Below are 107383 nucleotides of genomic sequence, written 5' to 3'. Positions count from 1 at the left end.
TGGAATTCAAATTTTTTTATATCCAACGGCAGAGATTAATTAATTGAATAAAAATTTAAAAAAAATTGTAAAAAATTCAAAAAAATATCTGAAAAATCTGAAAAAAATTGTAAAAAAAATTGTTTTTACTTTTCTATAAATACCTTCTCATTATCATCTACCTTCACAACAATTTCATATTTTCTCAACTACTTTCAATCACATTCCTTTCTTTGTCTCAAAGTTTGAATCCATTTTTTTTCAACAAAATGACCACTGGTGCAGGTACGAATTGGTCGCTTATTGAAGATGTTGCGTTGTGTACTAGCTGGGTTGAAGTTACTCATAGTTCGCTTACGGGTAATGAGATGCAGTTGCGAGAAATGTGGAGTCTTATTCATACAAATTTTCTTGAGAAAATTGGTGGGCAAAGAACCAAAGAATCGATGTCCAGTCGTTGGAAATTACTTAGCCAATCGTTTAGTACGTGGAGAGATGCTTTGGCACAAGCTAGTAATAATATTCGAAGTGGGGAAAATTACTCGGATATGGTAACAAGATATTATTATTTATTGTTTGTATTCTTTATTTGTTACGTACAAAATTTATTATTTATTGTTACTTATTTGTTACATTATAATTATGTTGTTTGTTACATTATAATTATGTTGTTTGTATTATTAATTTGTTTGTTACATTATAATTATGTTATTGTTACTTATTTGTTACATTTATTTGTTACATTATAATTATGTTGTTTGTATTATTTATTTGTTACTTATTTTCATTAAAATTAATGTATAATATCACTTACATTAAGAAAAAAAATGTGTATATTTAAGGTTAAAATTATTTACTAAACTTGAAGCCTTCTTACTTATTTTCATTATCTTTGTTACTTATATATATATATATATATATATATGTATATATTTGCTAGTTACTTATTTTCATTATAATTATTTATTTGTTACTTATTTTTATTGTGTAGGAACTTCAAGCACAAGCTTGGTACGCTGCCAAAACCAAAAGCAAAAATAAATCATTCAACCGGTGGGAATGTTGGAATATTGTCAAAGATTGTCCTAAATTTAGAGTTGTGCCAGTTGGTCCAGAAGTGCACATGAACAGCACCCCTCTACACTCTACACCCGATGATGAGAGAGGAGATGATGCAGAAGAAGTGCCCGAAACGCCCCTCCCTGAACAAGCGTCGGGTTCGACCCGTTTTCCAATTAGGCCTCAAGGTAAGAAGGCTTCAAAGAGAAAATGGAGTGCTTCCAAAAACGATTATGCAAAGTTCATGGAAGAACTTACTCGCCAAGGTGAATTGACTTTGGCGAGGGAACTGGCGAAAGATGAGGCTGATAAGGCTGATAAGGCATCAAAAGCAGCAGCTGTTGAGAGAGAATTTTATGCTAATGAGAGAGAAAGAGAGCTACTTAGGCAAGAAAGGGAACATGTTAGAGAAGAAAGACGAGCTCAACAAGATCGTGAGATTATGAACATGTCTTTAGAAGGGAAGTCTCCAAATTCTAAATTTTTTTGGAAGTCAGAGAAAGCGGACGTGGTGCGAAGGAGGCGTGCAAGAGAAACAATAGCAAGCCAAGGTGGTTCTAGCACCGCAAGAGAAGATCATCCTAGCAGCACAAATTGGTTAAGTGATGATGAATAGAGTACTTTTTGTAATCGGAGCCCATAATTTTCCAATCACTTTGGGTTGTAATTTATTATTTATTGTTTGTATTATTTATGTTGTTTCCATGTTCATGAATATTTATTCAAATTAATTTGGTAAGTTATTTATATTAAGAATTAATTTGGTAAGTTATTTAATTTGGTAAGTAAAGTCCATTAAACATAAACATAAACATAAACATAAACATACTAAGAATTACATAAACATAAACATAACAAAATTACATAACACATAAACATAAACATACTAAGAATTACATAAACATAAACATAAAAAAATTACATAAACATAAACATAAAAAAATTACATAAACATAAACATAAACATACTAAGAATTACATAAACATAAACATAAAAAAATTACATAAACATAAACATAAAAAAATTAAATAAACATAAACATAAACATATACTAAGAATTACATAAACATAAACATAAAAAAATTACATAAACATAGCAAATAATAAAACACACCAAATAAAATAACATAAACATACCAAATTCAAAATAACACACTAAAATGAACTTAATTATCCTCAGCTTGTTTCAATGCCCACTGGTGCTCTATCAAGTCAATTTGTCGGGCATTGTGCATGTCTGGCATTTGAAATGCAGTATATCGTTGAATGAGCCTTTCATTGTAACGTCCATCCCTTTGTAATGGCTCATGTTGCACGGGGTCATCGGTGGCGTCATGAGCACAATATATACGTGTTCTTGAATTGTTCATCGGGTCTGGCTCATATTCATCAACAGCTTCATAATCGTACTCATCTTCCACAATCATGTTGTGAAGAATGATGCACGTCATCATGATGGATCGAAGCGACTCTACATCAAACAATCTGGCAGCACCCCTGACGATCGCCCAGCGAGCTTGGAGGATACCAAAACAACGCTCCACATCCTTCCTGCACCCCTCTTGACAACTTGCAAAGTGTTTTTCCTTCGCACTCCGCGGACGTGGCACTGTTTTGACAAATGTTGACCAGCGCGGGTAGATGCCGTCAGCTAGGTAGTATGGCCCGTCGTACATACGTCCGTTGACCTCATATGTAACTTTTGGTGCCTTTCCTTGCAGGACATCGTTGAACACTGGGGATTGGGCAAGGACGTTGATGTCATTTTGAGCTCCCGGGACCCCGAAAAAGGCGTGCCAAATCCATGTATCAAAAGATGCCACCGCCTCCAGAATGATACTTTTTGCCCCTTTTCTGTCCCCGTAAGCGCCTTGCCATGCACTTGGACAGTTTTTCCACGTCCAGTGCATACAATCAATGCTTCCAATCATCCCAGGAAAGCCACGCATCTCCGCCTTCTTCAACAGCCGCTCCAAGTCCATGTGTGTGGGTTTGCGGAGGTACTCAGCGGTGTAGATAGATTCGATTGCTCCGCAAAACCTCATCAGGGACTCAAGAATGGTTGATTGCCCCATCCTCGTTATCTCATCCACTTGGTCTGCAGATGCTCCATATGCAAGCATCCGCAAGGCAGCAGTAATTTTTTGCTCCGGTAGTAGACCCATAGCACCAAAAGCATCTTTTTTTTGCACAAAATAAGAATCATGGTTGCAAACAGCAATCATGATTTTGTTGAACAAATGTCGTTCCATTCTAAAACGACGTCTAAAGTACGTATCAGGGAATGCACTATTAGGAACAAAATAATCATCCAAGAGTTCCATACCTCGTCGTTGCCTGCTTCTATCAAGGTTTCCGGAACGCCTTGGCCTGCAGATCTGAGCCGCAGCTTGGATGACTCGACGGGAATGTGAGGCTCTGCCCCTTCTTATGTCGTCATCTCTCATTTGACGCTCCTCATCTTCTTCCCTCTCATTTCTTACCCCCTGCTGATTGAACATTGATTCTGATTGGTTAAACAAGTCTTCCTCTTCCTGATTCAATTCCCACATCATCCTTGAGGAAGAAGAAGAAGACATTGAAAGAAAGAAACAGAAACTATGAATATTGAAACTGATTTTTGTGAATAAGGAAGCAGAAATTATGAATAATGATAGAGATCTTGAGAATTTTGGTGTGAGATTTGTGAAGATGGATGGTGGATTATATAGAGGATTCAGAAAGGATTAGGTTCTGCATAATGCCACGTGGCATGCCGTCATTCGTTAAAAATCTGATGGAAATCTATCATCCAAGATTGTTAACAGATTATGACACGTGGCATGCCGTCATTCGTTTAAAATCTGATGGAAATCTATCCTCAAAGATTGTGAACCGATTATGACACGTGGCGCGACGTGATTGGTTAATAATCTTATCAGAAATCCATATTATAATTATTTATTTTGTATTATTTAATAATACTTAGGATAATGACACGTGGCGCACCGAGAACGATTAAAAATCTTATCCGATATTACATTTAAAATTATTTTGTATTAATTTTATAAATAAAAAAAATACTAATATTTTATTGCCTATTGCCAGGGCTATAGAAGTGTAACGGTGGAGATGCAAAATCTATTGCCAGGGCTACTTACTGTTCATTAAGGGCAATTACTGTTCATTAGGTGGATTGAATAGTGTATTGCCAGGGGGGAGGGCTCCAACGCTGGAGTTGCTCTTAGTCGGACTACGAACGGTCAAGTCAAAAACCCAAATGTAAAGTATGTTTTTTTTCAAACATAAATTTTGTTTTTTCAAAAGTTTGTTTTGATTTTTGATTTACAGTCAAATATTTATTGTTTTGCCCCTTAGTATTATGATCTGATGATCTTTATTTTTACTTATAAAAAAATATTTTAAATTTGAATCTCATGGATAACAAATTCGATACCAAATTAGATTGTTCGTTGTGTGACTTAACCGAAGTCTCTCTCCCTATAATATAAAATATATCGTTGTACTTCATAAAAAAATGTTCTTTGTTTTTTATTTTTTATAAGAGGACCAGGTGGTGATTTCACCACAGCAGTCCACCATTTTGGAGGCCAAAGAGACTCTTAGAGACATTTTAGCCTTTTTCACCCACCATCGTGCGATTCACTAGCATCAAAAATTGAACTTGGGATATGCAGTGTGAAATACGGGTCTGAAACTCATCGTTAATCATTGAGTCACCCAATGATGATTAAAATGTTCCTTATTTTTTAATTTAATTGTTTGTTTGAACTGACGGTAATGGTAATTAAATATATGAAAATAATTTGATTTTCTATTTTGAAAAAACAGAACCAAACCACTTTGCCAAAGTTCAGTTTATCATTGTACCAAAATCGAAGAAAATACCGTAGCAGTTGGTTCGGTCCGGTTTCGGTTTCGATTTCGATTTCGATTTCGGTTTTCGGCTTGACCTGCCCTCTCCCGTGTTGCTAAAGCAGATAATCTTGGTCAAATGAGTAATTAAATTCAGATAGCTAATTCCTCTAATTACTTTCCCTAATTATTCCGTTGGTTATAAACGGACCTCCCTATGTATTATCCGTTACCGATTCTAGAAATCGGATCTGGGTCGTTATCATGGGCCTTTGGTCTTCAGGCTTCACATTAGTTTCGGCCATGATATGTTTTCAGACCAGGCCCACACTATGTTTGCAAAATTCTTTTAATTTTTGTGGGTCAATTACATATTAAGAATCATGTTTCTTTAGACTCAACGATTTAAGAAAATTATGGTTATCTATTATTCAATCTTAATCCGACAATAAAGTTGAAAGTATAATAAATAAGTAAATGACATGACCACCTACCATTGGACCAAGATCGAACTCATCATTTTGGACCTATGCAACAGTTAGGTTGGTCTGTGTTTATTTGATAATTAGCAAAAACAGCACTTTAAAGTTAAAGCATGGTGAAAGTGAATGATCTTTACCTTAACCAAAAATTAGGAAGCATTGAACTATTGACTTTTTTTGTTGAGAATAAATCTTATATTGACGAGAGAATGAACTTTGCGTATACTTATAAGTAATTTGGGCTGCTCCCCTATATTGGCAATATTGGTTTTATGGTAGAACCTCAACTTTCTTCACTTCCGTCAATATAACTGTCAATTAACCGCTTTTTATTTGACGTAACACTTAAAATCGCTCATTTTTTGCTTACATGGGTGATACTTTCATGATACGCGGGTTATTCATTAACATACGTGCATTATGTGTGAAAAAGAAGGGAAGGAAAATGGTATGCGTACCCTTAATCCCTCAGTATCCCTCCCTAGTATGAACTATGAAGATAGTATGAAATATATGAATTATGAAGATAGTATGAAATAATGGTGAAATTCAATTATGTACACAGCCGGACCAGTTTCTTCTAAGATTGTCTCTACATACGTACCAGCGTGCACTAGGTTGTTCTTGTTCATGGAGAATCGTCGAAGCTTTATGATCACGACGTGAGTTGTGAGTTTAGGGGGGCGTTTGTTGCGCCGGATTATCTCGGACTGGATTAGCTTAAAGGACTAAGCTGGATTGCCTTAGACTAGACTAAACTGGATTAATTTAGTAAAGCGTTTGATGCAGTATTGGACTAAGAAGCTGGATAATAACAAATTCTAATATTATATTATTTAATATATAAATTATTAATATTTTATTATGATCTTATCTTTTTCTTCATTTTTTCCTACCATTTCCGTCCTACTCTTTTCCTCTTCTCTCATCGTCCCACCCTCTCCCTCTTTTTTTCCTTTTAGACCTCTCAATTCATGTCTCTTTCTCAATCCTGGTCAAACTCCTTATTGATTCCAGTGTCTATTTCTCTGTCCTCCCTCCCTCTATAGCTATGTGTTGTTCGAATGGAACCTTACGGCTCCAATTTTCCCGACGAGTTGCAGGTTTCCCGATGTGTTTTCCGGCCAACCCTCGTTAAATTGGATGAAGTTAGCACCGTCAAAAAATTCATCACCATCCCTTGACCGAGATCTTAGCTTTGAATGCTTGAATCTGTCATGGAGTTGAAGAAGCCCAAACAGGCCGAGACTTCCAAGCCATTTTCCGGCCACGTTCGACTACATTTTGGCCTCTATTCAGGTAAAATCGTAATCTTGTCACTTCCAGCTTCAATTTGGTATATTTTATATGAAAGTTGGTTGTGAAATGGATCTGAAAGGGAGTCGGAAAGTTAATGATTGATCTCGGTGACCGGAGATGACGAGGAGTCTGTCGGGAGTGGTCGTTGAGCATGACGAGGACGAGAAAGAGAGGATAGTCTTAGCTAGTCCCATGGTTATTGGGGGGTCTCGCTAAGACCTCTTAGTGAAGGGTTTTGTCCATACTAGTCCCCTTCAGTTTCATTAAAGTTAGTCCTAGCATGGAACAAACACAGTATTGGACTAATAACTAGTCCAGTCCAGTCCAGTCTAACTTAGTGAGGGCAAATAAACGCCTCCTAGCAGTTTAAAAACGGAATTTAGCAGCTAGTTAGCTCATTTATCCTCATGTGATTAGGTAATGAACAATGATGGAAAAGCTTTCTTTCACTCATGCACGTAGACCACTTTAAACCCTAGCATGTGGGAATGTGGCATGAAATATAATAATTTAAATCGTAGGCCAAGTTCTTCTGCAATTTTGATTGAAAAGGATTGAAAAGGGCGAATGAAAGGCCATGTTTGGGAGCATGATTTTGTCTGGTGATATCTTCAAGAAAAGCATGTGTTCTTTCCCAGCTCACCCTCCACGCCTACTGCATCAAAAGCAAAGTTTATCAACTCTTTCCAGCTTTCCTTTTCAATTTTAATTTCAAAGGTACTTTTGGCCACTGCTAGCTGTAGCTGTTTGATATAAACAAAATTATATGAGGGTCCCTTCATTACGATTAATTAATAATATATACTTGTGGATTAAGTAAAGAGATAGGGTTAATGAGAGAGATTGTATCTTGCTTGCAGTAAAAGAGAAAAGACTTTTTCTGTGTAACATCATGCATTATTAACAAATGGCAATCAGATAGTTGCAAGTTAGAATGCTTGATTGGTGAATTAGAGGGGCCTCAAGTGAGAAATAAGTCAAAGGAACCTTGATTTTACTTTCCTTTCCCCACACGCATAACCTTTAGACAAAAAATATCATGGAGTTAGATTTGTTGGGTTTTATGATGTTTTGGAAAAATGTTAATCTTTTAGATTTGCTATGTTATATGTCTAAAGTGTGTGAAATTGTTAATATGAACAATGTTAGAGAGATTATATATATTATATTGATATTGATGTGATAAATGATACGCATAACTAACATCTAATTAGCTATTTAAATTCATTATTTGTTACATCAAATGATACACCAAATTAATATAAAAATGTAATCTTCATATCATTTTTATTAATTAATATTGACCATTGTTCTAATGAAAAACACAAATTTAGAACATGATTTTAATATGCATATTATTGGCTTCTTAGTTAAAATTGTTTTTGAGATTCGCATAATCTCTCATTTTAGTCTCTGAGATTTAAAATCGATAAAACTGGTCCCTAACAGTTTGTCTACCGTCAATTATTTTGGTCATTCTGTAAAATATTTCCCTTAAATAAGAATAAAATGACAAAAATACCTATACTTTTTGTCAAATCAGTTTAGCCCATTGTTTATTAAATTAAGAGTATTTTTGTTATTTTGTTCTTTTTTTTAACAAATATTTTTAGGGAATGACTAAACTAATTGATGGTGGGCAAACTTATAAACCACTTTTATCAACTTCAAATCTTAGGGATCAAAGTGAAAAGTTATGCTAATCTCAAGTATCATTTTGGCCAAAATATCTACATTATTGTTTACTTAATGAGATAGCAATATAATGTAACATATATTTTGATTAGATTAGCATGTAGGAATGTTTCGATTAGATTAACTAGCAAGTTCAGTAGCAATACATTCATACCAACTTTTACATGATATTATGATATTATCCATGCATGATGCTGAATGGACCTTTTGAGTGGTGGAGAGTTAATTTACTGTATACAACCCACGATATAAGACAGATTTTTTCTACAACTGAAAAGACACGTATAATCATGGGCAAAGCTACAGAGGAGCTAGGAGGGGCAGACGCCCCTCTTCTCGCTGGAAATCCAGCCCAGAAGCGATGGTGTAACCCCTCTGGTCCGGTTGGAAGTGGAGTTCCAGTTGTAGCTCTGGTTTCTTTGCTACTTCACGCAACATCATCAAAGGGTTATAAGTATTTTTCTGAAAATTCTTAGACAAAACGACGCCGTTTCGGTCAATTGAGTTAAAAAAATGATCGCAGTGAGGACCACTGGTCCCCCATTTCCTCTTCACACTCACACCCCAACCCTTTTAAGAGAGCAGCAAAGTATGCCCCCAAAAACTCACGATTCACAAATATACCATCTAGTTTTGACTTGTTAAATTATATATTGACAATGTATTTAATTTTGTATTTATGAATATAAATTTTAGTCTTGTCTCTTACTTATATATAAATATTAGATAATTGGTGGCGTTCATTTTGATCATTTTCAAAGTAGTGTTCATTTTGATCTTTTCAAATGAGTAAAAAAATGAAAAACGTATGGATTTGGAGTTTACCTTAAAAAAATAGGTCAACTACAATTTACACTCTTCACGTTTGGAATGATTTTTAAAATGGACCACGAAGTTTTAAAATTCTCATAACGCATCATTAGATATATTATAAGTGTATTAATTTTTATCTTCGGCCTAATTGTATGATAATTTATTAAATTGATAACATTGTGAGCTTGATACCTTTATATGAGCTAACTTGTAAACTATATTTGCGCCAATTGACCAAAAACCCTCTTTAATTAAGGATTATTAACCTTTTTAAAATTCGATTTTGACGAAGATTTAACTGAAACCGAAGGGTGATTGGCATTGAAAATGTATTTTTTTTTTTGGACGACTAGACAAAAGAAAAAAAAAGGCATTTTGAATGGAAGAATTTGCAACGACCAATGACAAATTTTTTCTCTCGAAAAGTTTTTCCGATGACTTAATACCTTTTCCTACAACATGTTACCCTTGCTAATAACGTTTCATTATGCAATGAAAGAGCACATCATGGAATGTTTTTATGACACAAAACCTCGTTGGCAACAATTTTTACCTATTCAAATTTCGCCCCTCCTTCTAATAATTCTTGGCTTCGCCACTACGTATAATCTTCATTAATTCGTGCATGCATGAGAAAGCACATATGTGAAAGAACACGTCGTGGAAAATACTTAGCCTATAAATTTGTGCATGTCATATATAAAATGGACCACATATTAAAGATATCACGAAGGAAACTTAGCTAGGGTGTGTTAACAAGTGGAAGCCTTGACAGCAAAACCTGAAAGCACAAGTCGACTTCAACACACCATCTATCTTTGCAGCTATATGCATGTAATTCAAGGCTAAAAGCTGATAGTTCGACCCAACGATCTCCTCCCCAACTAATTATTTGGTTACATATTGAACCATATTTATAGCTACTTAGAGCATCTCTAACACAAGTAAGAAAAAAAGCATCTGTAACAGATAATACAAATTTAGCTCTCTAAATATAAATAGGCTTTTTAGTCAAAATGACCTCTGTAATTATCAAAACTCGCTTTGGTTCTCAAAATTTAAAATAGATAGAAGTGTAGTCCTTGAGATTGTTCACTGTCAATCATTTTGGTTATTCTGTGAAAAACCTCCGTTAAATGAAAGAAACTACTAGTTAAAAGAGAGGGATCAATTTGACAAAAATACTCTCGATTTAACGGAGATCTCTTACAGAATTACCAAAATGATTGACGGTAAACAATTTCAATGACCACTTTTAACGATTTAAATCTCAGGAAGTAAAGTGAGAAACTATACAATCTCAATGACCATTTTAAATAAAAAGCCATATAAATTTGTTGACGGCATTTTGAATACTAAAATTTACTTTTCAGAAATTTACATTTTAACGAATTCTTCAAATTTCAATACTTTATTTCACAAAAACAAAGTTCCGATATTTCAGCAGTATGAAAAAGAATATCAAGAAGTAAAAGTTGAAAAGCACTTTTATTTACTTGGGTTTTTACTTGAACAAAAGTGATCGTGATTGTGAATTTGTGATTGCCTTTCTGCTTGGACTCCTTTCCCCCGCCAATTACTTTTAGGTAAAGGAAGAACTTACTTGGGAAGAAGGAAAAAAACAAATCATATTACAAGCTTTCCTTTTAGAAAAGATGATACGCGTGCCATCATCTTGTTGACTTCGGTGGTGGAATCTTAAGTTTTCGGTTTTTGTGGGCTTTCAAAGACTTCTTCATGTCGACCAAGTCACCACCTTATCACATTCACACGTTCCTCTCTTGATTTTCATATATATTTCTTCCCCAAGTCCATAGCCATAGTTTGGGTTTTGCTTCCTCTCCGGACTGTGACCTATTCGGACCTCACAGTCCGGAGTATAAGGACTATAAAATTTGGACTGTTCAAGGGTCATTGGTTTGTATGAGATGAGTCAACGGAATGAGTTAAAAATGAATTGTCAAATTCAATTTGAGATGTTCGGATTACCTGTTCCTTGAACTCTGAACAATGAGATCCGGAGAATATTTTTTTTTTCTGTATTTTTATTTCAATTCATCTCACAACATGATGTAATTTTGTTTAGTATGTAAATTTTTCTCCAATTACATTGAAAGAAATCGAACTCTTGGTTTATTATAGTTCGAACCCTAATCTCATTTGAACTCCCTTAACACAGTACTTACTTATATTCTGTTTCTATAAATAACGAATTCGATACTAATTTACCATAATGGATCAAAAACCCTCTATACGCTCAAAGACTTTGTATTAATCAAATTTTCGGTGTAAACGTTCACTCATAATTGTCATTCCGTGTGTGAATGAGGATCACAAGAAGTCAATTGGCAATTTGGAAGAGTGGTTCGTAGTTCATACCAGCAGGTTGAATGTATTCAACCTCACCATGACCAATGAATTTTTTCAGATAGAGTTTACTAGTTGTACAACCAACCCCACCTCTTGACTAATTAAGCAAAAATTTCAATCCAATAACACAAAAAATAAAGCATATTTGCTACGCAAACTTCTGATGACATTTGTGGCTTAAGTCGCACCGTTCTCAACTGTCAAAGAAATGTGCTCAGAAAGAAGATATCTCTCGTCCACGTGACAAATCCGAAGTACGCATTCACCAAGAACAAATTTCAAATATTACGACAAGTGGTGCAGTAAAAAATGGGAACAACAACTCTCTAAAGAAGAAAAAAAACGAAAGATTCTAAGTTTGATACTTTGTAAGCTGTGAATCTGCTTGATCGTGATCACATATAGGATGCACCTCTCATCTAGGCTCTTCCAAACTCGAAACGAATGAATAATCGTAATTTGTCACCAATTATTTTACATATGTTAAAGAAACAATCATGTAGATTATATCCATAGAGGAAGAGAGCCGGCATTACTTTAGTCCAATTTTTTTATAGCTTCAACGATGGGAACAGTTTACTTTTTATATTTATTTTTTTGGAAGTAAAAAAATATTTAGCGCGCCAAATGTAACGGACAGAAGGGCTAATCGTAATTAATTGTCTAATTAATTTAATTTAATTTATTTTGATTGGGTTGAATACAAATACAATGAGCTGCCGACCAATTAAAATATTCACAGTCATTGCATGAACTCTAACTTGTCAACCGTTCAACAACTAGTGTCCATAGGATTCGATCCCTCCACGTCATCTAAAACCCACACATCAACGGATGAGATCATTTTGAGCATTACCATTATTATTAATCCAAATTACCTTCCTTATCTTTAAGCAATTGTTAATCCTTTTTTAAACAAAAACAATTGTGAATCTAATTAAGTAGTTGGTGTTTTATTTAAGAGATAATCATGTGAAGTAGTTGGTTGCTGAGAGATCTAGCTTAAATATGACATTCTGATTAACTCAGTTTAATTCGTTAATTAGAAGGTGAAGTTTGATGTGTTTTCTAATCTCGTTATAAAAGAGCTAATCGTTTGTTTCGATCATACTTTTGATTATAAATTTATAAATTCACAATATATCTTCTTTGAAAAAAATTCAAAAACTCGCTCCAAGTTTGATGTGTTTTCTAGTTTCACTAAAGGAGAGCTTGGCAGCATGCGAATTGTCCTAAGTGTGGTTTTCAATATAAACATGTGATGTTATGTCGATATATATATCGGTGTTATTTAGGTAGTTGAATAAAAGATTTTGTATTTTGTTAGTTGCCAACATTCACTGTAAGTTACTAGTGGATTAGAGCTCGTTTTCAGTAATTAACTGTAATGAGTATGTCTCAATTGTTATTATTATTATTATTATTATTATTATTATTATTATTATTTTGACCGAAGGTATGGTTACTTTCCAATGGGACCGAGACGATGATAAAAATGGGCTGTATTTTAACATCATGCCAAATGCTTAGAGATTGGCATCTTAACTTCCCACAATTTGAAATTTCTTTCTTTTTAATAATGCTAAACGCATCACATCTCATCGAAAAATTCTTAAATCCGACATCAAGGTATATCAACTTTGGTAACAATCAACACACGTCTCCCCAATGTTTTTAACCACGAAATAACCCGTATTTTTTCCGGTTTCGTACCTCGAAACTCAAAACCAAGGAACATACATGATTTAGAATTTTACCTGCATTTCAACTGTAAAATTACCCTAATCACAAATGTCCAAATCACTTCGCGGCACACCGCACTCTATGTTCCCTCCAACACTAGATTCCTCCATCTCCGAAATGACAGAAAATTCCACTGACTGACGACGACGACAACGACAACGTTTCTGGGAAAATTAATCCCAAACCCTCCCCACTCGAATTCAACACAAACGCAGAGGATTAATCAATTTAAATTAAATCTAAAAAAAACCCTTTGAAATTTTATATTTTGAAAAAGCCCCAGTTTTTTCAGTTTCTTTTCTTTCTAACCTGATGATCCCGCGTTCTCTCTCTCCTCTCTCTCCCACCTGTCACGCACGCCCGGCGGCACCACCCCGACCCACCACCACCTCCCCTCCTAAACGCACCGTTTTGGTATAAAGCCAAAAGGAGAAACCTTGTTCTTTCTTCTTTCTCCCCTTCTGTTTCTGCTCTGACAAGCTCGCGCCTTCCTGCTGGAAGAAGAGGGAGACTAAATTTTGAGCTACCCGAAACGCAGCGTTTTGGTGCACGGCCATGGGGAACTGCAACGTCTGCGTGAGAGCTGACGTCATAACTAGCGACGACAAGAATTCCAGCGATAAACAAAAGAAGAAGGCACGGGAGCGGCGGCCCAACCCGTTCTCCGACGACCCGATCCGGTCCCCGGCTCCGATCCGAGTTCTCAAGGATGTGATCCCGCTCGGCCACCGGACCCGGATCGGCGACAAGTACGTGCTGGGTCGGGAACTGGGTCGGGGCGAGTTCGGCATCACGTACCTGTGCACGGACCGCGAGACAAAGCAGGCACTCGCCTGCAAGTCCATATCGAAACGCAAGCTTCGAACGGCGGTACGCACGACGGCGCAGAGATCTGAAATCGGAGAAATCGGACATGCCGATTGGTTTTGGTGGGTTTTTTTATGATTTGGGTTTTTTGTTTGGTTCAGGTGGATATAGAGGATGTGCGGCGGGAGGTGGCGATAATGTCCACGCTGCCGGAGCACCCGAACATTGTGAAGCTGAGGGCGACGTACGAGGACAACGAGAACGTCCATTTGGTCATGGAGCTCTGCGAGGGCGGCGAGCTTTTCGATAGGATTGTGGCCAGAGGGCATTACAGTGAGCGGGCGGCGGCGAACGTCGCCAGGACGGTGGCAGAGGTGGTGAGGATGTGCCATGCTAATGGGGTTATGCACAGGGACTTGAAGCCCGAGAACTTTCTCTTCTCGAACAAGAAGGAGCACTCGCCCCTTAAAGCCATCGACTTTGGGCTCTCTGTGTTCTTCAAGCCTGGTACTTTTCTGGGATTTTGTTGAATTCTAGATGGATTTTCGGGTTTGTACGGATTTATTTGGTTTTATTTGTGTTTGAATTTCATGGATTTTGATTTAGATTTTGTTTGTGTGGGGGTTTAGGGGAGAGGTTTATGGAGATTGTGGGCAGTCCGTACTACATGGCACCGGAGGTTTTGAAACGAAATTATGGGCCGGAGGTTGATATATGGAGCGCCGGAGTGATACTTTACATTTTGTTATGTGGAGTTCCTCCATTTTGGGCAGGTATTCTATTGAATTTAGCTCCCAAAATATGTTTAAACCCAATTGATTTTTCGTTATCTGGGCGGTTTGATTTTGGTTTGGGGTTGTAACGCTGGTTCTTTGTTTGAATTTTCAATGCGACAGAGTCTGAACAGGGTGTGGCTCTTGCAATCTTGAGGGGGGTGATTGATTTCAAGAGAGAACCCTGGCCTCAGATTTCGGAGAGTGCTAAAAGCCTTGTTCGACAGATGCTGGAGCCAGATCCCAGAAAGCGCTTGACCGCCCAACAGGTGCTTGGTAAGTCTTCAGCAGTGTGTCTCTGAATCTTTATCTGATGGCATTTCAAGGGAGTTGCATAGTTGGTCATGCTTCAACATTTAGATGGCAATAGCATTGCGTTAGTTGGTGCGATGGATGATTATACACTTCTTCTCACTAAATGCATAATGAATTATAAGGCATCTTGTTTTAGGAATTGGAAAATTATGGAGTCTATATTCCATGGCATTATGTGAATCTAAGCGAAATATCTTGACGTTAAGAGAACACGCATTATAGTCGTTTTCACAAGAACATGCCTTAGTAAACATCAAACTGTATTAACAAGATCCAGTATAGTAGCAATTCGGGCTCCAAATGACATAATGCATTAGATAAGAGGCGCATTCTTTTTTCCATTATATCATTTTAACTGCGAGTAGGGGTAAAATTTAGAATAAGTCATAGATCGGCTGATTTATTTAATAGAGCAAGCTAATTGGAACTAGAGATGCTGATTGGAAGCTTCCCTCCAATTATTAGTCATTATTTCCAATCACTAGGATTTCTCTATTTTTTTTTTTTACCTTATTTTTCAGTTGACGTTTCTGTTTTGTTGTTTCATTTCTCCCTCAGTAGTTTGGTTGTACAGCTCTGTAGAGTGATGATATTTTGATTAAATGAACTCTTATTGATCTAAAAAAAGGGAAGAAATGATCAATACCATAAAGTTTATGGCTTTATGAAAATCAATTTAATTTTAAATGATTTAGATAAGAAATTGTGTATCCTTGACTTAGAGTCCCAGCCAAGGTAAACATTTGAGAATGTTTTCGGTCTTTAACCAAATTGGAGTAACCCCTTTTTTGTGTGCATCAGTTTAGCATTAAACAAGAAAGAAATGAAACTTATGAGTGTGTTTTGGCATGTCTATGCTGAATTGCTGATACTAGATTGACTAGCTCTGCAACTTAACTTGCATTTTGTAAAATAGGTGAACTGAGTTGTGCTTTGTGTTTTGTGATTACAGAACATCCATGGCTACATAATGCGAAGAAAGCTCCAAACGTTCCATTAGGTGATATAGTGAGGCCAAGACTCAAGCAGTTCTCAGTAATGAATAGATTCAAAAAGAAGGCCCTAAGGGTAAGCATCAGTAACCGGTACTTTATGAGTGTCAGTTGAAGTACCGGCTACTATTTCAACGATGTGTTTTCTACGAAGCATTTGACATTCGGTGATTCATTTTTCTTCCAATCAAATACTGTAGGTAATTGCTGAACACTTATCTGTTAAAGAAGTGGAAGTAATCAGAGACATGTTTACATTGATGGACACTGACAAAGATGGCAGAGTAACATATGAGGAATTGAAGTTGGGGCTTCACAAAGTCGGTTCACAATTGGCTGAACCGGAGATTAAGATGTTGATGGAAGTGGTAGGTACTGCAGTTTTGATTCATTCACTGAGTTTTTAATACTTCTTTTCATTTTTCATTTAACAAACAAAACGATGCCTTCTGTGGTATTTTTCTTTCTATAGGCTGATGTTGACGGGAATGGCGTTCTGGACTATGGAGAGTTTGCAGCAGTAACAATTCACTTGCAGAAGATGGAGAACGATGAGCATCTCCGCAGAGCGTTTGTGTTCTTTGACAAAGACGGAAGTGGATATATTGAATTAGGTGAGCTAAGGGAAAGTTTACAAGATGAATCTGGTGAAACCGATATTGAGGTGCTGAATGACATCATGCGTGAGGTCGACACTGACAAGGTTTGACTTTCAAGCCTTTTCATCTCTTCTATTGTTTATACTTGCTCCTTACATCCTGCGTTTTCCAGTATTTATGTGCAAATGCTCCATTTGTTATTATTTATTGTTCATTTTCGCAAACCATCAGGATGGACGCATCAGTTATGAGGAGTTTGTTGCGATGATGAAAACTGGAACCGATTGGAGAAAGGCATCTCGACAGTATTCAAGGGAGAGATTCAAGAGTTTAAGCCTCAACCTAATGAAAGATGGTTCGTTGCAGCTTCACGATGGGCTAACTGGTCAAGCCATTGCCGTATAACTCCTATTCTTCTTTAGATTGTGCATGCTTGCCGGGGGCTACTTCTCCTTTACTGTCGATACACCTGAAATTCACGGCGGATGGGGTTTGGTAAACTGAGATTTGGGGGCAGATACTGGATCAATCCTCTCGCACTCCATCGGCTTGACTTATTGGTAGGTTGTTAGCTTGTGGCTTCAAGGACTGCATGGTTGTCGGGATCATCGAGGCTCGTGTATACATACGTAGTACGTAGTTCTCCGATCGTGTTGTACCTGTCAATTACACTTGTATATTTGTCATATCTACATCATTGTGTTTGATGGTTTGCATTCTAAATTGGACGGCAAGCGATTTGTTTCTTCATTGACCTTATGAGCTTTGAAGGTGTTCTCATTTTGTATTTATTAAAAGTGATCCTGATTTGTTGTATCATCTTCGCGAAAATGATTTGTGCACGCCTCTTTTCTTTTTCCGCATGGCTTTGTTTATTTTTGTGCGCTGATTCTCATTTGGATTATTTAATTTAATAGTTAGAAATGTACACTGGAGAAAATGGAACCATGAAAATCACATTCAACTAATTTGCTAATTTATTTTTTTTCTTTGAAAAGTGGACTATGATTTAGTCACGTCAGTTCATCTTTCTGGAGACTAAGAAGGCTTATAGAGACATTTCAGCCAGTCGTGTGATCTGATTCACTAGTGCCAGAAAATCACCTGGAATTTGGCTTTTGTGATGACCGTTCAACTTGTCATATTCATATGTTTTTAGTGCAAATGATGACTATTATGCAAAGAAATTGCAACAATATTGTATATAAAAAAGATAATTATATCCTTAAAATATTAATATTTGTGTAATCAGCGTACTTAATTCACGTCTAAATTATACTCCCTACCCAAATCACGAAGATCCTTTACAAGAAACAGCTTCAGAATATTCTAGAAAATCTATTTGGGTCCCACTATCGTAAGGGCTCCACTCAGCTCAACTCAAAACCATTTTTATGGATTTATTAATTATGTATAAAAACCATTCTCTTATTTTTTTATATTTCATACTTATTATGTTCAAAATATACGGTTTATTTTGCACGTTAACGTAATAGCTACGTCTAGTTTGTAGGTGCCGCGATTTTTATTTCCGAAAGGATTTCCTCTGGATCTCTTTCACCAAATTCATTAATTTTGGTTTTGAAATTTGATTCAACGGTTAAAATTATTATAACTTTTAAAGTAAGTTCCTGTTTTTAACTATTGGATTAAATTTTAAGGTCCTGAATTGGTGAATTTGGTGGAATAAATCCAGAGATGATCCATTTCCTTTTTTTACAACTGCTTCTGTTATGTTGTAACAATAAAGCTATGAAAAAAGCAGGTAAATATTTAGTACTATAGTGCTAAAAATACTTTTAGCAAAAAATCAAGAAATGCAGTATTGTTGAAATCAAAGTTTCATTAAAAGCTATTGCTCATCTGCTTCCTATGAAAACTAACATTTTTTTAGAAGCATAGCTAGAGCTGCTTTCTACTGTTTGTTGTTTTAGACCCATAATTTTGTAGAGAAAAAAAAAACACTCCTACCAAACACAAATTCTCGCTCCAACTTTTTTAAGAATTTGAAATGTTTTTGGAGTCCAAAATTATTTTTTCTAAAAGTAGTTTCAATAATTTTTAAAACGCTTTCAAACGAGTTCAAATACATGTTACAGTAACATCCCTAATCATTTCAAATTCATCTGAAAATTCAGTGAATCAATTGACATAATTTCGGGAGTAGGTACAAAATAATTATAAAAAATTATTATTCCAATTAATTAATCGCTATTTGAAATAATAATAATAATAATCGCCATTAAAACATTTTCCCTTTAATTAATTGGGACCCACCTTAAACTCTCCATGAAATCGTCCCCGGCGGTTACACTTCCCAAATCATAACCGGGAAAAAAAAAAAAAAAACCGAAATCCAGAAAACGCAACCGAGAAAATTCGAAAATCCGAAAACAAAGAAGAAGGCGATTGCAGCGGCGGCAATGGGGGTGGACTACTACAACATACTGAAAGTCAATCGGAACGCGAGCGAGGATGACCTGAAGAAGGCGTATAAGAGGTTGGCCATGATTTGGCACCCGGATAAGAACCCCGCCGGAAAGAGGCCGGAGGCGGAGGCCAAGTTCAAGCAAATCTCCGAGGCCTTCGACGTCCTCAGTGACCCCGCCAAGCGCCAGATCTACGACCTTTACGGCGAGGAGGCCTTGAAATCGGGGCAATTTCCGCCTCCCTCTTCTTCATCCTCTGCCCGCTCCTCCTCCGCCGCGGGCCACCACTACTACGCCAACCACAACAACCACCACCAGCGCCACGCGCACCCGAATACGACGTCGTTCAGGTTCAATCCCAGGGATGCCGAGGACATTTACGCCGAGATTTTTGGATCCGACGGCGGAGGTGGTGGGGGCGGTGGCGGAGGGAGGTATAGAGACGGGTTCTTTAGGACGCCCAACGGGGGTGGGCCAGAGTTTGTGGGTACCAGTAGCGGTGGCGGGGCTGCCCCTCATAGGAAGGCCAATGCGGTCGAGAATTTGTTGCCGTGCAGCTTGGAGGAGCTCTATAAGGGTGTCAAGAAGAAGATGAAGATTTCCAGAAACATCTACGACGCCGTTGGTGCTGGGTAATTTTACTCCACTGCACTATCTATCTTTCATTCCCAATTCCTTAGTTTCTTTAATTTCAAGCAAAAGCCCGAATTTTTATCTTTTTCTTGTTGTTTACTTGTATTTGCAATGCCAATCGGTATTTGGTTAGTCTTTCTTTCTTTAGAAATGTTTGTGTCGTTGGTCAAGCCGTGATCTTTCCCTTTCATAGGTTACCCGATTGCGAAATGTTTTGAATAATGTATGACATTTGTATTAGTCTTTTATAAGTTGAGTAACAGACTAGCAGTAATGAAATGTAAACAAGCGTATTGTGTGGTTTTTGTCACGTAAAGGCACCCGTTAAATCAAATTTAGCACGAACAAGATTGAAACTTGTTGCTCAAGTATGTTGAGTTTGTTGTGGGAATTTTGTAAATGAAACACCTTCCAGATATGTTTGTGATTGATGGGTGATAGGGAGAAAAGTCTACCACGCTAACCTAACTCATGCCTTGGTGATAGAATGTGATTAACTTGAGTCCATGCAGTTTATTGTTAAAGTTTGGTTCTGTCAATAAGGTAGCTTTCTCATCTTTCTTTGGTTTGCGAGGCGGGTTTGAATTGGATCATGAGGTTTTTGTGTGTTTTCTAAATAGAGTTGGTCCTGCTAGTCTAGACTCTAGAATATGTGTTGTGGCACCCTAGAATACAAGGGTTAGAAGAAATGCTCTTTACACTTGGTCATTGAAAGATGAATAGAAAAATAAATAATAATTTAAGCAGCCATAGTGCTAGTGAAGGCAAGAAGTTGTTTAACCTCATAAAATATGGTGTACGCTTTAGGCTAGGCTAGTAAAATACGGTGTACGCTTTATGCTTGGCAGTAGGCTAATAATCATGGGCTTTATGCTAGGTAGTAGGCTAATAATCACAGGCAGCCTCAGTCCTCCTTGAATCTCACTTCCCATGAGTTTACCCCAAGACTTTCCTAAGGGCTGAGAGTTGTCATTCATTATCATGACCGGTGCATTTGCATTATCTGGATTGGCTAGTTTGTGGGTGGTTGTATGAAATAAGCCTTGTGTTTCAATGTTTACATTGATAGCCGCATTCTTTGTTGAATCTTGTCTTTCATACTTTTCTGTCTTACTGATTATTTGATCTGCAAGATCAAGAGCTATTTGGTTTGCTTATGTAATTAGATGTTTGTAGCATCTTGCAGTTGCTCCTACAAATAACTCTATCAGTTATAAATCTGTAATTATCGAAATAAGCCTTGATGTTGCCATCCGAGGAAACGTTGAAGTGTTAATGTTTTTATTAAACGTCGTCTTGCACTAAAAGAGAAAACTACTTAGCCCCTGTAATGTGATTAGAGAAATAAAGTTTTTTATGCAGAACCTTTTCGTTTTGAAGTTTGTGGGTGATTGGTCATTTTTGGTTGCGTTTTCGGATGTTGATTAAGAAGCCACATGCCACTTGTTGCTTAGGGATCTTACTTTCTACAACTGGAAGAAAAATCACTACATTTCATTTGACCTTTACTGGTTTGACACCCCTTGAGCCAATATCTGTTGAAGTATATAATGTTTAATTCCTATTTTCTTTTCCCTGTTAGAAAATAATAACCTGAGCGCACGCCATATTCTGCCTAGCCATTTTATCTTGTTCTGTAAAACAGATACAGGTCCGCAAGAGCATGTAGTTCTCAATAAATATTTGGCTTTTGTTTACTTGGCCTGATGCATGATTAATTCTCTTGCAGTAAGGTTCGGACTGTGGAGGAGATTTTGACTATTGAGATCAGACCAGGTTGGAAGAAGGGCACAAAGATCACCTTCCCTGAGAAGGGTAACCAAGAGCTAGGAGTGATTCCGGCAGATCTAATTTTTGTGGTAGACGAGAAACCACATGCACTTTACAAGAGGGACGGTAATGATCTGGTGGTCAACCAGGAGATAACACTGCTGGAGGCACTCACCGGCAAGACTCTTGACCTACCCACGCTGGACGGAAGGAATCTCGTGATCCCGTTAACTGATATCATCAAACCTGGAGCTGAGATGGTGGTACCGAATGAGGGAATGCCGATCTCAAAAGAACCTGGAAAAAAGGGAAATTTGAGAATCAAGTTTGATGTCAAGTATCCTTCAAGGCTTACCACGGAACAGAAATCCGATCTGAAAAGAGTTCTGGGAGGAGTTTCATTATGACTGCTAACTATGGATCTCACGGTTGACGATAATGTAAATACAATACGTTACGTGTACGCTACGAAGATTGTGAATACTAGAAGCTTTTCTGGTGGTGAGAAGGGAAGAGCTACGGACACGGTTTTGGCAAGGGCTGCTGCAATCTGCATTTGGACGCTTCGTGTGGCACAAGGGAGTTGATGAATGTCATTTTTTGGTTCATTTCTTTTTTTTCCTTTTTTTCTTTTGCATTCTATATACCTAGAAAATGTCTTTGGATTTTGAATAGATAGTAAAGTGTGTTGATCACTTCTCCAAATTGAATGGCTAAAACTTAAATTTGATGTATTGGGCGATTCAATTCGAGGGGTTTTTAGCATTTTCAGCCATTAATTTGAGTTGTACTCAATTTCGAAACTCATGAATTGCGAGTTCAAAATCAATTTATTCCCTATCCTTAACGTAAATGGAGAGAAATAAAGAAATTGTAATAAAAGAAGGGGTTTGCTATCCACACATCTTGTTTTACTTCTCACACACCTTTTGTTGATCAATCCATCTTATTTAACGGCCGAAATTTCGAAGGGTGTGTGGATATCATACTCTTAAAAGAACTCAATATTCTTTGTTCAATTGTCATGAAACCCGCTTTTAAAAACTGGACCGGCTTGTCTATTCCAATTCTTGCCTGGGCTTTTTTGAGTATTTAGAAATACAGTACAAGGTGGATGTCAAAGCCTATAGCAACAATGGGCCTGTTCTCTAATTTGTGAAAATTACAAACAACATAAAAGATCCAAATAGAGAGAAGTAAGAGCATCTCCGAGAGACTCTTTGAAACGACATTAGCTAACTATTTTAGCCAAAAAAAAAAAAAAAAAAAAAGAGACTTGGTAAATGGCTCGCTAAACTAACACCGTGAATAGTCACTGTAAACTAGGAGATAGAATTTAACATTTGTGAATTGTTAAAGAATTATTAAAACCCTCCAACGATTCAACTCTTTCGCTTTGGCCTAAAAGCGCTCTCTCTCTTGAAGAAGTAATCAAATATTAAGATTTGTTAAAATACAGAGTGATGTTGGAGATGTTAAGTTGAATGACTAGCTAAATAGTTTTTCGACATTGAATGCAACTAAATTAGTTAGAGTAATGTAGCAAAATCAAGTGACTTAGAGCAATTTGCTAATTCTTCTGCAATCATATTTGATTCTCCCTTTTTATAACTTAATTGAATCAGAATATCGCTTGAATCATAAGTTCAACGATGGGACTTTTCAGAGTTTTTTTTTTTCTTTTTCCATTCGGTGATTCATGCTCCGTAGTCAACATGAAAATGTTTAATATAAAGAATGAAAAAGTTAAAGGAATCGTGCAAGCTAAAAGAACGATTCCGTAAGATAAGGCAATCTTTGACAAAAACACAAGGGAAAAAAAATAAGTATAGTGTCTGTGAGAGAGATATATCAAACAAATATGAAAAAAAAAAATATTAGAGAGATCAAATTTTTAGATTATTTTTTGTAGATCAAATAATGTAACGATTGATGATTGAGCTTTTTTTTTAATAATTAAAAAAAAAATCACCTATCAATCAACACATCATATGATTTACGAACCTAACAATTAACGTGCACTGTTGCTTGATATATTAAAGGTAGAGATGCAGAAAGAAGGAAATTAAAAAACGATGTACAAGGTCCAACTATTTTTTTTTTTTTTTTGGAGAATTACGAGGTCCAACTTACGAATATATAAAGAAGCACGAAAGTGAACGCTACAAATATATATTAGAACGATTTCTTCTGTAAAAGATATTTGGATTGCAACTGCATTATTTAAATGGACCCGTGTCACACTCTCTTAAGTCACATATATGTCCAATCTCCACTTTTGTATCTTCAGAGGCTGCAGCTCACATCTCCTGTTTATTTTATTTCTATAATGAAAACCCTGGATGTGATTATTGGACAATAATTGTCTATCTTCCTATTTTTGGTGTCCTCCTGTTTATATGGTCACGGTTAAACCACGTCAACATTTTATATTACTATTTATTTTTATCTTATTATCTTTATAAAAAATATATATAAAATGTTGACGTGGCTTAACCGTGACCACACAAGACAGAAGAGCACGAGAGGGCATCGAAAGTAGGAGGGCATACAATCCTTGTCAGTGATTATTAGGTTGACAGCCTTGCACAAAAATGCTTCAATAAACTAGACGAATGAGAATAGGATGCAACTACAAGTACGAATACTCTCAACTTTAATACATTCATACAAACATGTTTGAGGTTAAAATTGTACATAACCACCATGTGAGGACCTTTCCCTAGTATGAGACGATCAGGAAGGACGCACCTCTAGTATATTAGGTATCGTGCTCATGGTAAATATTGGTTAGCCAAGTCAGTGCAGATAACTGCCGAAAACATTTAAGTAGTAAGCCTACCCCAAGATGAATGCTCTCCTATTCCGACTTCCCCAGAGCTTCTGGTAGCATAGCTAAGATAATGATGGGTTTTCTACCACGAATCGGGGGTGGACTGACAGAAGTTTTGAGAATCCAAAAGAAAGTCACGGCGAGGCAAGTCGTTTATCATATGTATAAGTGTGTGTGTGTGTGTGTGTATTTGTTTTTGTTATTTTATATTAATAATAAACTGTATTAACAGTAGAACACTACTTGACTCCTTACGTTTAAAGCGTCACTCATTTTTATTTTCAAATCATAATTAAGCTAACACATATATTGAAGTGGCTTTTTAAAATGACAAAAAGAAAGGTTTTTACGTATGATTTATCTTGCTCGTAAGCAGTCTAAGTATTTTTCTTCGTAGAGAACAAACAATCTAACACAGGACTTTGGGTAAACTTTTAGTTAACGGTCATGTTAACACATTGGCTATCTACTAGTCTCTCCCTAACACTGACAGAGACGTAACGGTGGCAATCTCGTTACTTTTCTCCTTTTGTTCGATTCTGTGTTGGTTTGTTTTGGCATGGGATTGTTTGGTTTTATAACCCCTTCGAATATAACATGACCCTATAAAAACAAAAAATCAGTAGGTTTCTGGGGATCCTGTAAAAGTACTTAGGCAACATAATGTTAAGCTTGGTCCCGTTTAAGTTAAACTGAAAAGGCCAATCACAAGCGTTGAAGGTTAGGTCAATCTCGACTATTTAATATACATTTACTAATGGCTTAAATGTTAAAATGGTCTCTATGTTTGGAAGAGGATCCTCTCCTGACCTCAAGATGAGGATCCTCCTGACCATGAAATCAGGACCGTTCAAATTTAATCCAACGGTTGCAATTATTATAAATTTTTAAAGGACCTCTTGTTTGGAGCCGTTGGATTAAATTTGAACGATCCGGATTTCTTGGTTAGTATCCTCATCCTGAGCTCAGGAAAGGATCCTCTTCCCCTATGTTTTAGTCATTGGGTCAATTTAGTCCATATGTTTTCAATTTGGCCAATTTAATCATTGTGTTTATCTCTGTTAGCCAATTAAGGACATTTCCTTCTAATTTCTTTTAAATTTTTTTTATATAAATTATTGTAAGCTTATTTATAAAATTATAATTGATTTGATTTAAAATATTTAAAATTAATAAAATTAAAAATTAAAAGAAAAATTATTCTCCTCCCAACTCTCTGACCTCCTCTCTAATTATCTCCTCTCTTCTCTATGTCACAACCTTAATCATTTTTCAAATTAGAAGTTTTATTTCTTGTAAGTGTTATTTCTCATTGATTTACATTTTTCTGTAAAGGGAAAGGGTAATTTTTCTCATATGATTTTTCTTATGAGTTTTTTTTTTTAAAGAGATTGAATGAAATGTCATTAATTGGCTAACAGAAACAAACACGAAGACCAAATTAGCCAAATTGAAAACACGGGGACTAAATTGGCAATATGACTATAACACAGGGACCATTTTGACATTTTAGCCTTTACTAATTCAATTACATGCATACAAATACAAATATATATAGGCCTTTTAAGGAAATGGACCCACATTTTTTTTTAAATGAGGATTAGTTGTGGGACCTAATCCACATCTAACTTTAATGATCTAAACCGTCAATTTAATAAGTTTCGATTTATAGATCATCCTTGTAAAAATTCAATTTAATCCAAATTATTTGCTCAATTAATTATCACGATTAAATTTCAATATTACTTAGACCATATTGTTCATCAATTTCTTGAATTCAAATATTTCTGATTTGGCTAATATTTTGCAAGGATGATCTACGATGTGCAACCTAAAATATAGACGGTTTGAATTGTTGAAATTCGATGTGGTGTAGGCCCCCAACTAATCTCCATTTAAAAAAAAATGGGCATTTCCTGACTTGAAGGGTCAATATATGCACACACATATAGATGATAGTGTCATAGTGGGGTGCCCTAAACGGCAGGGTAGTTTGTGACTTGTAGTGCAGAATGAAGTTAACAACTTAATTAATTGTGGGAACAGACCTAACAAGAACCTAATTAACCATGAACGTGATATATGCAGATGCCTTCCTACCCACTGTATGCATGCCATTAACACGTACCCAATATTCCGAAAGCAACTTTCCCTTTTGTCTTTGAGCTTTCATTTCTCTATCTAGCTAGCCATTCAACAATATTCCCCAACCAAGTGCATAGCAACAAATTCAAAAACCACCTCTACAAAAAGCCAATGCGAATATATTATGTATTTGTTAACTTTGGCATTCAAGCCTCATCGATCCTAACCGTGAAGTGATAGACAAATGCATACAAAACAAGTTTTGACCCACCCTGTAGGGAAAAAAAACCGAAAATATGCAGGATTGGAAGTTTTGATTCTAAAACTTGTTAAAACAAAGCTTTTGAAACCATCCATGTTCGGTAATTTGTATGCCCTAAAACCTTAAACTGATAAAAAATCTGTTGAACAACGTATATAAAATCACTTTTTAACCAAAATGGTCGTTAAGATTGACATAACTCTTCAATTTGGTCCTAGAGATTTGAAATTAACAGAAGTGATCCATGAGTTTGTCCATCATCAATCATTTTGATACTTCTGTGATTCTATCAAATAAGGACTAAAATAATAAAAATACCCTCAATTCCATAAACAATGGGCCAAAATGATTGACAAAAATTGAGAGTAACTTTTTCATTTTATAACAGAGATTTTTCATGGAGGGGAACAAAATAAATGATGATAGACAAACTCAGGACCAATCTTATCGATTTCAAATCTCAGGAATCATTTTAGCTAAAAAGCCATATCAAAATAACACTTATCAGATGATTGTTAATTGGCAAAACTAATCAATCATCACCAATCTTTTAAGTATATTTGTACAGTTGGTTTAATTTGATGGCACAAATGGAGTTTGGATACATGTGAGAACAAGTTTTTCAACAATCCTTAAGACGTTTAAAGGGCGTGGGAAGCACATGCAACATGTACATGTGTTCGTGCCTGCACGCATTAAGTGCTGAAAGTCTCATATTGAGGGGACCGTTGTTTCTTTTATAAAGTTCTTTGTTCTCTTCGTTTTTGGCGTCCTGGAATGTAAAAGAACAAACGCAAACAACAAAACATTTCCCGCTTGCTTGAGAAGTTCAACTTGACTTAAGCTACATATTATAAAATATAATTCAAGAATAGTCCAAGTCGTGAAACACTTAGATTAGTCCAACACAATCAATAAATTTGATAATAATTTAAGACCATCTACGAAAGAGATGTCAAAAATGTCATATAGACATATAACATTAATAAATGATATACCATTTACTCTAACCGATATGTTAAAAATGACATGAATAAAAAAAACTAAGCTGACATAGACAAAGAGATATCAAATTTGAAGCTACCTTCAAATTTGATTTTTGCTATTTTCAAAGACGTTACATTTGCCTTCCCTTAAATGCTAGCATTTTTTAGTATTATTTTATTATTTTTAAACCAATAACATCCCAACTATTATTAATTTTGTTTTAAAAAAACATACATGAAACAATAAATTTTGGCATATTGACAATATGTCAAATTGTCAAGTCAGCCATCAAATTGAAATTTGATGTTTTGAATCTGAGGTCTCTTTTAGAGATGCTCTACGATGAAATGCCTAGTCTAACTAAACTTTTAGGACTTGCCTTGGAAGTGCTTTTACATAACTGAAAACGGTTTCAGAAAAAATGATTTTGGGTTTTAAAAGCATTGAAGTGCTTCTTGCAAGAGGCATGAAGCACTCCAAGTACTTTTTCACAATTCACTTGCATTTTTAATAAAGATTAGTTTAAAAAACATTTTCACTAAAAACATTTTCAGCAATTTAAAAATATTTCCCAAACAAGCCATAATTTTCCATCTTCTATCCATTTTTGTATGTTTTTGTATTTCACTATAGAGACATGAAAACTGTTTTTTTTTTTTTTTCTCCCTCTATATACGCCTCTTAATTTTGTTTGTTATTTTCATAATTTTATTTAATTCGATTGTTAAATATAAAAATATATGAATATGAGAAGAAAAGTTTATCGTTTCTTTTCACCATATTTCTTCTTTTGTCCTGAGCTTTGGAGATGTCATTCTCAACTGGATAAAATGCACTCTCATCCACATGTCAAATATCTATATTTTCCTACGCATGCCATGAATTTGTTGGCAGTGAATGAAGGAATATAAATGATTGCAATATCTTATGTAATTCTTATCGGAGGGTAAAAATGAACATTACGTAGTTCGTTTGTTATACGTTCTCTGATTTTAAAGTATCAAAACAAGCTTAATCCTTCAAGGGTTAGTCTGCTCAGCTAGTCTGTCTTCCATCTTCTTTTCCGCTTCTCCGTTGTTTGTTTAGTTATAGTTTATATTATTAATTTTTTAATCAAGAAAAATATATTAAAGGAAAAATTCTCGAGAACAACCGTTCCCTATAAAATTAAATTGAAGAGCATGAAAAGCAAATGAAGGAATACAATGATCCCAAATATGACAATTAGTAATAAGAAGGTCTTGGCGAGCGAAGGCATCTGCCACAAAGTTAGTCTCTCTATAAATATGTTTCCAGTCAATGCAATCAAAATTGGTCGCCGTCCGCTTGATATCTTCAATAATAGAAACCAGATTTCATGGCGTCGCACCCCAGTCCAACACTGACTGAACGACCAACTTGAGTCACCTTCAACCCTAATCTTTGTATAGCCCTTCCTTTGAGCAAAAAAAGGCCCTCTCTGAGAGCCTTAGCCTCCACTTCTGAAATAGTGGCACCATCTAGATTTAAAGCTCCGCCTCCAATAAGCTACCCATGATGATTCCTTAAGACAAATCCCGCTGCCGGCTTGTCCCCAGCCATCGAACCGTCAAAATTTAACTTAACAAAACTCTTATTCGGCGGATGCCATTTAACAATTGTATGGCCCTTCTAGTTTTTATTAACGAAATTGTCGTTTTTTTATTGGGATTTGAACTTGTCCTTTATAGTTGGGAAAACGAAGGTGCATAAGCTACATTGAAAGTTATTAAGAGAATAATCAAACAATTAAGTTAAGCAATTAATAAGTTAAAACGACGTAAGCTTTCTCGTTTAGACTCATTTCGGAATTTCAAATACATGCAGCCAATTCCATAGAAGAAAATGACATATATCTAACTTTCCATCTTAGCTTTCTATGAGGAAAGTAGGTTTACATTATCAAAAATAGAAATTGATAAATATGAATTTAACACAAGATCCACAAGAACCAGAAAGAGAGGGAAAAAAAAATCTCTTCCAAGTGATACATAAGAGATTTTTCAATATACCGAAAAACGGCTCGCTATACAAAGTATCATAATATTATTGATTAACAAAAAATTTCGTCACAGTTCTAACCAATCATACTACGATATGTTGGTCTACCGAGCCATAAATTAAAGTTGATTTGGATTATTATGACGCTGGATCTCCCACTTGGGGAGACCATGGAAGAGCATCCCTCATACTAAGTGCAATGGAGGTCACAAACCTAGGCCATGGGCCTTCTTGATCGTCCATTGATCCCGTCCAAGTAAGTAATTCGATTTGGATTATTGACAGAAAATAAAGGTTGAAGTCCCATCAGAAGCTGATGTGGTGCAACGCACATAATATGTCCTTTTTGCCTTTATAGTATCATGGAAATATAATTGGAAGGTGCTATGCTACGGCAATAGTACGGACCGTACCCCTTCTTTTGAGAAGGAGACAACCGTCATGTGGGGGCCATTTATTGCGCTTTGCTGTTTAGATTTTAGAATCCGAATCCTCTCTCCTGATATTTTTGTGATGATTCGTAAATTATGAATGTTTATTGTATATTATGTGGTTATAAATTATTTTAAAATTTTTATTTAAAATTAAATATAAATAGTATCTGATAAAAACTGACAGTACCATATATAATAAACGAAAACAATTCATAAATTTCCTAAATTCTTGTAAAAATGATTCAAAGAGGATTTTGTTGGTAGATTTTTATGCCTTTCGGCCAAACGGGCACGTGATCCCTTATCTGTCAGCCACCCGCTGCAACCATTCGGGTCCCTTTGGGGTGGGGGACCATGCTCCAAATCCTAATAATAATTGTATAGGTTCTGTTTTTTGTTTTATTTGAATCAAGAAACAAATTTACAGTAGAAAAATGTTTAACGTGATTCTCTCAAAAATAGGACTTTGATGAATTATATGTCACTGCATAGTTTTTGTGTAAACGTTCAAAAATTTATGCAAAAAATATAAAGTGACAAAAAATTTATAGAGAATCCCACTTTTAATATGTTCTATTAGACAATCGCCCACAGTGCACTCAAATAATGTTACTTTTTTTTTTTAATTTTTTTTATGGGATGATAATGATACAAATAAGGAAGTTTCAAAGAAAAGTCCACGGTACTGTTCACTTTAACGAAAAATCACATTTTTACATTAAAAAGTCAATCATGGTACTATTCACTTTACCCTTTATTTTGTCCTTATTATTAAAACTCAAAATTTTCAAACCCTTTTCATTAGTTTTCCTTACAAATAATGCAATATTAAGTAATAAAAAATAGGAAGAATTATTTGAGAAGTAACTTGGAAGGAAAAGAGAGAGTTATTTGGGATGACTAGGCACTGTCACAATTAGGATTCTTATTTCTAAGGAAGACTTAAGCATGCTTTTCAAACGTCACAATATTGTTTTGAGCTGATAACGCAACGTCATGTATTTTAATGGCGTTTTTATGTCAACAATGTATGATTGGTTCATGAAGCTACGACTATGTCTTCAAAATTACATGTATTTTTCTCTTCTAGTTTGCGATTTATTATTTGCTTAAGCTCTTTGTGCTTAAGAACTTAGTAAAAGTGGGTTGCTTGTTAAAAAAGAAAATTGAAGTTAATTACTCAAGGTGACAACATATATATGAGCAAATAGATCAATAGATACATAAGATGAATGAGAATTTGTTAACTTTGTTTTGATAATGGTAGCGTTTCTTTAATATGTAACTGAAAGTTAATCTTAGAAATGAATCATTGACGTAAGTAAAATGAACAAGATTAGAGAAGAATAATCATAATTATTTTAACTTTTCCTTAAACCTGTCCAAATGCAAATGGAATCGTACATAAACATGTCAACAAATTCAATCAGAAGTTGAAAACCCTAACAATCCATGAGCTTTAACCCTTCTCTTGCCCCCCGTCTTTTTTACTGTAGTGTCACGTCTAATATTCATCACTGGGCCAACAAGCCTTCTCCAATCACGTGGACGTGCCTGATTCTCATGCACATGCATACAACTCCCATTGGCGGAGGTCTTATTATATACAAATTTTGTGACAAATATGCTTACTTTCTCTAAACAATTGTGTTTAATTAATTATCAGAATCTTTAAGTAAATCTTGAGGTCTTCCTTTCTTAACGATGCTTTGTCGGTGCTTACCACTTCTTCCTCATATTACTCATGCGAAATTTGAAACAAAAGGGCATAAAATTCTAGCATATTATAATTAATTTTCTTTGGTTCCATGACAAAACCAAATATCAATCTCCACTCATATCTCCTTGTGACATAGAGATTTTTCGGTCTACCCGAGAACACGGTTTGACATACTAAGTGCAATAATATAATTAGTTGGACACTTAATTTTTCCACCGTTAGAAAAATAAAAAATAAAAGTAACAGGAAGAAAAAAAGTATTAGTGAGAAAAATAGTGAATTAAAAGAGAATGTTAATTAAGTATTCTTGTTACATTTTTTCCTTCTCGAGTATAAGAGAAAACGCTAAACTCAATGTCAGTTTAAGCTCATGCATCATGAGTCATACGAATAATTGAATAAACTCAAATTATATGTTGCTTTCTACTAGTTCTAAGTCACGATACAAATGAATGCATTAAGACTTAAGAGGTGGGTCGTCGTCGCACATCTTCATCAAGTATTGATCATGCTTAAAGAATTAAACACCACTATTGATTACATCATTTACATGTCAATTTCTCGCATATGATAATAGCTCAATACATACTAGCTAGCTAATTAGTATCTAAATATATAGGGGTGTGCTATCCACACATCCCATTTTATTTCTCACACACCCCTTGATAATTTATGTCCGTTGATCTTCTTTAATTTATCTGATCTGATGGTAGAAAATTAAAAAGATGGGTGAGAAGTATAATGGGGTGTGTGGATATCACACCCCAATATATAATGTTTATTTATCTTTCTTACTTCTTTTTGTCTTTTTTATATATTGCGTTTTGTTTTTGCGAATCATTTTATTGATTAAGTAAACCTAAATGGGAGATTATTTGACACTCTAAAATTATCATTTCCAATCACTCGGTGCTAATTTTTTGTTTTTGCTTATAAGGGAGGAGTGCTTAATGAACTTCTTTGAGTGCTAATAGTTCCTCACTAATTAAATTAAGGACAAATTAGTATCTAGTCTTTAGTTACTAATGTACTCCTTATTAGTTTTCAGATTTTGATCAAGGTCCCTAGCATTAATGCAATAATGAATTTACATGTCAGTTACATAATTTTTGAAATAAAAATTAATAATTGATTTAGGGTTTTAATACTCACACCTTCATTAAACTCCTAAATAATTTTCAATTCAAAACATTTCCAAAAAAAAGAAAAAATTAGATTAAGTTTGTACCCCTTAATTTTTTATAAAAAGTTTTCCAATTTTTTAATCTTATATGTACCCATTCATGTAATTTTTCAAAATTTTAATCTTAAAATGTACCCCATTCTTAAATATATCAATTTGTTGTAGTAAAATGTACCCTTTTTATATATATATATATATATATATAATCTATTCAATTTTTTTTTCTAATCCATTTTTAAACTTATATGGGTACATTCTTTTTGTTGATTTGAGAATGTATCCATGTCAAGTTTAATCAAATAAATTTACTAATGTTATTAAGCCTAATATCAATTATTTTTTGTGTGGTTTTGAAGAATGTACCCGTATTTTGGTACAATATTTTTTTTGTTAATTTTGCTGAATGTACTCATGTTTATATACATACATATATATATATATACACACACACGCAATATATATATTCGAGAGTATAATTTATATTTTAATAATTTTAATCCACAAATTATGGGTTTTTTATTTATTTAAAATCTCAATATTACAAACAACTATAAATTTCAATTTTTAATTTAAAAAATACAGTGACCTACATAGAAATACATCATTACATTAATTTTAGGGACTTCAATCGAAAATTGAAAACCAATAAGGTTTCAGTCAAAGAATATTGATAATTAGGGACCGCATACCAAGTCCAAGTGTCCCTTAAATCAATTACTAAAGATTTGATAAATCAGCCAAGTCAATTTTAATATGTTAGCAACCTAAACTCAAATATGTATATGTTAGCAACCTAAACCTTTGTAACGGGGTCGGTCATGTCCTACCTAAAATCGGTGCCGGTGTTACTTAGTAGCTGCAGCTGCTCTACTAAATTTTGTATCTAATTTATTTGCAGAAGATGACAGTTTGTTGTTAACCTACTTGTTTGCTCAAAATATCCACCATTGTAAATGCATTGAGAGTAATTGTCAACAGATATTGACCCATGAGATTTGTACACTTTGGCTGGGTGGTGAGCATAAATAGGTAGAAACTAAAATGAAAGTGAGTAAGCCACTTAGCACTACGGTCTAGTGGTGTTCTTTTTCACTTGTAAGTGAAAGCCTTATTAAGTTACTCGCCACGTTATTGCTAGCCCATTATGAGGCTTATCCCAATTCTCACCCCCTTAATGTAGATAATATCGTTTGTTAAAAAAAAAAAAATGAAAGTGAGTAATATGTTTTGATACAAGTTACAGTTTATATTGAATTCGTCTAAACTAATGAGAAATGAGATCCAAATTAGGGTGTAGTCTATAAACTGCAAAAAAAAAGAACATATTACTCTAATCAACTTGACTCATAACTGTACTTTGTTGTGAAAATAAGTAATATGTTGGCAAAAAAGAATGTGGATAAAGGTAGGGTGTGCATATTTTTTAAATTTTATAAATTACAAGATAGAAGTTTGATTGGAGCATCTCCCAACAGTTTTTCTAAACTCTTAATTTTATTGTTATAAACTAAACACGTATCAATCAATAATAGAAACTATAGAAAAGCCACACAAAAAATAAGTATAAAAAAAATAATCTCTTCTTAAAATGCTCTTAGGAAAAAGTTGAGGAGCAACAAAGAATTAAGTAGATATTAAATAAATAATAGTTTTTGGGGTCTTTGGTTATCTCTTATTTATAAAGCCAGAGCCCCAATTTGGGGGCACAGCTTCGACAAAAACAATTGGACCAAACTGCCCCTCAGCCAAAAAACTTCAAAACCTGTCCAAAATAATATATCAAATCATACAAGGGTAAGTTGGTAATTTGGTCATTATAAAATATAATATAAATATAAATAGGGAGAGAGAAAAGAATAAAAAAAATGAAAGAGGAGAGAAAAGAATAAACAAATGATAAGGTTGATGTGCTCATGTGATGGGGAAGAAAAATATAATAAAAAATAAGAAAAATCATGAATATTATGTTTAAAACATCTTAAGAGGCGCGTAGTGCATGTGATAAAAAAAAGAAAATAACGAAATAAAAAAAAAATATTGAAGCAATTCATGCATGTAAATACATTTAAAATGTCTAAGTTGCGCGTAGCGCGCTGTGATTCAAAAAATGTCTTTTGCACATGGTTGTTAATTAAATATTATTTCTCAATTTTTAAACACTTAAGAGGTGTGTAGTGCCAATTATAAAAAAGTCTCTTGTACGCATATAATAATGTGATTCAATTAGTTATCAAATGATCATTTTTTTAACAAAGGATGTTATCTACACTAAGGATATGGAGTGGCTTAGCGTTACAATGGGATAACATTCAATTGTTTATTAAATATTGTTTTTTCTAATCTTAAAGTAAATCCAATAAAATATAGATGAAAATTGAAAGACCACTTTTATTAATATGGATTCAACTACTTTGATTAGTTAAAAGACCATTTTTATTAAATGTATTTATTATTTATTTTCTTCTACGTTAAAAAACTTATAAGAGACAAGAAAAAAATGACTTTCACGTTCGTGCATGAATGCTAGTAACTTATAAGAAACAAGAAAAAGGTGACTTCTCTTTTTTAGTCTCGATATTTATTCAAAGTTGGGCATCCAAAAGGTCATGAGAGTGTGTGATGACTTTGCTTTCCATCTTGTCCTCCTTTTGCGTCACCATTCCGTCTTCTTATCGACTTTTCTCTGTTTGTGATCTCTTTGTTTTCTCTTTTTCATTTGTTTTTCTTATCGACTAAAGTAGTACATCTACAGACGACTCTATGAGATATACATGTCAAAGAGATTTTTTATTTATACTTTATAGGATTTTTTTTAGGGCTCGTTTAGAACTGTTTGTAAAACGATTAAAAATATTTTTTATAAAAATATTTTTGAAATCAATTTTTAGTAAAAATTTAAGTGGATTTGGAAAAACAATTTAAGTGCTTATTGCAAGAAATATATATCTGGTATTTCTTCTAAAAAACTTTAAAGTACTTTGGGGACTCAAAATTAATTTCACAAAAAAATGCTTTCAATCATTCTAAAAGCATTGCTGTTAATAAAGATGAAGGAGTTACTTATAAGGCTCGTTTGTTATGTGTTTTCAATTACTTAAAGCATTTTCAGATAAAGTGATTTTGGATTTCAAACACACTTGAAATGCCTCTCCATGATCAACTTGCAATTTTTTTGAGGATTGGTTCCTAAATAATTTTCTGTAAAAGTGTTTGGTTAAAATCACACACGCCTTATGTGTGTGTGTAACGTAACAAATACTTTTTATTTTTATTTTTTTGACTTAACAAACAAAAATTTTCTTTTGTTCAAAAAAAAAAAAAAATCTTGTTTGTTTCGTTACACACACATAAGGTGTGATCCTTTAGTAACTACAACTAAAAGATCCTTTAGTAACTACAACTAAAATTGTCCACTTATAATTATGACCATGAGTAAAGAAAATGAGAGAATAACGGGTTTTTTTAATCACAATTTTACATTTAATAAAAAAATCGCAATTTTGAAAAATTCTTGCTCCCGTGTGATTTGAGTTTAGGTATGGATTAGTAGTTAGAAATGAATAATAGACATCCAATATTAACAGGAGGCTTAAGTATTTAGATATGAATAATAGCAAAAATCCCTTCCATTTTAAATTCTAATCACCAGTGAGTGAATAGAGTATTTTTGCTCATCACTATTTAATGTGTGATGTATGCTTACCATCTTATTTATCATCATTAGATGAGTTTGAATTTCGAGATTCGTGTAGTTAATAAACACAAATCTCAAAATTCAAACTCATCTAACGGTGATAAATAGAATGATGAGCATACACTACACTAAATAGTAAAGATAAAAAATTCACTCGCGAGTGAAAAGGTCAAAGTTAGTGTTTCAACGCTTTTCCACTGCTTGACACAAAAGTTAATTTTGGTATTAACTGTAGATTAATACCATCTTTTCATAGTAAAAAATTGAAAACAATAAAAAAATAAAACATGGTTGGCCTTCATCTTTTGTGCAACAAACGTGCAATTCATGATTCAATGGCTTTCGAGTTTGGTTGGTAACCTCATCTATAAATTGTCATCTTATAATATAAAAAAAGATAGAGATAAAATTACCATTATTTAAAGTTACAATGTCTGTTCTTTCAAAAATAAAGTTTTACAAATTTTTATCCTCATTTAGAAGTATTTTTAAAATAGATGAAAGCGTTTTAATAAAAATATTTTTAAAACCAATTATTTATAAACATGCAAGTAGATTATGTAAAAGTACGTGAAGTACTTCATGCAAGAAGTCCACATAATTGACTTTTTTTTTTTTTTAAACAGAAAACACTTTAAGTATTTTTGTGATCCCAAAACATTTTGTTTAAAAACACTTTCAATAATTTAAAAACATATCCAGACCGGGCTTTTAGCATTTAAAGTAGTAATTTTACAAGTGCTTCGAAGTATGATGTGGTTTGAAATTCTCAGCGGTTTTGTTTAAAAGTTCGGAGATTTTAGGTGAATGAAATGCATTTTTCAGGTTTTTTTTAAAGAAAATTAATGAAAAATGTTTGAAAATATTAACTTTTAACAATAAGGATAAAATAAAGGATAAAATGAATAGTATCATAATTGATTTTTTAATATAAAAATATGATTTTTCGTTAAAATAAATAATGACGGGAGGTTTTCGTTAATTTTTTTTTTTTTTTTTTTAAGTATTTAACATAATAAAGAGAGAATAGAAAAGGTGACTGTTACTGACTGCCACTCTTTGCTCTCTTTAGCGGTTCATCTTCTCTGTCCCTGCCTGTGTGTTTGGTGGCCAGAAGGAGGGTCCTTCTCATTTGCGGTTCCTATCGTATTTCTTATCCAATTCAAGTTCTTGCAACTGGGTATTGCTTTATTTCTCTGAAAATTCTCACTTTTTGTTCCATCTTTCAAGGTTCATTTCTCTCTTTTGGGGCCAACAAAGTTCTTTTTTTTTAAGGCAAGAGAAAAAGGTTGGTTTCTTCTTGTGGGTTTTCAATGGCGCCTGATCTCTGACTGTTTTTTGCAGAGATATAAGGTAAAGAGTAGGCAGTTTTGGAGAGGAAGGGAAAGATGGGGGAGAAGCCTGAAGTATTGGATGCTGTGTTGAAGGAAACTGTTGATTTGGTATATAGATCTGAGAAATTTGAAGCCTTTTTGAGTTTGTTTATCTGGGTTTTTGGTTTTGTTTACTGGTTTTTACCTTTCGTACGAACTCTGTGAGTGCAGGAAAATATACCCATTGAAGAGGTGTTTGAGAATCTGAGATGTAGCAAAGAGGGTCTCAGCAGTGAGGCTGCTGAGGAAAGACTCACCATTTTTGGGCACAACAAGCTTGAAGAAAAGCAGGTTAGTTTTTCATGCTTACAGCCCTTTTTTCTTATTATTTTGTGTTTTTGAAGCTTACCCTACTATGCTTACACAATTCCATGTTCTGGGTCTCTTTCAAACTTTCAGGAGAGCAAATTTTTGAAGTTTTTGGGTTTTATGTGGAATCCTCTCTCATGGGTTATGGAAGCTGCTGCTATAATGGCCATTGCTCTTGCAAATGGAGGGGTAACCGCTTGGCTCTTTCGGTCGCTGTTGTTATTTCTTTGCCGCTGCTTGTGCTTTTGTGTTCTTATCTTTTAGTTGATCTGTACCATGATTTTCTGTGTGCAGGGTAAGCCACCGGATTGGCAAGATTTTGTGGGAATTATGACCCTGCTCGTCATCAATTCCACTATCAGTTTCATTGAGGAAAACAATGCCGGTAATGCTGCAGCAGCACTCATGGCTCGTTTGGCTCCAAAAGCAAAGGTATCAGATTGGAAACTTGTTGTCTTTTGTTTTTATTAAGGTTGTAGGAGTACGTGTTATATTATGGAATTGAGTAATCCATAAATTTCACCTTAGTATAGTATCTATTCTGGATGCGGTGCAATCTGATGTGATTGTGTGCGCACAACTGTTAGTTTTCTGTTGTGATATATGTTTCAATTTCTTTGCCGGTTTCATTTCTGACAAAAAGAAATGTTTGAAAGGTCCTTCGAGATGGAAGGTGGAACGAACAAGATGCTTCGGTTCTAGTTCCTGGTGATATAATTAGTATTAAGCTTGGTGACATTATTCCAGCCGATGCTCGTCTACTTGAAGGGGATCCTTTGAAAATTGACCAGGTTTGATCTGCAATTATAGCTGTCTTGTTTATCATGTTGAAGTTGGCAATAATATGTAATGGCGAGTCTTGGAAAAATTTGGCTGTTTCTGAAGTTTCCATTTTGGGCTTGCAGTCTGCACTTACAGGTGAATCCCTTGCCGTGACGAAAAGCCCTGGGGATGGTGTGTACTCTGGTTCTACTTGCAAACAAGGAGAGATTGAAGCAGTGGTCATTGCCACCGGTGTCCATACCTTCTTTGGAAAAGCTGCTCACCTTGTTGATAGCACGAATCAAGTGGGCCATTTCCAAAAGGCAGGGAGACTAGTATTTTTTTGGCTTTCTTTTATTTTGGGCTTTGTGGGCTGTGACTTTATTGATTCTGATTTCATTTCATTTTTTTAGGTCTTGACTGCAATTGGGAATTTCTGCATATGTTCCATTGCTGTGGGGATGGTAATAGAGATAATTGTCATGTACCCGATTCAAGACCGAAAATATCGTCCTGGAATTGATAACCTTCTTGTGCTTCTCATTGGTGGAATTCCAATTGCCATGCCGACAGTTCTGTCTGTGACAATGGCTATTGGGTCTCATAGATTATCACAGCAGGTTGGTTTGATTCCTTGTAATGCTACAGCACTACGTGGTATAAGGTGTTTTGGAACGTGATTAGTTTTGTTAATAATGATTGCAGGGAGCTATTACAAAGAGAATGACAGCAATTGAAGAGATGGCAGGCATGGATGTTCTTTGCAGTGACAAGACTGGAACTCTGACATTGAATAAGCTTACTGTTGACAAAAATCTTATCGAGGTTGCTTATTTATAATAAAATATTTTTTTTCCTCTATGAAAAATCCTTGTTTAAATGCGTGATTGACCTTTAAACCTGTAGGTTTTTGCAAAAGGAGTGGATCCAGATGCTGTTGTGTTGATGGCAGCTCGAGCCTCCAGACTGGAGAATCAAGATGCAATAGATACTGCTATAGTTGGGATGCTTGCTGATCCTAAGGAGGTGATTATATCTTTATATTGGATTGTGCCCGTTTCCAAACATAGCTCTGAAGTTCTTTAGGCGTGTTTTACTGCATATTTTGAAGTTTGAGTAGTTTCTGAAATATATTTGTTATACATGCATTATTATCTTTTAAAAATCCCATTTCTTTTGATTTTTGTGAAAAGGCACGTGCTGGAATTCAAGAAATACACTTCCTTCCTTTCAATCCTACTGATAAACGAACTGCATTGACTTATCTAGATCGTGATGGTAAAATGCATAGAGTTAGCAAAGGTGCACCAGAGCAGGTAAATTGCCTTCCACTTTATGTCGTTGTCCTCCCTTTGTTTTCAAGATTAAATACTAATTCCCAGATGCTTTTTTTTATTAGATTTTGAATCTTGCACGCAATAAGTCAGACATTGAGCGCAGAGTTCATGCTGTTATTGATAAGTTTGCTGAGCGAGGTTTACGATCTCTTGCTGTAGCATGCCAGGTAACTGAATCTCTAATCTTTATCTTGGGCTTGTGTTGTAGTTTAAAATTTTATTCTTATTTAAAGTCATTTCATTTGTTTTATGCAGGAAGTTCCAGAAGGAAGGAAAGAGAGTGCTGGAGCCCCGTGGCAATTTGTTGGTGTAATGCCACTCTTTGACCCACCTAGACATGACAGTGCAGAGACAATAAGGAGGGCGTTAAATCTTGGAGTGAATGTGAAGATGATTACTGGTATGTTTCTTTATAGTAGCCTTAGTTGGATAAATTAGTGTTGTTTCTTCTTGTTGGATATCTGAAGAAGCATTAATAAATCTTTGCTGAATCTTTGACAAATCATGAGCAATCCAAGTCGTTGTTTTCACTTTTCAGTTAACATACTTTGGTCCTGATTTAGTTATGCCTTGATATTCTGCATAATGTTGGCCCATCCTTGGGTTGATATGTCATGGATACTGCAGCGTGTGCACACTTTACTTGATATGTGGTTATGGTGAAGCTGTTGTATTAACAGGTTGATGTGTTTTTGTTGTTTTAAGAGACATAGGTGTTGAAAGAAATGGGTAGAAGTTTGTTCTGTTAATTTTCATTAATAATGTTATTAACCGGAGTCTCTAATACTGCAAGCATGTAATTAGTTGTGTTTCCTGCCACCCTGCCTCCGAGTTCAATAGAAAAAAGTGATTGTATTTAGTTCTTTGTTTATGTTGCCGTCTTGCTCAAAGTTGTATTTTGTCAGGGGATCAACTGGCGATTGGAAAGGAAACTGGACGTCGCTTGGGGATGGGAACCAATATGTACCCTTCATCTGCTTTGCTAGGACAGGACAAGGATGAGTCAATTATTGCTTTACCGATTGACGAGCTGATAGAAAAAGCTGATGGCTTTGCTGGTGTTTTCCCAGGTATGCTCTTCTCTCACCATTGTTGGGGAAAGCTCACGCACATACCATATTATATGCTTGAGAAAATGTTTTCAGATTTTTCTATTGGCTGCTAGAACATATCCAACTTAGAGTGACTGGGTTAATTTTGTTTTGGTACAGAGCACAAATACGAGATCGTGAAACGTTTGCAAGCTAGGAAACATATCTGCGGAATGACTGGTGATGGAGTCAATGATGCTCCTGCCCTCAAAAAAGCTGATATTGGTATAGCTGTTGCTGATGCAACAGATGCTGCTCGCAGTGCTTCTGATATTGTGCTTACTGAACCTGGCCTTAGTGTCATCATTAGTGCTGTTTTGACCAGTCGGGCAATCTTCCAGAGGATGAAAAATTACACAGTAAGCTTCTAAGCTTCTAAAGTGGCATATTATTCTTGTGATTAAGAGTCATTGTCCACCTCAGCAGTGAACTATATAAGTAACAAATTCTTGTTTATGGTTGGCAGATATATGCTGTTTCCATCACAATTCGTATTGTGGTAAGTTAATGGTTCTTTGGTTTGAATCGTTTGATTCATGTAGATGGCATCTTGCATAAAATTTTGAATTAAATTTCTTTTAGAGCATTCAATAGTATGGCCTCACTTTTCTGATTCTTTTTCATGACAGCTTGGTTTCATGTTGCTGGCTCTCCTATGGAAGTTTGACTTTCCACCTTTCATGGTGCTTATTATTGCGATCCTCAATGATGGTTTGTTCTTTCTTTTCCCTGTTCAAAATCTCTCTCTGTGTACGCATTTGTATAATTTTTGTTTTAGTTGAGTCCTGTTTTGTCTCTCGTGAGCACCATCTTTTATTGATATTTGGTCAATGTTGTTGCTGAAAACACATGCACTCTTCTATAGCCATTAAGTGTTTTCTTCTGCAGAATTTACTAACAGAATGACCTTTTAGGTACGATCATGACAATATCAAAGGACAGAGTCAAACCGTCTCCTCTGCCAGATAGCTGGAAGCTGGCCGAGATTTTTGCAACTGGAATTGTGCTCGGAGGCTACTTGGCAATAATGACTGTGATATTCTTTTGGGCAGCATACAAAACAGACTTCTTCCCAGTAAGATTCTGTCTTGTTCGAGCATAAAATGCTCTGATTGTTGCTGATGTATCACTTGTAGTCATAAAATGTGCATTCGTGGGGCTAATGTGCTTATGCTGCTGCTACTTGTCATCTCTTGTTAACGGTTAATTAATATCCAGCCGCTAATTGTTTCAGAGAACATTTGGGGTATCAACCCTTGAGAAAACAGCTAATGATGACTTTCGGAAGCTTGCCTCTGCTATATATCTACAAGTGAGCATTATTAGCCAGGCCCTCATATTTGTTACACGGTCTCGAAGTTGGTCGTTTATTGAGCGACCTGGATTGTTGCTTATGGTGGCCTTTATAATAGCTCAGCTGGTGAGCCACTTTTCCCAGTCATCGCGTTTTATATTCATTTTGATTGATTTTGACGGGAAACTGAATTTCTTACCTTCTATTTTGAGCAGATAGCCACCTTGATTGCAGTCTATGCAAATTGGAGTTTTGCGGCCATTAAGGGGATCGGATGGGGTTGGGCCGGGGTGATATGGCTTTATAATATTGTCACATATATCCCTCTGGATATCATAAAATTCATGATACGCTATGCTCTGAGCGGGAAGGCGTGGGATCTACTGATTGAACAGAGGGTACGTTATTGACTCCGGATTGCTTACCCAGTTTTACTTGATCAGGGAGTTTCTTGTTAACTGTTTATTGAGGGGTTCTTTGTTTTTTTTTGTTTCTAGGTTGCTTTCACAAGGCAAAAGGACTTTGGAAAGGAACAACGTGAGCTTCAATGGGCACACGCACAAAGGACATTGCACGGGTTGCAACCACCGGACACCAAGATGTTTACAGAACGAACACATTTCACAGAACTCAATCAGATCGCCGAAGAGGCCAAAAGAAGAGCTGAGATTGCAAGGTGAGCTGCAAACTTTCTTTTCAGCTTGAGATTTTAGTCTCTTCGTGTTGCGTTGGTTCTCTAACCGAGACTCCTGCCTTCTTGTAGGTTGAGGGAACTCACTACACTGAAAGGTCACGTAGAATCCGTGGTGAGATTGAAGGGGCTCGACATCGACACAATTCAGCAATCATACACAGTTTAAGACAGATATAATGTATTTACCTATTTATATACTGTATAAGATGATTGTGTGCTGGGAGTAAATACGTGCTTGGCATGTTGTGAGTAACCTCCTAGTAGACGGTCGTTTTAAATTTGCTACTCTGCTTTTCGGTTTTTGGCATGTAAAATGAGTGCTGCGGTCAGCTGTTTTCTTCCTTTTTCTTCACTCTAACCCTCTTCCTTGTGATTAAGAGAGGACGGAAATAAACTTTTCTCATTAATCAGAACCGTTCATTCGATGTTTCGGTAGCCCCACAAGTTACCTAGCTTTGTGGTTTGTTCTACCCAGGTTTTATGATTAGGTTACACAAATCGGTCTCTTGAAATGCGTCAAGAGCTTGTTTACTTACCTGGAATAAGGAAAAAAATCGATTATAGTAAAAATTATTGAGTAACATTTCAACTATAGTATAATCAATCCTAGTTATGCACATGTTAGATAGGATTGTAATGTGGACGGCACATGTTTTTTGACTACATGTGATAGAAGACACCAAGAAGTCGTGGATTAGAATAATTTTGATTCTTTGGATACTCATTCCAAGTAAATATGCTATTATAAAATTGACGATGGTTTTATTTTTCACTTGTGTAATTTAGAAATCTGTTTGAAATATACATTCTCATCTAGGTTTGCATCAAATCTCATGTTCATTTGATTTCTGCACTAAAACTTGAAGGGCATTGTTGTCCCCATCACCTTTGTACTTGTATCACTTTGCACACACTAAAAAGTATCCCAAACTAATGGCTCCAAGAGCAGCAATCAAGTAATAGTAGTAATCCAGCCTCCCCTTGTTGAGATCTTCCGGCAGCCAATTCCCTGTCCCGGCCCCCTCAGTAGTCCGGTTAACTATGACAAATAACGCACTACTCAAGTAACTAGAACCAGCCAGTCCACAAAAGTAGATAGACCCTCCAATGCTTCTCATGTTTTCCGGGAATTGCTTGTAGTAGAACTCGACTTGGCCAACTGAGGTGAACGCTTCAGCAAGCCCCGTTAGTGTGAGCTGAGGGACCAGCCAAAAGCCGGACATGGATGAAATGTCACCCCTTGTCTGGATTCCTGGAATTGGTTTTGTTAGCGCTATAGTCCTTCGGTGTCCTTCTACAGATCAGATACTAGCATGGCGATCACAGAGAGAAAAATGCCGATTCCAATTCTTTGCAGCAATGTGATGCCACCTTCTTTTCCCGTGAGCCTTTGGAGGAATGGGACAAGAAGGCGGTCGTAGATTGGTATCCATATGCTCATGGCCAGCATCAGGAAGACCGTGTAGGATGCAGCCGGGATTTGGAAGCTGGTTTTTCCGAGGCTTCGACTGGATTGAAGGGCTTGGAAGACAACAAAGGTTTGCTGCTGGACTATGGGAATATGGAATACGGGGGCTGCTGCCCATATTGGTAACACTCTCAGCAGGCATTTCACTTCTTCCACTTGCTGCATGATGCAAAGTCTCCACGGATCAGCTGCCGATCCATCCGGGTTCATTTTGTCTTCCGGCGTAAGAATTGCTGCCTTGTCAAGGCATCTGAGATGTGACAATAAGATTCTTAAGAACTTACCTACACCTGGGATACTACCTCGTGGATTTCACATTTGAAATCCTTCGAGTCAAACTCAAAGACTTCAAAGAGTTTATGGACCGCCAACTAAACCGCCTCTTCGAATTGATTCAAAGAGTTTCCAATTTGAAATCGAAGAGCGTGCTCAAAACCGAAATCCCTAGAAGGCAATCAAAGAACATGATAAAAATGTATGTATATGCAGAAATTCTTTGTGCATGCACATGACGTCCGTTCTTTAATCTGTTCCAGATATGTGCATTATCTTTAACTTTATAATTTAATCCAATCACCCGTTGCCAAGAAAAGTTAACAGTGCACGATTGACTTAGAATAACACCACAATTAATGTCATTCCAGGCGTACTTAAGTTTCTTTCTTTCAAAAAGAAGGCATATAAAGTGCATGAAGTTATAACTAATTTACCTGAATTGATTTGTGTAAGGAAGCTTGGAGTTGATTGAATTGGGAGGCATGTACACATACATGGAGAGCCATGGCTGCTCTGGCCTTTTAGCCTTCAAGTGCCTTTTCGCAAAGGAAACCGCCACGACCTGTGCTACACTCTTCATTGGACTACCAGAGGCTTTCACTTTCACGTACATTTTTGATCCCATGAAGAAGAGAACACATGATATCAACATTAAAATGGCTGGAATACCAAACCCTAGACCCCAACTTACATTTGACTGGACATATACAATGAGGGTCAATACTATCATCTGTGCGAAAGTGAAGGTGAACATGTACCAGTTGAAGAAGCAGTTGATTCCTCGTTTTCCGGACTCCGTTTTCAGGTCGAATTGGTCTGCCCCAAATGCCAAGTTACATGGCCTGATGCCTGCAGCTCCGACTGTTAGCATCCCAAAACCAGTTAGTAAAAATGCCATTTGACCAACTGTTGGCCCCTTACATGTTCCTCTCTCTTCTTGTTTGCACTGAGGAGGATGCAAGTTCTTGAATACTGCAGTAAAGTCTATCAGCAGCAGTCCCTAGATAAAGCAGCAAATTAATCATAGGATTAAGACACACACACACACACATTTTGGAGCTAATGAGTTAAAAGGGGTCATGATGAGGTAAGAAACTTTGGAAGTGAAAATGAATCAAAGCTTATTTTTCGAGGAAATATGAACAAAAAAAATTAGTTACCAACTTTTAATCAAATATATAATCAGATGGACGTTAAACAGATAACAAAGAGACACTAAAATATGGTTTAGAAACGGCTTATTGCTTAATTGTGTGTATGTTTTTGGAATTTGCATATGTTGAACATTGAAAATGAACCAAAGTAGCAAACAATAGTTTTGTAAGTACCTTAAAGGAAGTGATATCCGAATATCTCATCATTTTATAATGATTGAGATAATTAAGTATTAGAAATGAAAGCTCCGAGCGTTAAAATACATTTGGAGCCAAATAGTCAAAAAGGTAAGAAACCTTGAAATAGAAACTAATCAAAGCTTAATTTTTGAGAAAATATGCACTAATAGAACCGCTACAAATGTTTAATATAACTAGAATTAGATGGACGCTAAATAGACAATTTAGAGGCACTCAACGTTGGTTTATAATATACTATTTAATGTCTATTTGTGCATATTTCCCTAATATTTGTATGTTGGACAACGAAAATGAATCAAAGTAAAAAAATGGTAGTTTTGTAAATACCATAAAAGAAACGATCGACGAAAATCCCAACGTCTTGTAACGACCGAAATAAGTGTCGGTAACGAAAGCTCCGAGCAAGGTTGCAAAGTTGGTGGTGCCACTGAAGATAGTAATAAGAGTTGCAGCTGTAATTCTCTTCAGGTTGAATACACTAGTAAGATAGACCTAGAGGTTGGCCAAGGTCCCAATGGCTCCTAGCTTCTCAAATGTTTCATTTCCTGAAATTTTATGCAGATGGATTGCTCAAAAATAAGTGAAAAAAAATAAGATAAATTCATGATTAAACAGAAGAGAAAAGGAAATTAATCTGATGGGAAGAGCATGAAACAAAAAGAAAGCAAAAAGTTGCACTCACCTATGACAAATGGCATCGCTTTCCATCCTCTGTATATAATTGGTTCTTCACCTGTAGAACCTCTCTTATTCTTCTCCAGGCTATCTATCTCATTGTTTTCCATGATTGCTCTCATGTTTTAAGAAAAAAGGAATCAAAACGAACTATATAATGGGGGAAGAAAACTTGACTACGTCATTCACATAGCACTTCTCATCATATTAAGAGACTTCTCACCGTATTAAGAGATTTGTTGTATTTGGTCTCATCCGACACTACGCTAGTCTCATTCGAGCTAGAACTACACTAATCGAGCAGCTCTACCACATGCAGCCGAGCTACCTATCACGACTAGTTTGTATTTTACCGGATTAATCGATTGAGTAAGTGTCCTGTCTGTCTTTGGCAGTTATCTCGATTTGAGCAGTATTTACATATGCTTTCTGAGATTTGTTGGACCAACAAGTCGTTATGTGACTCTAAGTCCACTAGCTAATTTATATATGGTATGGTTAAATCGAATATTAGTCTCAAAATTAAATCTTGAAAGAAAGAAACTTCTATAAATATCATACACAATCTATATGTAATGCTGGATTATTGCTACATCTAATCCCTTAATTTTTCTTCCTATGTTGTTGAAATCGGTTAACTTTGAATAAAGAATATTGCGATGCCAAACTTTTATTTTCGCATGCGATATAGTAAATCCCCTCAAAAAGGAAAATAGAAGATGTAGTACGAGAAGGCATTCCAGTGGTTTCTACTCATCCTTGGCTTCAACCCCTTCGTGTAACATTGCAGGAAAAAGTGTTGAGAGTTGTCCCACATCGGTGAGGGATAATGTTTGTTATGTGCTTATATGGTCTTGAGCTACTCCCCATATCACCAATCGATTTTATGGTGGAATCTCAATTTCATCAAAAAGTACAACCCAACAAGATTCTACAAAGTTAGGAAAAGAAAAAAACAAAGCTTAGTTGAGGAAAAGTTGCTTACGTTTTGATGAAAGCATACATTGGAATTTCCTACAATTTCAATGATAAAAGGTAAGGAAATTTTATAAACATCTCCCAAACCAAGATCTTATTTTTTATTTTTAGTCATTCCTTCCACGGTAATTATGGGTTCGTGTGATAGTTTCTTTGTAATTTTTTCAATGTGTTCTTAGTGTAACACTGCATGCAGCCACTTAGTACTACGGTCTAGTGATATTCTTCTTCATTTGTAAGTGAGTGGTCTTAAGTTTAATTGTTGTCAAAAACAAATTTGAACCACAACACTGCATGCAGACCTCTACAGATAGGGCCGACCCCTATGAGAGGCTGCCGCATACCGCGGCTGTATGCTAGAATTTCTCGACAAGGATTGTGGGCACAGGAGGCACCGACTCACTGTCACTGATCATGAAACCCCAAGTGCACTTAGACCCTGTAGTCGTCACACTTTGGTGTTTCACTAGTCTTCTGTTTTATTGGGTGCAAGCAATTGTCTGTAACACTAATTTCAATTTATCGTACTTGTTTCCAACCCTATAACCCTAATTGCAAATGATAGTAAAATAGAAGGGAAGCTAGCTGCAATTGTACTATCATGATTGGAAATTAATGTCTTTGTTTACATTGCAAAACATCTAACAATGCATTAAACCACTATTTTTGGTGATGATCTTGTTGACCCTAAAAACTATTACATGGCTCGTAGGTCGAGTACAAAGAGGTAACTACGTCTTTTTCATTCAACAACTTAGAATATATTGACTGACTATTTAATTCTTGAGTTGATTGAACATGATAAATATCTACGAAAAAAATAAATGAAAGTGTCATCTTTGTTCTTTTGACTCTCCATCTCTCTTGGGGTGCAATCGTGCATGTTGAATTGAAAATTCTGATCCCGACCAAAAAATTCCAATTGAAAAATTTATAAATCCGAATATTTCGAAATAATAAAGATGGAAATTAACTGACTGTATCTAGAGATTACGAAAATTTCAAATTTCTCTCTTATCCAATAATTCAAGCTTATTATGATTTGATAAGTCATACGTGCATCCGCCTGCAAAGAATATTCAAGGCATAAAGATGAGAATGTAGCGGGAAACATCAAACAATATTGGAATTGTGCAGATTTTTTTAATTGAAAAAAATAGTTTGAAACCAGTGAGCTGCCAATTTAGTCCCTGAATTATCATCTGAATCTGAGTGAAAATTAGGTCTCTAAACTATTTTTTTAAGAAAAATCAGTCATTGAATTATAAATATCTGCCAATCACATCCTTAATATTATATTCGAAGCTACTATATTCAAATTTTCGTCAATTTAAGTCACATTACTTGCATGTTATACACATTGGAGGGTAGATTGGTAATGTTATCATAAAGAAAGAGTGCATTGAGTTGCCTTTGGAGCGTAAATTATACATTAAATTCGCAACCTATATGAAATGGTAGGGGCTTATAGGCGAGAAAAGGACGATAATGCACTCTAAAGTGTGTCAAATGATTTAAGTTGAAAAATTGGATAAAATAGCTTTGATTATAATAGTAGGGATCAAATTAGCAATTTGTAACGAATTTAGAGACTTATTTTATTAAAAAAATAATTCAGGGACCTAATTTTCACGGAGGTGATAGTTCATTGACTAAATCGGCACTTCACAATTTTTTTTATTCAACAATATATTTATACTAAGAGGCTGAAGGAATAAATTGACTGCAAACTCGCGATTACGAGATTCGAACTAAAGACTTCTTACTTACAATGAAGAAGAATACCATATACTGTAATTGACTTAAAAGTTAAAACCACAAAATTTTCATTGGAATTGGAGAGCTTGTTCCGATTCTCTTCTATTCGTTTAATTGGAAAAATTAGAAAGAAAATGGTTTCTTTCAACAAATTCTAATATTATAAGAATAGAAAAGTAGTGGGATAAATATTTAAACTAAATTTTGTAAAACAATTGATGTGAACGTTGATAATTAGATTATTATTTAAATGTTGATTAACGTGTTTATTTTATATTAGTGATACATCATTTTATTTGCAAATTTTGTTTAAAATTTTGGTGGATGAAGTATTACCCTTTTATTTTGATCTTCATATCCTATATGTTTGTTAGTAGTTACGTATAAGATACTTTTGGGATCCGTTAGGAAAATGATTTTAGGAGGGCAAAATCATTTTTGTGAGTTCATGGAAGCACTTACGTACAAGCACATGGTAGATATTTCTTTCCAAAAATAATTCTATCGACGACTCTTCTCGAGTCGTTTCCGAATAGGCCTTTACTGATACAATCTTTAATTATGCGAATCTAGAATCTTAATAATCAGAAAGTTCCTCACAGTATGCTCATATTTGATCATCATACTGCTGAAGAAGTGGATCCCACATCAACCGTACGACAAAATGCTACTCATATAACAGTTTTCATCTCTAATGTTATCGATAAAATCTAACACCTAATAATAATAGATTAATTTGGTGATGAACCGTGCTCACAATACAAAATTTGTCACCTAACACTTCAACTAACTCTAGATTCTGAACTTTAATGATAATCATATCATATATTTCGATGTAGATGTTGAATTCTCATATCCTTTCGATTTTCTAAAAGGAAAATTAATGAAAAGACTTTCAAAATTTTGAGTTTTAACGATAAGGACAAAATAAAGAGTAAAGTGAATAGTACCAGGTTTGATTTTTTAGTGTAAAAACGTGGTTTTTCGTTAAATTAAACAGTACCTATCGTGAGTTTTTCGCTAAAACTCCATTTTCTAAAACCATAGGGATGAGTGACATGGGTCAACTGTTGCGTCATGCAATATGGTTTCCCTTTCTTTTTGTTAGCCAGATATAAATTATACACACACACACACACACACACACACACACACACACACATACATATATATATGTATATTTGTAGCTTGAATTATTAGTCCATATTTCCCACTTGTGGTATATGTGCACTGGATGATCGGCATCGAGCTTTCATTTTCTTCACAAATGGAGTTGCTCTCTTCGTTTGCGTTTTGGACTTGGAGATGGAGACAGCTTAATTATTTGATCTCTCGTGATTCTGATCAACCTCATTATACCAAAACAGCAAACACGTGTTGCAATTGTAAAATTTTCTTTTGGTATACTGTAAGAAATTTTTGCATGCAACTAAATTCATGCTCCTTTAAAATAACCGTACATAAGTGGAGTAAAGTAAAATTGTAACAGAAAAAATTTTACACTTGTTTCTTGCATGATTTCCCTAATCGAGACCACGATTTTGTAGCTAGCTGGCTACGTTTGATCTTAGTCTATCAAACAAGATGTTTCTCAGATTGCATATTCTCCATCCCAATTTCGGAGGCACTTCCACCACTTCCTTTGTACTTAAACCACCTAGCAAGTACTACGAAATAGACAAGATTCAAAACCTCCAATACAAGCACCACATAATAAAAGTAATCCAATCTCCCCTTGTTAAGATCTTCAGGCAGCCAATCACTGGTATGGTGAACTATGGACACCAAAAAACTACTCAGGTAATTGGACATTGCCATCCCTACAAACAAAAATGAACCCCCAATGCTTCTCATGTTTTCTGGGAATTGCTTGTAATAAAACTCCACTTGTCCAATTACTGTGCAAGCCTCAGACAGTCCGATTAGTGACAACTGAGGGACGAACCAAAATCCGGACATCGAAGAAATTGCACCCCTTCTTTCCTCCATTCCAATGGGATTAGAGAGAGCCAAGCTTCTTCTCTTCTCTTCAACTAGGCCAGACACTAGCATGGTTATTATAGCAAGAACCATGCCAATGCCCATCTTTTGTAGTACTGTGATGCCCCCTTCTTTTCCTGTAATTTTTCTCAATTTTGGGACTATGAGTCTGTCATAGATTGGTATCCAGAGTGTGAGGGCAAGCATGCTGAATATTGTGTAAGACGCAGCGGGGATCTTGAAGCCGGTGTTGCCAAGGTGCCTGTCGGATTGCAGTGCTTGGAAGACTGTATAAGTTTGTTGTTGCACATGGGTAACATAGTATATAACTTGTGAGATCCAAATGGGAACCACTCTCACCAAGCACTTAATTTCTTCCACTTGCTGCATACTGCAAAGTCCCCATGGATTTGCTGCTGACCCATCCGGGTTGATTTTGTCTTCATTGGTCATGATTGCAGCTTTGTTAAGGATTCTGGAAAATCAATAGTGTTAACTTTTTGGTTAGTCAAATATGTCAATTATTAATTGGTTTGACTATGGGGCTGATCCAGATAAAGCCTTTATGATGAGGCTGATGCTGATTCAATTATTGTATCAAATAATTGTCTTGTCTTGGTTGACAGGCCGAGTTGTAAAGGAAATGATTGATTGCTACAGATATCAATCTACAATACTTAAGGGATTGTTGATATTATCAAATACAAAGTGAATATCAACAATGTATTTGGTCAGTGTAAATTCACAAACTTTACTAAAAATTTTCAAGTAAAAATTAAAAGGGAACAAGACATTCTAATCAAGAGGAAATCTAAAGCAACTAATGAGTCATTATAGTTAAGTTACCTGAATTGATCAGTGTAAGGAATCTTGGAGTTGATAGAGCTTTTCGGGACGTAGTTAAAAAGTGAAATCCCAGGTTGCTCCGGTAATTGCAGTCCTCTCTTCTTGACTGCAGCAACTGTGACCCTCACTGCAGTTGTGAATGGACTACCATCTGGTTTCACTATCATATAAATTTTTGTACCCATGAAGAATAGTGCACATGACAAGAACATGAGAAACGTAGGAATTCCCAACCCCCAAGCCCAGCTCACGTTCGATTGCACGTAGACGATGACTGTCAAAGAAACCATCATGGCAAAAGTGAAGGTGAAGTAGTACCAGTTGAAAAAGCTGTTGGTAGCCTTCTTCCCTGATTCAGTATTGGGATCAAATTGGTCTGCACCAAAGGCTAAGTTACAAGGCCTAATGCCACCAGCTCCGACAACTAGTAGACCGAGTCCGCTTAGTAGAAATGCCATTTGCCATGGTGTTGGACCAATGCATGGACCACTTATTCCGTCTGCTTCACAGCTTGGAGGATGCAGCTTTGCAACCGCCGCTGTTAGGGTTAGTATCAGCATCCCCTGCAGAAAATAATCCATTGCGACGAAAAAACAATCAGACATAGTTCTAGTTGCAATTTTTTCATGTAATGGAAATTAGTGCAACCAGAAATATACCAAGAAAGAAGCAACTGAAGCAAATCCGAGGGTATTGTAGCGGCCGAAATAGGTGTCACTCAGGAAGGCTCCCGGCAAGGTGGCAAAGTTGGTGGTGCCATTGAAGACATTGACAAGATTTGTAGCTGTGATGCTTTTCATGTTGAACACTGTGGTCAGATAGACCAAAAGGTTCGATGAAGTTCCTATAGTTCCTAGCTTCTCAAAGGTTTCATTTCCTGCAATTTAATTTTTACATATTGAGCACTTAGGAAAAAGATCTTCAACGAAACAAAAAAAAAAAAAAAAAAACGGAAATTAATTAATTTACTACTATTTCTTATACCTATAACAAAGGGCATGGCTTTGATGCCACGGTACTTGATCTCAGACTCATCTTTTGTAATAGCCTCCTCGTAATTCTTCGCCATTCTACTTGCAATTTTAAGCACTTTCTCTCCCTCCTCTCTTTGTACAGCTACTGGCCGTCACTTCTGCAATTTTGGGTTCAGGCAACGGTTTTTCTCCGTTGCCTATTTTATTTTGTATAAAAATCGAAGTATTGGCAGGTGATAACTATCGTTAGAGAACGGCTAAATCTGCTAAATAAATTGATAGATTTCTGAATGAGCTTCCACCTATTTAAGCTCTCCTCCTTGATAGGAGGAGGATGAGTCATCACTCTACCCTCTCTCAATTATTATATTTGTCAGGTTCTTACATTTTTAGGCCGGTTAACAACTGGACCATGGATGCATTATAGAGTGGCCAATCTTGACTCTACTGCCGCAATTGGGAGAGGATGTAAAGATTGTCTACAAGTGATCCAGGTCATTGGGTTAAAATGGTCTACTTATTAGGCTTAAAAATTCGCCATTCATGAAAGGACATGTGAGTGAAGATCGTTTCACATCGGAGAGTTAACAAATTAACCTTGCAAAAGCTTATAACTAATAAAGAGTTGAGTCACTTACCCTATTACCAATTAATTTTTGAGGCCCTTAACTTATTTAAGCAAGTATTATTTGTAAGGGCGATGACGTTGAGAATTTGAACTCTCTTCTGGTGTGCTTGATTTCCAGCCTTTCGTTTTTCTCTGTCTGCTCATGTGAATGCGTCCTTACAGATTAATGTGTGAATTCTCAACCAAGCTCATTGCAGGAAGAAGCCAAACTCAGGTCACTCTCAGTCACACTCTTGTCAATTTGTATGATTCACGTGTGTAAAAGTTAACATGTATTTTCTTGTATGTTCAATGAAGTAGAAAAGCATGAAGAGAAAAGATTTATGTTTCTACGAGGAAAAATAATATGCGTTACGAAAAGGTTTTGCGATTTTTAACTCAAATCTCTTTGACAACAGATTTTTACTTAAACCTTACCAAGAAATATGAGTCGACTTTCATTGTAGTTGGTGTTGACATGAGTAATGTAATAATTACGTGTAAATAGGATTTGTTTCCTACAACGACTTATTTTCTTTTTGAATTAGGTTATATGATTTATTACACTCTTTTCTTACAAGTTTTTTACCTAAAGAAAGAATAATACATACTAGAAAATCAGCAGGCCCATTAAGCGGCAAGGGCAGCTAGCTGACCCTACCAACTTTGCTGAATTTTTATGGATGATTTAAGTGCTGCTCTTTTAAATGTTGGAAATGTCATTCGTACATACCCCTTCAACCGCTTGATAAAATCCTTCATAGAGGAGTTGTTCTTTCTTATTCTTATTTTTTAAAAATATTACCTGGTCAGAACGATATCGTCTTTGGTTAGGTTACTTCATATAAAAAATAAAACAGACAATCATTAGTTAAAAAAAAAAAAGAAGACATGTAGGCTGCAGCAAACTCCAAATTCAATTTCAAGTCCAATTCTTAAAGGAGTAGGATTCTCTTCCCTATTTTTTTCCCTTCCCTTCCCTTCCCTCCTATTTGAATGATTACGATTAAGTCACATCAACATCTAATATTAATTTTTTTTTTATAGAAATATAAAGACAAAATAGAGAATGTGAGAGGAGAGGATGAAAAGAGGACGGAGTAGGGTGGCAAGAGGTTCCGCATTGACAATTGAGTTAATTTGGTGGGATTGGGATTTGAGAATGGACTATAATTCTCTCTCCTCCTCTTTCCATCCCCTCCTCTCACCTTCTCTATTTTGTCTTTATATTTCTATAAAAAATTAATAAAAGATGATGACGTGGCTTAATTGTAACCATTTAAATAAGAGAGGAGGGAAGGAAAGGAAAAAAAAGAGAAGAAAGAATCATACTCCTTGAAAGGGACACAATAAGAAGCGTGCATATATATATATATATATATATATATATATATATATATATATATATATTCAACACACGCTTATCTGAAGCCTTGAAACTTCTATCCACCCACGCCCCACTTGAATATAATAACAAATTAAGCTTGTGAAGCGTGGGATATCCGTGTTAGAAATCAAATAATCCATCAATGAAATGAAAGGATGAAATTGGTTTTTGACTGCACTAGCCACAAGTGTGTGGTTTCCGTTACATCTTTGCAACTGGACATGAGCTAGACACATATGAGGTGTTCATGCTACTATTTGTCTTGATTGACATTTTTATCTTGAACTTGTTTTTGAGTGTTAAATAAACAAATGATTTGCATGTTAAAAACGTGAAGGTTTTTGAGTGTGATGATGAATCTATCATGTAATGTTATTAATTAATTCACATGTTATAATATAAATGAACGATATGATTGATATTTCATGAACTATATAGTTTTAATAAATAAGTACATGTGTTGTATCATTAGAGTATTGGTGACAACACAAGACAGTGCAACAATTGATTGTATCAAAGAAAAAAGAATGAGGGCCAAGTAATGTCATGTGTCTCCAACCCTCCCTAGTCAGCTCTCTCTAGTACTATCTAATTTTATGTATGTACTTTCAAAAACAGAGTAGCATCAATAAATTATATCCATTTCCATGTACGAAATTCTTAACAAACAAAATAGCACAAATAACATAATTATCTGTGTCCATCTCCATCTATGCATGAGTTCCCAACCCCTTCTCCTCGTCCGTCGATTCACGTTCCACCAGGTCTCTTGAGCCACTCGGATTCTCCGGCTGCATCTCCCTTCTCCCTTTTCCAAACCTTCCAACCGTTACGTAATGTCGAGCAAAGAAATTGAAATACGCAAGGTTAACAACTCCGAGGCCAGCAATGATGTAGTAGTAGTAGTCCAGCTTATTCTTGTTAAGGTCATGACCGCCGAGCCAGGGCGTTTCCCAATTCTTTTGGGTTGCCTTGTGGACTATATTGACTATCAAAGAGCCAAGATAACTTGAAACCGATAAGCTGAGGAAGAAGACTGCCCCGGCAATAGTCCTCATACTCTCCGGCATTTGCATGGTGAAAAACTCCATTATGGAAACAGCCGCAAAGGCCTCGGTCAACCCTGATAAGACAAACTGTGGCAAGAGTAGGCCAAAGCTCACGGATGAAATGAATGATCCGTGTTTCAGAGCAGTTTTACGACGGTGCTCTTCAACGATCCCAGATACCAACATGGACAGAATGGACAGCACAATGCCAGTGTTGATCCTCTGTTGCATCGTCAGTCTTTTGTCCCTACCGCTCCTTCTTTGGGCCAGCGGGAGGTAAATTTGCTCGTAGATGAAGATCCACGTTGCGAGTGCAAGCATTGCTATGATATTCATCCATCCGGGTGCGAATTTGAAATGCGGTCCCATGGATCTGTCCGTTTGCAATATTTGTAAGACCCCGAAAGTGTTATGTTGGTCCATGCACATGAAAGTCCCGATTGCTGTAACCCAAACTGGAAGAATTGCCACTAAGCACTTCAGTTGTTCAACTTGTTGGAGGCTACACAGCCTCCAACTGCTCCTAGGCTTGCCTTGATTGTCCAATTCATTCGGGTTAGTTATTAGAGCAGCTCTGTCAAGGAACCTGAAGCGATTAGTGTGAGGGAGCTTCAAGATCGTATATGACTGATCAGATGCATTTTTCAGTGGAGGATCATAAAATGAGTGCTCGGAAGCCAGTGAAACCGTAACTCTTGATTTTCGACAGGCAGCTGTGATGACCTTGGCTATGTCCAAAAAAATGCTCCCTTGAGGCTTCAAGTAAATGTAAGTGTGGCGGCCGACCAAGAAAATGGTGATAGAGGAAGCAAGGCAGGCAGTGGGAATGACAAACCCTATGACCCAACTGATATTGGTCTGGATGTACACAACTCCGGTGAGGGCCACAACTAGAGCCAGTGTAAAAGAGAAATACCACCAATTGAAAAAGCTTTGGAGTTGCGCCCTTCCTTTCGCTGTCCTGGTGTCAAATTGGTCAGCACCAAAGGCAATGTTGCAGGGCCTGATGCAACCTGCTCCTAGGGAGAGCAGTAGAAGAGCAATGTAGAGGAAGACCAGCTGCCAAGGTTGGGGCTGAGGGCAATGTTGGGGGTCTTTGCAGGTGGAGGGTCTTAACTTATCTATAGATGCAGTAAGGGTCATGGCTCCCATACCCTGAAATAAAATGAAAAAGTGTAAAGAAAAATTTGCAACCATGCGTACAAAATCATCATTTTCCTGGATTACATGATACTTTACTACCAAAAGGAAAAACCTAAGAAGATGGAGAATATATATGCAGGGGACAGGCATGAGAAATAATTACAATGCACAATTGAATTGTTATAGCGAAATATGCATAAATAGAACTAGTTACAAACGTTTAATAAAATAGATAATGGGACACACTAAACAGATGATAAGCCGTATATAAAACGGGTTTGGTTCTATATTGAAAGTTTATAGCCGGTTTGTATGTGTGCACATTTCCCATTCTTCTAAGCATATAAGAGATCGGTTAATTATTTCACTTCAATGTTAGTTATGCTTGACTGAAATTCCAAATAATGGATTAGATGAAATTGATGATTAATCTAGTGAGATAGAACTTCTAATTGGAAAAGAGACAGATGAATCATAACTATTACCAGGAGAGATGACATGGATCCAACGAGGAGGGTACTAAATCTGCCCAGATAAGCATCAGACACAAAAGCACCTGCTAGTGTTACAACATTCGATGTACCATTCCATATATTAACCACATTTACCACGAATATTCCACTTAAGTTGTATCTTGTACTCAAGTACACTGTGATGTTGGCTATCAAACTCATCGAAGCCAACTTCTCGAACGATTCATTCCCTTCAAATTAATCAACCAACGAAATAAAATTAACGAAATGGCAAACCAAAACCCCATCAGAAATCACATGAAAGAAAAAATTCAATACAAGATTATAAGATGAATGATATTGTGTACCAAGAATGTATTTGATAGCTCTCCATCCTCCTTTAGGGTTTGGAGGGGGCACTTGCTCTAATGGTGAAGAATCATTCTCATTCTCCATGTCTCCCTCTTTCTCTTTCTCTCTATTTTTCCCTCGCTGCTCACTTTCTCTGAAACCACATTGCATCTTTTTGTTTTATTATTTATTAGAGCTTAGTTTATCTTAGTTAGGTAGTGTAATCAAAATTAGGATATAGATAAGTATCTAAGATTTGATTCTATCGGCTTACCCGGACTCAGCCCAAGATACGAAATCGGAAACGATTAGAATTTAATTAAGTAAAAAATTTGAAACTTTAGTCTTCAAGTGTTGACTTAGTTATGGTGGGAATGGATGACTGGTGAGAGAAATGTGGAGCAGCTTGTTATGGCTGTGATGACTTGTGAGTTATGAACACTGACTTCGATTCTATGTTTACGTTCATTACGTACCCTAACAAACTCCAGTACAACACATGTGCAATGTTCTTCTTATCCTAAGCCTAAGTTTCTCTCAACCTTAACTGTATATTCAACGCCAAACCTACGTGTTGCATAACGAGAACTTATCTGATCACTTTGGTTGTGATTTAGGCTTTTTAGCGATTGTTTACCGAATTTATTGAAATAATAAAACACAAAAAAAAAAAAAAAAAGCTTAATGTTGTGGTATAAATTTAGAGAGGGAGGAACGGCTAGAGAGTAGAAGGGGCTTGAAGAATTGTATGATAACATTTGTCATCTCTTGGGCCTGTATTTATTCTAGTAAGAAAGAGTAACTTGCTTTTCAAGTAATACAAACGTTAAAAGGAAAGATTTTCAGTTTTTTAAGGGTTTGTTTGATGACCATAATAAAACTCGGAGCATGCTTTTGATCTTGTTGAGTTCGTTTGATGACCATATCAGTTTTTTACTTTTTACTTTTTAAACAAAATGAAAATTAATTAAGAAAAGCTACTTTTGTGAGTTTTTTAAATTTAGCTTGATTTTAGTTTTTAGATTTCATTTTAAAGAAACCTGAAAACTATATCAAACAAGTTTTCAGAAAAAAAAGTGAAAAGTGAAAAAAAAAAAAGATTATTGAACTGCCGCTAAATTAATAACCGCTGTATATATCAAGTACATATGATGAAATTAACAAAAATAAATAAATAGTCATATTAATTCTCACTATTGACTAACATTATATTTGGATAAGGGAAATAAACATGAAATTTTGGTAAAAGTCTGACAGACACCAATTCTCTTGTTTAAATTCATAAACATAGAAATTTAGAATTTCCGTGTGGAAAAAAAACTTGGAATTTGGAACCTTCAAATCCCAAGTTCAAATTCCATGTAAATATGTGTTATTTCTCAATTTTATGATTGAGAGTTTAAAAATAACAAATTATGTATTCAATTCCATTGTTCTTTTAGATTAACTAAACAAGAAAATTTACAAATTCTAGAAAATAAAATCTCGTCATTTCAATTTCCGTCATTTGTAAATTCTTTAATAATCTTAAATTTCTTTACCCAAACATAAGTGTAATAGAATTGATAAATTGTTTAGCAAAGCTCTGAAAGGAATTAGAGCTCACCCATACAAACATTCCTGGAATGGCTTTTCGTCATGCTTGTCAGATTAATCTTAATTTCAAGTTTCAATCTGAAATCCTAATTATGGTTTCTAAACAATTATATAATCTCGGATTACACATATTTATGAATGTGAATGAATTTCTAATGTAGACAGAACAGCCACAATACACCAAACCACTAACTGAAAACATTTATATCCACTACAACCATAGTTGTCCTCCATTTTCTTAAAGATAGACAGAGAAATAAAATCCCCGTTATCAAAGTACACATCTACAAATGAATAAAGAGATTCACAAAATTTTGGTTAATCCTCGTTCCTATTCGCTAGGGGGAAAACACATCTTAAGATTTTATATAAATTGTTTGTGTAAATCACCTAAACTAACTAACTATATCATACAAAATATTTTTTAGACAATTCTGTTGGATAGGATTTGGACTCTTGTGTTGTTATCATGTATTAGGATATTAATCCTCTGTTGTAGGCTTTATCTCTTAGGATATTGATCTCTAAGTTTCCTGAATTACGAATTGAATCAGTTTTTACAAATTCTTTCCAGATATCTGTTGAGATGAATGCTATGAACTAATTAATCTAAGGGAAATTTTATTTAAAGTCATGTAATATCTTTTTACACCCAACTTAAAATTTTAAATGTTAATTGTCTATTTTACCCTATTGCATAATTACTATTAAGTACAAAATGAAATTAATAATAAAAATCGAATTTATCAATAAACCGCAAAGACTATAATTAAACCTTACGATCATTCTTTGTTTATCCTACGTTCATTCCGGCTAAAACCCTAATAGCTCCCTAATAGCTCTCATAGAGAAAAATAAGTTTTTCTATTGATGGATGGTGATTTTGAAGTTTTGAATCCTCCAACCAAGGTATGACTCAATTTATGAATTTTTTGTTCGTTTGATTTCAATTTTTTAAAGTTTAGAAGATGAGTATTTTGGTCTTAATTTTTTTTTTTCCCCAATCAATCCTGCATAGTTTGTTTATCTTTTTGCAACAACAAATTGCTATAGTCGGTCTCCCGGTCTCCCGGTCTCCCACTATCCAGCTGCATCCCCAATCACGTATTAGCAGCTTAAGTTTTTTATTACATTGAAAAACCAACAAATTTATCCTTACATCTGTTGAAGAATCAATGAGCTTATTTGGCAGTAACTATTCGGCAGTCAAGTGGCACAGCCTGTTGCAGCAGCTTCTGAGTTAAAAATACAATGGGTGTAAAAATAAATTCACATATTGAATATGGTTTATGGGGGTATATTAGGTATTAAATTTGGATTTAAAGATATATTAATAGTTTAGTTAAAAATCAAATGGGTGCAATGAGTAAATTAGGTGTATAAATAGGTTAGATAAGTTTAAATAAAATTTCTCTTAATCTAATAGTTATATATACATATGTCAGCTTTTTTTTTTTTTGGTTAAACGATAGTTTTTGTTAGATTAGATGTTAGATTAGCCACCGATAAAGTTCGAACCTACGCTGTCATGCAAAAACTCTTTTCCATTACTATGGTAAATGATCACTGGCACTTATGTCAGCTATTCAGTAAATGGCTATATATGCCTCTACTTCTCTTGTATCAATGTGGGCCATATATTATCTTGCCAAATACCCTAAACTCGAAAAGCTTCAGGTAAGTGCATAAGATTCCATATTAATTAATTATATCAAACTTAAAAGATTAAATGAATCATCCTCATTAAGTTTTATTATCTTGAAGTTCTCAGTGGAATTATATACCGGAGGACAATATAGTTGTAACTCAGAACAAGAAAGGAGATCTGATTACATTTGAAGATATTTTGAAAATGAAATACACAAACAAGGTATAGTCTACAAATTAATGTTAAACATTTTATTGTTTACATTGTTGCTTTCCCTTTTTTTTTTTTTAATCCACTGAGTCAGGTTTCAAATCCTTTCCTCTTTTTTTTTTTTTTAGCTCAAAATAGTAATATTGCTTGTAATTAAAAAAAGAAAAAAAGAAACAAAAAACTAGTATGTGTCTTGCCTAGCATTCATATTGTTACAAGCAAATTTTAAATCTCAAGCCAAACCTTTTGTATTTACATATATATAGGTGGTGGAACAAACAGTAAGAATGGCCAGCGCTGCAGCATTTCTTTTCCGGAAAGCTAACATGGAAGCTGAGTATAAATGTACAACTGAAATGTACAACTGATCCATTGTTCAAGTGCATGTTTGAGTTCTTGCTGCAATTCCTTTTAAAGCTCTAGCAAATTAAAGTTACATGCATGCTTATGTAAAGTGTGTTTCAAATAGACGACTAATTAGACCTTGTTTGTAATCAAGTTAGTGGTAGTTTTAAATTCCTGCAGTTCACAAAATACCCAAGGGTTGGACTGTGATTCGTTGGATCCGATATCTCCATACAAATCCTGAGAATTTTGATGATCCTATGTGGTTTAATCCAAATAGATGGAGAGTAAGACTATAAATATTCTTGCATGACTCAATTATATATGAACTATTAAAAGATATTAAGAAGAAAATATATTTTCACAATTTTTCAGGAATCAGCTAAGCCTGGAACTTACCAAGTTTTCTTATGGTGGATCTTAAATTCTCAGGCGGGAACTTATCAACCCTGAAATCATTTATCTTTCACATTCACACCCATGGACGGAGGGAGGTAAGGCCCAATGGGGGCACATACCCACTCTCATCTTTTTTTTTTTTTATTATTTTATAAAAATTTCAAATTATTCATTTAATTATTTCCATTTTTTTTGCTTTGCAGGTTATTCAATTAATCATATTAAAATAGTGAGAATCCTCTTTTAGTTTTTAAATGCCCCTCCGTCTTATATATTTTTCTCACGCACTAATGTCTAAACTTTGTTGAGTTGCATGTATTTGGTTAATTAGTACAAATGAGCATTAGATTGTCAATAATTAAAGACAAAATCAGACAATAGAGTAATAAAATTAGGCATTTTGTAATTAATTTTTTTCAGCATTTGTAAAAGAACTAGTTTTATTTGTTCAAAAAAGAAGCTCAAATTTTTTAAGGTGCCTCCTTTTAGTTAAATTTTTGGCTTCGTTCCTGTTCACACCCAACCCAGCTGATAAGGTTGAAATCACGATCAGCCAAATTTAGAAAAAAGGATTCCTTTTTTTGTTTAGCTTTGTATTTTGGGTAGTAGAAGAATGCCACATGCAAACGTTGGGTAACTTTATTGGAGTATTATTTGAACTAATGTAATGTTTTTCGTTCTCGACTGGCAAGTCTGGCATAACAAGTGCTTGTCCAGCTTTTCTTTTTTCTTATCTGGATATTATCAAGCCATTTTTCCTTCGAGTCTTTTACTTTAAACAAACTAGTCGATCATCTGAGTTCACTCCGTATTCTAATTAAGCACACTCCAATTTTTATTTTCAATTCTCGTTATATCTACGAAAACCCCTAACAAAGCCGATTGTTTATAACGTACTGTTGACCCTAAAAATTACAAAGCCTACGTGGCGCGTAGGTCTAGTAACTAATAAGCTAACTACGTCCTTCGGTTGAATGCGGGGCGTGCCAATTCGTTGGCCGAGCTCGGCCGAGGAGTAAAATTTGTTGATGTTGCGTTGAGCGCGTTGCTGACTTCTTTATCTTGCGACTGCGGCCGAGGAAGGAACAAATCTCGGCCTTTGGATTCTCGAGCCTGAAGACAAGGCTGCTAATTCTGCGAAGTTCACGAATCGTCGGCGTCGGATTCGGTCACAGTGATTATATTCCTGAGAGTATAAGCACGTCAAATTGACACCAGACTGTACAGACACAAGTATTCAAAGGTGATGTATGTCTTGATGGTGAATGTGGTTCGTCCGTTAGAATGCCGAACTCTAAAACTCACTTGTGAGTATCCAATCATAAAATCACTCGGCGTTCAATGCGCTGAAAAACAGAGCTGGAGATGAGTGCTAGCCAATGGTTAATACTTCAGAAAGCACCTTATGTCGTAACTCGTAACACCTTATTTCGCCGAGAAGGCTAATAAGATGATCTCTGCCAATAAGAATTCGGAAACCCTGCTCGACTGAGACTTGGAACCAGTCAGCCTCGATGCAGTGCTGTTTATCTAAACTAAAGGTGCTTTGAAAACGGCTGATTCTACGGCAATAGTGTTGTCTATCCAAACTGAAGATGTTCGCCGGTTGCCTTCACAGTGTTGTTTATCCAAACTGAAGATGTGTCGGCGGAAAAAAGAAAATAAAAAAATCTCAAGATGTTTGAGAGGTTTTGCGTAGGGCAGTTGTGTGTTGAAATAGAGGTCTCTGAATTGCACCCTCCTTTCTTTATTTATAGCAGCAAAACCCAATCCTAACCATACTCGAACTAGGACTCCTTACCCCAATCCATCTTATCTCGGCCAATCCCACTTCTATTAGGATTTTGAATTCAACCTCTTACTAGGCCATATTCACCTCCACTTTCCGGTATCCTTATCTGGCCGAGAATCCTTACTGTATCAGGACTTAACCACTTCATTCATCTGCTTCGCAATAGGGCCCACCTACTTCCTATTCATCTGGAATATTCTTTTCTGACAGGGCTTGGCCGACTTTTAGTTAGGCAGCCCATGAACCGGCTGCGTAGAAATCCTTGAACAGAGCTTCTGGGCCGAGAACAATTCCATACTCGGCCCAACCCAATAATTTTAGGTCTAAACACGTACATACTCAGATTGGATGGCCTCAAAAGGTTTTATTGTCGATCAAAATCTCAGTAATAAGAAAGACGACACAAATTGTCATGGCCATCCAAGTGATGAGGAGAAAACAAGGTTAAAGAAAATAAACAAAAGAATTGATCAGTATAGCCAGCAATATATATAGGTTTAATCGTTGCGTAGACAGAGGAAGAGGGTTTTTATAAAAGAAAAAAAACATTTTTTCTTCAATAATACGTAGTACGTAGTACTTAGTGGGACGAAAGATCAATGGCTGAGATTGAAAATAAAATATTGAATAGTTGTGAAATAAATTTAACGGCTAAAACACTCGTAACACTGAGTGTTAGTAACATTGAAATCATGTACACCCATGAAAAAGAGCAGTTTTTCTTTCATTGTATGTATCACAAGTAGTCCATAAAATCAACGATGAAATCTTACATATAGAAATCTAATGGAACTTTCCAACTGTAAATTCTTTCATAAAACTCGTAGCCGAACCCATTTGTACAATTGGTGTGTATAGATTAATATGGTTAGGGTTGAAGTGTTAATACGTAAGCAATGTTGTAGAATAAAATATATATAATATAATTCAAAAGATCTTAAGTACCAGCAAAAGCATCTGGTTAATCGTAACGACGCTATAATTTTTGGTTTGATTACAAAAATGCCGCAATTTAGTGTCAACAGCTAATTAATAACTTTAGGCGGAGCTCAACACATAGGCAGTCTGCAGTCAGCTAGGTTTACCTTTACCTTTTGTATACAAGGCTGGTTACAAATAGACAGAGGTTGGTCGATGGAAAGGGATTTTACCTGAGGACATGGACTAAAGCTCATCAACTATATGCTAATTGAGCACCATAATATGCTGATTTGGATTCAACAACGTAAACAAACTTAACTTTGTCCTTTGAAAAAAAAGAATAAATAGAAGAGGATTATGCTTAAGACGGGTGTAAGTGCAACTACCTCTTTGGCACATAAGGACAACAACTAAATTACCTCTTTGGCACATAAGGGCACCAACTAAATTACGTATACAAATAGCCCTATTTGGCATATGGGAGATTTATTTTATTGTGTTATTCTCATTTGATAGGAAAGGGATCCTCTCCGGATCCCTTCCACCAAATCCACCCAATTAGAGAATCCGAATTCTTGAAATTTGATTTAACAGCTATAGTTATTATAACTTTTAAAGGAGACCCCTGTTTTTAGCCGTTAAATCAAATTTCAAGGATCCGAATCCCCTAATTAAATGAATTTGATGGAAGAGATCCAGAGAGTATTTATTTCCATTTGATAGGGATAGGAGAGTATTAAACATATGAGGGATGCGACCGAGGCAGTGTTTTGCATGTAGGTGTCAAGTGGGCTTTGTTCCCCTTGTCCGCAAGCCAAATCCTGGTCATACGAATATTTAAACTAGGATATTTAACCAAGAGGGGCTTTCGTATGTGCTGCATCTCAGATTACGACATTCGCTTACCGGCGCTAAATTGCGGGTCGGTCATATGGATTATGGACTTCCATTTTGGGGTGCGGTACTCACCTTCTTTTGGTGTTCCAAAATTGTTTGCCGTCCAGAGACGACTTTATCAATGATAATTTGGTTAAGTACTATATATTTTCATTTTCTTGGTTCTATATTTATGTTTGAACAATATTTGACTATTTAAACATGAATAGGAACTTTTATTTAAAATTTCTCAAAATTGTTCATTGTCAATTTATAGAAGTTCGTATTTATAATTAGAACCGTTCATATTATAAATCACCCTATAAAAATTGTCTCTGAACAAAATCAATTAAAACTAAGGTTGTTTAGTTATTAATTTGTTTAAAAACAAATGAATGGTATTGGTAAAAGCATTACGAACCATCTATGTATTTTCTACAGTAGATTGACTAAACGACCTTAGTTTTAATTTATTTTTTGCAGAGATGATCTTTACAGTGTGATTCATAGTATGAACGGTTATGATCATAAGCACAAAGCTCTATGATTAAGACACTAAGAGTTTTAAGTAGAAGTTCCTACTCATCTTTGAGTAGCCAAGTATTGTTTCTTTACGTATACTAACGAGCAACATTAACATCGTCTTTTTTTTTTTTTCAAATAAAATAAAATAGAATACAAATAAAATTTGATGAGTATTGACAAATGATTTAGGCTTATTTTTAGTTATGCACTATGAAACTCAATGTTAATCTCATTTTGTTTCCTGTAACTCAAAAGTCACTACTTTACTATCTGAAACTCAAAATTCGCTTTACTTTGCCCCCTTGGGACTCAATTTTGATCTCAGTTTGCTCCCTAAAACTTTGAAAGTCGTTTCTACAAAACTCAAGATTCGCTCCATATTAGCTTAGATCTGTTAATTTCTTATGTGAGTTCGAATTGGGCAAGCTAGGCTAATCAATTTCTTTTTTATTTTTTTTATCTCTTCAATTTCTTTTAAACATAATATTCTCAGATTGTTGAATGTTGAATAGTCTTATTGCACATGTGAAATAGTCTTATTGGGTATTGGATCTCACATATGTTTTAGGAGACAACTTGTAGGTTTCAGGGAGAAGAGAGAGTCCACAAGTTTCAGATAAATTACTATAAGTTTCAGAAAGTAAAGTGATGACTTTTAGTTATATGAGGCAAAGTGAGATTAAAATAGAGTTCAAGAGGATGTAGCTAAAAATAAGCCAATGATTTATTTCCATTCTTTTTCTTCCATATATGTCTACAGTATACTAACTAGCTAGGGAGCTTCTTATTGGAGCAGTTCCAGCATGGAAACCCTCCCCCCAGGCAATACATTATACTATCCACCAAGTGAACAGTAACTGCCTTTAATAAACAGTAATCGTCTTTTGCAGGTAAAGTACAAAAAACTACCTCAACTATTTGTTGGAAATGTGCCCTAAAACCAATCATATGATGATACTTTACGGACATTTCAAACTAATGTAGTTCATTTCAAACTAATGTAGTTTAAATGTAAAGGGCAACGATTATTGTTTGAGCCGTCTAATATAAATGTTATATGCTTAAACGATAAGTCCAAGGAATATGTGATTGGAAGAATGCGATCTAAAGAAATTAGATTCATGAGACCATTCTTTCGTTGACACATCCTAAACGTTCCTGATCATAGGATTGTCAATTGGGCATTGACAGTCCGTTAAGATCAGTACGTGCTATGTCTTCTCTCAGGGAGAGTGACTAGTCTCGAGTCATTGGTGTGTGTGACATCAAGACAAGTACGTAGGTGCTCAATAGAGAATGAGTTCACTGAACACGATCAACGAAGAGTTCTCATATTCATGTCACATGAGAACTCATGGTTGGGATAATGCAAAGTAGTCCTTTGACCTGAGGCATCACAGCTGTCTTGTGGTTAGGTACTTGATCTTTGATTATGTCAAAGTCACTCTATCAGGGTGTCCACGGCATCGTTGGGGTTAAGCCACTTAGCCATGGAGGCAAGTGAATGCGCAATAAGGGATCTCTAACCTTCAAACTGTTTGAGGGAGAATACTCTATGATATGATTTAGAATCTCTGGCCAGAGTATGAATGAGATGTTGGAATGCGTTCCAGATCACATTCAAGGTAATCATATAAGTACAAGATTCACATTGGATAGTAGACATGAATAAACTATCAAACCAAACAATGTGGTCAAGAGTATTGTATTAGAGAAAGACCATATTGCATTTGTAATCCTAAACTGAATAGGTTCTCCACCTATTCTGATTAGCTTGGGTAACCATGATATGCTGCTAGGTGTCACTCATGGTTTGTGGAAGCCCTAAAAGTGTATTATCACTAACGGGAGAATTGAAAGTAAGTTTCAATTCACAATCGATTTGAAAGAGTTTGAATCGCCCACTGCCTCGCTAAAAGGAACCTAATGGATCGTACACCGTGTAAGGTAGAGATTGAAGATTCAACGGAGATGAGTAAGAATAATTAAATGGTTTAATTATTTATCTAAGGCTAGGATTAATTAATATGTTAATTAATCAAACGAATAAGTTCGTTAAAGACCTCGGGTTAGTATTGGGCCGCAAGGCCCAATGGGATTTGAATGTCAAGCCCATTAACTCAAGTTGTATGACAACTTGAATAAAACAAAGGGCTTGAAAGCCCAATAAACCTATAGGCTAGCCATGTGTAAAAGAATAGGGCTTTTGGTCCATTATGTCACTTATTTGAAGGGACTATATAAAGGATTTTATATCCTAAAATTTACTAAGGGGTTATTTTTGGGGAAAGGATGAGAACACAAGCTCTCCTTTCTCTCTAAAATTTCGGCCAATCTAGAGGGGAATAGCTAGCAATCTTACTTCCTCTAGGTCACTCATTTCTTCTACAATATACCTTGGTGTGGAGACTTAGAGGTTCTCAATTTTGGGAACTTGGAGAAACCTTTTCATCCATCCAAATCCATGGATCCAAGATGCAAGGAATGAAGGCCCTCTCTTTGGGTGATTAGCCTTTGCTTATGCAAAGAGGAATCTACAAAGGTATTGATTTCTCAACTCACTTTGTTTTGAGTTGAGTCTTGATTCACCTATCTACTAGGCTTTGAATTTCATGGGTAAATGTTTTGTTTTTTAAGTGCATACAAGCATGATTCCGCCTTTAATTGTTAATTGCATGCTATTGATGTTGCTTAAATGAACATGTTTTTCACAAATTTTTCTTCACTATTGGTGTCACAACACTTTCATACCTCATCTTTTAAAATTGACAATGTCATACCTCATCTTTAGAATTTGGTCCAATGTTATACCTTCCGTTACTTGGCCATTTACTTTTCAATTAAATGCTGACGTGGCTTGATTCGGGGTCCATTTTCTATTAAAAAATCATTAAAAAATAAAAAGAAAATTATTTAATATTTTTGTAAATATTATAATAAAAAAATAAATAAAAAAAGTAGTGTAAAAAAAAAAAAAAAACAACCCTCAGTTCGTCCCTCCCCCTCCCTCTCTCCTCTCTCTTCTCCCCATCTTCATCTTCTTCCCCCGACTTGAAACACCACCACCCCACAAAACAAAAAAAAAAAAAAAAAAAATTCCAATTTGTCTTCCCCCTACACCCACCCTCAGTTTGTCTTCCCCCCTCCTCACCCCCTCTTCTCCTTCCTGCAACCCAAAAAAAAAAAAAAAACCCAGATCCCATCGGCGGGAAGATGGGTGCGCGAAGAAGGTGGATGATGGGTGCGGAAGAGGATGTGGAGAATAGATGAGAGTGGTGGATTTGGGGTTGGCAGGGGGTTGAGTTTGGGGGGGAGGAGGGAAAGGGGGCGAACTGAGTTCGCTTTGGATTTGTTTTTTTTTTTCTTTTTCTTCTCGTTCTTCTTCTTTCTGGGTTGCAGGAGGGACGAACTGGGTTGGGTTGGGTTGGGTTTTTTTTTTTCTTCTTCTTCTTCCTCCTTCTTCTTCTTTCTGGGTTGAAAGGGGTTGTTGGGCGGGGTTGGGGGTGGAACTGGGTTGGGTTGGATTTTTTTTTATATTCTTCCTCTTCTTCTTCTTCCTTATTCTCCTTTTTTTTCCTCTTCTTCTTCTTCATCTTCTTCCTCCTCCTCCTTCTTCCTTTGGGGGGGGGGGGGAAAGGGGAGGAAGGGACGAATGAGGGATTTTTTTAATTTTTTTACCTTTCTTTATTATTTTAAAAAATATTAAATAATTTTTTTTAATTTTTAATAGGGCTGGGTTCAAAAAACCGAAAACCGAAAAAAACCGAAAACCAAACTGAACCGAGGCCGAAAAAACCGAATCGAAAAAAAAACCGAACCGAAAGGGTAAAACCGGACCGAACCGAATATGGTTCAGTTCGATTCGGTTTCTGAGGTTTGAAAACAGGACCGGACCGGACCGAACCGAAATAAATTAATAATTTTTTTTTATCTTCAACGGCGTTGTTTTAGGCTAGCACTCTCTCTGAGAAACCATAAACACTCCACCGGTTCAGAGAGAAACCCTATACAATCGTCTTTACCTCAGTGTTCAGTTGTTTCAGAGAGAAACCCCGCCGGCCTTCCCTTTCCCTTATCCTCCTCTGGAGCAGCAGCACTCTCACTCTTCACTGTGACCTGATGCAGTGCTGCGACCTCACACATCGACGCCGTCTGCACAGTCTGCACTTCTTTTACTTCTACAGGTTCTTCTATAAAATGTACATGTATAGGATCGAACCGTCGCCGCACAACCATTGCACCGTCACTGCATTGCTTGCTGCCTTGCATCCCGACTGCCTTTCCTTGCAATCCTGTGTTGCTGGTGACTGAAATCACGCATGCTGCTTGCTGAACTTGGTGCTCAAACTTTGAAGCCTTCGTAGTGTGCCAAGTACACTTTATGCAGATTCCAATATATATAATATGCCTTCTCCTGGGGCCGCATGCATGCATTCATATATATATATATATATATAATATAATATAATAAAAGTGTGCCAAGTACACTATATGCAGATTCCAATATATATAATATGCCTTCTCCTGAGGCCGCATGCATGCATTCATATATATATATAATATAAGACTTCTCCAGATTCCATTTCTTTTTTTAATAATTTTGGAGGGAGAAAAAAAAAAAAAAAAAACCGAAACCGAACCGAAAAAAACCGAACCGAAAAAAAACCGAACCGAAAAAAACCGAAAAAAAATTGAACCGAACCGAACTGAACCGAAATTTTGGTTCGGTTTCGGTTTTGAGAAAAAACCGAACCGATTAGAACCGAAACCAGCCCTAGTTTTTAATAATCTTTTTATTAATTTTTTAATAGAAAGTGGGTTCCGAATCAAGTCACGTCAGCATTTAACTAAAAAGTAAACGGCCAAGTAACAGAATATATAACATTGGACCAAATTCTAAAGATGAGGTATGAAATTGTCGTGACAACAATAGTTGAGGTAGTTTTTTGTACTTTACCCTATTTTATTTATTTATAAAATAATACAAAATAATTTTATTTATAATTTCGGATAAGATTTTTAATTGTTCTCGTTGCGCCACGTGCCATTATCCGAAAAGTTATAAAATAATACAAAATAATTTTATTTGTAATTTCAGATAAGATTTTTAATCGTTCTCGTTGCTCCACTTGTCATAAAATCCGAAAAGACAATTATTAGTGATGGATTTCCGATAAGAATTTTAATCGTACTCATTGCGCCACGTGTCATTATCCAAAAATACGATTATTGGTGATGGATTTCCGATAAGATTATTAACCAATCACATCGTGCCACGTGTCATAATCGGTTTACAATATTTGAGGATATATTTTCATCAAATTTTTAACGAATGACGGCATGCCACAATACATTATCAACAACCAAATCCTTTCTGAATCCTCCATATAATCCACCATCCATTCTCACAAATCTCATACGAATTTTCTCAACATGTCTATCATTATTCATAGTTTCTGCTTCATTCTTCACCAAAATCTCTATCATTATTCATAGTTTCTGCTTCTTTCTTACAATGTCTTCTTCTTCCTCAAGGATGATGTGGGAAATCGATCAACAAGAGGAAAAATTGTTTAACCAATTCTTTGTCAGTAGCAATTAAATACGGAATATGGATATGATCATCGTACGGACATATATTCATATTTAGCACCTCTTTTCAATATTTCTCCATTTTTTGCTGCTATGTACGAGGTCTTATACGGTAAACACAAGGTTTATGTGTGAGTCCTATCGTTTCGTTTTTCTACAATAAAACAAGACACCCACTAAGAAGAGACTCGTACTAACTATAACATTAACATGGTATACTGAATGCTATTAGTATTGACAAATTAGATTGGATTAGGTACGGTGATGGAGTAAGAAAGTATAAAACTCACCTATTCGGAGCACCAACCATCATATAAACATGTTTTCCAAAGATCAACGAGTTTATGTTCCAAGCAGAATAGCAGATGAAACCTTCATCCTAGACTAGCCCATTGTTGATATCGTAGGGGCCAATTCTATAATGGCAGTTCACGGAAAGTCTCATACTAGAGTTACAAGCTATGTTGTAAGCGTAATTAATCATCCCGACACTCTCGGTCATATAAGCCAACTTGTCCAATCCATGGTGGCTGCACTTGAGTCATGTGGGCTCAAAATTGAGAAGGGTAAAGTCAAAGCATATGATGAAGCCAAGAAGGTAAATTAATTATCAAAACAATAAGTGATGAAGGAAATTTGAAATTCTATTCTAAAATCAGTATCTTTTTTTTTTTTTTTTTGAACATAACCAAAACCAATATCGTTGTATAGGAAAATGTATTTGTTTTGTAGTGGGTACTACGTAAGTGACACGTAAAACAAATAAAATATGGTTAGATTTGATTTTAATAAAATTATTTGGTTGAGATTGTATGGCCTGTGTTTAATCTCAACAACACAATTTCATTAAAGTCAATCCAATAGTCAAGAGGGTGTCCCCATTTTCTTTGAAAAATGGGGATCCTCTTGTTAAATGGCCTGTTGTAACATTCCACATTGACTAACGGAGAGGGGGTGATCTGTCTTATATGTACATGCCCACCTCCATATAGCACCTGGCATTTTGGGAACTCACTGACTTCGGGTTCCATCGGAATTCTAAAGTTAAGCGAGTTCTCGCAAGAGTAATCCCATGATGGGTGACCTACTGGGAAGTTCTCGTGTGAGTTCCTAAAAACAAAGCCGTGAGGACATGGCTGAGACCTAAAACGGACAATATCGTGTTACGGCATAACCGGACTGAGATGTGATACCTGTGCTTATATATATACATATATATGTGTAGATCATTAAAAATCAATTATAACAAGAAAAAAAAGGCTAATAAGACACATTTCAGATTATCAATTAATATTAGTATCAATCATAACAAAGGGAAAAAGCTAATAAGACACGTTCTAGATTATCAGTTAGCCCAGACGGGTGAAGTGTATTTTTGCTCACCTCTTAAAATGTGGATGATGTTTACACCTCATTGATTATCGTTAGATTAATTTAAATTTTAAAATTGTGTTTTAAATCAATCGGGACCTAAAACGGACAATATCGTGTTACGGCAGAATCAGACTGAGATGTGATACCTGTGCTTATATATATACATATATATGTGTAGATCATTCAAAATCAATTATAACAAGAAAAAAAATGGCTAATAAGACACATTTCAGATTATCAATTAATATTAGTATCATCATAACAAAAGGAAAAAGCTAATAAGACATGTTCTAGATTAGCCCAGACGGGTGAAGTGTATTTTTGCTCACCTCTTAAAATGTGGATGATGCTTACACCTCATTGATTATCGTTAGATTAATTTAAATTTTAAAATTGTGTTTTAAATCAATTAAATCAAACTATTCAAACGACAATCAATGCAGTGAATATCACCCCACTTTAGGAGATGAGCAAAATTGCACTCACGACGGGTGTAAGTGATCCTTCCTATTTAGCACATAAGGTGACCAACTAAAGGATAAGGAGTAATATCATCACTCTTTAGATTTCTTTAATTCGAAGACTAGAAATTAATAAAGGTATGTAAAAGAAGAAAAAAGTGTGAAAATTATTTCCTAAAATATAAATTTAGCCCAATATTTTGGCACAAGCTTTAATTGTGTAATCTCATTGGAGAGGAGAGTATTAACAATAACTTTTGAAGGATGTAATTGAATACATATTATTGAGAAAATTGTAGCAATGGTTCCTCAATTTTAACCCAATTGGAGAAGTGGCCCCTTAACTAAAAATTCATGATCATTGGTCCCTTAACTCATGAAAACGTGCAGCTATATATGGTCATTTTCATCAACTCTGTCAGAATTCTATCAAAATGAGTCATGTCGGAAGAACCATTACTACAAAGCCTACACTAGGACTAAATAATGGTTGTATGAGATATTTTCTCATTGTATGTGGGTATATGAAATTGTCAGCATGCTAATCCTGGTGATGCGAGTAATCAACTCGGAATCTATGACAACTCGACTATAAAGCCCAGAGGGACTTTGGCTTTGGCTTAATTATCATATTTGTTGGGACACAGCATGACTATTTCTATGGGAGAGTGGGTGACCTTGGTTTTGGGAGGTTTTCCATTGTTGGGGTTGCTATTGTGGTGGTGGAATGAGCTTTGGTATGTGCTTCCTCTCAAACTACGACAGTCGCCTACCGGCGCTAAATTGCCGCCCGGCCACATGGGACTTCCATTCTTGGGTGAAATCTTCACCTTCCTTTGGTACTTCAAAATTGTTCGTCGTCCTGACGACTTTATCAATGCTAAGCGGGCTAAGTACGATTCCATTTCTTTTTTGTTCTAAATATGCATGTATGCTAACTAGTAACATTAACATTTGGAAAAGGAAAAAAAACTGGTAACATTAACATGGGAGTATTAAGTGCAATATATATTGATGAGTATTGACAAATGATTTATTTCCATTCTTTATATGTATGCTAACTAGCATCAACATGATAGGATTAAATGTTTGAGAATAAATTAAAAACTATTTTATGCTCTTGTACTTCTGGATATTTTGTCATAAGATTTTGATCATTATATATTAGGGTATGAATCTAACAACTACAAACTTCAAAGTATGTGATATCTCGAAAGCCGGAGCATATATTGTAGTTTTGACAAATGAAACTAGTTCAGGTACGGTGATGGAGTCGGAATGTATAGAACTCACCTCTTTGGATCACCGACCATCATAGCATGCTTCCCGGGAATCAACAAATTTGTGTTCCAATCAGATGAAACCTTCATCCTAGACTGGCCCAATGTTGATATTGTAGGTGCTAGTTCTATAGTGGCAGTTCATGGAAAGTCTCATACAAAACTTAGAAGCTATGTTGTAAGCGTAATTAACCGTCCTGACGCTCTCCATCGCATAAGCCAACTTGTCCAACCTCGTATGGTGGCCGCGTTGGAGTCATGGGCTCTGAAGGGTAGAGTCAGAGGATATGATGAAGCCACGAAGGTAAATTAACTATCAAAACAATAAAGCAATAAGTGCTAGTCATGCAGGTGTAATATTTTATCAGAAAATATCTCAGTGCAATTAAAAGTGTAATCATTCAATATGAATTATATTTTATTCTATCGGATTCTCGGTGCAAGACTTTTTGATATCTTCAACAATTTTTCATGTTTCATTATGTTTACAGGTCACATTTGAAAATATTGGGAAACTATTCGTAAGTTTGGAGCCGGGGCCTCTGCTTGATACCATTGATAACTTGTTTACCGGATTAGTCACTGGAATTAGGGCTCATCCACTGAACATTCCCGGATCGGCTTACCGCTATGCCCTTCAGGTTTGAATCTTAATGGGTTTTGGTATAACAACTCCACTGATTTTTCAATATATATTCAGACCATATTGTAAATAACGTGCATGCATGCTAAATATATGAATGCGAATTTGCAGTGTAGAAAAAAGCTTGAGGACATTTTCAGGGTGGAGCTAGAGAAGAAAAAAACTCTAAAGGAAGGGGTGACAAATGATCTAATGGATGGGCTTATGCAGATTAAAGACGATGAAGGCAATAAATTAAATGACCAAGAGGTTCTAGATAACATTGTCAGCCTTGTTGTCGCTGGATATGCATCTACTTCACTATCAACAATGTGGTCTTTATATTATCTCGCAAAATACCCTGACGTCCTCCAAAAGCTCCGCGTATGATCATAGCATATCACCATAGTCTCATAATTTTACTCCAAAAAAGAAATATTCATGTTCTTTAATTATGTTTCATCTTAACGCGGTTCTCGTGATCTGTGATCATAGGAAGAGAATATGGCTATACATGAGAGCAAGAGTACTGGGGAGTTTATCACGTATGAAGATGTTTTAAAAATGAAATACACAAACAAGGTACTTCATCTGTATGCATTTTGGGATTTACCATTTGTTATATATTGATGCAATGAGCTTATAGCTTAATTTACTGTAGTACTGCTTCCGATGTTCTGATCCACCCTCCTACTAACGTTTGTAGAAAAGAGAAAAGTCATTCATTATAGTATCGTTATGCATCTCTCGCGATACTCCTTGTAAAAAAGAATTAATCTCAAGCCAAAATTTTCATATAATGATATACAGGTGGTGGAAGAAACAATAAGATTGGCCAACATTGCAGCATTTGTTTTCCGATTGGCTACTAAGGAAGTTGAGTATAAGGGTAAAAAAAAAATGTAAATTATATATGTTTTTAATTACCATCGGCACACATAATTTTTTTGTGTGTTTACAACCAAATTGGTTGGTGTAGGTTATAAAATACCCAAGGATTGGAGAGTGATTGTTTGGGTTCGATATCTCCACACAAATTCAGAGAATTTTGATGATCCCATGTGCTTCAACCCAGATAGATGGAATGTAAGTCAATATTTCTAACACGATAAATTAATTGGAGATAATTTACAAATTAATTAATGGGCGTTATTTCACTCCTTCAGGAACCAGCCAAGCCAGGAACATACCAAGTTTTTGGTGGTGGATCGAGAATATGTGCAGGAAACTTGCTTGTCAAGACACAACTTGCAGTATTTTTACATCATTTGTCTGTAGGGTACAAGTAAGAAAACTTAATTTGTAGCTTGCTTTAAATCTTATATGCTATTGAATCCTTAACACAGTATAGACACCAGTCCTGAATTTTATGGTGATTGAAATTTTTTAGGTGGAAATTGGTCAATCCAGATGCTGAAATGATTTATCTTCCACATCCATCACCAGTTGATAAGGTTGATATCACGTTCAACAAAATTTAGAAATCCATTTTGTCATAGCCTGATCCATACGTATGGCTTGACATCTCACCGTTCTATTTTCCCAAGTCGTAGGCCTGCTTTGAACTTCAAAAATAGAAAAAACTAAAGAAAAGGAACTAGGATTATTTCTATGTATCTTTTTGGTTGTGAATCATGTAATGTATGTGTTTTCTAATTCTTATGCTCCAACGTTTATTTACTAAATAATGATTTGGAACTCTTTTTTTTTTTTTTCCTCTCTCTATCAATATAATTGAGTACATCTAGCCTGGTGTTCATATAGGTTTGTTGCGTGGAAAGAGGAGTTATATTCTACGATTGGGTGTGTATTAATGAACTAGGGTTAAGGTTGAATTGTCGTAAGTGACACGCAGAACAAAATAAAATATGGTTAAAAACGATCTTAAGCGCATAAAACAGTCTTCCTAAATGAGCTTCTAGCTAAAATTTGGAAAGAAATTAAAAAAACTTGTCTCCAATCATAGTTCCAATTCTGCTCTTAAGATAATAAATATTCAGAGGGCTCCTAAATATGGGAAGGAAGAAAAGAGCTCCTAAAAGAAAAGTTTTAGTTTAAATTTGATTTGAAAATTACATACATGATTGAAGATGCTCAAGAGACGCATATGATGGTTTATCTTTACCTTTTGTCTTCAAGGCTGGTTTACATAAAGATAGAGGTTACTCGATCAATACTGAATTTGCTTGAGGCCACCGATGGAAGCTAATCAACATTTCATTAAATAAAACAAACATTACAAAAGTCCAAGAGCATATACAGATGCTTACAGGGGAGCAAAATATTGTTTCCTGCTAAACAAAATTAACTTTATTATTTGTTTGTTTAACCTTTTCAAACCGACCAAATGTTTATAATATAAAGATAAATGTTAAGGAGACTCTCTTAAAATGAGACTTATGTGCTAATATTAAAAATATTGTGCAAAATATGAGATGACTCGTCTATAGAGTCGCTATTTTAAGAGGATCTCCTCAGCATTCTCTAATATAAATGTAGAGATCAGAGAAGAATTAATTATAACAAAAAAGCTAATAAGACACATTAGATTATCAATTAGCTAAGAACGGTGAAGTGTGTTTTCGCTCACTCCCTAAAGTGGGGGTGATCCTCATCCCCTGTTGATTGCAATTAAAAATTAATTTAAATTTCAAATTTCGTGTCATGAATCAATTAAACCAAACCAATTAAACGGTAATCAATGAAGAGGTGAGCATCACCCCCCACTTTAGAGAATGATTTGAGCTTACCCTACCCACCATATAATTTCTAGCTTCGCCATTGAATCTAACAAATATTTAGAACTGATTCAGAGAGAAAGATAGAGAGATCCCATCGAAAGAGAGATGAGAAGTAAATGGAAGGTGGAGTCAAATTCAGAGATGTTAAAGTGTCGCATCTGAAAATTGGGAAGGGGTTGAGATTTAGCTGTTGTTGGCTTAATTTGAACAGATTGGACTTGGCGGTACAGATCGAACACATTTGAACACAGTAAATCGAGAATCCAAGAGATGAACGTGATGTCTGAAATGAATCGATCTGACCCGCAACAGATACGCGATGCACAGTGGCTGACCACAAATCTAATTTAACCCACAATGCGGGACCGGCTTTATCCGCCGGATTGTCGACGTCTTCTTGTCCCGTTATATCTGCTTTACCAGCAAGCGGTGGTTTGTTCCTCAATTTTTTCAAATTTTGAATTTGTTGTTGAATTTGGAGTGGTGGTTTAGAAAAACACACAAAGGAGGGTGGGCTGGGGTTGCAGGGTGGAGATAGAGAAGAAAAAAAAACCTAAAGGAAGGGGTGACAAATGATCTAATGGATGAGCTTATGCAGATTAAAGACGACGACGGCAATAAATTAAGTGACCAAAAGGTTCTAGGCAACATTGTCAGCCTTGTTATCGCTGGATATGCATCTACTTCTCTATCAATAATGTGGACTTTATATTATCTCGCAAAATACCCTGACGTCCTCCAAAAGCTTCGCGTATGATCATAGCATATCACCATCTCTCATAATTTGACTCGGGAAAAAGAAACATTCAAGCAGTTTTCGTGATCTGTAATTGCACGAAGAGGATATGGCTATACACAAGAACTATTACGGGTACAAGTCAGCAATACAGTTAGAAATATACTTAGCAAGTTTGTTAGTATTTGGTTAGAGTTGTGTAATCTTTATTCTTTCAGTTAATACAAATCATATTTCTCTCTCTAAACTCTCTCTCTCTCTCTCTCTAAGATCTCTGTGTTCATCCTTCTGTTCATTGTTCCTTCTTGATTTTCTCTTCAGTTCCCAAACATTTCAATGTAGTTAACAAGAACAAGACCGGGGAGTTTATCACATATGCAGATGTTTCAAAAATGAAATATTCAAACAAGGTACTTTATCTGTATGCATTGAGGGATTTACCATTTATTATATAATATTGATGCAATGAGCTTATAGCTTAATTCACTGTAGTGCTGCATCTGATGTTCTGATTCCCCCTTCTCATAACGTTTGTATAAAAGAGAAAAGTCATAGTGTCGTTATGCATCTCCCGCGATACTCCTTGTAACAAAGAATTAATCTCAAGCCAAGGCTATTGCACTTCATATAATGATAAACAGGTGGTGGAAGAAACAATAAGATTGGCCAACGTTGCAGCATTTGTTTTCCGATTGGCTACTAAGGAAGTTGAGTATAAAGGTAAAAAAATGTAAATTATGTTTTTAATTACCATCGGCACACATAATTTTTTCTGTGTTTCTAACCAAATTGATTGGTGTAGGTTATAATATACCCAAGGATTGGAGAGTGATTGTTTGGGTTCGATATCTCCACACAAATTCAGAGAATTTTGATGATCCCATGTGCTTCAACCCAGATAGATGGAACGTAAGTCAATATTCTAACACGATGAATTAATTGAAGATAATTTACTAATTAATTAATGGGTGTAATTTCATTCCTTCAGGAACCAGCTAAGCCCGGAACATACCAAGTTTTTGGTGGTGGATCGAGAATATTTACAGGAAACTTGCTTGTCAAAATACAACTTGCTGTATTTTTACATTATTTGTCTATAGGATACAATTAAGTAAGGAAACTCAATTTGTAGCTTTACTATTTACTTTTTATGCTATTAAATGTTAACACACTATAGACATAATTCTTGAATTTTAGTGTGATTGAAATTTTTTAGGTGGAAATTGATCAATCCAGATGCTGAGATGATTCATCTTTCACATCCATCACCAGTCAATAAGGTTGACGTCATGTTCAAGAATATTTAGAAATCCATTTTCTCATGAATGAGGATGCTCTCCGGATCCTCTTTGTGAGGATCATGAAGATTCTCAAATCGTGTTCGTTCATCGTATATCGTATGGTTAGAAATCATTGTAAATACTTTTATTTAAAATTAAACATGAATAGTACTTGACGAAAATTGACTGCACGATGTACGATGAACGAACACAATTTGAGAATCGCCGGAATCTTCACAAAGAGCATCTGGAGAGGGCCTCATTCTTTTCTCATACCCTCATCCATATATATTGTTTGACATCTCGCACCGTTCTGATAGTCAACTAAAAGTGAAATCACTCAACATAAATTATATTTTATTTTATCAGGTTTTCGGTGTGAGACTTTTTACTATCTTCAACAAATTTCATGTTTCGTCTATGTTTACAGGTAACATTTGAAAATATTGGAAAACTATTCTTAAGTTTGGAGACGGGGCCTCTCCTTGATACCATGGATAACTTGTTTACTGGATTAGTCGCTGGATTGAGGGCTCAACCACTGAACATTCCCGGATCGGCTTACCGCCATGCTCTTCAGGTTTGAATCTTAAATGGTTTTGGTATAATAGCTCCAGTCATTTTTTTTGTTGGTAAAAAATCCACTGATTAAGTAACATATAATTTCAATATATATTCAGTAACGTGCATGCATGCTAAATATATGAATGTAAATTTGCAGTGTAGGAAAAAGCTGATGGACATTTTATGGGTGGAGCTAGAGAAGAAAAAAAAATCCTAAAGGAAGGGGGGACAAGTGATCTGATGGATGGGCTTATGGAGATTAAAGACGATGAAGGCAATAAATTAAGTGACCAAGAGGTTCTGGATAACATTGTCAGCTTTGTTATCGCTGGATATATAACTACTGCTGTATCAATAATGTGGACTCTATATTATCTTGCAAAATACCCTAATATCACCGAAAGCTTCGGGTATGATCATAGCATATCACCATATTCTAATAATTTGACTCGAAAAGAGAAACATTTATGTTCATTAATTATGTTTCATCTTGACGAGGTTCTCATGATGTGTAACTACAGGAAGAGAATATGGCTATACATTAGAACAAAACTGGGGAGTTTATCACATATGAAGATGTTTCAAAAATGGAATACACAAACAAGGTACTTGATCTGTATGGATGCTCAATTTACCATTTATTATATAATTGATGCAATGAGCTTAATTCATAGTAATACTACATCCGATGTTCCGTTTCCCCCTCCTAATAACGCTTGTATAAAAGAGAAATATCATTCATTACTATCGTTATGCATCTCCTGCGATACTTCTTGTAACAAGAATTAATCTCAAGCCAAAACTATTGCACTTCATGTAATGATATACAGGTGGTGAAAGAAACAATAAGACTGGCCAACATTTCAGCATTTTCTTTCCGATTGGCTACTAATGAAGCCGAGCATCAAGGTAAAAGAAAAATGTGAATTACGTTTTTAAATACCATAGGCTCATATAAAAACCTTTGCGTTTATAACCAAGTTGGTTATTCTTATAGGTTATAGAATACCCAAGGATTGGAGAGTGATTGTCTGGACTTGATATCTCCACACAAATTCAGAGAATTTTGATGATCCCATGTGCTTCAACCCAGATAGATGGAATGCAAGTCTCAACATTTCTAGTAAGGTAAATTGATTAAATATAAATTGCTAATTAATGAGTGTAATTTTACTTTTTCAGAAACCAGCTAAGCCTGGAACGTATCGAGTTTTTGGTGGTGGATCAAGATTTTGTGCTGGAAACTTGCTGGTCAAGATGCAACTTGCAGTATTTTTACATCATTTGTCTATAGGATACAAGTAAGGAAACACATTTGTCGCTTAACTATATATTAGATAAATGCTTTTAATTTGTTTTTGGACAAATTTATATGCTTTTTAATTTTAAATATATATGCAGTATACCTAGTTTTATTGTGACTGAAAATTTGTAGGTGGAAATTGGTCAATCCAGATGCTGAGATGATATATCTTCCACATCCATCAAGAGTTGATAAGGTTGATATCATGTTTAGTAAAATTTAGAAATCCATTTTCCCACAGAAATCTTTTTCCTTTTGGTTGTGGATCATGTAATGTAATTAAATTATGGGTGAGTTTGTATTAAATCAATAAAAAGTTATAATACTTATAGGGGTGTGATATCCACACACTATTTTTTACTTCTCACACACCCTTTTAATTTTCGACCGTCAGATCGAATGAATTAAAGAATATCAAGGGATAGAAATCAACAAGGGGTGTGTAAAAAGTAAAAAGGGTGTGTTGGTTAATCATTCGATCTGACGGTCGAAAATTAAAAAGGTGTGTGAGAAGTAAAAATGGGTGTGTGGGTTAATCATGTATTGTGATACTTAAGTGCATATTTAAAATTAAAAAAAATTACATAATTTGCAATTATAGCTAGCACCCACTACAACTTACATCTCTTTTCTCATATTTTTTTTTCTTTTATATTCTGGAATAGGTCTATCTGAATTCAAATGGTGTAATGCAATGTCCATTTTCTGTATCTATATTTTAGATTTGAATTCAGATGCTATGGTGCAGTGTCTATTTTCTAATTCAGTTTTATGTTTGGATTTAGACACTAGAATGCAGTGTCTATTCCTAATTCTACTTTTTATATAAGTGTTGACTTAAGGGCAGGGTGTGGAGCCAAAAATAATCAAGAGGCGACACATGAATTTTTGGATGAAAATGACAAAATTACCCTCGAGGCACATCAGGATTTCTACGCTCGAGCAACGGAAAATCATCCCTCAATCAAGTCAAAAAATGCCCAAAATAGGTATTTATTTATAACCTATTTTATCCATCCTCATCAAATCTTCTCCACAAGGTAACCCCCAGATCATTCCTTTTTTTATTATATTAATTAGCTAATGAATTGATTTATTATCCAATTAATTTGCTAATTAACCACAAATCATGAACTTCACCCACAAAGCCATCCAAGTGGCCGGTCCATCTCCACCCAAAGGGGTTGGCCACACCCCTATATAAACACCCTCATTCTCTCCAAAACTCAATTCGAATTCTCTTTCTAAATTCTCCAAACACTTGTTCCCTCAAAATTCTAATTTAGGCATTGGAGGTTCTTTGGCAAAAGCACCCCCCCAACCCAAAATTCATCGTGGGCATGTGAGACTCTTGACCTTAAATTAAGGTGTTATTTGTTTTGTAGGAAGAAATTTGTATCCACACAGGGTATGTAGGAATGAAAATTAAAAATACTTGTTTATATCATACAAAAATGAAAGGTTACCTTAGGTCTCATAGTAATTAAATGGTTTAAATCAAAAGTGATTTTTTGTTAGGTTTTACCTAAGGAAAGGGATCTTCTCCGGATCTCTTCCTCTTAATCCAACAAATTAGGAAATCTGTGACGTTGAAATTTGATCCAACGGCTGAAGTTGTTATAACTTTTAAAGTGGGCCCCTGTTTGTAGCCGTTGGATCAAATTTCAACGGCATGGATTCCCTGATTTGGTGGATTAGGAGGAAGGGATCCTTTCCGGATCCTTTTCCTTTACCTAAACCTGTTTAAAAAAAATGGGTTTAAATCTAATTGCTTATTGCCACTTAGTACTATGATCTAATAGTATTCTTCTTCACTTGTAAGTGAGAGGTCTGCTTCGACTTTGGCCAAAGGCAAATTTGAACCACATTGTTGCTAGTCCATTGTGAAACTTAACCCATTCCCCCACCCCTATAGTTAGATAATATCGCTTCAAAAAAAAAAATCTAATTGTCTATTTAAATCTTGATAATTAATTATGATTCAAATTTGTTAACCCGTTAACTTAACCAATTAAATATGAATTTAAGTTGATCCAATTCGATAGTATCTTACATAACGATTTGGGCCGAGACAGGTTTACCAAGGACCATGGTTCTCGGCCCATTAAAAAACCTTCAGGCTAGCAGGTTTCGGCCCACGAATACGATCAGTTCAAAATGAGTTCTCATGGTAGTAGGACTGTGAAAAGATTAAGTATAAGGTGACTCGGTTGAGTCCTATACAAATGCCTTACCTATAAATAGAGAAGGCTTTGCAACAAGAAAAATCCCTTTAACTCACAAACAATTCAAATGCTTTACATGAAAACCCTAACTCTACGCAAAACCCTTCTCACAATTTTTTAAGAAAAATACTAACTATCCTAACCTTCCCGTCAACACATCTTCAGTTTGGACTAATAACATTGTGTTGACAACCAGCAACATCTTTAGTTTGGACTAATAACGTTGGAGCTGTAGAATCAAGCGATCAAGAGCATCTTCAGTTTGGACTGGCCTCTAGTTGGTTGGTTGTCTATCTAACTCTCGGCAGGTGAAGAGTTTTTACTTTTTCAATGAAAGGGGACATTTCGTTAGCTTGCGGGCGAAGTGGAGTGTTCTATGATTGATTACTCTTAGGTGTATTTAATTTGCAGTTCAACATTTAGACTGCTGGACCACGTTTACCATAAGAACACTTATCTTGTTTGAGTACCTGTGTTACTATAGAGTACAAAAGTCAGCAGCTTATTCGACACACCATGAAATGTATTATGCTCGTCCGACCAAGCTAGGTTATGAGTTGGTAAGCCCGTATTCACAAGCAGGGGACATAGTTAGTTCATAGTTACTCGGCCTGAGCCATGAAGGCTATGTAATTTTTAGGGTCAACAAGAATATAATTTTTTTTTAGACCTGTTTTTGTCGATGTTGTATGTATTTAAGAGTAATTTGAGTTTTTCATGTAATGAATACTCAAATGATTCACTTATTATTAAAAATAAAAATAAAAATAAAAATAAACCTATAAAAGGTGATAAACACAATACAAGAAGATTTTTATTTTTTTTATGTATTTTGAGAAATGTAAATTCGATTATAAATCGATATCATCCAATTCTTATAAGGTATGAATTGACAAGTTAAATTTAACAATCCGAACTACGATTATTTGATGCTGATAAATCAATTAATACATGGGATCGGATATGAATTTGACTAACCCCATCATGATTCACTTACATGCTTATACAAAACTGACACATTACAAAAATGCCATGTAGAGAGACAAAATTGACACATGTGTGGACAGACTCTCTAATAGAGATATGACATACCATTGTATGTAGAATAAGGCAAGTGTATTAGCAATTGTGTAAGTTTTATTTGTCTAAATAATAACATTATTGATTTTCTAAAGTAGATAAATAAATAACATTATTCATTAATATTAAGCCTAAAATCAAAACTGTTAATATTATAAATTACTTTTAAAAGATTATCTTTGCAAAAAAAATTATTAAAATATGAGATTATTTTGTCATCAAACTATATAAAAATAGATGGACAGATTCGATAAAAACATTATGAACTGTTATGCTACAACTGATTGACTAACCTTAGTTTTAATCGAATTTTTGTAAAGATGATTTTTACGTACATATTGATTTATAGCGTAAATAATTTTGATTATAAATATGAGATTTTGTGAATCGGTCAGGAAGTAAATTGAGAAGAAATTTCACTTCAATCTTAAGGAGGCAATATCCTCTCTTTTGAAAAAAGAATATTAACAGAATAGATTGTCATGTTTTTTGTTTTAACGTTGCAATCCATCAAATCCTATGGGGACACAAGTCATAATAAAGACAATACCTGCAGGTTAATACTCATTATCTCATTGAGGAATCAAATCATATAATAGGACGCGACATGAAGCATTTTCAGCGGGGTTGGTATTCGTTTGTCTATTTGCTCAACCTGGTCAGACGATTAATCAACTCGGAATCAACCACAACTACATAGTCGAGTGTGGCACTGGCCTTAAGCGAGGACAAGAGCCAGGGGGGATTGATTTACATATTCTGTAGCTAGACAGGGTCAAGGGGCATACATGGATATCTCTATGGGAGTGGGGGTGACCTTGGTTTTGGGAGGGTTGCCACTGTTGGGGTTGCTCTTGTGGTGGTGGAATGAGCTTTGGATATTGTTTCCTCTCACACTAGAGGTGAATTTGATCTAAAATCGAGTTCGAAACACTATTAACTAGTGGTAAATTAGGATACAGTGATCTAAAATTTGGTCCCAATAAAACAAAAATGTTCATAAATGATCGGTATATTAAGAAACTATTTGTAAGTTTGGAGCTGGACCTCTCCTAGATACCATTCAACATTCATGGAATTGCCCTTAACCATGCTGGTCAGGTCCTTAATTATCTTAACTAATTTCACCACAAAAATCAATTGAGAGCTTTTAAAGGGACTATGTGTCCTTTGAGTTATTAGGCACAAATAGTTTCTTACATGCATGTCATCTTGTTCCTTGGACTATATGTGTCTGTTGAGTTATTAGGCAGACAGTTTCTTACAGGCACACCATCATATTCCATGTATATATATGGTCATTGATTATTGTACATGCATGCATGTGGTGTAATTGTCAACAGGATACAAGTAAGGAGCAATCTTGTTACATCTTTATTAAATATATCGATATATATTTTCGAATGAGCTGAACTTTATGTACTTGAATCTTTCAGATGGACATTGATCAATCCAGATGCAACATCAGTTGATGGAGTTGATATCACCGTGAACAAAATTTAGCCATCCATTTTCTCATAAAGTTCCATTGATAAGGCTTCATAGTTTGTTGTCCTCCCTTATTTCCCACGACCATGCCTAACTAGGTGGCCTCCTTTGAACGCTAAAAAATAAATTAACCAAAAGAAAATTGAAGTCTCTATTAGTTATTGTAATCAAAACAAATCCTGCCTTCTTAGTTTAGGAACTGTCTCAGCCCCAAATGATACTTGGATACAGTTTCGTGATTTTTTTCTTCTAGAATCTGATAAGATGGTTGGAACTTTTGGTTTGTTCTTTTCAACTTCATGGTATCCCTTTTATGACAAATGGGGTTAATGCTATGAACTCATAAAACAAGATTGATTATAATTTGGAGTTATTTTTATTCTAACCATGAATGGTAGTTGTTAATTAAGGAGAATATTGGCATCGTTCTTATATATAAGGATTAAGTATTGAAAACTATTCAATTTTTTAATGTCATTTTAAATTGGTCTCAACATTTTTAAACATTCTAAATAAGTACACCTATTAAAATGTCACATCCATAAAGTTCCAATTAAATTGTTGTTAAATTAACTAGGGCTTACTTTGTCTCCAAATCAATAAAGAGAGTTTTAACGAAAAACCCACAATAATGTTCACTTTAACGAAAAACCACATTTTTACACTAAAAAGTTAATCTTGGTACTATTCACTTTACATTTTATTTTGTCCTTATCATTAAAACTCGAAGTTTTCAAGCCCTTTTATTAGTTTTCTTATCAATAAAAGGTCAAGGAGATTGCTTAAATGGTATTGACTGCCATGAAGCGAACGTCACCATCTTCACTGGCTACAAAGAAGAATTGGAAGGTGAATCAGTTAGTGAGTTTGGAGTGGGACTCATTGTTGCCAATTGTACATTTAACGAAAAATTAATTAGGGCTTAACGGATATGACATTTTCAATAAATTTGATACTTGTTGAAATGTTTAAAAAGGTTGAAACCAATTTGGAATGACACTTAAAAATTAAGAGTATTAGGTACTTAATCATATATACAATGAAGTTGAATTATCAAAGCTTTCCTTATTTATCTTTTGAGTTACTTATAAATGTGTCCCAAAAATGTTTCACGGTTCTCACTTGGATCCTCAATTATTATTTTTTGTTTCATCTAAAAATTTTCTTAAACTTTTCAAGTATGTCTAATGATGACTATTAATAACGTCTATTACAAAATTAGCATAAGTAGGTCACTTGTGGGGTTGGCACTCATTGGCAAAACAAATTAATAAACCGCCAAATCCAATTCGACTATTTAGGTACAATTTTCACTTTTGTTGTCGGTCCCCATTTTAAAGAATGCTCAAACAAAAATGTCTAAAAGTTGTGCAATTTCACCCAAAATCCGAGGCATCCGTCATTGCACTTGCCTAGTCGTGCGCACAACAAATGATCAATTCTATCGATTTAAAAAGTCTTAATTGTGTGCACAACAAATAGCTAATTCTATTGATTTAAAATGTTTAGAAATGAGACAAGAAGATAATTCAATTACCAAAGTAAAAAGACCACCAAATTTTTAGTGGCAAAAATACAAGTAACCTGCTTTTACATTATAAAAGTTGAAGTTCTATCATAAAACTAATTAACAATTTATAATAAATAAAAAAATTAATTAACAATATAAAAGGTAATCTAATTTATTATAAAGATATACAATATCTTTCTTTTTCGACATGAAATTCACTCTCAACGAGTTTTGTGAACTCTTATGATCAATTTTTTGAATTCGTGGACAACGGCCTCTTTCTACACAACTTTCTATATTCATTTTCGGAACTGTGCCCTTCACCCTGCTCTAATAGGAAAAAGCAATCTCTCTCCCTCTCTCTCTCTCTCGCTCTCCGTGCTTCAAAATTATCATTAGTGTATTGGTAATGGTAGTGCCCCACCTTGCACCACAGCTTGCTTCATCATAGTTTCTCTCCCACTACTCTCTCTCTCTCCCCCTCTCTCTCTACTTCCCAAAGCTTGAAACTTTGAGCACAGTGGTGAAGTGGCTGAGCTAAACAAGAAGATGCAGAAGAAGGGTTTCTTGGTTTGGATTTTCTCAATAATTTCAGCTGCAATCTTCTCCTCCCATTGCTCTCTTGCTCTCAGCCAAGATGGTAAGCAAAACCTTCCACTTCTCTGTTTTATTGGTTTTTTTTTTTTAAGTTTTTTTTTTTTTTTCTGTTCTAATGTCTTTTTATTTTTGGACTTTTCGTCGATGAAAAATGGAGGCATTGGGTTAAAATTTTCATCTTTTCTTTATTTATGATGGACATTTACTTTACTAGTCAATTAGTTGCATTTTGTTGAGCCGGAAGTTCTGATTTGCTTTGGTCATTAATGGCAAACATAGAAAAATCAAATCTTTACTGATAATTTACATTCTTTCTGCCTTTCCTTCAAGTATTATATTTGGGGTTTATCTATGACATAATTAATCTTGTTTCTTGTGTTTTTTGGTAATTATTTTGCTTCAGGTTTGGCATTGTTGGAAATCAAAAGCACTTTGAATGACAGCAGAAACATTCTCAGTGACTGGCAGGATTCCGATGAATCACCCTGTAATTGGACTGGCATTACTTGCCATCCTCAGGACCTTAGAGTCAGCTCTGTGTAAGTCTTCAAACCCTACTTTTCAATTTACTCAAACTGCTTTTGATTTAATCTGCTTGTTTTCAAAGTGCTTTTCATATATTTTGAATTGGGTTTTTGCAGTAACTTGCCTTACGTGCAACTGGGTGGGATTATATCTCCCAGCATTGGTAAACTCAGTAGATTACAGAGATTGTGAGTCCAATACTGAATTAGTAAAAACTCAGCTGAGAAGTCCTCCAATTTTGATTTTCTTCTGATTGTGCTTTTTCAATGTAAACCAGGGCACTTCACCAAAACAGCTTACATGGAAACATTCCTAATGAAATTACCCATTGTGCTGAGCTTAGGGCTCTGTAAGTGGAAAACCGAAACGGCTTTGCTCTCTTTTCTGTTTCTTCTTTGAGTTGTGAAATATATTTCAGGTGTCACTTTGCTTTCTATTTATTTTGACTCTAGCATTGAGCATTGCATACTTTATCTTCATTCTGTTAGGTACTTGAGGGCTAACTACCTTCAAGGAGGTATTCCATCAGATATCGGAAACCTTTCTTCTCTCACCATACTGTAAGAATTTTTGTCTTTGTTCTTATCTTTTCTGTTTACGGAGTCTTGCATGCTTAATTATCAATCATTTGTATTGGGAAATTGGAATTTGAATTATCACCATAGCAATTGCAACTGACTGATTTAAATAGTTTACACTCCTGTGTTGATGAACTTTACAATGAAATTGTAGGGATTTATCAAGCAATTTATTAAGAGGTGCTATACCTTCATCTATCGGCCGCCTCTCAAAATTACACTTTTTGTAAGCTATAACAAAGTACCAAATGCTATTCTATGTAGTTTTTTAATTGGATTGGTGTCTGAATAGCATTATTGCCTATGTATGTCATAGGAACTTGTCCACCAACTTCTTAAGAGGTGAAATCCCAGACATTGGAATTCTAAGCACTTTTGGGAACGATTCGTAAGTACTCACTGTCTCTGTCGACACTTTCATGTTGAGTGAAAATGGCCTAATTGAATCGAACACACACACACACACACACACTCACTGTTAAATCCCTAGAGACTGAGTCTTTAATTATAAGTGTATGTATGTATGCATGTGTGGCTTAAGCTAAATAAACGCTCAAAGCCTAGTGTAATTGTGCTTTTTGAACTAAGATTTAGGCATGCATTATACTTATGTGAGCCAATTGCCCATTTTGACTGATTTGTCTGTAAAATTTTTGAACTGGTCGACAAATATTCACGAATAAAGATGTTTCCACTAACTTTTCAGTAATTATATAGCACCAATTGTGTACTATATGCAGTACAGATAGGACCTTCAATACCTTCTCTCTTCTTCCTGTCTGAAGCATTTGTCATCTTGTTCTGAAATTTCCTTGAACATTCAAATAGGTTTGTTGGCAATCTAGATCTTTGTGGCCAACAAGTGCACAAGCCCTGTCGGACCTCACTGGGATTTCCTGCAGTGCTACCACGTACTGCTGTAAGTGATGAAGCAGCAGGCAAGTTCTCGATCCCTTTTCATCAGCTTTCTAGTCGAAAGACATGTTTTCTAAAATGCAGTTCTGTAATTTTGTAAATCACATTTAACCAAATCTTATGTAAAAAGTAGCAATGTGCTTATGCTAATTTACTGAATTCACCGTGGATATTCCAGTGCCCTCTAAACGATCTTCTCATTACATCAAGGGAGTGCTTATTGGTGCAATGTCTACCTTGGGCTTTGCATTTTTCATTCTCCTTACCTTCCTTTGGGTTCGGTTACTTTCGAAAAAGGAAAGAGTGGCTAAAAAATACACTGAAGTTAAAAAGCAAGTAAATCAAGAAGCAAGTAAGCTCGATTTTTTCTGGACTTCACACAGTTATAAACTCAAACTTTATTATGGTTGCTGACAAAAATTTGAACATTTGAAAGGTACAAAACTCATCACTTTCCATGGTGATATGCCCTACCCTTCAAGTGAAATCATTGAAAAGCTAGAGTCGCTCGATGAAGAGGATGTTGTAGGATCGGGAGGATTTGGCACTGTATACAGAATGGTTATGAATGATTGTGGTACTTTTGCTGTTAAAAGAATTGATAGAAGTCGGGAAGGATGTGATCAAGTTTTTGAGAGGGAATTAGAGATATTGGGTAGCATTAAGCACATAAATCTAGTTAACCTGCGAGGCTACTGCAGGCTCCCTGTTTCAAAGCTTCTCATATATGATTATCTAGCTATGGGCAGTTTAGATGATTTCTTGCATGGTAAGTATCACCTCTCAGAATGTGCTAGAAATGAATGCTTTTTGGGGGATAGACTGCCTAGAATCGAATGATTATTTGATTTGCTTTTTTTTTCCTTGATGTCTTTATCTCCTTTAGAGCATTGGGTGGAAGAGCGGCCTTTGAACTGGAATGCTCGTTTGAAAATTGCCCTGGGTTCTGCTCGAGGCATAGCATACCTGCACCATGACTGCTCTCCAAAGATAGTACACCGTGACATAAAATCGAGCAACATTCTTCTAAATGAAAACTTGGATCCCCATGTCTCTGACTTTGGCCTTGCAAAGCTTTTGGTGGATGAGGATGCCCATATTACGACAGTGGTGGCTGGCACCTTTGGCTATCTGGCTCCAGGTTTGTCCCATATTATGGTCTTGTATGCATTTCGTAACCCTGTTTCCCCTGTAAGTAAATATAGTAGAGCTAGATTATGGTGATCACAGGGTTCAATCGTTATAGATTTTGGTATACAGTCACCTATGTCGGACATCCTTACCATGATTTACCATTTAGTGAATGTTTATAACACAACTAAATGAATGCTGAATGAATTATCTCTGCCCTAAAAGTTAAAACCTGCTTGATCAGAATATGAGATGACTGACTAATCGCTCACTGTAATATTGAAATATGAAATTTATAGAGATGCTAATCAATTGGTTTATGGTTATTGCAGAGTATCTGCAAAGTGGGAGAGCCACTCAGAAGACGGATGTATATAGCTTTGGAGTTCTATTGCTAGAGCTTGTGACCGGAAAAAGACCTACTGATCCTACGTTTGTAAAACGAGGCTTAAATGTTGTTGGTTGGGTAAGCTCCTTTCCTTCCAAAAAGACAGATGCGTTCATATTTTTCATGTAAGACAATGTTGTCAGACCACAGTATCGATCTGAGTTACTCTTTCATTAATATGCAGATGAACACCCAATTGAGAGAAAACAGGTTGCATGAAGTAGTAGACAAAAGGTGCAAAGATGCAGATGCTGAAACTGTGGAAGCAATTCTTGATATCGCGGCAAGGTGTACCGATGCAAACCCTGATGACCGGCCATCAATGAACCAGGTATTGCAGTTGCTAGAGCCAGAGGTCATGTCACCGTGCCCGAGCGATTTCTACGAGTCTCATTCAGATCATTACTGATCATTAGGCTAAAATGCCTTATGACTGCAGGATTACAGAACGCTCATTCATGTTCTATTGAGTTTGTGCTGTTGTCCCTGCCCCTCCCTGGGGGTAAGAATGTAAATTAAATTTATGTATCAGACAAACCATGGTATCCAATTTCTGCTTGGATGGCACAAACCCAAAAGAAGAAAAAAGATTCCTATGCAAACGTTTGCAAAGAGCTGCAAGCTTTCCTTTCTTTATTCTACATGTAATGGGTTTTCTTTTATTTTCTATTTTATTTCCAATGTTAGGCAAGCGACCACACATGGGAAAACATAACCGTTCATTTGTGTTTTCTTTTATATAATTGGAATGGAAGACTCGAATAAGTAACTTCGCGTGCAAAGGTAAATTCTTAATTATTTAAGTTACACGTCTCTTGCTGAGCTAATCATTTTTAAATCACAAATTAAGTCGTCTTCGTAAAAGTCAACTAAATTGAAGATATCTTCAAAGGTGATGCAAATACGTCAATCAGGATGAAAAGACATTAAATATTTTTTAAAGAGCGATACTACTTTTGATGTAGCAATTGAGTCATTTGACTCTTTACTTTCTAACTATGTTTTTTTTTTTTTCACAGCAAACAAAGATAGAGTCAAATGTCTTCGATTTAACTTTTTAAATGCATGAGGACCATTGACAACTAATAGGATGAAAACTAAATTCAATTTTAAATTATTTTTTAATAATTAATATAACTATGGGGTCAAATATATTAATAAAATAAGGAAGCATTTTTGTGTATCATCATAAACTATAGTGTATGCTCCTATAAAATAAATATTTGACACATCAATTAGAAATGAAGAAGATCTAACATCTATATCAATTGGCCATATCAGCCATCAAATAATATCATTTGTTCAAAAAAAAAAAATAAATAAATAAACAAACAAACAAATAAATTAAAACACACATGATGGACCAAAAAAAAACACACACACACACATGATGAATCGTTCTTTCTTTAAGACAACCGGTTTTGGGAAACAAGTCTCTCATGAAATTTCTAATCTAGAGTAACTCACATATTTTTTGGGGCATTCCTCTGTATTTAGCTTCAATAATAAACGTTGCTAAAACTTTTTGTTTTCTACTTTGCCGAGCAACTAGATCTAACTATGTATATATAAAGGTAAAATAGCCGGAGGTAAAATCTTTATTTTTGTACGGTTTAGTAGTATTCCTCTTTACTTTGTAAGTTAGAGATCTTAGGTTCAATGGAGAATTCGAATCATATTATTGCTAATAAATTATGAGGTTTAGCCCACTCTCTCTTACTGTCTATGTAATAATATCATGGGGTTTTTTGATATGGGTCCAAAGTAACTAAAAATTAGACCTATTTCAAAAGTCAAAAGTCACTTAAAATTAGACTTATTTCAAAAGGTGGCCTATAAAATTGGACCTATTTCAAATTTTCCCTAATATCATTTATTCCAAAAAAAAAAAAAAAAAAAAAAAAAAAAAAAACATATCTTCGATTCATCCAGCTCAATCTCCATCTATATAACCTTCAAACTATCGTACTATCATCCTTCGTTGCTTTAAGCCTGACCTTTTTCATAAGGGCAGGAGCTGAGTTAGCTGCGTAACCTAATTATTAATTGGCTTAACTAGCCCTAAGAAAATGGCTGACCTCACTGCCGACAGAGTCTCAGTCACCCAAACCATCAAAAAGCTTCAAGGGAAGGTCGTAGTTGTTACCGGGGGCGCCAGCGGAATCGGCGAAGTCACCGCGCGCAAATTTGTCTTGCATGGCGCACGCGCAGTGGTGATCGCCGATATCCAGGACGAATTAGGCCAAACCGTCGTCGCACCCCTCGGTCCTAGTCGCTCCACCTACATCCACTGCGACGTGACCGACGAGGACCAGGTCAGGAGCTTGATCGAATCGACGGTCAAGATCTACGGCTGCCTCGACGTCATGTTCAGCAACGCCGGCATCGGCTGCGCGTCACAGCAGACAGTGCTGGAGTTGGACCTCTCCAACTACGACAGGGTCATGGCGGTCAACGCCCGCGGTATGGCTGCTTGTGTGAAGCATGCGGCGAAGGTGATGGTGGAGGGGGGCGTGAGGGGTAACATCGTGTGCATGGCGAGCGCAGCGGCGGGCCAAGGGGGACCGATGTTCACGAACTACACAATGTCAAAGGACGCGGTGATGGGGCTGATGAGGTCGGCGAGTCTGCAGCTGGGTGCTAGCGGTATACGAGTCAACTGTGTTTCTCCGGGGCCGGTAGTGACGCCGCTGTTCTGCTGGCAGTTCCAGGTGGAGGCGGAGGATGCGGAGAATTTGTGCGAGGCGCAGTTGGGGTTGAAAGCAGGGAAGAGGATGTCGGTGGAGAATGTGGCAGACGCCGTCGTCTTCTTGGCCTCGGACGACTCTGAATTTGTTACTGGCCACAATTTGGTCGTGGATGGTAGGTTTAAGATGTAGATAGATGTAGAGAGTTGTATCTCACCTCTAATAATCACTACTCGAGAATCACTTCCAAAAAATAAAATATTATGAAACTATCATCATATTTCTTTATGTGTTACCTTATTGTAATCTGAGTGGATTATGTACTTAAGACACTATTAAAGAGTTTGGTCGCTCAAGTTTCCGTTGGAGGTAAAACCGTGGCAAAAAATGTATTACTACTATTATTTTGGGAGTTTTAAAAAGTATGCGACACTGTTTATTTTAATGCAAAATCATATTTTTACACTAAACAGTCAAACTTGATACTATTCACTTTACCCTTTATTTTATCCTTATCGTTAAAACTCAAAGTTTTCAAGTCATTTTCATTAATTTTCCTTATTATTTTCTGTTGAATTGATTCAAACAAGGTCTTAGATTTGAGAGTTGCTTCGGATGCTTGCCTTGGATAATGTTTAAGTCGAATATGGACAGTCAAACAATACCAGATCTAAAAGATATAATAGAGCACACAATTGTGGTTTTATTGCAGTGTAGGAAAACAATTATACTTGTGCATCTTGGTGTTAATTTGATTTTGATCGGTTTTCGTTTCTCTTTTCTCCTAACAATTTAATACACTAAAAATGTCATTTTTAAAATAATAAAAAAATAGAGCACATATAGGGAAATCCAAACTCACATGGACACTAAACTCTCGACAAAAAATATATATATATATATATATCTACTAATTAATTAAACCCTCTTTATCAACCAAAAGAGGGTGAAAAGACAAATTAGTATTCTATCCCACAAAAAAAATGATGGCCAATAATGTAATTTCACAGGTCCAAATTTTACTGTTTTTTATTGAAGCCTCACCGACATGTGATGTTAAAATACTTTCAATAAAAAAAATAGAAAAAAAAAAAAAACCTCTCACTCCCCCATGTTCTCTCTCCCTCTCTCCTTCTCATTTTCTAAAAAATTGTGTTCATACACATAAAGTGTGTAGGCAAATGCTAGTATATATAATCACATGTTCTGAAGGTTTAACTTTAGAATATTTTCAAAAATAAAATAATAATAAAATATTAGGATTTTAGTTGCATATTTAACAAAAGAAAAAGGAACCAACTCCTAGTCCTATGCGTCACTGTTTGGGCCCAAAATATTATGATTGGGCCGAGCAGCAAGATGTGCTCGGCCCAAGGTAATGACACATGCTATGGGGCAAATAATGAAACCCGGACCAGCTAGCAGGGTCGGCCAGATCCTATCTTAAGTAGTCCAGGTAAATAAGGAAAGGTCGAGGAAATCCTGGTGCGACCAGGATTCTCGACCGGCAAGGGATAAAGCCTCAAAAGGAGGAGAATTCAGAATCCCAGTAGGACGAGGATTGTTCGAGTTAAAGGTAAAACGGGACAAGGACTCCCAATCCAAATCAGAATGGGATTCAAGGAGCGAGGTGCTATAAATACAAGAAATTACGCAATAGAAAAGGGCCTTCACAATCAGCATACAATTGCCCTGCGCAAAACCTCTCAAACACCTTGAGATTTTTCCTTTTCTTTTCCTGCCGACACACCTTCAGTTTGGATAAACAGCACTGTGGAAGCAACCGGTGAGCACCTTCAGTTTGGATAAACAGCACTGCTGCCGCAGAATCAGCCGACCGAGAAACACCTTCAGTTTGGATAAACAGCATTGCGTCGGGGTCGACCGATTATCTATCTAAGTCTCGGCCGAGAAGGGTTTTCGAACCTTTGTTGGTAGAGGTCATCTAACTAACCCTTTTCGGCGTAGTTGGGTGTTACGAGTTGCATTGCTCGACGTATTGGGCGCCGAGTGAGTTTATGATTGGATACTCGCAAGTAAGTTTCAGGGTTCGGCATTCCGACGGCCGAACTACGTTTACCATCAAGACATACATCACATTCGAGTACCTGTGCCTATATAGTTTGGTCTCGATTCGGCGTGCTTATACTCTTACGAATATAATCACAGTGACCGAATCAGGGTCCGACGACTTGTGAACTCCGTAGAATTAGTAGCCTTGTCTTCAGGCTATAGAACCCACAGGCCGAGAGCGTTCCTTCCTCAGTCGCAATCGCAAGATACAGAAGTCAATAGCGCACCCAACGCGACATCACATTTTACTCCTCGGCCGAGCTCGGCCGATGAGTTGGCACACCCCGCATTCAACCGAAGGACGTAGTTAGCTCATTAGTTACTCGGCCTGCGCGCCACGTAGGTTTTGTAATTTTTGTAGTCAACATTTTGGCACGCCCAGTGGGACCATTATGCTAAACCTTCGGAGTTCATGACCGTTGAGACATGGTCTACCAAGAAGAGAACAACCATGGGAAAGTCAACAGCTGACTTACCAGTGCAAGGCCTTGGGCAGGATTCGCACCCAGCAAAAAATCCGATTATTGCTATGCCACCCGAGGCTACAAGTGTGACACGCCGAGAAAATGAGATCTGTCTCGGCGAGCAACCTCACAACGCGGCGATCCCGAATCAAGCGACGCCCATGTTTGTGGAGAGGATAGTGGAAGATTGCGACGACGATGGTGGAGAAGGCTCTGATCCACCAACTCGGTCGTTTCTTCGGAGACGACTTGATGAGCAGTATCGTCAGGTCGAGCAGTCAATTGGTCAAAAGATGAATGATTTGCTAGAAGCAATACGAAGTAACAATGATACACAGACTAGAATGCTTGAAATATTAGTTAGTAAAGCCTTCGAAGATGGCCAGGTCGGCCAACCTCGGCAGCTCTCAACGAACGTGCCCATACCAGCCGAGAGAGGGTCCGCTCGACCGCAACCAGTTACCTTGGAAAGAAGAGGACCAGGAAATAGATCCGAGGGACCAAGCCAGGGAGAAGAAGCCGCTTCCATGAACATGACCGAGGTCCAGAGAATGATTGATTCGGCCTTGAAGAAAGGGCCGAAGTTTCCAAAATTCATTCATCCATACCCGGCTTACGTAGAAAGGTTTGAATACCCACGAGGATTTAAGATCCCTGATTTCAGCCTCTTCGCCGGGGAATCGTCTTTGTCCTCATTAGAACATGTAGCTCGTTTCACAGCGCAGTGTGGGGACGTCAATAGCGACTTCTACAAACTACGTTTGTTTAATTTTTCATTGACAGGCTCCGCTTTCGCCTGGTACATTAATCTTCCATCTAATTCTGTGTTGAGTTGGGAGGAGTTGGTCGAAAAGTTCCATGAACAATTCTATCGGCCAGGGATGGAGATGTCCGTATCATTCTTGGCCAGGATGGCTCAAGCATCCGACGAATCTCCAATGGAGTACTTAACAAGGTTCAAGTCGGCCAGGAATTGGTGCCGAGTACCACTCCCCGAAGTGGAATTCGTCAGGATTGCTCTCAACGGATTAGACGTGGAGTACAAAAAGAAGTTCTTGGGGGCAAACATTCGCGATATGTACGAACTTGCTCAACACGTCGAACAGTATGATTATCTGCTCCGAGAAGAAAAGATATCAAAGTCACCCTCACGGGGAACGTTGTATAAGAACCCCACGGTTAGCTATGCCTCGGCCGAAAGCGGGGACCATCAGTGTGTTAGTGTGGATGCGGCCGAGATAGTAATAGACAAGCCATACGTCTGCAAGGCTCTGGCTCAAGTAAATGGCAAAGACACCAAAGCCCATTCGGCCGCCGAGGAAATGAATAAGTCTTCGAAAGTCTATACTTTCGACATTACCAAGGCCGATGCAATTTTTGATCAATTATTGGTAGCAAAGATCATCAAGCTTCGGCCAGGACATATTATTCCTAAGGCCGATGAATTGAAGGGAAAGGTATACTGCAAGTATCATAACTCTAATAAGCATGCGACCAATAATTGTGTCGTATTCCGGGATACAATCCAAAGTTGGATCGAGAAAGGAAAGTTGAAATTTCCAGAAAAGCAGATGGCGGTCGACGTCAATCCCTTCCCGTCAACAACAATTGGTATGGTGGATGCTCATCTTCCAAAAAACAAAGGGAAGGCCGAATACGTCCCGGTGCAGCATATCCATCAACGGAATGGTCGGACAAGGCTAAAGCTCGATCTCTTTTCGAATGCACCACCCACGGAACAATCGGGACCACCTGCCTGCGACCCTACGATGAGGTCAAATACCGACGATTCTCATGGATCAAAGATTTTATGTGACCATTGTAAAACGCCGGTTGAGCCTGGGAAGAAAATATCTTCAACATCACCCAAGGCCCTTACCACGCCAGCGACATCACCAAAGGAACTTGGGTCGCGACGTCAAGTGTTTGATCGACTCGGCCCACAAGTACGGCCGAGAGACCAGACCTCGGTCAGGCGGCGTCTTGACTTCGACGCGCCTTTCTATAATGAGGATTATTACTCGCGCAATACCAACAGTTCCAGCTCATCAGCCGATCGCAAAACTTTCAAACCGCCCAGGACATCGGATCAACGCTGGTACAGTTACAATTCCCCGACAGGTTTATATACGGCGTTATCTAAATCCCAAAAACGCCGCCGTCAACAGATTGATTGCATGGCTCGGCGACGAGAAGCGCAGGCCAGTCCCGCCAACCAGTGGCAACCAAAGAAGGCCATGGAAAGCGTAAGTGAACGGCCAACCCCAACTATCATGACCGAGTTAGCCGAAGGGAAGAAAGTAGCAGCTGCCGGTTTCGAGACCACCATTGAGGATGCTGAGAAACGTATCAAAATCCTTCTCCGTCCCGGGGAAACTAGAGCTCGGCTAGAACACTTCACGCAAGAGGCCGAAAGGAAACTTTCCCCGTTACCACCACGCGAACCGTTTATCAAAGTACGGCGCAACCTACATCCCTCATTCCTCGGTGAGTCCTTGGAATACATGCGAGAATTTCATAAGAAATACTCCGCCAATGACTTGTACGGACTACCCAAGGCGTGTCAGGAAGCCCTCGACCTAGCTCTCACTTGCCCCGATGCCGAGCAAATCATTCAGAAAACCTCTGACCCAGCAATTAAGGCAAGGTTCCAACATATACGGAAAGCTCGGGTACTTGGTTTTGAAGTTGATCCTTATACAAATATCGACACCGCCGAATTACCTTTCTCGCTCGATGACCTTCAGCATTTGCGCTATCATTTCGAAGTTTTCTCGGCGGTATCACTCTTCGGCCTCACGACCGACGAAGAAAAACGGATAGCACGGTTGGATACATATCTCGACACAAGGAACGCCCGCATTGCCTATGAAGAACGAGCCCGTATAACAAAGGACCAACATAAATCTTCGACAGTCAACATGATTCAGGCTCGCTATTATGACGATCACGTCGGCTACATCACCCTCCAAGGCCTAAACGAGGATGGGCGGCCGACGCGAATTTCAGTGCAGAAAGTGATCGAGGTTGGCGCTGAGACTGTCCAACATGATTCGGCGAGACTTGGCTTGGCAGATTTAGTCACCAATGCCGATGATTGAGCACACCAAGCAAGAACAGCGTCAGGCCGCGGTTTCGTCAACAATGGAACATCTGCTAGCCCATTGGTACGCCATTACCAAGCAACCACACTCCGGCATCAATTTAATTGAATTTTTAGCCGAAGCAGATGACGGCCTTGTTTTGTCTCTTGATAAAGTTCGGGCTGCACCGGCCGAACTCGAGGACCATCGGCCTCAAGTCAAGGACCCATTAGAAGAAGTTAACGTAGGCACGGCCGATGATCCTCGCATATTGTTTATAAGCGCGTTACTCCCACCGGCCACAAAGGTCGAACTCCATAAGTTACTCCAGGAATTTAAAGATTGCTTCGCGTGGAGTTACCATGAAATGCCAGGCCTTGATCGAAACTTGGTCGAACATGAGCTACGCATCAAAGAGGGCTGTAAGCCTTTTCGGACAACCTCCTCGCCGATTTTCAACCGAGGTACAACTCGGCATTAAGGAAGAATTGGTTCGGCTTCTTAAGGCCGGATTTATTAGGACCGCTCGGTACGTCGAATGGTTGGCCAATATCGTCCCCGTATTGAAGAAAAACGGGGCCCTCCGCATTTGCATCGATTTCCGTAACCTAAATCTGGCTACTCCCAAGGACGAATATACAATGCCAATCTCAAATTTGCTCATTGATGCCGCAGCTAATCATGAACTACTATCTTTTATGGACGGTCATGCGGGATACAACCAGATTTTCATCGCCGAAGCCGACGTCCACAAAACGGCTTTTCGTTGCCCAGGGGCACTCGGCACCTACGAATGGGTAGTCATGCCATTCGGCCTCAAGAATGCCGGCGCCACATACCAACGAGCCATGAATATGATCTTCCACGACTTAATTGGGACCATCGTCGAAGTTTATATCGACGATGTGGTGGTAAAGTCGAAACGCCGCCAAACACACCTGGATGACCTGCGACAAGCGTTCCTTCGCATGCGCAAGAATAATCTCAAGATGAACCCAGCCAAATGTGCTTTCGGTGTTTCGGCCGGTAATTTCCTAGGGTTTTTGGTGCACCATCGCGGCATCGAAGTCGACGGAAATAAAGCCCGCGCCATCATTAGCGCCCCACCTCCCACGACAAAGAAACAGTTGCAGTCGTTACTCGGGCAGATCAACTTCCTCCGCCGTTTCATCGCCAATTCGGCAGGTAAAATGAAGGCATTCTCCACTCTCCTTAAACTTAAAGATACCGATAAATTTGTTTGGCGCGAAGAACATCAGAATGCATTCACGCAAATCAAGGTGGCCCTTTCAACCCCACCCGTGCTGGTTCCGCCTTGTCGCGATAAACCCCTTAAATTGTACATTTCGGCAGCCACCAAATCTATTGGGTGTCTCCTCGCGCAAGACAACAATGTAGGACGTGAACAAGCTATCTTTTATCTTAGCCGAAATCTGAATTCCCCAGAGCTCAATTATTCACCCGTCGAAAAACTTTGCTTAGCTTTGTTTTTCGCCGCATCCAAGCTTCGGCATTACATGCTCCCATCAGTTACGCAGGTCATTGCTCAAACAGACGTAATTCGGTACATGCTCACTCGGCCTATCGTCAAAGGCCGAATCAGGAAATGGACGCTCGCCTTATCCGAGTTCAGCCTGCAGTACGTACCCCAAAAGGCCGTCAAAGGGCAGGCTCTCGCCGACTTCTTGGCCCAACACCCCTCCCCATATGGTTTTGAAGGAGGCGATGTCGACATCGGTCTAGTCACCATACGCGATAACCATTGGACCATGCATTTCGATGGCTCCAGCACTTCGACTTCGGCGGGTTTCGGCATTGCAATTCAGTCGCCCAACCACTGCCGATGGTATTTTTCTCTCAAGTTGGATTTCAGTTGCACGAATAATCAGGCCGAATATGAAGCCCTCATTATCGGCCTACACGTTTTACACGATCTACGGGCCTCTCGTGTTCTTGTTCTCGGTGATTCCGAACTTGTGATTAACCAATTGAACGGCATTTTTCGTTGCATGAGTTGTACTTTAGCACCATATCACATGGTTGCCACCTACCTGGCCGAGTCCTTCGAACGGATCACGTTTGAACACATTTCACGAATCCACAATACCGATGCCGATGAACTCGCCCAGATCGCCTCCGGAGCACAACTCATGGGGGGCAAGCTCGGCCGAATCGCGGCCACAGGCCTGCAATCGTACCCGGCCTTGATCAACCGGCAAACCCTCCAGCGCACACAGGCCTGCAATTGCCCTGCGCAAAACCTCTCAAACACCTTGAGATTTTTCCTTTTCTTTTCCTGCCGACACACCTTCAGTTTGGATAAACAGCACTGTGGAAGCAACCGGTGAGCACCTTCAGTTTGGATAAACAGCACTGCTGCCGCAGAATCAGCCGACCGAGAAACACCTTCAGTTTGGATAAACAGCACTGCGTCGGGGTCGACCGATTATCTATCTAAGTCTCGGCCGAGAAGGGTTTTCGAACCTTTGTTGGTAGAGGTCATCTAACTAAGCCTTTTCGGCGTAGTTGGGTGTTACGAGTTGCATTGCTCGGCGTATTGGGCGCTGAGTGAGTTTATGATTGGATACTCGCAAGTAAGTTTCAGGGTTCGGCATTCCGACGGCCGAACTACGTTTACCATCAAGACATACATCACATTCGAGTACCTGTGCCTATATAGTTTGGTCTCGATTCGGCGTGCTTATACTCTTACGAATATAATCACAGTGACCGAATCAGGGTCCGACGACTTGTGAACTCCGTAGAATTAGTAGCCTTGTCTTCAGGCTATAGAACCCAGAGGCCGAGAGCGTTCCTTCCTCGGTCGCAATCGCAAGATACAGAAGTCAATAGCGCACCTAACGCGACATCACATTTTACTCCTCGGCCGAGCTTGGCCGACGAGTTGGCACGCCCTGCATTCAACCGAAGGACGTAGTTAGCTCATTAGTTACTCGGCCTGCGCGCCACGTAGGTTTTGTAATTTTTGTAGTCAACAGTCACTCAGTACTATGGTCTGGTCACTTGGAAGTGAGAGGTCTTAGGAACGAATCTTGTTGATGGCGAATTCAATACCAAATTAGGTTGCACATTGTGTGGCTTAGCCGAATTCCTCCTCTCCTTAGTGTAAAAATATTGATATAATAAAAATAAAAAATAAAATAAAATAAAAAAAAACTGCCAGTCTTATGCAAGCTGCTTTCGTCTTATATCATACGGGTAAGAAAGAAGAATACTTTTAACTGTTAATTAGTTTTCCTTTTTATTTATAAACACTACTGGATACAATAAGTAGGTATGTAGAAAACTAGAGAAGAAGACAATGGGGTTTATACATCAGTTATTTGATATCTCTCTATTTATTCTTTAAGGAAACCCTAATTTTATGCAACTGCATCAGTTTGTCTATATTATATATCACTGGATATCATGCAAAGCTCCCTTTGAATTAAGGTGTTGGTCTGTTCATCTCTTTATAAAAACAAGTTGGACAGGTCCAACTCAATTTATTCTCCAAATAACTCATAAGTTTACATATTAATACTACAGATTTGCCTTTGGCCCTGAGGTCTACTATAAGTAACAAAATTATTTTACCCTGAAGTTTATACACACACACCCGAACTCTTGTTCTTGAATCGGTTCAATTTTATTAAGTCATGTGTGGGTATTAATACATTTGAGTCCTAAATCATTTAGCTTATCTTGTATGTTATTATTAAACACATAAAATAATCTCTCTTAGTGCATGTTCTGTAAAAACCAAAACAAAAAAAAAAAAAAAAAAAAAAAACAAACACAGAGGTGCTAAGACCTCCCTTGTAAGTCTTCAAAGAGACGTGTGGTATGTCCTAGTCTTGAGATGTGATAGCCTTAACTTTTTGACAGAAAATTAAACACATAATTAAGGCTTTTATCTTAAGGTAAAGATATATGTTTGTTACTCCGACTATAATTTTATTTTCATTTGTATAAAGAAAATACATGTATGAGTATATCTATCTGCAAGACCAAGCCAGAGCATACATATAGGGGTGTGCTATCCATACATCTCATTTTACTTCTCACACACTCCTTGATAATTTATGTCTGTTGATCTTGTTCAATTTATCCAATCCAACGGTCGAAAATTAAAAAGATGTGTGAGAAATAAAATGGAATGTGTGTATATCACATCCCTACATATAATAGACTTTTGGTTGCTTGACAAAGAAATGAGACCCGATTTCCAATCATCATCAATATGATATTGCAAATTTGTAATCGGTATCCGTCTTAAGAATTATATATAGTGCAAATTTGTAATTCACATTTATTTCTAGTGAGTTCCAATGAATCGGGAGACGAGAGTTGATGGTTGGTGAGAGATTATTAATGGGTCGAAAATACAACTTGATAGACTATAATACCCAATAAAATAATAATAAAAAGAAAGAAATGTTATTAGTACTTCAAAAATTTTAGTTTACACTCTTTACAAGCGTATTTTTCTTCTTAGTTATAAAAAATTTAGAATACCAAATAAGATTTTTGAAGTGCTAATAACAATTCTCTAAAAAATTAAAATTTTAATCGATGATGACAAAGAAATGGGAACCATTAAACCAACTCCCATGTCTTTGGTGTAAGTGCATGATTAAATATTAACAAGTTGCAAATTCATCAAGCTGTATAATTTGGTGGTTTGTTTTATTCACACCTATACTTTATTGACAACGTTCAACATATTTATTACACTTCATATTTACTTTTTAAATAAAAAGTATCTTAACACATCTCATTTATTTTTCTTATTTTTCAATACTACCTCCACATCTCACACTGTCACATCCCGGTTTGGGCTCTACCACACCATGGGCTCGACTCCATCGTAGCACGATATTATTTGTTTTGGACCCCGACCACGCCCTCACGGTTTTGTTTCTAGGAACTCAGACGAGAACTTCACAGTGGGTCACCCATCTTGGGAATGCTCTCGCCCCCAACTTGCTTAACTTCGGAGTTCCGATGGAACCCGAAGCCAATGAGCTCCCAAAAGACCTCGTGATAGTTAGAAATGAGAATATACATATAAGGCTTACAGGAGCCAATCCCTGGTCGGAAGTGTGCCGACGACGGCGTCGGGCCCCTAAAGGGGGTGGAGTGTGAGTTCCCAGAAACAAAACCATGAAGGCGTGGTTGGGGTCCAAAGCAGACAATATCATGCTACGGTGGAGTCGAACCGGGAATGTGGTGGGGGCTCGGACCAAGATGCGACACACACTCTCATACACATCCAACATCACACTCTTCTCAGTTTTAGAACAATACAATAATTTGAATTTTAGGGACAAGAAAGATAGATTAATTGTTGTATAAAATCTTCAACATGCCGTCTAATTTAT

At 36.4% G+C, this 107383-nt stretch overlaps 8 protein-coding genes, 1 long non-coding RNA gene and 3 pseudogenes across 9 annotated transcripts; 8 read left to right on the top strand and 4 right to left on the bottom strand.

Annotated features, from left to right (window-relative positions):
- The first annotated feature begins 13429 nt into the window (after window positions 1-13429).
- On the top strand, window positions 13430-17598 carry LOC103935398 (calcium-dependent protein kinase 10-like). Its single transcript, XM_009345160.3, has 8 exons — window positions 13430-14166; window positions 14265-14610; window positions 14733-14876; window positions 15000-15152; window positions 16144-16259; window positions 16384-16551; window positions 16656-16886; window positions 17014-17598. The coding sequence occupies exons 1-8, from the start codon at window positions 13852-13854 to the stop codon at window positions 17185-17187; spliced, it is 1647 nt and encodes a 548-aa protein (XP_009343435.1). The 5' UTR covers window positions 13430-13851; the 3' UTR covers window positions 17188-17598.
- Window positions 17599-19093: 1495 nt separating this feature from the next.
- Window positions 19094-22418, top strand: LOC103935397 (dnaJ homolog subfamily B member 1-like). Its single transcript, XM_009345159.3, has 2 exons — window positions 19094-19843; window positions 21574-22418. The coding sequence occupies exons 1-2, from the start codon at window positions 19206-19208 to the stop codon at window positions 22019-22021; spliced, it is 1086 nt and encodes a 361-aa protein (XP_009343434.2). The 5' UTR covers window positions 19094-19205; the 3' UTR covers window positions 22022-22418.
- A 7515-nt stretch (window positions 22419-29933) lies between these two features.
- Window positions 29934-30064, bottom strand: LOC125479060 (annotated as a pseudogene).
- A 7787-nt stretch (window positions 30065-37851) lies between these two features.
- On the top strand, window positions 37852-44116 carry LOC103935396 (ATPase 11, plasma membrane-type). Its single transcript, XM_009345158.3, has 22 exons — window positions 37852-38011; window positions 38176-38273; window positions 38376-38495; window positions 38604-38702; window positions 38808-38945; window positions 39170-39304; window positions 39419-39598; window positions 39689-39895; window positions 39981-40100; window positions 40182-40301; window positions 40469-40591; window positions 40675-40779; window positions 40868-41012; window positions 41518-41682; window positions 41824-42062; window positions 42170-42202; window positions 42333-42414; window positions 42618-42778; window positions 42938-43123; window positions 43213-43395; window positions 43495-43673; window positions 43761-44116. Exons 2-22 carry the CDS (start codon window positions 38220-38222, stop codon window positions 43855-43857), a joined length of 2871 nt encoding a protein of 956 aa, XP_009343433.2. The 5' UTR covers window positions 37852-38011; window positions 38176-38219; the 3' UTR covers window positions 43858-44116.
- Window positions 44117-44515: 399 nt separating this feature from the next.
- On the bottom strand, window positions 44516-47575 carry LOC103935395 (annotated as a pseudogene).
- A 4009-nt stretch (window positions 47576-51584) lies between these two features.
- On the bottom strand, window positions 51585-54305 carry LOC103935394 (protein NRT1/ PTR FAMILY 2.11). The gene is made up of 4 exons (XM_009345156.3): window positions 54012-54305; window positions 53687-53904; window positions 53028-53590; window positions 51585-52656 (listed from the first exon to the last, which is right to left on the bottom strand). Exons 1-4 carry the CDS (start codon window positions 54094-54096, stop codon window positions 51777-51779), a joined length of 1746 nt encoding a protein of 581 aa, XP_009343431.2. The 5' UTR covers window positions 54097-54305; the 3' UTR covers window positions 51585-51776.
- A 2232-nt stretch (window positions 54306-56537) lies between these two features.
- Window positions 56538-59161, bottom strand: LOC103935420 (protein NRT1/ PTR FAMILY 2.8). The gene is made up of 3 exons (XM_009345186.2): window positions 59008-59161; window positions 58673-58890; window positions 56538-58199 (listed from the first exon to the last, which is right to left on the bottom strand). Exons 1-3 carry the CDS (start codon window positions 59159-59161, stop codon window positions 56706-56708), a joined length of 1866 nt encoding a protein of 621 aa, XP_009343461.2. The 3' UTR covers window positions 56538-56705.
- A 16158-nt stretch (window positions 59162-75319) lies between these two features.
- LOC103935419 (ent-kaurenoic acid oxidase-like) lies at window positions 75320-78112 on the top strand. The gene is made up of 9 exons (XM_009345184.2): window positions 75320-75622; window positions 75989-76313; window positions 76501-76650; window positions 76764-77015; window positions 77127-77213; window positions 77442-77520; window positions 77611-77717; window positions 77798-77916; window positions 78022-78112. Exons 1-9 carry the CDS (start codon window positions 75378-75380, stop codon window positions 78110-78112), a joined length of 1455 nt encoding a protein of 484 aa, XP_009343459.2. The 5' UTR covers window positions 75320-75377.
- Window positions 78113-80185: 2073 nt separating this feature from the next.
- On the top strand, window positions 80186-81020 carry LOC103935418. Its single transcript, XR_007259741.1, has 4 exons — window positions 80186-80243; window positions 80451-80518; window positions 80750-80828; window positions 80911-81020. It is a non-coding gene; the product is annotated as an uncharacterized LOC103935418 (long non-coding RNA).
- Window positions 81021-82192: 1172 nt separating this feature from the next.
- On the top strand, window positions 82193-83543 carry LOC103935417 (annotated as a pseudogene).
- A 6303-nt stretch (window positions 83544-89846) lies between these two features.
- Window positions 89847-94361, top strand: LOC103935414 (LRR receptor-like serine/threonine-protein kinase FEI 2). The gene is made up of 13 exons (XM_048587577.1): window positions 89847-90198; window positions 90559-90694; window positions 90797-90868; window positions 90958-91029; window positions 91169-91240; window positions 91413-91484; window positions 91575-91646; window positions 92087-92196; window positions 92352-92525; window positions 92610-92942; window positions 93060-93314; window positions 93637-93770; window positions 93877-94361. Exons 1-13 carry the CDS (start codon window positions 90108-90110, stop codon window positions 94099-94101), a joined length of 1818 nt encoding a protein of 605 aa, XP_048443534.1. The 5' UTR covers window positions 89847-90107; the 3' UTR covers window positions 94102-94361.
- Window positions 94362-95612: 1251 nt separating this feature from the next.
- On the top strand, window positions 95613-96824 carry LOC103935393 ((-)-isopiperitenol/(-)-carveol dehydrogenase, mitochondrial-like). Its single transcript, XM_009345155.3, has one exon. The coding sequence runs from the start codon at window positions 95762-95764 to the stop codon at window positions 96569-96571; it is 810 nt and encodes a 269-aa protein (XP_009343430.2). The 5' UTR covers window positions 95613-95761; the 3' UTR covers window positions 96572-96824.
- The last annotated feature ends 10559 nt before the right edge of the window (window positions 96825-107383 follow it).

Source organism: the organism of the source record quoted next, unplaced genomic scaffold (assembly GCF_019419815.1).
Source record: "Pyrus x bretschneideri cultivar Hongxiangsu unplaced genomic scaffold, Pyrus_bretschneideri_v1 Contig27, whole genome shotgun sequence".
Lineage (NCBI taxonomy): Eukaryota > Viridiplantae > Streptophyta > Magnoliopsida > Rosales > Rosaceae > Pyrus > Pyrus x bretschneideri.
This window is presented reverse-complemented; position numbering and strand designations above follow the sequence as displayed.

Bases quoted from the DNA above. Each gene is read 5' to 3' on its own strand.
- LOC103935420 (XM_009345186.2), bottom strand. From the start codon at position 59,161: ATGCAATGTGGTTTCAGAGAAAGTGAGCAGCGAGGGAAAAATAGAGAG. The intron at 58,891-59,007 runs GTACACAATATC...ATTAATTTGAAG, and splicing joins AGCTATCAAATACATTCTTG to GGAATGAATCGTTCGAGAAG. The intron at 58,200-58,672 runs GTAATAGTTATG...ATTTTATTTCAG, and splicing joins GATCCATGTCATCTCTCCTG to GGTATGGGAGCCATGACCCT.
- LOC103935393 (XM_009345155.3), top strand. From the start codon at position 95,762: ATGGCTGACCTCACTGCCGACAGAGTCTCAGTCACCCAAACCATCAAA.
- LOC103935419 (XM_009345184.2), top strand. From the start codon at position 75,378: ATGACTATTTCTATGGGAGAGTGGGTGACCTTGGTTTTGGGAGGTTTT. The intron at 76,314-76,500 runs GTAAATTAACTA...TTATGTTTACAG, and splicing joins GATATGATGAAGCCACGAAG to GTCACATTTGAAAATATTGG. The intron at 76,651-76,763 runs GTTTGAATCTTA...GCGAATTTGCAG, and splicing joins CTTACCGCTATGCCCTTCAG to TGTAGAAAAAAGCTTGAGGA.
- LOC103935396 (XM_009345158.3), top strand. From the start codon at position 38,220: ATGGGGGAGAAGCCTGAAGTATTGGATGCTGTGTTGAAGGAAACTGTT. The intron at 40,780-40,867 runs GTAACTGAATCT...TGTTTTATGCAG, and splicing joins CTCTTGCTGTAGCATGCCAG to GAAGTTCCAGAAGGAAGGAA. The intron at 41,683-41,823 runs GTATGCTCTTCT...GTTTTGGTACAG, and splicing joins CTTTGCTGGTGTTTTCCCAG to AGCACAAATACGAGATCGTG.
- LOC103935397 (XM_009345159.3), top strand. From the start codon at position 19,206: ATGGGGGTGGACTACTACAACATACTGAAAGTCAATCGGAACGCGAGC. The intron at 19,844-21,573 runs GTAATTTTACTC...ATTCTCTTGCAG, and splicing joins TACGACGCCGTTGGTGCTGG to TAAGGTTCGGACTGTGGAGG.
- LOC103935414 (XM_048587577.1), top strand. From the start codon at position 90,108: ATGCAGAAGAAGGGTTTCTTGGTTTGGATTTTCTCAATAATTTCAGCT. The intron at 90,869-90,957 runs GTGAGTCCAATA...AATGTAAACCAG, and splicing joins CTCAGTAGATTACAGAGATT to GGCACTTCACCAAAACAGCT. The intron at 92,943-93,059 runs GTAAGTATCACC...TATCTCCTTTAG, and splicing joins TTTAGATGATTTCTTGCATG to AGCATTGGGTGGAAGAGCGG.
- LOC103935394 (XM_009345156.3), bottom strand. From the start codon at position 54,096: ATGGCGAAGAATTACGAGGAGGCTATTACAAAAGATGAGTCTGAGATC. The intron at 53,905-54,011 runs GTATAAGAAATA...ATTAAATTGCAG, and splicing joins AGCCATGCCCTTTGTTATAG to GAAATGAAACCTTTGAGAAG. The intron at 52,657-53,027 runs GTAACTTAACTA...TTGATTTTCCAG, and splicing joins CCTTACACTGATCAATTCAG to AATCCTTAACAAAGCTGCAA.
- LOC103935398 (XM_009345160.3), top strand. From the start codon at position 13,852: ATGGGGAACTGCAACGTCTGCGTGAGAGCTGACGTCATAACTAGCGAC. The intron at 14,611-14,732 runs GTACTTTTCTGG...GTGGGGGTTTAG, and splicing joins CTCTGTGTTCTTCAAGCCTG to GGGAGAGGTTTATGGAGATT. The intron at 16,552-16,655 runs GTAGGTACTGCA...TTCTTTCTATAG, and splicing joins TTAAGATGTTGATGGAAGTG to GCTGATGTTGACGGGAATGG.